General features: G+C 48.6%; 2 long non-coding RNA genes across 4 annotated transcripts; both read right to left on the bottom strand.

Annotated features, from left to right (window-relative positions):
- Nucleotides 1–82,434: 82,434 nt before the first annotated feature.
- Nucleotides 82,435–119,046, bottom strand: LOC311421566. The gene is made up of 5 exons (XR_014684908.1): nt 118,725–119,046; nt 89,689–89,809; nt 88,790–88,943; nt 85,437–88,734; nt 82,435–85,037 (listed from the first exon to the last, which is right to left on the bottom strand). It is a non-coding gene; the product is annotated as an uncharacterized lncRNA (long non-coding RNA).
- A 1,109-nt stretch (nt 119,047–120,155) lies between these two features.
- LOC311421567 lies at nt 120,156–143,355 on the bottom strand. Of its 3 annotated transcripts, XR_014684909.1 has the most exons (7): nt 143,312–143,355; nt 142,990–143,058; nt 137,263–137,517; nt 133,478–133,707; nt 132,459–132,562; nt 130,654–130,751; nt 120,156–120,337 (listed from the first exon to the last, which is right to left on the bottom strand). It is a non-coding gene; the product is annotated as an uncharacterized lncRNA (long non-coding RNA). The 3 variants fall into 3 exon arrangements; XR_014684911.1 differs by lacking the exons at nt 137,263–137,517; nt 142,990–143,058; nt 143,312–143,355 and adding an exon at nt 135,493–136,882; XR_014684910.1 differs by lacking the exons at nt 120,156–120,337; nt 137,263–137,517; nt 142,990–143,058; nt 143,312–143,355 and adding an exon at nt 136,915–136,985 and having other exon boundaries at nt 130,039–130,751.
- Between the last annotated feature and the right edge of the window lie 824 nt (nt 143,356–144,179).

Raw genomic sequence — 144,179 nt, 5'->3', positions numbered from 1 at the left:
CTCACTCCCAGGAATTAATAACGCTCAGCGCGGGAGCGGCTTAAATTATTTTTGCTCCCTTCCGTGCAAAGAGGCTGGATAGGGCCACGCGTGCGGGGCTGGTGCCTGGAAGGATGCAGCAGGAGCTGGGCACCGGGGCCCCCATCCTGCTGCTCCCAGCACCTCGCCCCAGGGCAAAGCTCCAGCATGGCTGAACAGCGTTTGGCTCCAGGAGCAAGAGGGGCAGAGCCGTGTGCCGGTGCGCGGGGGCTTCACTCGCTCCATCTGGGGGTGACGAGGGGAATCGGGATCCCGACCCTCATCTCAAGTCCTCCCCGCAGCCTTTTTTTGGGAGCACAAGCACCCAGCCCCAGCCCCGTGCGAGCCCTCTCTTCCCTTGCAGCGCACGCGGTAGCCTTTCAGAGGTTTGCTCGGGTCACTCCAGTATTACGCTGAGCTAACCAATTTACAATGCAAATGTTACATAGATTGCAAAGGGTAAATGAGTTGTATGTTGAAGGAGATAGGCTTTACCCAGACAAAAGTGGAACAGACCTGTGGCAAACTGCAATTAATGACCCGAACACATCTTCCAGAATGAAAAATTCATTGAGTCCTCCAAGGATATATAGCCCAGGCAGAAGAAATTATTCACCACCTTCTACATATCCAAAGTGTCACCAAGCCTATTTATCTGGCAAACAAAGTACTTCCCTTCAGCCTCAGTATTTCTGCTCCCATACGGTCCAGAACTTCTGGGATTTTTTTAAGTAGATTTTACAAAGACAGTGCGATCCTGGGAAAGTGAAGGCTTGTGAGATCTTGGGCTAAGTAAGATGGGAGTAAAAAGCAGATTCTGCCCTGCAGACCTGAAGTAAAACCACGGCACAGGAGGTAAGAGCAGGCGGGTGCCAGCCTCTGGGCAAGGAAAAAGCCCTGAGCACTGGTTTTGTGCCAGAGTCTCCTGCCCAGGTAGAAAGGGAGGAGAGCCGTGGCTCCACAGATTTATTCAGCTCTTGTTATTTGTAAAATTGAAGTGAATCAAAGCAGTGATTTCTTTCAGGCGCATCAGGATGGGTGCCTGAGATGTGAGAACCAACACCCCGTGGGTGCTGGAGGAGAGCTGGCTGCTGACCCGTGACATTGAGCGAGGCAATCCGCAGTCTGGCCACGTGCAGGGGGAGATAAAACCTTACCGTCCCGTTGGAGGTGGCACTGCTTGTTTCATTAATGCACGGAAAGCACTTTTGTGGCCCCCAGGTGGGTTGGGAAGTGTTGTTATAAAACTGGGACTAAATCTGAGATATCCTTCTCCTTGCTTGTAACGGGAATGAACACGGCAGCTGCTCGGCAGACCCTCTGTGGCTGAAGTGATTCGGTATTTTTTTACCTTTTACTACCCCATCACTTGCGAATAAACAAAGGGAAAACCAAAACTGGATGCTGCAACTCATTTTAAGGAAAAAAAAAAGTTTTCCTTTACCATAAGCATCACCTGTAGGTTTTTGCTGCGGGTGGGTGGCTTTATACAGCTGGGATGGGGCAGAGAGGGCTGAGGGGGGCTGCCGGGGTTGGGAAGCCGCCGAGCCCCCCCGTGTCTTCAGGGACAGGGACACAAGTGCCAGGGCTGGCAGTGCCCCCGGTGCCCACGCGCTGCTGGGGCCGGCAGCTCCCAGCACGCCCGCCGCCAGCTCTGCCCTTCTGCTCCTGTTTGCTGAACAAAACCAATTCCGTAACTCCGAGCTAAGCGGGTAAGCAGCACTCATCATGCCTAATTTACAAAAGAAGGGGCATATTTCAAAATATTTATTCTGCCTTTCCCAGTTGGATTGGCATAAGCATGTGGAAATCTTCAAGGAATCAAACAACTGTTAATCACCTCGAGCTATTCCAGGCTGAGTTTGCTATGTAAGCTGCCTCCCTCTGTTTACACATAAGAAGCAATGACTCAAAGAATCCTATAGAGACTATTTTTTTTTTTTTTTCCCTCCTTTTTAACGATAAGGTCTGGCCAAACGGCTTAAAGGGCCCAGCTATTTAGTATTGGAGCTGCACCTCCTCGCTCCCTCTCTGCCTGGTAATATCCACATTTGTATGCGGCGGGCGAGCGCCCGTGGGCTGGGGGGGGGGAGCCGTGGGTGCCGCAGCCCGCGCTGCTCAGCACCAGCTGGTGGGCACGGCCGGGGCTGGGCCTTGGGATGGCCAAGACGGCATCCTGGCCATGCCACAGAGGCCAGCACGTCCCAAACCAGCGCAAAACTTCCCTCCGAGAGGCAGCAGGAGGGGAATTTCAAAAGGCAAAGTGGGGGAGCCCAGCACCGAAGCAGCCTCCCAGCCGCTCGGTCCCATGGCTCGCACCCCAAACCCATCGGCCAGCGACGAGCTGCCCCCTGCTAACACCACTGCCCTCACAGCATCCTCCAAGCTGGCTTCTTTTTCAATTAAACCAAGCTCCAGCGTGCTGGGGAGAAAGCAAAGGCAGGCGAGCTGGCTCCCTCCCCTCGCTGGCCTGGCCGGCAGCGCTGCGAGCATGCGCGGGCGCAGGGGGCTCTCCTGCTCGCCGTGGCACTGCTGCTGAATGCTGATGAGGGATTCTTGGTCCAACCCCAGGCACTCATTTTCAAGTAATTAACTTGGCACCACCACAGCACACAGCAGATCTCGACTTCCCCGACCAGGAGATAACTGAATTAAAAGGCCAGGTGTGGGATTATTTATGGCCCAACTTGCTGCTTCCCCTCTGCTCAGGCTTTTTAACTCGGCGGAGGTAATTCCACCCAGCCTCTCCGTCCTCCCACCCCACCTGGGGGCAGAAACTCCACGTTTCTGCTGTGGAGAGCAGGGCTGGGAGGCCAGGCAGAGCCCGAGCACTGCCCTGGGGGTCCCAACCCCCCCCAAGCTGCCTCCTCACCTTCTGTGCCCTGTGGGCAGGGGAATCTGGGGAGAGCAGACTTTTTTTTTTTTTTTTTTTTTAACCCATTTTTAACCCATTGCACTGATAGCTGTACAGAACATCACCTGATATCAATACATTTAATTCCTGAATTTGTATGGAATGAGCGAAACCCCAGCCTCTCTCTGAAGTCTCTTGCGTTTGAGCTGAAGTCAGAGCTCCCGTTTGCTGCCCCGCATCCCCCCATTACCGCTCGCCCTCCTGCTCCCCAAAAACCTCGTCTGGAGCTGCAGAGATCTGCGACTGCGGGGAGAGGCGTACGGCAGGGTGGGGAACGCCACGGGATGGAGAAGCAGCCTCGTGCCTGCGGGGTGATCGGTGAGAGCTGGCCGGCTGCTCCCCGCCACGCAACGGCTGCTGCCCCTTGGGCTACGCTGGCAATTTACCCACGATTGTAAAACCTGGAGTTTTATACAGAAAAACCCAAGCCCATACGATAAGAGGGGACCGAGCTGTGATGGTGCTGCCCGCAGCCCCCAGAGCAAACCCCTGCAGGAGGGGCAGAACGATGCCCCAGGGCAGCAGTGGGGAATGACCCCAAAGCCGCCCCAAGCTCATCCTCCACCAAGCCCTGGCCCCAAGGAGCTCTCCCTGCTCGCAAGGAGGACGAGCAGCACCTCTGCCTCCAGCAGCCCGTGCCGTGCAGGCCCCTCTCCGCACACGGGGTGAGCGCCACGGCACGCCGTGCTCGGGAGGAAGGCTGCCGAGCGGTGACATATGAGGATAATGAGCGCTGACACACGGAGATACGGCCAAACTGAAAGCTACATCCTATTTAGCTTTTAATTTGGATGCTCATAGAGTGGATTCTGAAGCCCCGTTCCATCACCGCTCTTAAAATGGATCTGACTTACAGGAAACAGCCTGATGTGAGGCTGCATTACTTATGAACTTGACTTGAATACCAGCAGCCGTCCCCCTGATACCCGCCCTGCAAAACCCCGCAGCATGGATCGGGAAACCCGCGGCACGGCCCCGATCCCCAGACCTCCCGGCACCCCAGCAGCTCGCTGCTTGTTTCCCCTGTGCAATTTGGGGCCAGATCCAGACCAGAGAGGAGCGTTGCTAACTCTGCCACCCCAGCTGGCACAGAAATAGCAGCAGCGATGGCTGCGCTCCTGTCCGGAACCCGCCAGTGTCTCTAAGCCACTGCTATGAGCAAAAGGGCTCACCGGGGCAGGAGGCTGCACGGGTGCTTTGGTTGGGTCAGTCTCTACTTGTCCTCACTTCTTACACGCTTTTCCTTGGGCACAGCTGATTCTGATTAAATAAAGTACTATAGTTACTGAATATTAAAGCACTCAAGTCATCACAGACCAAACCCAGCCACGTTATTTTGCTTTATACCTCAAACCACTCACAAGGACAAGACCTCCCCAAGCCAAACATTCACTCTTTTCCAATGCTCACATGTAATTGAAACCAGCTAAAACCGATTTTTGAGAACACCTTATGGACAGAGACCTTTGATTACCCGTCACTGTTCCCATCCCTGTTTTTTGCTCCCTTCCTTTCAAAAGCAATTCCAGGCTGGCAGCACAGGAGAGGCCTCCCCGATCCCGGGTAATGGCCTGGCCTCTATGCAGAGTGGAATAGAGTTAGAATGAACGCTCCAGAAACCCTGACAGCCCGTTTAACAAGGTGTCTAACATCCCATTTCCTCTGCACTTCCTCTCTCCTTAATCCTTTTATGCGAAACTCACTCAGGAGTAAGCACGTGTGAAATTGAGGACTCTCTAATACACATTGCACGACACCGGCTCACTGAAATGGAGTGTCTCAGCCTTGTTCCGTCAAACAGTGCCAAGAGGAAGCCGACGTTAATCAAAGAGTCTTTTCCATGTGTCCAGGGCCTCGCGCACCCGCAGAGCAAATAAACAGCTTTCCCCTCCCAAGGCTTTCATCTCCTCCAAGTCCGACGGGGCCGTTCGGGGGACGGGAGGGTGGGAGTGCAGCGCAGCAGGGGCACCGTGCACCGCAGTGCCCAACCACTCTTGTAGGGGCAGGGGATGCTTATGGGGCTGCTGGGTTCTGCACCAAGCCCCCGTTTGGCAGGTAATGCCTACCAGCAGCACGAGGCAGCCCCATGGCTGCTGGACATACCCAGCTTCCCAACCCAAAGCAGGGCACGAGCATCGCGCAGCGGCACCCAGCTCTGTTCGGAGGCAGGGCAAAGCAGACAGCTCTGAAGAGTAACACAGGGGATGGGGACTGAGCCTGGAGCAGCTCAGGCTTCCCAAAACTCAGACCGAGCCTGCTTCAAGGATTCTTCCCTCGTTTCCCCTGAGTCAAGCAGCCCGGCTGCGAGGTTTGCTCGCGGCAGCACTAGGAGGAGCTGCCAGCCCCGCGCACCAGCAGTCGGTGCCAGGCTCCCCTGCCAGCCAGCACCAAGCAGCCTCGCTGAGATGTTAGGATTTCTCACACGGCAGCACAGAGGTGTGCAAAAAGTCACTCTGCGAGGCAAAGCTGCCTGCAAGGGGGTCTGGCACGTGGCAAGGCAGCTTGGCACAGATGATCCGCGGAATCAGTTGGGCTGGTTTCAGGTCTGAGGATCTCAGAAAATGTATTCATTGCTCGTAGCCCCAGCAGTTGGCAAGATTTTACTCAGGGACGTGGATTTTTAAGCAGAAAGCCTTTTCTAGAGCAGGAAAAGGGAAGCCAGAAAGGAAACCAAAAGCCCACCAGATAAATTCCCAGGGAATATTTCCACCGGTTTTGTGTGTTTTTTAATCACAAGCCACATTCTCCTAAGATTTGAGCAATTTGCTATATAGCACTGGGTACAGCTTATATCTGGGGGATAATATGCTGCAATTGCAGGAAGACAGACTTGATCCAATAGGTCTATTATCTCCCCCCGTTACTATGATCCTGTCCTAATTAGGACCTCACACAGTCCAGATACACCAGAAGTCAATGACAACTTCATTTATCCGAGGGCTTCGGTCTCGGAAAGCTGTCTGGTGTTTTTAAGTCACCATCAAGCAGGTATTGATTCGGCGAAGTCAGGAAATGATGCTTCATTTATGTGCTTCAGCCTGGAATTTGGGGTGTGCCTTCCTGCTCAACGGCTGGCCCCAGAGCACGAGCACTGAGCCAGCCCTGCACGAGGAGAGGGGCTCAAACCCCAAACTTCCCTCTTATTCTGCCCACCAGCCTTTCTGAGGGTTGAAATTCATGGCAAATCAACAACCATTGGGATCAATAAGGGATGCCGGGGAGTGATTTGCATCCGTGCTCTCAAACCTCTGCTGGAAGAAGCGCCTGGAAAACACACGATTTACAGCATCAGGCTGGCATGGAAAGAGAGAATCCTTCTAATTGCAGGGTGGAATGCAGATTACAGACCTGGAGACGATGAGCAGGGCTAAAACCAGTGCCTAAAAATAAGTAAACACACAATATAAAGCCCCAAGTGAATGAGATTTCCGTATTATCATCACACCGTGTAAATGATAGCGTCCCTCCGGATTAGCCGATGGAGAGCGGGGCTGGGGTGTTGGAAAGATAAGGCGCTTTTAATCTGCACGCATAATCAGCTGAAGGGAAAATATAAAATGCTAATAACAAATTGGAATTCAATCTGAAAAGGATGCACCCAACACCAGAATCATTTTCCCCTTCTTGCCTTTGGGGAAAAAAAAAAAAAAGAGCAAGGAGCCAGCCTGCTCCCACCGCCAGCCTCCCGGCGCTCCCGGTCTGCCCCTTAATTTCCCCTCCAAAACACTTTGTTACAACACTTTGGGGGTAAAATCATCACATAAACAGCTTGGCCCCCATTTTGCTCTGCCCCATACATCCAACTTTACGTGTTAAATGGATCGCTTTGCTTGTGACTAAATATAGAGCGGATCTCAGCATCCCTCGCTAGGTGGAACACTATAAAGGTAAGTGGCACCATACATCATCTTAAAAGGTGGCTTATCTGGGAAGGAGGTGTAGGAAATATTGTGCGAGGGGCTGTCTGCATCTGAGGCGCAATTGGATTCCATTTTTCCTTTTGAAATAGGGAATGGCAAGTGTGTTGGTAACGCCTGGAAAATAATGCTGGAGCAGGGGGGCAGGAGGCACTCCCCGGGGCCGGATCCCTTGTGCCCCCAGCCTGAACCTCCCCGAGCTGCCTGCCTCTGCCCAAGGCCACGAAGGTGCCTTTACACCAGCTCCTGCTCCTCGATCCCAAAAATGCTCTGACGCAGCCCTGCTGGGGATGGGTGCTGTAACGCAGCAAAGGCAGCCTGGTCCTGGGGGCAAGGTGGTGCCACCCAGCCCAGCCCCAAAAGCTCTTTTCCCTATTCCAAATGGAATCACATAAAACAGAAAGGCAATACCTCTTTGTAACAGTGCCAATCCCAGGGGCTGCACCTCTGTCACCGCCTTGCTGGAGCCTCAGTGCAGACTTTCATGGGGCAAGGCCTTAAAGATCATCGGGAGCATTTCGGCACTCGCCCCTTTGGCAGAGGGACCGTTCCTTCCTACCGCGCAGAGCAACACTTCTATGCCTCCAGCAGCGGTCAAAACCATCCATTATTTAAGCCTTACAAAACATTTCTGAGCAGAATTAAGGGAGATCATAAATATTTCACTCGATCTCTGCCTAACCCTCTCCACTTAAAACAAACAGAAGGGAAAGCAAACACCGTCCTCCCCTCCCATCCCAGCCACCGTCCCAAACAGCCCCAGCACCATGGCAAAGGGACCAGAGGTCCCTGGTGAGCCAGGCTGCTGCTCGTCGTTAGTTTCCAAAACCAACATCCTGACCTGCACGGGGGATAGGACACAGCTGTCCTGATTCCTGATTCCCCCATTAGAGCACAACGACCACGGGGCAGGCTCTGCGTGTCTTCACCCAGCCAGCCCAGCTCCCAGCACGGCAGGCGAGGCTACCTGCAGACCAAGCAAGGCTTCTCCGTTGCACTTAAGGCTCTTTCTTCCACGTCCTCAGCAAACGAAGGCTCCACGGCCATAAAGAAAAGCCAGCATCAACGCCGAGATTTGGGGTTAAGCCACGGGCTGCAGCAAACTGCGCGAGCCCCCGTGACAGCGTATTTATCTCCTCCTCCCCACGCCTCGGCTCAGACGCTGCGACCAGGGCAGATTGCCTATTGCACACACGCACACCACGCGTCCAGATCCTGTGTGTTGGGCAGGAAGATTATTGAACAAAAGTAAGTGATAAAAGCACGGGCCGAAAAGATGTGTTATAGTGTTTTCCTTTGAGGCAAAGACAAAGAAGACACTTTGCTGTTTGTTGTGCCAGAGAATCATCTCTGATTGTTTGTGTCACAGTGGCAGATAAGTGCAAAGGAGATAGATGTTCTGTCTCCGAGGCACAGTTCTCATCTGTATAGTATAAATTTATGCCTGCTGGTTGCAAGCCTCATGATTCAGAGCCGGTATATGACTGCGATCGGAGCAGAGCAAAGCCAGAGCCTTCACGCTTGACGTTGATCTGCTTCATCCGTGCTGTCAGCCAGCCCCTGAGAAACGTCCCCTCCGCTTAGAGCTGGGCTCTGCAGGGCTGCTCAGTGGCTCCTGCTCCGACCCAGCCCTGCTCCCATCCCATCCCATCCCATCCCATCCCATCCCATCCCATCCCATCCCATCCCATCCCATCCCATCCCATCCCATCCCATCCCATCCCATCCCATCCTTCCCCCAGCCCCCAAGCACGGAGCTGTTTCTCTGCCCAAACCAAGCCCGTAGGGTTGGAAAGGAGGCAGGCGCCTTGGGATGCAGCCAGTGCGATGCTCTGGGAACCCGCCGCCTCCTTTCCAGGCACCTGGCCACCCCGTTCACAGTTACAGAAGTCATCTGCAGAGCATCAGCTGCCCTGTCAGGGTGGCAGGTGCCACGTGCAGTAGCTGTTGTTTGTTTGTGCTGTGAGTATTCACCGGGGCACTATCAAGATACATAGATAATCAAAATAATTATACTCAAACTGAGCTGAAAGAGCATCTCGGCTTCAGCATTCACCCACTCATTTGATACCTCGTTAATTAAGCACACCTTACGGCGCTCTGATGGCTGCCAAAATCAGACGTGGAGAGGTTAACGAGGCACCTTCCTAGGCAGCACCGCACAACGGCAGCCGACGCGCGTTAACGCTGTGACAATTAACAGAAATCTGCCCAGAGGTGTCTGTGGAAGAACCAGGGGGGAACCCAGCCGTCTGCTCTGCACGCACACTTTTGCCACGAGTATTTTCTAGCGGAGGGACCGGCACCCACTGCCCCAGGCAGGCTGCTCGCCCTCGCCCCTTGGTGCTGTTTGAAGCAAAGACGAAAGAGCATCGTGCCTCTCCGCTCCTGCCTTCCCCTCTGGAAGCACAGAGATTGTTTGCCTGGGTCTGTACCAACCCCAATTTCCCCCAGCTGCTGATTGCTAATTTCATGCTGCTCAGGAACAAGGCAAACATCTGGGCACATCTCCTCCCGTCCCGCCGGCCGGGGACCTTGCAGGAAATGAGCTCTGCTCCGTGCCCGGCTGCTCTGCTCCCAGCCCCGGCATCATTTCCCCTGGTGATGATCAAGGGACTTCCTATTTTTTTTGGTCTTTTGGGACCTTTGAAGGCAGGGGGATAGACGGAGCCAAAGACAAATGGGGAAGATGACTGGAGGCCCAGGGTTCCACCACAAATCACCCCCGCCAGGGAAGGTTTTATTGCAGGAGTTTCGGGGTTAGCCCAGCACGGGAGCTGCGCGGTCAATGATTACCCGCACCGTGCCTCTCCGAAATCAGACCCCAGCTCCCCAGGGATTCCCAGGTACCATTTCCCCTGGGAGTTTAATGAGCAGCACACCTGAAAAGCCCTCCTGTGCTCCCCGTTCTGGGTCAGCAAGCACTACCAAAGTCCTTCTGCACAGCACTGATGCCCCCGACAAGAAGAGCCACCCAGCCTTGCTCCAGGGCCACCGCCAGCTCCTCGGAGCAGAGGGGCCAGCTCCTGGGCCGTGCACATTGTCTTAGGAGATGGATTTTTCACCTGTAAAAGTGATCTACACTCCCTCTCCTCTCCTGGACGCCTTAGTCAAAAGAGAAAATGGATCTTTTAAAGATACATGTATCCATCACTGTTATTTACATTCTAATATGCGTACACAGCTCTGCTCCAACAAGGGAAATGTAAATCAGATGGACATCGTTCCCTGAATGCCCTAAAGAGCTCCTTTCCCCCAAATTAGAATAGAAAATGCTCTTTTAAAATGCACCTTTAATATGTAAAAGCTGCTGCATCCTGACTCTAAATAAACCAAACTTGAGCTACATGCCAAATATCTTAGATAAAGGACAGGTAAGATGGTAGTATCTGGCCAAGGAATCGGTCCTAAACAGCTATTTATATTAATGCAAAGAAGGTACAATGTTCTTCCTCTTGATATATGCTGCAGTGGGATATAGTTTTGTCCCACTAGTGAGAATAAAAACGTACAGTTCATGATAGGCAAAGTCACATGTGTGAGATAAAAAGCTCCAACTATAATATATGTCTTCACCATGTATTCTCTTCAGGATTTTCTTTAGATCTTTGGATGACAACAAGAAAACACTTACTCAAGGTTAGACACTGCTCTCCGGGCTTTTTAATAACCATTCCCCATATCCTGGGGGATTGCGTCTGCGAAATAAGGCAAACAACTTCAGCTGCTGGACTTGCAGCGAGGAGGAGGAGGAGGAGAAGGAGCAGGAAGCCTCACGCACTTCTTTGTTTCTGTTCTGCTCGTGGCTGCCCCATGCACATGGGCTGTGGGACGAGACAAGGCGGCGGTGCCACACGGGTGCTGCCCTCCTGCGTGTGCCCGAGGGGTTTGGGGATGGGGGCTGGCCTCCAGGGGCTTCACAGAACGGGGGCAGCTCCAAAACAAACCTCACAAATGCTGTCGAACTCTTAAAACAGCCACGGAAACCACTAGCTGCGCTGCGTGGAGGAATTAGAGGGAGCCCCATGCCCATGCTAAGACCAAAGACTTGTAAGGGAAAAGCCCTCCTGCGAGGCCAGGCCGGAGCCGTGTGGCTCACACCCTCCTGCTGACCCTTCATGCGTGCAGCAAACTCGCACGGCCCACAGGCAGGCAGAAAACGTTTTTTCTTGTAATCTGAAAATTTAGCAAGCGACATTTCTGCAGCTGCCGAGCCACCGATGGGAAACAAAGCCCGCTGCAGGGATGGAGCAGGCTGCCCGCGTGCTTCTCTGCTGCCAGCACGGGTTTGGGAATGGCCACGGGGAACAGCTTGGCCCTGCTCGTCCTGGCAGCCCGCTGCAGTCCCACCTGAGTCGGGATTTCGCTGAACTGAAAATTGAGCAATCTTAAATTGATGTTAAAGAGGAGCTAGCGAGCTCCCCTCCTCTGCAGCTCAGGCATCCTGTAATCTACCTTGCTCCTAACTGTTCCCGTGTACATCACTGCAAATACTCCCCCTTTTCTCTTTTTTGCTGACTACCGAAAAAAACAACAACCCACTTTTATACCCTCTGTCCTGGAGCTGCAGTGTTATAATTTGCTCAGTTTGATATTCCTGCCAGCCCCAAAACAAAGCTGAATTGGGCAATGAAAGTGGCAGTGACGGTAAAGCACTGGAGGGATGCTTTTCCTTCTGGGTTGCTGCTTTTTGCTGTCCCCCTGCCCAGCAATAACACATTCTCTATGCTCACAGCCAAGGTTTGCTGCCGTCCAAAAGGAAGGGGAGCACCGGGATGCTGGGGGGAACACGGACAATGCAGGAGGCAGCAAGGAGTCCCGAGGCCAGCTGGAAGGAGGCTGCTCCTGCCTTCAAACCCCGTGTCCCCACTGCAGGGTGGGGACAGCACAGGGGCAGCACCCGTGTCCTCTTCCCCCTGCAGTGCCCGTGAGCCACCAGCCCACCACAGGCAACCATCTCCTGCCATCGGATGGCCTCTTCCATGTGGCACAGCTGTGCCAGCAAGCGGCACATCGCATCGCAGCGTCCCTGTGCTCACCTAGAGGAAGAGCCAGGCTTCATCTCTCTTATTGCAGCTTCTCTTTATTCTTCTCATTAAACCCGCTTCGTAATTCCGCAGTGTTAATCCACCACGAGCGGGGAACAGCGAGTGTGGGAAGCGTGTTGGGAGCAGCTCAGCCCCAGCTCCTGCCACCCACCAAACCAGCACCTCAAACCCCAAACCGTGCCAAAAACGGGCAGCCAGCTACACGTATCCATCAGGAAACAACCCGGCTATCAGAGCACGTGGCCGGCTATTATTGCGGCGACCCGTCAGCTGTAAATGACCCAGGATATTTTGGAAGAAAAAACAATTTGCTTCCACTATTTACTTCTTTCTCCTGTTCTTGACCCGGGGATCGCACAAATGTTTTTCCGCGCCTCCGCTGTGAAAGAGACACTCTCATCAAGGAGGAGTAAATCACAATAACAGGGAAATAAACCTTCCCCTGAAATGAGCCTGCTTCATTTATTTATCCATCTCCCTGGCCTCGCGGGCGTCCCCGTGCAGGCGCACGAGCGGCGGCTGCTGGCTGGGGGAGCCCGGGCGGCCGGGAGCCGCGCGGGGCAGGCGGGCACCGTTCCCCTTTAAATCCGACCCAGGTAATGAAAACCGCGCCAGAAAATAGCGTGGGTGCATCTGGGAGCAGTAGAAAACAGTTAGATCTTCATAGAGCCATAAAGAAGTAAACAGTAGGCTGCTATGAAGATCTATGGGACCCCGCAGTGCCATTGTCTTCAAAAGGAATTAAAAACAAATTGCTGAGGGCCAGCACATAATTTAGAGACTCACGGCAATTTTATGACTTGCTAATGTTCCTAATTACATGCCCGTGAAAGGCTTAATTAATTGGGGGATGTAGCAAAAAGTGGAGCCTGTGTTTGTTATCATGGTTCCACTGCATTGATTTTAGTGCCTATGGAGAATTTAGGGCCTCTTTATTTGCACAAAGAAAATGCAAGTCTCTCGAAAAAATGCACATTAAGATCAACCCCTCGCTGCTATCTAATATACTTTCCTCTACTTAACCAAAGTGCTTGTAATCATATTTTGTAAATGTTGGTGCCGTTAATTGCATTGTGAGAGAAAATAGGTTCCGCTCGACTGGTCGTGGAGAATTTTATAAAGTTCTTCTCCTGCTCCGGATCCCGAGGACTCGCAGAAACTCATCCCAAGTTGCTGCGGCGGCGGGGCTGCCCCGCTGCGTGCGGCCCCTTCTTGGTGGGCAGGATCCGGCCCCGCTGAGCGCGGGGGCAGAGGCAGCGCTGAGCACAGTGACAGGGCTGGGGTGCAGGGAATTAACCCGCAAGCCCCATCCCATCTTTCCACGACACTCCCAGTATTTCCAGCTCAAGGCTTTGCTGATTTGCTAGAGGAGAGGGCCTTGCCAGAAATCAAATGCACCACGCTGCAGTGCCTCGTCCCGAAAATGCCCCCGGGGCTTGAATGCAGAAGTCAGCAGTGAATGCCTTTAACCAGAAATAACTTATTTCTGGTGAGCATAAAAACACGAGACAAAAACAGCGAGTCGGAGAGCACAGGAACCCCGCAGCGCCTTGGAGCACTGCTACATTACAGCTGCTTCTCTCCAGGCTGCGCTGGAAGTTTGCACTTATCCACACCATAAAACCAGGCAGGATGAAGCAGCCGGGCCAGCGCCTTCCTGCAGGGCTCAGAGAGAAGTCAGGGCAGGACAAAGCTGGCTGGGGAGCATTTGGGAACTGAGGATGAAGGGGAAGGGGGAAAGCAGCAGGCTGCTGGGACTCCTTTTGACTGAGCAACACACCTGGAAGCACTTTCCTCCTTTTCCAGAGGCGTGTGTCCACGCAGGGATCGCCTCGCACGTGGCTGGTTGGGTAGATTGGTGCTGCCATGGCCGGGCACTGCTGGTGTCCGAGCTGTGTGGGTGTCCGGTGGGGTGCAGGCGAGAATCATTTCACCGAAATTAAGGATAATTTGCTTCCAAAGCTTAAAACCAGCATTTAACCCCACTAAATCAGGAAGCTTTTTCCTTTCACCTCTCTTTGCGTTGCAAGAGCAGCACGACTACCAGCCAAGCCGTGGGATACCCTCGCCTCCGACCGCAGCAGCACCCTGCTGGTGTCCTGCCAGGCTGCTGTCCCTCAGCAAGCTGCACTCGTGCTCCTGGGAGCCCAAATGAAATGCAGCACAGGTCAGAAAAGAGAGAAATTTGAAGCAGAGGTTTTGCTTGGGACATTCAACAGTTAAACCCCCCGGGGTGCAGGGTTTGGTGATGGCCAGCAGCACCCAGGCAGCCCCTCGCTGCCTTTGCCCTCCGTGCACCGTCCCTGCCTCGCAGCACCGCTGCAACGGGGAGGGAAAAAAGGCAGAGGCAAGTTTGTCTGTTGCTCTTGAGAAAAGGAGACGTCTCTCGAAATATAGTTGGCGCTTTGACGATAAGACCTTTGACAGGAACATGAATGACATGAATACTTTGATCTCTAGTCTCAGAAGCTTCAACAGCAATTATGAGTCAAGAGGGGTGAACGTGGGCAGCAGCTACAGCAATGCCCCAGAGGGTGGTGAGGCAATAATTAGAGACAAAACCCAGAGCATCTCTGCCTGCGCCACGCACACCAACCAGGGAGGAGGTGGGCTGGGGAAAACCTCTGGAAAAAAAAAAAAAGAAAAAAAAGAAAAAAACCACAACCCTTCTTCTTCTGAGAGACATAAAATCGACAGGACTTGATACATTTCAAAGCAAAAATCTTCAAAGACAGGTAAAATGCTAATTCTGCTAATGTAGGTTTTTATGTATATGCTCTGAAAAGGTAAAGCAAATTAATCACCAGCTTTACCCCCTAATATATATCTGTGTTACAAATATATTACAGCATGTCAGATCTAAGGAGATCTATCTGAACAGCGGTGGTTAAAAGAGCATTTCCCTTTTCATGCTCTAATACAGTTATTTTGATCTTTCAGTCTTCATATTTTTTGTTCTCATCAAAGGGATGATGGTGCCAGAGATTAGGGTGTTATTTATTTCCCTCTCGCTGTCCTACCCATGTTAATCACTCCTCGTGTCAACAGCTGCCACGGTGCCGGCAGCGCCCGCGCGGGGCTGCCCGTGCTGCCCACCAGCACCGGCGTCCCCCAGGGTCACCTCCAAACCCCGCCGACCTTCCAGGCTGATGGAAATGCAATGCAAATAGGGGGCAGGGAGGGGAAGGGGACGCCTGCGGAGGGGCGGCAGCGGTGCCGGCTCAGCCTTCTGCGCTCGTGGAAAGCGTCAGGAGGAAGAGATGGAAGTGCTGCAGACGTCGGACTCGCTGCGGCAGCGCGGTATGGATAGCCCTGCTCCAAAGCACCCACAGCTTGAGGAGACCAGGAAAACAGAGAATGCAAGAGGCAGAAGGTGCAGGGCTGGGATGTGGTCACTCAGAGGCTGCTGCCCAGCTCCAGCACATCTCCCAGCGTGGCCAGCATCTTCCCGTTCCCACTGGGATGCTACAAGTCCACATTTGGTTTCTGGTGGCGTGCCCTGGCACCCTGCCCCTCTCAAAAAAAAAAAAAAAAAAGTTTGGCTTTGCTCTGGAAAAGCTCCTGCAGAGCCCAGGTGGGTGACAGCACCCACAGGCGCAGAATAGCGCGACCCTGGAGCTTCAGCGCATGCAGCCTGCAGCAGGTCAAGGCCTTCCCCGACACATTAACACACAAATCCAAAATCTGGTGATGACCCAACCTCATGGCTGGGCTGTACCGGAGCACCTCACCCAGCTCACAGTAACAACACACTGGGAAATTTAGCTGGTTTGCCGTGCAGACCCCAAGCACGGAACCGTCCTCGTCCTGTGCTTTGGGCACGGGTGATACCTGGGGGTTTGAGCAGAGCCTGCCCATACCCAGCCCCTTCGGCCACCTCGAGCCCTCAGGGCTTGTTCTCAGCAGCGGGCACATTTTTACCCCTACAAGTTTGCATCATCCTCCAGACAGACCTTGGCTGTAGAGGAAGAACAAGAGCTGCTGCAAGCAACTGCCAAGCCCTGAGTATCAAGACACTGCTTAAAGGACCACGCAAGACCCCAGGCCAAGCCAGAGAGCTGCTTGCTGCGTTGGCAACCAGCTGGAGTGGGGAGATGATGAACCTGTGAGGATGGTGATATGCAGGTGGCCGATAATTATTTGCAGAGACTAATGGAGCAGGTGGACTTTGGGCATAACTAATCCTTGAGAGACAAGGAGCAGGAAAAGGCTGCAGGAGCTGATGTCTTTGAAATAGGTTACACCAGTGACATTGCCCACCATCAGCATTGTGTTCCTTGCCTTTAAAATGCTGACACTTACAGGTTTGATGGTAACTAGACTGTATAGGGGCACCTTTGCTTTCACATCAGATCTGCTGACATGAACAAGAGTCGATTCAGATGGGCATCCAAACATTAAAGTCCTTGCCTATTTCCATAAAATGATTGGCAGCATGCCTACTGCTAGCGGCTGGTAGCACTGCTGATAAATGGCATCTTGATAAAAACTTTGGCCTGTTTTAAGGGGGAAAAAAAAAAGCATGCTCTTATTCTAATTCACTCAGCTTCTGACAAATGAGACATCTCGCCTCTAAAAATTAGATCCATCTCGCATCTTTGCTCTGCGTGCAGAGAAAACAGTGTCAGGAGGGTAAAGATGATGCCTAGGAGAAGAGAAGGGGGTTTCCTTTCCAGGTCTTGAACTACTGCAACTTTGCAAGGAGCCCTGTAGGTACGATCTGGCTGGAGGAGCTGAAATACCAGGTCGCTTCTGAGATGCAGGGACCTGACCCATGGAAGTGGTTTCCTCCTGCAACTGAAACGCTAACAAATGCACGATTCTCAGAAAGAAAAAAGGGACTGCACAGTTCACTTGCTGCCAATTCCCAGCTAATCCATCAGTAGATCAATGCATGGAAAAGAGGAGAAATAAAAGCTAATTTCAAGCCCTCATAATATTATTATTCAGTTTTTGTAGCTTCTTTAAGTGCTTAATTCTAGGTATTTTTCTTAAGGTTTAAAAAATGGCTTCTAAAATTAATCTGAATGTTATAATAGGAGCTTTTTACCCCAGAGATCGAACCTCTCTCTTATACCTTCGCATTTCAAATCTCACAAAAATCACAGGAGCTGGGTGTCCCTGCTGGGCTCCCTGGCAATGTGGACACTGAGAACACCGTGGACCCGGACTGCACCTGAAAATAGATGCAGGGCAGTTGACACCACCTCTACCCATTTATTATTTGTTCTTTTAAACAGATGTTGTGTCGTCCTGTGGTGTAGAGAGAGAACGAGGCTACGTGCCCTTCTGCTCAGCAGCCAGGGAACAGCGAGGCAATGCCACAGCCACAACATTTTGTGACCTTCGCAGGAGACCCACGAGGACACAGCTTGGAGCAAGAGCTCGATAGACACTGAGAGGGGATGCTCAAGGTTTCTGGAGGAGATCCTGTTCCCCTGGACCTAAAAGGAGTTTGCTGTTAAAATTCCTGAAACAGCTTTGAAAATCTCAACAACAGCAGATAGAGACTGACAGCACCTGACGGACCTCCCTCTGCCTCCACAACACCACCGACTTCATTTTCTCACGTAAAAGCCACCCGATTACCTCTTGATGCACCAAACAGTAACAGAGAGGGGTCCGTGAGCTCTCACTACAGGTGTGACGGTGACAGCCGAGGACAAGGACAATCCAGGGGTGTGCAGCAAAACCTCAGAGGACCCCAGCTTACTGCTGCTGCTGGGAACGACCTGTGCACATGCGGACCCTAAGGAGCCGGCAGCAGAGCTCACCTAAAGCAGCCCGTGATTTACTGAGCCACTGCCCTCCCCTTCTCCTTCCTGCCGCAGCGCTGCTCCAGATGTGCTGCCAGCTGTGGTGACACCACTGCCGAGACAACTAATAAATCCCACCGCAACAAGGTGGCTGTCCCCGTGGGCGAGCAGCCTCCCAGCCTGCCCTGGCACCCAACAAACCGAGGTCCTGCAGGGTCCCACGCCTGGTGCTGCCCACACGGGCAGAGCTCAGACACAGGATGATGCTGAGCACCACCAGCACCCAGACAGAGCACAGCAGAGCACCGAGTGGCCACAGGACGCATGGACGTGGTCATCCTCCATTTGCTACGTGCCTGCTTGGCACTGCTGGGGGATCCTGAGCAAGCTCTGGTGTCCCAGCGCTGGTTTGTCCACCAGCAGCACCGTACCAAACGCAATTAGCAGCGGTGACATCCCTACCTTGATCCCCGTCATGGTCTGCTGGAAGTCGCTTTGAGAGCGGGGGCTTCGAACCGGCTCCACCATCACGCGATCTGACATCGCCGGGAATTTACTGCGGAAACAAAAAAAAAAAAAACCCACAAGTGTGAAATGTGGCTGTCGATAAAGTAATCCTCAGCAATCAGACAAAATTAATTGTGTGAACATCATTGATCAAACCTACTTAATACATTGGGTTTGTAGAAAGCTGGAATGTAATTTCATTACCAATCTGCTCCATCCTAATGAAATTTCTAATAACACTCTAATTTTGATTTCGGTTAAGGAGAGAATGATGGAAATTTTCTTTTGCTTCTCTTGTAAGGCTTTATTTTATTGGTTTTCTGCAATACTAGGGACACTAATTTTTTTTTTAATTTGACATTTTATTAGCAGGGGGTTTAATATAGCAACATGGATAAAAAACAAAATTGCAAAACAGACAAACCTTAAAGAAATAGAATTGATGTCAAAATTAGAGAGGCTAATTTTAAAGAAATTGATTTATTTTATGAGTGGTGATTTTTTTTTAAAGTTGTAGCTGGTTTTCTGACCTCAGGTGATTTACATAATATTATTTTGCCATTCCTTTTGTCCGTAGTTCCCACAGAACAATGCTAGCAGAGCCCAGCCACACGGGAGAGGCACTATCGAGGCTATGCCTGGTCATAGGTAGAGTAGGGCAAGAAGAGCCAGCCCTACCCAAGCAAGATTCCCATTAATTGGGACGTAACCAAGATTTCACCCCTCGGGTTAAGCTTCAAAAGGTGCCATTCAGCCCTTCAGACTCGGTTCTGTTGGTGCACAGAGGAATGCTGCAGGTTAATTAAAGCAGGAGTGGCGGAGCACCAGGTAGCTAGCTACATGCTGCTGCTGAGGGGGCATCCAGTGCTCGTGAAGCCTGCAGGCTTCTGCAAGGCACATTTCACCGAGGGCAGAGGAAAAGACCCAAAAAACTAATATTTCTTTGCTCTTTCTGCTATCAGGCACTGAAAATGAACAATGCTTGTCTCTGGCATGCATGAGAGGGCAAACCCTGCTCCCAGAGCATCTGGGTACTACTGATGGCTCGTCTGGCAACACGTCCAGTGAACAGAAACCGCCTCTCCCCGGCCACAAGGCACGCGGTGGGATCTGCATTTCAAAGCAGAGCTGCACAGGATGCACACCGGCAGCCCGCAGACGTTTGGGGGCCTCTGGGTGATGGGACAGGACGCGCCGAGCAGACAAGGGAGCAGAGAGCGTGCCTGCTTGCTGCAGGAAGGTGATGCTCTTTGACTACTGAACTGGTGCCTATCTCTGGTATTTCCATTTTCAGCAATCTGATGTGTTTTGGTGATTTATTCATGACTGGTGTAGTGAAAAATTGGAAAAGGCTAGCAGGATAGCCATGGCCTGGAGATCCAGCATCAGATTGAGGCTACAACTGAATTACTGTCAGAGGCATCATGCAAGGTTTACTCCAGCGAATGCGGAGTTGAATCTTATATTAATAACTGAACATGAACTATCAGAGACAGACTGGCACGTCTGCTGCTGGGCAGGACCGGAAAGGAGCTGTCAGATCAACACCGAGCCTGAGCAGACAAACAGGAGCTCAGCGCCCTCTCCGTACGCTCCAGAGGTGCCGTGCAGAGCGGCTGGTACTGATGCAGGACCACAGGAAGGCCACTGCAGGCACTGCTAAACACCGAAAAAACACAGGGGATTCTTGGCTTTTGCTCTGTTAGTGAAGCTCACATTAAAATACAGCTCCTTGTTTGGGCTATGCTGCTAAAACGCGGCAGATGAGCACAGAGGATACATGCTGATATTGCACCTAAGTCCCGGTCCGACAAGAAATGTCATTTTGAAAGTGTCCGTCCCTGAGAACCACAGCATCAGGAGATGCCTTCAACCCAAAGGAACCAGGGAGCCCACACGGCCAGCACATGCTCTGCTGAAGGAGTCGGTTTATCCCAAAAGTGGAAGACAAATGTCCCATTCGGTGCTTACTGCTGCCACATGAGCCCTGGGGCCATCCCCATGCCCCGGCTTAAAATGGAGGAGCAGAAATGGCCCTGTCCACAGGGTACCCCTCCAGCCCCGACCTTTTGGGAGAGCAAAACAAAGCAGCAACTAATCCAAAGGGGGTATAAGAAAAAAACAAAACAAAACAAAACAAAACAAAACAAAAAAAAAAAAAAAACACAAGGCGGAGGCAGAGAGGGGACGCTAAACGCCGTGTTACAGTAGCATCTAGCAGTTCTTCATAATTACAGTTTCAATTCTACATCCAGCTTCCTTCCTAATTACTGCCCTGCGGTTGGTGTGCACAGATTCAGGAGCAGCAGGGATTTTTATTCTGCTTGCACTGGTGACGAGCCGTCTCCTCATTACCAAGCGCTCGCGTTGGGCCCATCAGACAGCCCCCAGCGCCATGGCCCTGCACACACCATCACATCAGCCCTGCTCGGGGCCAAGGCCATGGCCAGAGGACACGAGGACGGACGGTGTCCAGCTCCTGGACACGTAGGACAGGTAGGGACAGGGGTTTCCCCATCCCTCCTTGCCCTGCATTGCCACTGTGAGGCAGCCTCCTGGATTTCCCGACCCCACATCTCAGCAGCAGACCCAAGCTTTCAGACCAGGATGCTGAGGGCTGAATGAGGTTCTGAGGTCTCAGTGCTCAGCATCGTGTCCACCTGGCCAGAAACGGGGCATCCCCATTTCGTTCTGGGGTGACATTCCTACCTTTGCCTTCTCTGAAGCCCAGGGGCACTTTGCTAATCATTAACACCACTGCTGTCTGTGGCAAGAAGCCGAAAAGGAGCCTGCTTTCACCAGGAGCATGGGAGAGCCCAGTTCCTAATAATTTATGGCTCAAACAAAGTTGCAGAGTACAACCAAGTATGCGGGAAAGGTTGGGGTGAAAAATTATTTACAAAGCAAATGCCCTGAAGACACTTGTACTGGACAACAATTACGGCACCTTAATTAACTGAAATTTAGTTCACCCGTCGACTGAGGCATGTCCAGCACTAAAGTTATGCCACTGCTGCTGTCTACCACTGGTTAATGAATATAAATCAGATGGTTTATAGTTAGTGAACATGTAATAGGCTTGCAATGAGTTGAATTCCAATGCAAAATGCCTGGGGATAGGAACATGCCATCCATAAAATATAAATAAATAACAGATTTACATTGCTGCTCAGAAAAAAACAAAGCTGTCCTCCCAGCTCGGTGTTCTTCCAGCCTGACAGACCAACAAGACAAGGGGTCGGCGGGTAGGAATTTGGAAGTCTGTTGACCCGAGGTGCAGTCGATAGATGCCAAGGCCCCTCCATGGCCTCCTTCCAGCCACTGGGCCCGGTCTCACAGGTCCCTCGTGGACCCTCTCAGCTCCCTGGGGAGGCCGAGCCACGGGGCAGGAGCAGGCTGAAGGTGACTCCTGAAGGTGTGGAGCAGTCACTGCAGCTACCACAGCCTGCTCCAGGGGGCCCTGAGGCCGGCAGGGCGAGGAGTGCAGCCTGTGGTGGGTCCATGGCAAGGCCCAGTGAGGGACACGGCTGTGCTCTCACTACAGCTCCTTCTGGGCCAATCTTTAGTGAGATGACAAGGAAAAAGCCAACTGCTAAGGCAATTTTTGAGGTAATTCTGGAGCAGGCTGCCTGGCTCCGAGCCCTTGTAGCTGGGTCCAGTGCTAGGCCCAGCCTGGGCATTGCCCTGGTGTCGGACAGCAGCCTGGGCAGGGGGGAGCACCCAGGTATTTGGGGTGCACCCCTAGGGACCCCTCAGCCCTCCTGAGGCAAACAAAGCTCCCTGAGAAAGGAACGGCCATCGGGAAGAAACCCCGTGTCAGAAAAACCTGGCCTCGGCTCTTTCCATTCCCTTGCCGCAGAAGCAAGAAATTGTGGACCTTATTTATTGCGCAAATTAGGTACAAGAAAATTATTTTCTTAATGTGAGACTTGATGAATGTTCTCAACTCTCCACCCTGCTAGGAAGAAGGGGTTACAATGAAAATTATTTACAAAGCATGTGCTACCCTGCAGGGATATTTATTCAGGCAGGGGATGTTTCTGCAGATTTTGTTGACAAAGGCAAATCAAATTACATTTTTGCGAACATTACACCGAGCATCTTGATTTGATATGGACATCAGCCGCCTCCTGACAAAGCCTGGGAAGCAGCCCCAGCCCAGCACCCTTCAGGCACCTACCGGGGCGGTCATTTTTAGTCTTAGAGAACAGATGGGAAAACGCTCTGCAAGCTGTTCGGGCACTTCTAGATATTGATTTGGAGTTTTTATTCCTTTAAAAAGTATAAAAATGGTTGTAAATCTGACATCCAGATTAAAGAAGGTGGACGGCTGCAGGGATACAATCAGACCCCAAAAGACCCCAAAAGCCCCCAGCCGGGCTCTGTGGAGCACCCCAGCCTGCTGCAGGTGTTTGTGAGTGACCTGGGACCCGTGAGTGTTCCTTGCACCGGGAGGAAGCGGCTCTGAGCTCCTTGCTAACAGGAAAAATCACCTCCACATCACTGATCCCCTCTGATTAAACCTGTGGGTCTTAAACTTGGTCTTCAATCAGGTCTTTGAGAAGCCCCAACAGATTACAACATCCCTGTGCTTAGCCATCGTAATGACTTGCGCGTGATTAGCTTAACCAGCATTTCACCCAATTCAATTTCCACAGATGGCCTATACGTACCACGAAAGACGTTCAACATTAATTTTTACATAATTAAATCAGGAATGACCCCAGCACCGAGGAAATAAAACCTCAATTCTTCCCGGACTGTGCAGCACTCACCTCAGCTGCAACCTCAATGCCCGATGACAGCAGGGCTGGGGGGCACAGCCCTATTATGTCCCCTCCTCCTGCAGCCCCTTCACCCCTGGCCCTTCATGGCCACAGCACTGCCCCAGTGCAGGGATGCCTGTGTTCCTCACTGGGCTGCTGGGTGTCCCCCTCCTGCAGGACAGATGGCTGTCTGTGGTCCTAGGGCCAGGCTGCAAGGGCTAGCCCCAGGCAGCTCTTGCCCAGTGATAGGCACTGAAAACACAGTTTCCCTAACGGGACGGGCAGCAAAAAAAAAACAGTGCTGAGAAACAGCCCTGGCCGCAGGGCCGGGACCGAGGAGCATCCAGCACCTGCGTGGCTCTTGGTACAAGCAACATCCCGCAGAGCAAAGCCACCGAAATCACAGAGCCCCCCCCAGGGCTCATCCCCGTCCAGGTCCTGATCGTGCGGGACCACAACCAGCCTGTGCCAACTAACGAGGGTAATTACCGTGCCTTTCTCTAAACAGTCCCCCTTTGAGGCTGCAGCAATTACTCACTTCTACTGTAATTTTAATTGGTGAGTAAACGTGATCTTTGTAGAGACAAAGCCTCATTCTTCTCTCCCTTGTAACAGTTTAAATCAATACTAACCTGGGGCTGCGTGGAAATATTTAATGAAAACTGTTTTGACAGAAAATTGGATTTTTGATGGGGCAAAATATTTGTTTTCAATGGAAGAGTTAGACTTTGTCGGAAAGCCCAAACTTTTTTCAATTTTTACTGGAAGGTCAAGCTGCCAAACACCACCATCACCTCGCACATCCCTTATGGGGGTGTGGGGACAGCAGGATGGGCTCTGGGGGCAAGAGCCACACACACTGAGGTCCCTCTGCAAGGGACAGCGGTCACAGCCTTCCTGCTGGGGCTTATCCCACTGTGACAAGAGCTTCCAGGCGCAGAGGGGACACGATAACACATCCCAAAATGATGAGCAGGAGCCGGTACCATGGCACAGAGTGGAGCAAGTCCGGACACTGAAGCAAACACCGCGCCGGGGAGTTCTGCCTTGCGTTCACCTTGAGGTGAAATTAGCGATGGCAAAAAAACCTTACTCAGGTCTTGGCTAATGATTATCCCATTAAAGAATCAGCTGACATAATATCATTTGGTAGTTTTATAAACCTTGGTGACAACAAGACTGATGAGACCTAACGCCCTGACAGCTCATCTGCCCAGAGAAAAGGAAGGTGCAAGAACTCGCTATTTCCCCGCGGCGCAAATTTCCCTGTGCCAGAAAGTGACAGTCCCCGGGACGGTGGCAACCTTCGTGCATCTCCAGAGACCCGGGGAAGCTGCCCCTAGTGCAGGTTAGGGGTTTCCCACTGCTGTGGGGACCCATGCAGCCGGCAGCAACACATGAGGGAGAGCCCATCAAACCAAAATAAAATAAAATAAAATAAAATAAAATAAAATAAAATAAAATAAAATAAAATAAAATAAAATAAAATAAAATAAAATAAAATAAAATAAAATAAAATAAAATAAAATAAAATAAAATAAAAGGCACGGATGCTGCTCTTCTTCCTGCTACCCACAGCTTTCCTTAGCTGCACAGCAATGTTGGTGGGACACCGTGGGGCCCCCAGTGCCGTTCTGCAGGCAGCAGGATGGGATGGGTGCTGCTTCCCCCCAGCTGCATGCCCCATGCTCTGCTCTGCAGGAGGCAACGCTGCAATGTGCAGGTGAGTGTGGGCAGCGAGTTGCTGCCTTCCACTGCTGGTTTACAAATGAACGTGTATGTAACACACCTATATGCTCACATATATGTATGTATATTTACAACTCCACCCCAAAAACATAGTCAAAATAAAATGTTGGCCTAAGGTATCGCCGTATCCCCGGCATTCAGTAATATGCATTTTAGGAGAAAAAAGAAAAAAAAAAAAGCTTGCTTTCTCCCCCCCCTTGCCTGGGTGTCATGAGCAAGAAATGAGCAGCTGACCTGAGTTTGAATTTAGAGTGTTCATTAATAGGATATTATGCCATATGCTCAGCACACTGTCTTTTTTTTTAATGCAGCCGCCAATTTGAGAGAATTTCTAATTAGTAATGGTATAATGAGAGTATTCAGAGGCTAATGTGGTGGGTGGGGAAGCGAAATAGATCGCTTGGTGTGGACGGGAAATATTTCTGTTCAAATTCCTGGTGAAATAATGACCCGCCGTAAAAGGCTGCGATCTTTGACAAATGAAGGACGTTCGGGGAGGTTACATTAACTGCAGGAGGAGCATTTATCAGGCTGGGGGGAAAGGTGAGGCGTTTGGGGCTGGCTGAGCTTAATGCGGGGAACGCCTCGCAAGGAAAACATTTGAGCCGGGGCTGGGCTGCGGGGAGGAGGCACAAGGCATGGTGGGGGCAGCGAGTGATGCTGCCTTATCCAGGCTTGGTGCTGGAGGCTGTGGGGCACTAATCCTCACCCCCACATGAATTTTGGGGCATTGGTGCCCAGCTGGTGTCGACAGCGTTGGCATCCCACAGCCCAGGCTGGGCCACGAGCAGCAGCTCAGCACCGGGTCGCTGCCGCCTGCAGGGCCCGTGGGCACGCCTGCAGCGCCTTTGAGAAGTGCTCCGGCAGCATGTTTGGGGGTCAAAGCATTTAATATCTACTCTGATAGAGTAAATTGGGACTAATGAGGCATGGACCAGGTTGGTGTTCTGTGGGAAGCTGTTGGTATAAAATCACTCGGTGCATTCGGAATAAAGCAACGCTCGGAGGTCTGCAGGCTGCTGGAGAGCCCTGTTCTCAGCCTGGCACAAGCTTCACCTACCCCTTGGGGACAAACAGGGGCCACGACAGCAGGCGTGGGTACAGAGGGGTCCATCTTCACACCTCAGAGCATCCCTCTGCACGAACTAATCCCAGGTGTTGCTCCCAACCCACCGGCGGCACGGGACTGTGACTTTACAGAGGGGAAAAGGGTCGGCTTTCCAGTGGTGTGCACAAAGTCAGGCATAAAAATGCTGTCCTACCAACGCACCACAAACCTTGTAAGTTGGAAAACGGTGCATTTTCCCAGAAGAAATGGGATCGGTGTGGCATGGACATGGGATCTACATCCCACGGGAGCTGAAGGCTCCAGGAGAGCTGGGCCGTCTGGCTTAGGAGCACGAACCACTCAGAGGGAAAATCCAAGCGGTGATGGGGAAACTCCGAGTGCTGCAGGTTCAAGAAATAACTTCTCCTTCTCCCCTGCCCCAGGTGGCACGACGTGCCTCCCCTCGTGCTGCAGAGGGAACGCTGTGCCTCCCATGTGCAACCTCTGCACAAGAGCTAGGGCACATGCTGACTGCTTCAAACGAGCCTTAATTAAGTTGCCTTTTGATTGGAGCAATTAGATCTTTAACACTGCAGGAAATATTTTTTTTTTTACTATTGACTAAGCTGAAAACCGGGAGTTTTCCTCTCTTGCAAAATGTTTTACTGTGTTACCGTATCACCTTTAAGAAAACCCATAATGTCCTATGACTGCAAGGTCCCCCTGATGCCTCCTCAACACACACAAATTTTACAGGAACAGATGCCAGGGGATTGAACCAGCCTGAGATGGGCAGTGAATGATGAGCCCAGTTTAAGGAGCAAAATCCACATGGCAGCACCCGGCTGCGGCAGCACCGGCACTGATGGTGGGAGCAGGAGCCGAATTGGAAGCCAAAGCAGCCCAGGGCTCCGTCTCTGCCAGAAATGAGAGATGCTCGGTCCCCAGCACTGCTGGTGGAGGGGAATCCCACAGAGGATGAAGGCAGCGACCTGCCGGGGCCCCAAACCCCAGCGCTGCACAGGGACCGGCCCCGCCGACAGCATTGTGTAAACCCCGCGCTGAAAATTAAATATTCATAACGCTCATATTAGATCCTACAGCACCTTTTAGGAAGAAATAAATGAGATTTGCTTTAAAAGAAGAAAAAAGGCACAGGGGCCATGTAGAACCAAGGCACGGCTTCATAAATAATATGTTTTTATGCCAACACTCAACAATTAAAAGGCTTAAGACCCGTTTTGGTGAATGAATCATGTTTAAACTCATTCTCCTACCCTCATCCATGTGCCATGGAAAATTAATGCATTCACCCAATATATTTTTAGCAGGGATTTATTCCTTGCTCTCACACCAGCCTTATTTTCCAGAGTAATAGATGTGAGTGTGAAGTATAAGCAAGATTTTTTTCCTTTCTTTAAAGTAAATCTCCAACCCGATGGAGATTTACTCGCCTGTAGGCGAGCACGACAGACCCGACGGGGCCGTGCTTCCCCCCGAGCTGCATCCCCTGTACCCACGAGCAGGGTTAAAAGCCTTGGTGCAAGGAGCCGGGGCCAGGACACGCCGGTGTTGGTGGCACAGCAATTTCCCACCAGCCACAATATTTCCAACACCTGGATAATCTAGAGGAGGGAAGGGACCGGAGGCATTGCCACGTGTGTGGACGTGCTCGGGGTCCCCAGCCCGGGGATTACCAGGAGGCCCCCCTGGCGATGCGCTCCCTGTCCCACCCTCCAGCACCACATGCCACCCAGCACCTCACCCAGCTCATTTCACAGCCCATTAGCGAGAAATAAATATTAATATAATATGATATTATTCTGATGAAAGTGAAAAATGGGACTATAATAAGGCTATCGTGTGCTAGCTGGATTAATATGCCTGTTAATTACCGGCGGTTCCTGTGGTCTTCAGCCTAACGGATGGCGCTGGGTGAGTGGCGCTCGGTGTCGGGAGGTTCCCAGCTCAGCACGAGCCTGAGGTGACGCCAGCACATGAAAAACCTCGTGCTGGTGGCCTGGCCTCACTGCTGCCATCGGGAGCTGGTGCAGGGACAAGAAGGAGCCACCAGAGTGTGTGGTCATGGGGTAACGCGGAGGGGACGGTGCCTGGGGACGTGCGGGGCTCCAGCAACCCCTGGGAAATGGCTCCACACCCCCGTGCTGGGCAGCTGAACGTCTGGGTCTGGTGAGTGCTTGGCATTGGAAAAAAAAAATAAAAGCAGTGATGCCTCTCCATCTGACCCGAAACGAGACTCCCCACGTCATTTATGTGTCTATAACATCAAAGGTGAAAACGGCTTTCGCAAATTTGGCTCAAAAAATGAAATTTCAAAATGGAAATTTCAAAAAACTCTGCTTTCAGATTGCCAAAAGGAGACCTTATTTTCACATCACTGAAAAAAAATGCCTCTTAATTCTTTCTGTTTGAACCAAACTCAGCCTGAACCTCTGAATGGCTTCTGCCATCCCCAGATCCTGTTTTCCTTTCCAGTGACCGAAGCACCCACATGGGGAGCTCCCTCTCCCTTCACAAACTTCCCGTCCAGTTGCCAACCTTGCACACAAATCCCGACCAAATCACTGCTCTGTGAAAATCTGCTCCTTCCCAAGCCACATATACCTCCGGGAGGTGGGGACAATGAAGTCTGGAGACAAAAAAACACTGTGGATGCAACAAATACTGGCAGGGCAGCCTGGGGCTGAGAGCTGCTGTGCCCTGTCACCATCCCATCCCATCCCATCCCGTCCCCATCCCATTTTGCCCAGCTCCTCCTCGCCGCAGCCTCTCCCGCACCCTCCCGCGTGCAGCTCGGGAAGTTTGGCCAGCTTTACTTTGCACAGCCTGGCGCTGCTCATTTTCGGTTTGCTAGAAATGTGCTCCAGCTGAATACCGAGTGAAATAAATTCAAATCCTACTCTGCAAATGACACTGCACATAAATATTCAGTAAATTAGCAGCACACTTTTATAGATTTATCAGTCATTGCTGGCACAGAATGACAGGCAATGTTGTAGCTGAAATATTAATGCTGACAAATTAATGATTTCTGAGTAAATGATGTCATTTTTGCACCGTTTCATTAAAATTTACTCACTTTCAATATCAGCTTCATTTCTACGCAAAAAAAAAAAAAAATTAAAATCATTTTCATTCCCTTTCTCTCCCTCTCCCCACCTTTTTCTCTAGGAGCCTTTTTTGAACCCAAAGGGTGCAAACTCCCCAACCCTGCAGTCCTAGGGAGAAAAGGGGATGGAGCTTGGGCAGCGGAGCCCCCAGGTTGCTCCCATGTCCCTGCGGTGCCAGGAACAGCGAGGGGAGCACGGGGGCAGTCCTCAGGGTGGTGGGGAGCTGCTGGGTGCTCCCCAAAGTGAGGGGCCAGGCACCTCCGGGCTCCTGGCAGTAAGGGAAGGAGAGGGCTGCCCCCTGCCCTGCTGCACACCAGGGAGCTCCTTGGCACCATGCACCCGCTGCCAGCCTCAACAACGCATTATGTGGGGTGGCGTGGGGCAAACGGCCCCATCAGAAGCCTTCCTGGCACGCTGGGCACAACTGGTGACATCTCTGACAGGTGACTGACAAAGATGGGTAAAAAAAAAAAAAAAAAAGGAAAAAAAAAAGGGAAAAGAAGACAGAGAAAGAGAGAGAGAAAGAGCCCCGAGAAGGCTTTACCCAGGGTTCCCTGGGCTGAGCTATATCAGTCAATCTCCGGGCTAATTCGTGTCAGTACTTGTTTCCTATCTCCTTGAGTCTCCAGCGGAAGGTTGATAAAATTGAAGTGGAAATGAAGTTGGATGCACAGGAGGATACATACAACAATAGCCTGGCGAAATGGGTTTGTATCCCTGATACACTCTTTGGAGCATCAGGATTGGTGGTGACCTTGGCGGTGTCCTTGGGAGAATAAAATAAAATAAAAGGGAGAATTTCTGCCGAGGAGGAGTCAGCTTTGTGGCGCGAAGGCGTGAGGCTGGCTCTCGCCCTGCGGACCCGGCTTGGTTACCCCTCAGGAGCTCGTGTTTGCACGAGCACTTCCCCAGCTATCCGTGTAAAATGCAAAAAGCTGGCCCTGCTACTGCACCGCGAGCTGCCTGTTTCTGTGAGGAAGCCTCCATTGCCTCCATCAGCTCTTAATAAACAGGAGGAAACTTGTCAGGGCTTACACATCCCTCTGGGAGCGCATCCTGCTCTGCGCCAGCACAACCCCAGTGAAACTCCGCCGAGGTGCAGGGGTTAAACCCCAGGCGAGTCTGTTTGCCTGTCCTCTTAAAATAAAGGCACTGAAATAGCTGTGGGGAGGCACCTGGATTTTAAGCCAGGTGTGAAGATGTGTGTGCAAAAACCCGCAGCCCCTCGTGCACCGCTAACACCTCCCAAATGGAAACTGGGCTGCTGCAGGCGCTGCCCAAACGATGCGCCAAGGGCTGCCATAGGCTCAGGGCAGCCCCTGTTCCTTACAGCACCACAGAAAAAAAGGAGTGTACAGGTGGCTGTCTAAACACTGAAGGAGAATAACGTGGAGGTGGCACGGGTACCTGCCTTGGTTCGGTACGTGCCCCTGACGAGCTGCAGCAGGACACGGCACCGAGCGTGGAAATCACGAAGCTTTTGCAGAGATCCACATAGGAGACAGATCTGAAGCAGCAGCTCTAGGACTCCTCACTCAAGAAGCGATTTCCTAAAGCATATACAGAAGGAGGAACAAAATCATGTAACGACCTCAAACCAAACAGATCCCAGCCCCGCTCGGGGCGCCGCCAGCCTCCAGGACCCTGAAGCTGCGCCCGAGCCCCGCTCCCTGCCCGGCCCCGCTGCAGCCGCGCAGCCCGGGATTTGGCTAATAAGAACCAGCTGGGTTTTTCCACTCTGATAGCTGTGAGAAACTGATGACAACCTGTTTGACCGCTGACCTCTGAACTTGACCCCCCGCTAATACCTTCAGCTGCTGATTGTCATGGGTGGCTGGCAGAGCCCTTTGTCTTTCGCTGTTTTGGAGTCCAGACAGATAAATGATTTCTATTTGTCCTTTGGCGCAACGGAAGAGCTGATCGATATTATCCACGAATGATGTCAAGGATTTGTCGCCACAGCTTATGAATGACAAAACACTACCCAAAAAAACACCTTTTGGGGCAAAAGATTGAAAGCTGGAAAGGTTTATTGATTTTTGCTTTCTTAAATAGCAGCTCAAGCCACAAAAGAGAAAACGAAAAGCTTTGTGTGCTAAAATGCAGCAAAAAGCTTCCTCGAGAACAACGATTAGATCAGCTCTTGCATTTAAGTACTGTGTGCCTTGCCACAGTCAACTGCTCAATTTTGTCTGCTAAGCCCACTGCAATTTCCACTCATTTTTCCTTATTTCAAAAGCGCCTGGATGGCGAAACACCGGCCTCTGGAATAAAATGCTGCTCTGCTCCTGGCCACTGGTCACTCAGGACGAGCCGATGTGTCTCTGACAGGGGCAGAGACCGGCTCACAGAGCAGGAGAGCTGCGAGGTGCTGGGGCCAGGCGCACGCTGCTCCCTCCCCTGGAACCACCCCACGCAGGATGAGACCGTGGCCAAACCAAACTGAGCAGGGAGCCATGAAATGACCGGGTCCCCTCGCAGCACACCCATGCACGGCCCCTGCTTTGCGCCTCCAGGAAAGCACAGACAATGGTTGGCAGCTCGGGAACCTGGGGAGACTCCTCCAGGGTCGGCGCTGGGTTAGGAGCAGAAACATCTCCACATCCAACATTTCTCCAAGTCCCCTCTACAAAAAAAAATCCCACCATTCCCGTTTCCTAAAACACAGCACTTTTGTGGACTACCCTTCAAAACGTGGCATTCTTCTGAAATTCTAAATTTCAACATTTTTGGCAAACAATTGCTGTTTTTGTGTTTTCTGAAATATTATTGGCAAGATTGCAGGTAAGGTCCTATGAGAAACCACTACGAGACACCAGGCCACAATGCCAAGAGAGGGGTTTCGGACACAGGAGTTGCACACGTATCTGCGCACGGAGCAGCACTTCCAACTTAAGTGATATTTACAGGGAATTTTAAGGTTTTGATGGGGGAACAGAGCAATTCTAGAATCGAAATGCCGCCAGACTGCTCCCAATTAATGGGCAGTGGAAGAGCAGAGATGGGAAGGTCGGGACCAGCTCTGCCTCCACATCCAGGAGCACGTTTTGGCAGATCAAGAGGTGCGAGCACAGCAGGCGGGCACGGGGCGCTTTTCCCACCAGGGCGGTGGTGAGGGGGGAGAGGTGGCTCTGAAGCCACCACAGGGCACAGACCTGGATGAAACAGGAGAATTGCTCCTGGCTCTCTGCCTCGCCTGAAGCTCAGTGAACCCTGCCCAGCTCTCAGGTGGGTGATGAATGCCTGATCAGGGTCAAAAGGGTTTGGTTACAACGCACAACGCGTGACTCCGGGAAGTGCATTATTTTGGTTTAAAAGGCTGCGCTCGGTGAAGTGAGGCAGGGTTTTCCTCAAAACACGGCCGAGCCACACAAATACACAAAGCCAGCAGGTAATTTGCTTGGGAAGCCTGCCCAGGGGAAGGTGACAGCCCTTGGATGTGCTCCCACTGGGACGACACGGAGAAGAAATCAGCGGGACCCCGCGTGCTGCTCCAGGCAGCTGGGAGAGCTCCGTGCTTACAGGGCTCCACGTGCCCCCAAGGAGCCTCCTGCAGAGCCCACTTTTGGGCCCACTGCTGTATTACAAATGACCTGAACCGCCCAGCCCTTCAGCCACGCCATCCCTCACCTCCCCTTTGAGCTCGGATTTTGATCGGTGAGGTTTTGATCGGTGAAGTGTGTCCCGCAGCCAGAGGAAGTTCCTGAGACGATGCATTGTGCTGCATGCCCAGCGCCCGCCTCTCTGCTTGCACTCCTCGGGCAGTTTGACAGCTTGTTTCCCTAAATTTACAGGGTTCATATTTCATCTTTGTGTTATTCATTATGAAAGAATCCAAATTCCTACACAATATCCTCAATGAGAGCATAAACCGGCTGGCGAACTGGGTGGCTCCAACTGTGGGCTCCTAATCAGAGACTCCTTAAAGAGCACGGCCTGGTTCCTTCTTTTAGAACTGAGACTTTATCAAAAATGCCTAAAATACGATCCCAGCCCTCAAAGAGAGGAGCTGAGGCTTTCCATTCATCCCTGGAAAACTTGCCCTTGGCTTTCCTCTAAGTGCTATTTTACACTACACTTGCGGCGCCAAAGACACTTTTAAGAAAGTATTTCCCAAGTAATAAAACATCTCCAAGTGCAGGGATTAGACATAATCCAATCCCTTTATCAAATAAAGATGCCATCGTGGCCTTTGAAACACAAAGGAAGACATTCCCTCACCATTTACCATCGCACACTTGTATCACGTAGCAGGCGCTGGCGGGGCGGCCGGCACCGCAGCTCGAGGAGAGCTGGCAAGGGCTCGGCCGCTGCCACCACCTGCTCAGCTCTCCCCATCGCCTGCTGGAGAGGGATTAAGCCCTACATTTGGATTTTCCATCTGCATTGCATCAAAGGTAAACCCCTGTCAATCCGGAGACACAACCCACATGGAAGTGCAGGAAACACCCCGCTCCGCTGCAGCCTCGGCTGCGACAAATGTAACGCTTTCTTTAGGGTTCTGTTTGTTTAATTAAATTTTACGCACGGATAAAACGTTTTGTGAAATTTCCACTGTGGGGTGTTGTAATTAAAACTGGTGAACTCGATACAGGCAACAATTGTAAAGCTGTCTTTGTCTGCGGGCGGAGCTGCCAGCAGCGATGCCGAGCCCCGCGGCCGGGGCTCGCGGTCGGAGCCGAGCGCTGCCCACATGGCGGGGAGAGCCCCACCGCTGCCAGATGCAGCTGGGGAGATGAGGAATGAAAAAAAAGGTACAAAAAACAGGCAAATCAGGACAAAAAATAGCTCCACCCCAAGCTCTGTAAATCACCAACTTCTCTTCGATGCGCTGGAGCTCTCAGGATTTCCAGCATGACCTGATCTGCCACGCACTCCAGATATCTTGGGGGGAGCTGTAGGAAGGGTCCTGGATGGCATTGCTGCTCAGGAAGGGACTCAGAAGGGGCATTTTGGGGTGTGTGGGACATGCTGTGCTACCCCACCTGAACAAATGAGGAGATAATTCCCAGGGATGGACTGAAACCACAAGCAGTAGGAATAGATGTCGCACCCCTTTTTTTTCCAATGAGACAGAAACCTTGCATTGCAGCTGTGGGGTCAGACGAGATGTTTTCCCAAAGGACTGGGTATTTCCCCATTTAGCAGAGGATCAAAATATCATGGGGATGGGTGGCTGTGGTGGCTGTGCCCCCCGAGCACCACCAGCACCCCAGGAGTGAGCTCGCCACAAGGCTGTGCCCCACGGCAGACACCGAGCACAGCTTAGGTCTTAATTCTATAGCATCAGCCTCCCTTCTATTCAAAATTGATTTTTCCTCTAAGTCTCAGCGCAAACCCATGAATCAGCCCGCGCACGATAGGAGAACAAGAAATAAAATTAAAAAACATTTTTATGGTACTTTTTCTGGAGCTGGCAGCAAAACCCCAGCAAGTCACCGATGCTCAGCAGAGGAAAGGCTTTCCTTTGAATTTTGCTCCACCCGTTGGCAGTACGGATCACGTAAAGAAACGCTGAGAGGGGCATCTATTACGCAGGAGGGCTGGTGGGAACCGAGGTGCACTGGTGAGGGCGAACCTTTCTTTTTTTCCACATCCCCCCATTTCTCTGCTGCTCTCTCTGGACGAGCTGGAGCCCACCGCCGGCAGCCCGATGTGCGCCAGCGGACGGGCTCCTCGCCACCTGTTTGAACTGTCAAGTTATGTGGGAAAGCATATCAATTAACGGCCGTGATTATCTCATCGGGCTCCGCATCTGACAAAACAGTCGCCCCAGCCCAGCAGAATCCCCCTGGGAAGCCACGGGCAGAGCGAGGGGCGATGCCTGTGCCTCTCGGCGCCTCCAAGCACAGAGGTGGCGCACGGCCGCGTGGCTTCCCTCTGCAGCCAGCAGGTATTTGGGATCAGCTCCCAGGAGCCTCCCCTGTTCCCTCGCAGCTCCAAAAGCTGGGCCAGCGGCCAGGAAAAAGGACCTTGCGTGACCTGCTCTTAACCCCCGAGGAAAGTTACACAAACTCTTTCACGCTTCGCTGGGACCGCTGTGTAGGAGTTGGCCAAAACAATACTTTCCCTTGTGTTTGCCTACCTTATTAAATATCAATTAATATTTATGGCAGTTTATAAACAGCGCGGCTTTGGTTTCAAGGGTGCTTAGAAATCCGATCTCCTCCTCTCCCCCCGCCAGCATTTCTGCTGCTCAGCGCTGCGTGCTGCGAGCCCTGCGCCCAGCCCGGCCGTCCCCATCCCCGTCCCCCTCGTCCCCGAGCCCAGAAGAGACTCGGTGGCTCTGAGCCTCCCCTCTCCCTTTCTCCACCCCTCCTTCCCTATCGACATAGCACTTTGTTTTAAATTATGTTGAATTTAAAGGATTTTTCTGTACCCTTATTTCCCAGGAAGAGGCTTTCTAAAAGGCTCCTGCTGATTAATTGTCGCTGGGCTGCTGCCAAACACGGGAAGTTTTACATGCAAAGAGAAAATACGCCTCTCTCCCGGCTTGCCCGTGCCTTTTCTATTCGGTACTTCAGCCTATTCCACAAACATATGGCCTGTCATTCAAGCTGGAGCACGCCGTCCTGCTGTCAATATTTCCCTCCCCATCACCAAGATTAACATCAGAGGCTGCAGCGGCCGAGGCCGGGGTTCCTCGCCCCTCACCCCGGCACGGCGCAGCTCCTTGCCATGCAGCCACCGCGCTCCTGCAGCAGCCGAACACGACTGAGAATCGCTCCTGCCTTCACTCCTCTGCTTCTTTCTGCCGGATAAATCAACAGAGCACAGATCTTCATTGCCCCATTTTTCACAGTCCCTTTTAAATTTGCTTTTTATTATTTGTAGCGGCTTGGGATACTTGCAGTTCAATAATATTAAAAAAAAAAAAAAAAAAAAAAAGGATTTTTTTTTGCCTGCCCTTGGCTTATCCTTCATAGCGAGCCCAGTACTGTGGTATACTACAGTAGCGTTTGATGCTGCTATTGCAGTGGCTATAAAATATTACAGTTTAGTTTCATCTCACTTTCCAAACACAGAGCCAGGGACCAAGCTGGCATTCGGTGCTGAGGCTGATCCTCTGGCAAGCCCTTTGGCCACCCCCTGCTTGGCTTCCTCGCGTGTGAGCAGGACAAAGCAAGGCCTCCCACATCTCAGGGGACCTGCACCAAACCACAGATGCCATCTCCCACCCGAGCATCTCTTCGTGGACCCGGCAGGGCATGGGGCTGGAGGGCAGCGGGCGTTTATCTGCGGCTATCGCAAGCTGAAGGCCATTAGGCAGCGGGTGTCAGGTTTACTGCACCCAGCAAACCCATGGGCTTGGCCTGCCAGACCTTGCAATCCGAGAGTTTAAGAAGAGAGGGATTTAGGGCTGGATGCCTTTCTGGGCTTCCAAAAATAAACGTTTGCAAGCCCTGTTTAAAAAGCGACATTCATTAGAAGGAATCAACTTAGGAATGATCTGCTCCATTGCTGCACGCACAAAAACTGTGGATGAAAGCACAGAATGGCAAATAAAAAAAAAAAAAAGGAAAAAAAACACGATACCCATTGGCAAATAACACCCTTAATCAGTTATTTTTTGCTCGCTCTCTCTCCACGTTCACCTCCCAAACCCGTTGCCATTTAATCCAGAAAAGTAGCTATGATGTTTTAATAGCTTAGATCAATAGCAACCCCTTCCATCTTTCTCTTTTTTAACCTCCAAAATTATTTTAGGCAAGGCTAGGTTCATTTTACCCTTATTTATTTATTACTTAATCGGTAGAGAACCCTCGAGGCAAAATAGCCTCGTTTGCAAGAAAGATCAGATGCCAGCAGCAGCAGAGGCACGGCCACAAATCAGTATGCAGAGCAGCTTCCATCCACCAGCATAAAGGATCTCCGATACCGCACGTGTGTTATTTGCTTACATTACTTAACACACTTTAACATGTATTTTTAAACAGAACAATTGTTTAGTAAAGCCGCGACATGGAAGAGCGAGAAGTTGATTCCAAACCACAAAAAAAAAAAAAAAAAAAAAAAAAAGGGAATTTATGCAGGGGAAGCGCGTCCGTCCCAAACAACGCTCAGCAATAAATTCTCGCCTCGTTAATGCATTCTGTCAGAGGTGTCCTGTCTGCCCCGTAGGTGTTGTCCCTACATTTGCCTCCTAAATCTTCACCCTGGTTATTGCTCGTTATTATTTAAAAGGAGGTGCTGAATTAACCTCTATGAGGGAAGAGCTGCTCTTCCTGCAGAAACGGCCCAGCACATTTAAGGAGTGCACCCAGATCTTTGCCCCACTGCAGGTCTGGAGGGACAAACGGGCAAATTTGGCTAAGCAGGGGTCTGGTGCCCAGCCCAGCACCCAGCATCTCCACTCCAGGGGGTCAGAGGGAGGGTTGCTTGGGATCCTTGGTGGGTTGGGGCCCAGCCGCTTCCCACAGGAGCTGTGCCAACGGGGCACTGGCACAGCAAAGTGCCCTTAAAACCAGGCTGGGCTCCCCCGGTGCAGGCACCCGCGAGCGGATGCCATCAATCCTCCCGGGGACACGGGGAGCACTCCGACGACAAAGCCATCTGTTAAAGCCTTCAAAAGCCACATGTGCGGCCTGTTAACTTTTTGACTAAGTTGTTCGTTGTTCGAGGTTTTCTTAAGCTATATTTCTCCAATTCCGATGATTAAAGGATTCTCTCATTTCTTTTCCTCATCCCCACGTAGGGAGACAGGTAATAGATCAATCAGCCGGCTGGCATTAAGATGTCACTTTAACAATAGCTTGTTCTGAGCAGGGAAAATAGTCAGGGCTCGGGTGAGAGATCCGGGCTGAGGAATTAGTACGAGTGCCCGTACAAAAGGCAACAAAAAATATATCTATATTTATAATATAAATTTATAAATATATATTTAAAATATTTATATGTCCACAAATATTTATATGTTGTCCATGTTGGCAGCACTGCAATAACCCCACGGTCCAGGGCTGGTCACAGAATAAAATGACTTGCCTTAACCAAGCATACTGTAAATTTTTAAGAGCCGGCATCCTACCAAAAACCGGGCCTTGCTGCGTGCTCATGGTTGATTTAAGGTATCGCACACCTGGCTGTTGTCTTTAGGAGAAATCCTCCCTCCTTACAGCATCTCACCTGGGGAGCAAGCAGGGATTTAAGAAATTTCTGTATTTTCTCAGTGCATTGCTGATATTTCATGCGGCTACGTGTACAGAACAGTAGGAAACATGCAGAAAATGGGAAGTTCTTAGGGGAAAACTGAGGTAGGACAAGAAAAAATGATCCAAACCACAGAACCTCTAAGCTGTACAAACAGCTGGGGATGAATGACAGCCAAGAGCCGGCCGGCACTTGGAAACGGGGCTTTCCATGACCTTAGCTCTCTGCTCCTTGCGCCCTCCAGGGAAGAAGAAAAAGGAGCAAAACCCAGTTAATGATTAATTGCACAACCCAATGCTCTCCCACACAAACCCTTCTGACCACGAAAGATATTATTCTGCCACTTAATAAAAGCTTACCCCAAAATCCCAACATTGATAGCATCAACCTTCAGCCCGCGATGCTGCGGTGACCTGAAGGCACCAGGTCTGAGGCTCGCTCTTAACCCCAGTGTACGAAAACCCCTCGCGTGTGACCTGCCGATTGATTTACAGTACGGCGAGGGGACAGTGGATTATCAGTGTGTATTGCTGGATCAGCCTCCAAGGTAGAAAACAAGCTCGGGCTGCTTTGGATCCATGCGTGGGAACATTTAGCATCGCCCCCTCCAAAGCTCATTTGCAATTTTCACTCCCTGAGGTGGTTTTTTTGGTTCTTTTTTTTTTTTTTTTTTTCTCACAGCGGCAGCAATCAGTGGGTCAGCAGTCCCTGGTAAGTCCAACATCCCAAACTTCCACCGAGCAGCACAAAACCACTGCACAAAAATAACGGTGACCCAACCAGGGCAATACAGCAACATCATAACGGAGCAGGATTTGTCTGTGGATATCCAAAAGAATTTGTTCTGACGGAATAAATCAGGAAGAATTCACGGGGATCCTGCAAGCCCTGCTCCATGGGGTGCAGCTGGGTGGCCCCCAACTGATCCTCACGTTACCCAGATGTGCAATGCGTGGGGTTTTCTTGAAAAAATATGGTACCTATGCAATTTGTCTAAAGCCCTCGTGGCAGTGATGCTGTTCCATGCGCACAGGAGCGCAGCGGGCAGTGCTGGTGCCCTCCCCCGCTCCGAGCCCTCTCCTGAATTAGTGCAAAGCAAACGTTAAGTAAGAGGTTAAAGCACGAAATAAAATGCGAGATATTCAGAAACAATAAAACCGCGTTGGGAACCACAACTGAAGCAGAGGGAACCTGGAGACTTTTCACACACTTAGCAGCGCAATAAAACCTCGTACCAGGGAGGCACTTTGGTAAGTCGCTGAGCCTCAGGAGCCGCAAAGGCTCCTAAATCAGATCGCACCACTTCGTTGGCATCGCTTCCATCGCACTGACAGCAGCTAAAGACCGAGGCGTCCGAGGGACAGGACACGAGGCTCCTTCGACAGCAGCCCCCAGCTCCTCGGGGCTCAGGCCCAGCCCCTGGTGGGACCCAGGCACTGAACAGAGGGGCCCTGGGACAAGGTTTCTGCCAGCAGTGCTCATACTCCCCTACCACCCTTCCTCTTTCTTTGTCTTTATTTTTATTATTTTATTTTTTTGGTAGGGAAACACCACCGACAATCCTTGGCAAAGATCACGTTTGCCCTTGGGGGTCTCTAAAGAGACTTTTGCGAGACACTTTTTATTGTTCTGGCTTTGGGAGGTGATCCGGTTTCACAAAGCAAGTCCTCCAGTACCTGTTTCCTTAATCCTTGCTAACAGCCTGCTTCCCAGCGCCCTGCTCTTGCTGCACGAGCTGAATGCTTCGCTGTTGCTACTCGCAGCGCCCTGTCCAGGGGCTGTGCACAGCGCACGCAGGCTCGCTGTGTTTAAAGTTTGCCTTTCAAGTGGCATTGCCTGTTCCTTGCTTCTCTTTGACTCCACTAAAGTAAGGAAACACAAATAAAGCAGCTTCCTCTCCGCTGTCTCAAGCAGCACGTGCACGGAACGAGGAAGCACCGCAAATTACCGAGGATCAGGAAACAGAGGCCGAGGCTTGTGATGCTGACAGCTTCCACTTGCTGCAGTCCGCAACACAGACTTTGAGCCCACCCGGATTTCTTTCTGAGATGGGGTGGGAAGGACCCCCGTGTTCTCATCCTGCTGGGAAGCAGGATTGTCGCTGTGACCCGGCACCAGGTCCTGGCGAGCCCAGGCACCCCGGGGGTGTCGTCGCAGCCTGTCCCCAGGCAGCACATCGCGAGGTGCCAGCTGCCCACCGTGCCGCGGGCGCGCCGGGTCCCGCTCCCTCGCCCGCCGCAGCCAATCCACTCGTGTCACGCCTCATTCGTTCGTGCTGTTAAGTGTTAATGCTGCTAATAAAGGGCTGCCTGAGCGCTCCGCTCTCCTCCTCCCCTGGTGCTTTTTGCAGTTTGCCTTTTGCTGTTTTCCGAGCGGGTTCCCTGCCCTCCCGGCGGTGCCGGGGCTCCGCCGGCCCCTCGCCGGCCGCCTGCTGACGCGGTGATGCTGCCCCGGCACACGGGGACCAAGCTGGCACCACGGCAAGGACCAAGCCCAGCACCATGCTGAGGACATTGCCAAGAGCTCCTACATCACTGAGGCCATCACACCTCATCCCGGGGGAACAAACCTGCGACCTCCTTTCCCCATGGCACTATCTAAACACTTGCTGACACCAGAACCAAGGGCACGGCCACCTCGCCATCCCTCGCAGAGCAGGGGGACGTGACCCTTGGCCAAGGTGGCAGCCGAGGGGTCCTGAGGCTCCTCTCCCACCCTGCTTCTCCAAGGCCCAGGATGGGTATGGGCAGACCAGCACCGCTGGCTGCAGCTCGCCCCAAGGCCAGGGGAGTTTTTTTCCACTCAGCTGTGCTGAGAAGGACAAACTGATCCCCTGGGACAGCCTGGAAACCCCCACCACAGCTTCGATTTCAGGCTGTTACTAAACGGGGCCAGAGCAGAGCTACTGACGTGCTTCTCCCTCCTCACCCCCTGCAGCACGAGCGGGCACGGCCGGCAGCAAAGCCCCTCCCTTGGCACGGCCGGTGCCTTCTGCAGCCTCACCACAGGCAGTAAAGCACCAGACACGGTGAAATTTGGCCGGGCAAGGCGACGAGAACATTCCCCCACACCACGGTGCGCATGCACAGGAGAGCCCAGCACCTCTCCAAAGCTGCTACGTCTCTATCTGAAGTGACACAGGCAACAAAAGGGATGTCCCCCCCCCGCCACCCGTCCCCATCTATCGAGTGATGCAGATGGGCAGTTCGGGGAGGACTGTGTGCACATATGCAGAGATGCTCTCGTGTCCTTTGACCCCTCATCCCTCCATCATGGGAGATCTATAACATTTACAATCCAAAAAACAAAAGAGAAGGGAGAGTAGGGCCAGAATTCATCTTCCAGGCTGACACCTAGCGTTAATTAACGACTTAAAAATCAATGACATAAGGGACAGGCAGCAAATGACACCTCCACGCAGAGCCTGTCTGCCTTCAGGAGCAAGAAAAAAAAAAATCTCTGTGCGGACAGCGCTGACACACACCGCACGGGGGGACCGGCGAGGGCAGGAGCCCCCTCCCTCTGATCACGGCCAGCACCGTGATCGCCCCCGCTTTATTTTTCCATTTTCCACTCACCAGGGTGCCACGCTCGGGCTTCCCCCATGGACGCTGCTCCCAAGGGTAGGGGAAGCTATTGCTGACTTAGCTGCTGGGCTTCCCAGTCCCCGGGTCTTTTTTCTTTCTGTAACACATCATGAGGGCAACGTGCTCATCACCGCGGGGCAGGGGTTTCTCCTTGGACCCCCAGCTACAAGCACAGCCACTGCACAACTCCCAAGGAAACACAGCCCAGGTGCTTGCAGAGCTCCAGGAGCCACATCCACAGCTCTGCTCAGCCAACAGCTCTGGGTGGGACACCCGTGGGTCCTCAACCAGGCTCCCCCCGTGCACATTCACACCCAGGGAGTCACAGACCGGGTGTGAGCTGGGAACAGGGCCGTGTTTCTACAAACACTGCAGATTTGAGCTCGCAAGCACCCACAGAGACGTTTTTGAGACGTGGGTACCACCAGCAGGGTTTGCAGCTCCCACAGCGGCAGGACCGGGGCACTTACAACAGAGCCAGACCAGGAGAAACGAGTAACTGAGCACACCACGGGCAACTTTTGTTGTAGTGAGATGGAAAAACCCAAGCTGATCGCTGAGCCTGTGCTCCCCGTCCGGGACAAGATGCAGTGCCTTTAATTAAAGGCCAGGATTAGCTGGAAAGCAACCCCCAGGCTCAGCACCAAGCTTCCCACTACCCCACGGCGTGTGCCACGGTGCACACTGATGGTGCAAGGTACCCACGGTGTCCTCACGGCGAGGGCAGCGGTGTGACCCCGGGGCTGGCAGCCACGGGCAGGAGGAGCCGCGCTGCAGCCACCAGGGCAGTCCCGGAGAGCAGATGGTGTGCCGGTTGGCTTTTTTTTTTTTTTTTCCCTTTTTTTTTTTTTTTTTGAAGAGCAAACCTTTCTGGAATACTAAATCTTACAGGAGCTGTAAATGTCAAATTTAAATTCATACTTTGTACCACCTTTGATTTCAAAGAGGATTACACCTATTCGCTGAAAGCAAAGCAACACCAAAGCTACATGAAATGGAATTACGACTACTTAGGCCTTTTTCTATTGCCTCTTTATATTGTTAACTCCTTCCAATTCATTAAGTCTAATCCTTATTAGGCTAAGTAACACACATATGAATAGACAGGACTGGACACAGGAGCATATGTGCCTTTTGTATCACTTCCTGGTTAATCCCTCGCCCGGGGAGGGGGCAGGCGGCCGGCCGTGCCCGTGGCCAGCAGCGCGCCGCGCCGTGGGGAGCTCTGCGGGCACGGGGCCGCCCCGGGGTGGCTTTGTCACCAATCTGCCACGGAAAAGGGGGCTTCCAGGGGCTGCTGAGGCATGGACAGAGCCTGGCCCCATGGCACCCAGCGGGCACGCACCTCCTAAAGCCTCGTGTCTGCGCGCTGACAAAGCGGGAAGCTGCGCGAGGCAGGAGGAGGGATGGGAAATGAGGAAAAAAAAAAAAAAAAAAAAGGGAAAAAAGAGCCCTTTCCAGTTTTCCATCTCTGTTAGGACAAAGCACCCCTAGCTGCAGCGTTGTCCCCATCCCGGCTGCTTTTTGCCGTGTCCCCTCATCGTGTTGTGCTCTGCACAGGAACGGGGTAAAATCCTCCTTTCCCAGGCAAGATGCAAACCGAGAACAACCAGCACCGAAGTCAGTGGGGTCGCACAGCAGTGAGCAAGGCAGGAATCAGACAAAGTACATAAAACAGATATTTATACAGCGCCGGAGTTGCTCATAGTGTTTTAAGAACAATAAAGCAGCAGCTTATATAGTCTCTTGCATATTGCAGACATGAAATAAAGCCAAGACAGGAGCTGGAACATCTAATTCCCTGGCTACAAGGAAGAGAGAGTGATTCAGGTTTACAGGGTGCCATTCAGTTTTATGACAATATCTCCTAATACAGCGGGTTTATCAATTGAGCAAAAAGGCACAACGGGGTGTGTTATTATTGGAGCCTAATCTCACGCCTCGGGTGTGTTGTGCGAGGCATGAGGGCAAAAGGCCACACCACTCTGTGATTATCCAACAGCAATGCTCACTCCGGATGCCGTGTCTGGATTATCAAGTGGATTGGCTTAGGTTTTAAAATGAAATGTTAACGTTTGCTGCTCGGGTTTCAACCGAGGATGGGTCTCCCTGCTGTGGGTATGAAGTACGAATGGCACACGGGCAGCAGAAAACACACCTCCTGCTCGGTCGCCTTGGGTCTTCTCCTCCTTGTCATGCCACCCGTGGCCTTGGGGTGCCACCTTGCATCTGAGCAAGCACCTAGGACCTGAGAGAATCCTTCTGGACTATAAGAATGAGCTAACTGCACAAACCAAAAAGCACAAGCACGGCTCCTGGCTGTAGCCACACTCCTGTGAGCACAGGAGGCAGTTCGCCCGCTGCGAGCCCCACATGGAGCAGCCCCGCTCCTGCGCCCACTGCAGGGCTCAGTTTTCCCATCCATAAAATGGAACGAAGGTCTCGTTTCTCCGCAGGTGTTCCCGAGGTCCCTGAAGCTGTCTGAGACCCACGTGCTCTGCATCAAACAGCACCCGTGCAAGAGACACTCAGCAAAAGGCCTGGTGGTGCCCCTCGCTGGATCAGTCCCACTCGTGCCAGTGGGATACACGGGCACATGCTGCATACCCGGAGCGAGAACAGTACCCTACAGGTTTTAATTAGCACTCTTCCAGAAGCAAAGTTCCTGTCTATTGTCACTTAATTACTGTGTATCTACCCCAACAGACATTAAGCTTTCCCTATGACCTCTCGCTCTCCACACCCTTGTCATTCTCTCTCTCGGAGCCCTGTGTGACACTGGGGAAACGTGGAGCAACTTCTTAATTAATTGGACTAATTAGTCTCCTAGATGGCTGGACAGCTGGACCCTATCTCCGCCCTGATCTCCTCATAGAGGGAACAATCAAATCGCGGTTTGTTTCCCCCGAGTTGACAAAGTCTCGGCGCTGCCCGTGATCTGGCTCCTATTAACCCGACTCCCCCGAGAGCACTGCCAGGGATGAAGACGTTTTTCCCTTCGGCTAATGAAGTCCGTGGCGAGCCCCCAGCACCGCCAAAGCAGCACCTGGCAGCCTCATGAAGGGTCAGGGTTTCCCTTCGGGCCCTTCCCCATCTCACAGGGCTGCTGCAAAAACTTTGCCTTGCCCATCGTCCTGCTACCTGCACACGGGGTTCGAGCTCTGCAGGTTAACCTATACAGACACAACCAAGGGTACGAGCAAGTGTGCGAGCATCTGCAACGATCTCTGGGCTTCAGCCTCCAGCCACCCCTGGAAAAGCTCCCCAGGACACCAGTGACTGCACCCAGGAGCTCAGGATCTCAGCGAGCATCGGGTGTTTCCACTGCCCCCAGTCCCATCTCTCCTACTTCACCAAGACAGGTTTTGATCAGAAGGGGAAGGTCACAGTTTCAGGAAGCTTTTGCCACACCCCCACAGGCTACAAACCATGGAGAAACTCCAATTAGAAGTATTTCCTATTTCTGGAGGATCTTTGCAGTTCTCCAAGCGCTGAGATTTGGTCTCTGGTTTGCTAGATGGGAACTCCACCTAGAAGCAAAAAGAGGGATTTTTTTTCACCCTGCCCCTGTTATTTCCCTAGGAGCCACAAGATGCTCTCCCCAAATGATACAGCTTTAAAAGAAGCTGGGAACTGCGAGGATCCATCTGGAGGTTTAAAACTAATACACTCGGTGCGTTTTGGAAGGGAATTCAAAACAGCTGAACAATGCAGCAGGAGGGAAACGCGAGGGGGCCGCGGCAGGCTGGCAGTCGAGAAGCAAAGGAACCGTCAGCTCCAGGAGCAGCAGCAGCCACATAAAAGATGGCTATTGAGCGCTGAAGCAGGCACGGCGTAAGAAGCACTTTCCAGAGACATAAAAAGATGCAGGCTTCATTTACATCGTCACAGAAACCCCGTGCCGGGGAGGCTCTGCTCTAGCTGGAACCCAGCCCATTGGCAGGGGCCACATAATTTGGTTGCAAGACAAGCAAGCAGGCAAGAAAACCACTTCCCGAGCACAAAGCCAAGCCCAACGTGCCTCCTCCTCTTCTGCAGCAGCTCGCTGAATTGTGACAGGGGCAAAATTAAAGGAGTGAGCACACCTGGGCCAGCTCTCCCTTCCTGGGTGCAGCAGGCAGAAGCTCAGAGAACTTTCCTGAGGATCAGAAGTTGGGCAGGGACACGGCAATAGAAAGGGCTGAAATTTCTCAAGCTGCTTAGGAGTACGCACGCCTAATTCCCATTCATCCTTATGCAAAGCCGGGTGTCTAAATCCCCTAGCTTGCTTTAGAAAACCAGAGCTGATGGAGCAAAGGGTTGCTGCTCTAGGACCTCACGCAGGCCTCTGAGCTGTCAGGTTTTGTGCTAGATTGAAATGAGAAAAAGAGGGAAAAGGGAGAAAATAATATAAATGGGAAAGACTATTTTTCAAGAATTTTATTCTTTCAGGGCATGCTATGGCAGACAGAGGTGACCAAGTTTCAGGTGCTTTGATCCTTAGTCAAGCAAATGATCAATTATTCCATCAGAGTTGTTTCGCTCCCTGTGACAAGTGCTGCAAGACCAGCGCAGCTTTTGTGGGGTTTATTACGTTCCTCGAACGGGGCTTTGTTCAGCTCTGGGGCACCAAACGCCTCAATTCGTGCAAAGTACAACATGACAAAGAGCGCGTGGCCATGCGATGGGTTGTGCTGCCCAAAAGCTGGGTCCTGGAGCAGTGGCTTTCGATGCACTGAGCTCCTCCAGGCCAGCCTCCAGCCTGAGCTCAGCCCCAGGAATTCAATATACACAGCTCCTGGGGCTCATCCGTGACTTTTTGCTGAGAAATAGCATTTTGTTTTATAAAGACATTCAGCCTTTATTTATAAAACTTGAGTGATGGAGCATCTACTATATCCCCTGGCAATTTTCTCCAATGGTTAATTACTGTGACTGTCAAAACACACACTTCAATTCTCATTTGAATTTGTCTGCCATCAGTTTCCAGCCATGGAACCTGGCTTTATATATTTCTTCCTGCTCGGCTTTAGAGTCTTTTACTGTCTTTTACTCTTCCCCACGTTGGTATTTGTAGATTATGACCACATTGTCTTTTAACCTTTTCTCACGTAAAGATTGGTTTGAACTCCTTGGCACCTGGTACAAGATTATCCTAATGTACTTCTGCAGTATGGAGGACTCCGAAAGGGACAAGGACTGCATGCACGAAGGACTGTATGTAAGAAAGGCAGTCAAGCCCTAAAGAGCAACCTGTACAACTCTCTCATCATACCCACGCTGCCTTTTTTTATATAATACCTACACGACAGTCATTTAAACAGGCAGAAGATGACAGTTTATAAGACGAAGGTATCACAACATCCCTGGTAGTTTGCCTATGGGTCAAAGAAATGGCATAAATCAAGATTTCTCTTCTTAACCACAGCTGTCCCCACCACCCAAACAACAAGGCCACCAGAAGGAAGGAGCAGCCCGTCTCCCAGCTCTTCCACGCCGGGGGTGCTGAGCCCCCTCTCTCCGCAGGCTCCTTTCCTTCCCCAGGGAGCGCACGGAGCTGCAGCGGTGCCCCCGGAGCAGCTCCCACCTCCCGCCGCTCCCCGCTTCCAATTCAGCGGCGAAGCACCAACTATTACCTTTTTAACTCGCGTATTTTCAATACATACAAAGAACATGTACAACAAGGTTTTGCTGTGGTCAATAATCCCTGAAATGATGTTTTCAACAAACCTCATTTCAAGTCTAGATCTGGAGTAGAGAAGTGATTGGATGAAAGGCCATTATATGACTGCTGTAATTTATTCTGCAGAGAGCTAAAACCACCAATTATCTGACATGAATGACACCACTTCTTTTTCTTACCAACACAAAGGTGCACGGTATCTATTTTCTGAGATCTAATTTAAATTTTAAAAAACCTCCTATGTTTAACTAAAAGGTGGCGATACAAACCAGCCGGAGTCAGAAATACCGAGCAGAAGTGAGAAATGGAAGCCGAGGCCGGCGCTTCCCTCGGTCCCCCCTCGGGAAGCAGCCACGGGGCTCCAACCTGCTGGGTTTTGCTGCTATGTTAGCGCTGTTCACAGGCAGGCAGAGTTGGGAGGAGTTGGTGTTTTACTGCTTTGGTGAGTGAGAAGTGGGGCTGCAAAGGTAGGGGTTAATTTCACACAAGCTAGAACCATCCACGTTACACGAAGCAGAGAACCACCCTGTTGGTGTTGACTTCCTTACCCCTGCTAGGTCTGAGCTGCCCCAACTGGGTTATAAAGTTAACAGAAAAGCCCCTGAAATGCACTGAAAAAATTGGGGTGTTCACTTAAGGGGCAGTGCCCTCCACTGCGTTTCCCACCCGGGATCCCTTCCCCTAGCTCGGGAAACTGGTGACCCAATTGCTGGACCAAATTAATTAAATCCCACTCGCTCATTAACACTGACTAGAGAGAGAGTGCTTATTTTAGAACCCCGATTATTGCCCATCCCCTCCACCAGAAGCACCACACGTGGACGAACCCCTCCGCAGGACACCCCCAGGAGCTGGGACTGGGTGACGAGCGCTGCTGCAGCAGCGGGCAAGTGGTGCTGAGAGCTCAGGCTGGTAATTTACTGCTGGTAAAGGCTCCTGCCGCTACAGACTGCTTTATGGCAAACAGGGCAACACCTTTTAAACTGACAAATGCGAGTGACACCCGGGAAACGTTTGAGAACATCTCACCAGTTTGCTGAGAAGGGACGGAGGAGAGTAGTTTGGATCACAGAGGATTAGCTTTAATTTTCCACCAAAGAAAAAAACAAAAACAAAAAAATACAATCAAGAGCAGGAGGATAAATATAATCACACTATTCTGAAGCGCTCCGTACAAACGTGCATCCATATCTAATATTCACCAGGGGAATTGCAATGCCTTTGTTCTAAGGCAGGGCATATTCAAGCAGGGTGCCCCCAGTTTGGGCAGGGGGAGGTAGCCCCTTGTATTTAAGGAGCAGCATCCAACAGAAGGGGACAAGCTGGGGGAGACTGAGATTTCTCCTTTCTCCTGGTTGATCTCGAATGCTGATTTCTGGGGCTCGGTACAGGACGGGAAGGAGAGCACAGCACGTAGGGCCCTGCTTCAACAAGTGAAGCCCACACAAACCCGGACAAGGGAGCACCCAGCTGGAGGGGGCTGCCCTGTCCCAAATTGGGCTCCATGATCCTTATGGGTCCCTTCCAGCTGGGACATTCGATGTTTGTGTGATTCGATGACACACAGCACCGACCTGCTGCACCACCAAGGCATGGAAACTGGGGTCTGAGCTGGCTTTTTAAACCTGAATTAAATGAGTGTAATAAATCCAGGATATTACTCTTAATTGTCATTAATGTCGCTGATGTTTCGGGTCGAACCCGAGTTTTAAACCCTAAGCAACCCAAAGAAAACACAAGCTCTCTGAGGGGGAAAAAATACCATTTACGGGGTAGGGATATATAGTTTTCTAAACTAGTTTGAACTTACTGCAGCAGCTCCTATTTATCTTGAACAATCACTTCATAAACTCCAATTCCGGGACTAAAAAGAAGGCAAACACTTTTTATGGACTGCCTCAGTTCATTTAGTTCAATTCATCATCGCTTTGTTGGGGCACCTCGCGAGCGAAGCCATTCATGCCGCGCAGCTTTATGCGGCACAGCCCCTTAGGTATGTTAAGTGAGATGGCTCCGAGCTGTCACTTTCTCCTCCCGATGTTTTACGGCCACGGCTGCTGTAGGTGCTTTCTGCTTTTCCTATCACGGTGACATCTGAGTGCCGCTTTCAATGAGACCAAATGGCCAAGTTCTAGCAGGTTTTGGACACCGGGAATTAATCAAAGTTCAACGTTTATGTCCCGTGCTCATTCATCAGCAGGAACAGCCAGCGCCACTCCAGGCGAGGACACCTGGGCTTTCCTTCTGCTTTTCTTTCCCAGCTCTGGGGAATGGGGGAAGTTTGGTCGCAGAGAGCCAGTTTGGATCATCACAGCTGTTCCTGCTTAGCATAAACCCCTCCAAGTCCCTGTCTGATCTGGGGCACGGCACCAACCTGCCTGTGAAGCCCTTCATCAGCTGCAAAGCAGCTACGTGTGACACCAGAGAGCTCTGCCCGAGTTAAATGCTGATTATTTTAACCCTCTCCTGCAAGGGTTAGCCAGAGGGCAGGAAACTGATCCGTCTGCCTTTGTTTTTTCATCGCCCTTCTTTATCAGGACAAACTGTGCATTTGCATTTTTACCTTAACTGCATGGAATTTCACCAAAAAATAATAATAATAATAATAATAAACAAGCAGCACTTCTGGCTGTTAGCACTACAGCGGGCACCACTTACTTAGAAGGCAACTTTTTTCTGGAAGCTTTTAAATTTGGGACTTTTCAGCCTCTTTCTTTGCCGTTTCATTTCCCCTGCTGGGGAAGTGCAGGAGACGGGGGCAGCAGCTGGTTCGGGAGGCGCGTGCGGCTTTCCCTCTCCCCTCTGCTGAAGGCAGAAGACAAAAGAGATGCTCCCGTGCCTCCAAGCTCTCTCGCACACGCACACACGCTGCCGATCTGTAACATATTGTCTCTGACTCACTCGCGTTCGGGGAGAGCAGTCAGCAGGCTGTGCCAGGCAGGGATGGATGCCCGGCGGTACCCGTGCTGCCAAGCCCCGGCTGCCCCCCTGCAGGCATCGCGCTCGCAGCCCTGCGAGCCAGCGCCGAAACCCTTGAGAGATTTAACTCATTAAACTTGCCACGTGTGATGGAGATGTTATCCAGCCCGCTGTAAAGAGGTGTAGAAAATAGCTGCCGCCTAGCTTTAAAGTGGCTGCTGTTGAGATGTTTTAAAGAGGGCGAGTGGGCGAGGCTGCGTGTACAAGTGCAGGTGAGAGGCAGAGCGTGCACGCAAGCGAGTGCAAGAAATATTACACAAAATAAAGAAGCAATTAAAGGGGGGGGGAAGCAGTCTCTTCAGAATGATTGGCTCTGCCTGCACCGAGAACTGGAGCATTTAACCTTTTGTTTGTGCTTTGCCGAAACGCTGCCTTGCTCTCCGCCGGGGTCACAACCCGGTCACCGCCACCAAACGTCCCCGCCGCGGCCGAGCGCCGTAAATCAGCGGGGCTGGGAGGCAGTGCTGGTCCATGCTGGTCCCACATGGCCCTGCCCACGCGCCCATCGTCCCTACAAGCGGTCCTGGGGTGGCCTCGGGTGCACAGGACTGGGGAGCAGTGGCTGCCGCTTGCTTCTTGCTGAAGAAGTGGAAGATAACCAGCGCCGAGCAGAACGGGGTCTGCGACAGCCCAGGCACTGCTCCACCTCTGGGGCACCCACCTGGGCACCACTGGGCTCCCCCGGGACACATGCTGGAAGAGAAGCTGGCCCTGGGGGCCTTCATCCAGGAGAAGAAATGATAATGTGAAACCCTCCCTCCGGTGCAGTTTGAAGTGGCTGAGAGAGCCACAGCGGTCAGATGAGCCAAAAAAACAGCCTGTGTCTCCCCTGCTCAGCCCCGCCAGGTACCAGGGTAGGAGATGTAAGGCTCTGCAACCCTACCCAAGTAAACAGTATTTGTTAAGAGACCGTTAATTAATGCACACATGGAGTTAAAGGAGAATCAAACAGAAACAAGGTGGGCTGAGAATGACAAGAGGTCCCCTTTGTGGCCACAGAGCACCGCAAAACCAAGCGCGGATTTTGATTTTTAAGTGCAGGTTGGCTTCTCTGCTACACACACAGCATTCTCACAGCTCTTCTGGAGCACAGCAATAACCACGTATCTGTATACCAAGCCACATGTACTGAGTTCCCCCAACCAAAGCTGGAAGTTACCTTAAGGGGTTATCTTGAAGGGATGCAGACAATAAGAAAGATGGGATTTTATATAAGGAATAAACAGCTAGTCCTGCAAGCAAGAGCTTTCTAATGTGAATACTAAAAAAAAAGTCAATGTTCCTGCTTTTCAAAGAAAATTAGGATGCAAAACACCCAAAATCTTGCAGTGAAACAAATTAGGTAGAAAGCAAATTATTATTATTATTATTTTAACATTTGAAAATCAAGACTGATTTCAATTCAACCAAATTCTTCCCTTCCACCCAGGTTTCCAGCAAACACCACACAACTTCTGGAATTCTACCAGGAGGGAGGGAATTTCAGTCTCCCTGGCAGCTGGCTAAAAAACTGCCGCGAGGCAAGCAGAGAAACGCATCGCTGCATGGGAAGGCCACAGACGCCGCTATCCACCAGGAGCTTAGCTTATTTATTTACCCAGTAATCAAATAAATTGTTTCACTCCAGCTCTCCGGGCTCAAGTCCTCCATTTACGCCTGGCGCTCGAGCCACGGGGCACTGGCACAGGCAGCCTCCCGCATGCAGCACGAAGCAGCCGTGCCCAGTGTGTGTGCACGCTGTGTTTCGGGTACCTGTGCAACCCACGGTCACGTGTAAAAACCCTTTTCACAGCCAATTTAACCCACGCACAAGCGCTGCGGATACCTCTGCTGCCGTTCCGCCTTGCCACGCGTCCTTTCCCCGTACCGCACGGGCTCTTTTCCTATCAGCTCATCATTTGCGTATTAACTCTCGATTAGCTCGGAGCTGGCCCAATTTCTCTGCCCCCTGCTGTAAGGCATTAATGGAGGATTTGTACCAGCAAAGCGAGACGGTCGCTTTGCCCAAGAGACTTTCGCTCAAACACGACGGCAGAGCGGCAAGCACGGCCAGGGGCGGCCTCCCCAGTGCTCAGAGCAGAGGCACGGCCTGGTGCAAGGGCAGCGGGTGGGCAGCCTCTCCTGCCGAGGCTTAAATTCAACACAAACGCTGCCATCAGCAAGCCTGAGTGCTGGGGAACGTCAGCCAGGGAAAGCAAAATGAGACCCTGGGCCTAGAGCAGCTGAGGTGCCGCAGGAGGATCCTGGGCCAGGGGACCCTCACCACCAGCCCTCCTCCTGCTGCCCCCTCTGCCCCCACAGCACCGTTTATCAACCTTTTGCTGGAGACAAACAAAGTTCAGAGACTTCCACCACTCACTCTGTGAATTTTTCTACTTTTCTGAGCCCAGAGGCCTGCCAGTGTTTCCTCTCCCAAAGTGCAGTGCCACTGCTTATAAAACGGAGCAAGGAGGAGAACAGGATGGATGCTACGTCCCCAGTGCCCAGCCTTCTGCCCTAGCTATGCCACTGCTTTGTAACTTGCTGATATCTGTTTTGATGGGTTACTCTTGGCCGGTTTGGCTTTCAAAACCACAAGCAAAATAAACCAAGCTCGGAACAACCTCCTGAAGCATTTCCCTGGGGTCTGCATGCTGCCAGGCCAGTCCCCATGGAGACCCCGCTGCAAGCCAGGAGCAGATAGGGACCCCTGGGTACTCCCAGGGCTTCATTATTTCTGAATTGAAGTACCAGTGTGCTTGCACTCCCATGCTGCATCTATCCACACCCTCTAAAAAATACAGAGACACATAAGGAGACCTAATAAAATAATTTCCCAGTGCTAAAGACAAACTAAAACAAACTGAAAAGCAGGGGACAAGCATGGGGCTGTGCTTTCTGAGACAGGAGATGGCTCCACAGGTTCAAAACAGCCAGAAAAACCAACCCAAGCAGTCCTGGTTCAACATCACATGTGAAATGTGGAGAGATATCTGCTCACAGATCTCTCACTTATAAAAAAAATGACAACCCATCCTAAACACTCATAATGTGCATTGCTAACTGCGCATTGCACCTCCCATCGTTTGTATGGCAGAAAAGGAACCTAATCCTGAATCTGAAAAACTATGTGATGGAGGATTTACAGTATTAGAAGGCAAACAGTGGCAGGTGTAATTAGGAGAAAAATTTGTCATGCTCTTGACTCTAGGAGAGAATGAAAGGTCTGGAATAGCAATCTCCCAAGTGTTTACCCAATGTGAGCGCACACAAGATGGAAAGCACATTTCCGACCACGGACAGATTAATATTTGATGCCAGAAAGAGAAATGCACGCTGTTCATGTTTATTTAGGATATTGTGAAATACAGTGAAATTTGCAATTTTATTGGATTCAGGGGTTCTGTGTTTTTGAAAAGTCCTAAGCTACTGTATGTTGGCAAAGCAGCACATACGTTAGTAGTTTAGACGTGCCGGCTGCAGGGAATGAAAGGGCTTCCCCCTCCCCCTGATTTTAAAGGGAAAAATGATATAAAAAGATTAGCCGCAGGATAAACTGGGAAAACTCCGCTGAGCTTTCTGTGTCTCTTAATACTAATTTTAGTAGCTAGAAGTGACACAAAGGAAAATTATATCTAGGTTACTTTGTCAGTCACCGCAGCCCTGAAAGGCGGCATTAGCACACCGCGTTCCTCCTGCGGGCTGCACAGGAGGCAGCGCTGGGGGCTTTGCTCTGCCGCCAGGACACATTTCAGGCACGTGCAGTGCTCATCAGGGACCTGTCCTGAGTTGGTTTCCAGCACTAAAGGCACTTCTGGAACTTTGTTCCACGCAGATACCCCGCTCAGCTCCCTGATATCAGTGAAGTCTGGGAAGCACCCTTTCCCAAGCATGGTTAACACTGAAGCTTTGCCATGAGGATTCTCAGTAAGATGAATAAAAAATCAGGTGTGATTTCACACTGGGTAATTTATCTTTACCTACTCTTCCACTAAATCGTGCACAAAGTTGCTTGCAGAAGTTGTGCACGTGCTCTGCTCTGCCACAAGCCGCTCAGCCAGAGAGCGACCCCTGCCCAGAACCGCAACAACTGCTCTTCGCTGCACCGCACAGACCTCCGCTAACGACTTTTTCTCCAGAAGTTAAAAATCTGATTACACGCTACAAAAACCAACAAGGTCCTACGGACGTGTATTAATGATGTATAACCCCTTGCCCGCGTCAGGGCCCTTCGTTAGAGGGCTGGCACTTGGGAGCTGCGCTCTGCCGCCTGGTGCTGGCCACAGCCTCCTGCGTGGAGATCCAGGAAGGGGACAGGAGAACAGCCTGAGGAGGCCGTGCTCTGCCCTTCTCCCTGCTCCAGCACATCCCCCTCCAGTGCTGCCACACACCTCCTCACCTGCCCCTTCATCGCCTTTCAGCTCAGGGCCCTGGAAAAAGCAGCCACAGCTCCCTGCTTTCTGGCAGCAGTTTTACAGCGCGAGCACTGGGCACAAAGACCTGAATTTCTGTACGAGGGTGGTGAAGGTCGGGCTGGAGGAGCAGCAGTGAGTTATCCAGCCGTCCTCTGTGCATGGCAGCACAGCCACCCACAGCCCCACAGCGCGTCCCAGTGCCGCTGGAGAACGCCACTGCCCTCAGCTGGGTCCCCTTTGGGAGGGCTGAGCGAAATTACGGCAGGGCGAGAGGCTGGGCTGCTGCTGAGGATGTGTGTCAGGGGGAAAAAAAAAGGAAACCAGCACACGCCGGATGAAGAAAAAGGAGGAGGTTTGCTTCTCTCCTTCCTCTGCCCGGTTGCGCGCCCAATAAAAGGGATATATTGTTCTCCTACACATCGTTGGGCAGCAGAGGAGGTGTGTGACAGTATCCATATTCCCGGCCAGCCCGCGTGGGAAGGAGCAAGACGGGGAAATTCTCCTCACCGAGGGAGAGCCGTGGGCATGGGGCTGGCTGAGGAGGCAGGATTGATCCTAACGGAGGGGAGGGAGCACAGGCACAACGGAGAAAATGCTCTAAAGTAGGGAAACCCCCCCGGGGAGAGGTCCAGGGCTGTGCAATCACGTGTCCTGCACTGAGCGAGCCCCACTGGTGAAGATGGGGCTGCCCAAAGCCCTCTGTGAAAGGAAGCACAACTTCACAGCTCCTAACACGACTAAAAAATGAGCAAAATCAATCCGTGAAGCCGGCCATGCCCCGATGGCCATCAGGCAGAGGGGAGAGGGAGGTGCACGGCACCCGCGCGTTGCTGCACGCGCCGCCAGCCTGCTCGAGGATGGCGAAGTTCTGCACTAACCCTGGGGTGCAACCACAAGTCTCTGAACTTCAGGAATTAAAAATACTCTGAGCACCATAGAGGGTTATATTATCTGTGAGCATGCATCACAAAGCCCGATTCATTTATATAAAACCCCCCAAAATACATTTTTCTGTAGCTGCGTATGTACACACACGCTGAAGTCTCCTAAGAGGGTTGCATGAGACAGACTTTTCCATGAACCCTGTGCAGCTAAAATTAGTATGAAAATGGTGGTGTTTCATAAAAGAAAGATATGTGGATGCCCGTAAGTGCCATTTTATTTCTCAGTGAGAGGATAAAGTGTTTTTTCCTACATAATTTTTGATGTAGAGGCTAAATTAGGCCCGAGAAGAGGGACAATACAACTTTAAACATCATTAGTATTCAGTCGACGTAAGCCAACCAACAGCAGTTATGTATTTTTGCAAGTATGCATATAATTTATTGTGGAGAACACAATTTACATGGGTAGTCGATGCCTGTTTTATAGCCTCACAAATAGATGTATGAACTCAAGCATATAATGGCTCAACCAGCAGGCGCAAATACGTTCTAAATCTTCTAAATGTGCTTCACAAAAATGTAACTGAGGAATATAAAACAGATCAATTCTTGCATGTTATATATTGGTTTTTGATTTACAAATCTAATCTGGGAAATTTCTTTAGAAATGAGTGGATTTTTTTTTACTGAACTTCTTTTGCAGGATTGTGCCAGTCAAATCCTAGAGGATTCCCTTCGGTATATGACTGGTTTTAGTTTTTTATTATTATTTTAATCTATATAGAGGATACAGTATATATTTGTAGCGTTTGATTTCATAGCTTCCTGCATGTCCTAGTGCTAATTTCCTCAGGAAACCCTCTTCCATTATTTACAAGCTCATAACACACACTGTGTTTTATCTATGTTTGCCCTAATTAGCTTCCCCAAAAGAAAAGGGAAGGAAAAAAAAAAAAAAAAGACAAACACATTACTGCGTGGATTCCTGCACATCCTAGAAAGTTGGCAGTTTCATTTCTAATTCAGGTACAGGGGGAAGATAAAATCTGGGTGTCTGGAATAAAACACATTTCTAATGGGATGGAACGACAATCCCTTATTACCTCCCACCATTTTTCTCATAGTTTTGCTCCAAGTACAGCAAATCCCTGTGCTATATTTTTTCATAATGTATAGCTTGCTATTACCTCTCAAGAACAATTTTTATAGAGAGGGTGCCCTGTTCAATAGATCTGTAGTGTCTCCAAGGGGGAATTCACACAGGGTTTTATTTATGGTTACACTCAACTATACCATGTTGCCAAGCTTTCCCCTTTGGATTTGTCAAAAAAAATATTCCTTCCTCCACCAAAGCCTCCCCATCACATGGGTATTAAGACATAAAGGAAATAATTATTTTGCCCTTTTTAAGACCCTTATGGCACTTGTCTGATATAACATCAAAAGAATAATAATAATTAGAAGAACAAAGTTGGATGTTTGAATATCAGAGAATGAATATTCCAAAACACAGGTTTTGCTTTGAAGCCCGGATTATCTGGAATCTCCAGAAAGATGATTGTTGCTCACTGACTGTATGTTTTCCCACTCACATACGAAGCATTTATCCGTCTCCAAAGGTTTCCAGTATCATCGTTGTTGATACCAGAGCACAACAATTAATTCTACCGCACCCCTCAAATATTCTTCAGTTGAGATTCAAATTTTAGCTGTTTCATCATACAGCCCAATATTTTCCGTCAAAATAATAATATATATATATATATATTTTTAATCAATGGATTTTAAAAATGAAAAGATGCTTATCGCAAAATAAAATAATCCACCTTGTGATGACAAGCCCTCCAGCATTAATTTCCCTGGGGGTGTCTGAGCTAAGCTGCCCATGGCAGAGCCCACCTCGGCTCCAGGTGCTGTGCGGGGAGCACCGCGGTCCTGAACTCCCCGGGAAGACAGAGCGACGTGGGAGCTCAGCTCTGCAAAATAATTTATCGGTTGTACTTGGAGGGAAAAAGTCATTTAGGGGCTTGGTAATGTTCTTGTTTGGATTTCACAGTAACAAGAGCATAGACGGAACACTTTGCATTGAATCCCCACTGGGAATAAAAAGCCAAAAACACCCTGCAAATTTTGTCCGAGTTGCCCCACAAGAGTACGTTACTACTACTTCTGTTCCCACTGGAAATGGCATCTGATTTTCCAGAAAATAATTCACTATCTCTATTTCTACAGTTAGCCTATGAAAAGATCAGCACCCCAAATGGCAGAAGTTCTGAGGAAAATGGCAAGCACTCTTATGACAACGACGATATTTCAGATTAAAATCCACGTTTGGCTGCCACGAAAGAGCTACAGATTGACTGCTCCATTAGAATAATTTCTACCAAGGACATTGGGGGACCTTAAACTCCAGCCCAGCTCCTTCCCAAACCCACCCAGTAACGCCCCAAACACCCGTTCTTCTCTCCTGACGCAGGGTCAGGTTTTTAAAGCCTTTAAGCTGATAATTTGCCACCAACCCTGAGCCAGCACAGCCAAACGCACCCGGCTCGGGACATGGCTGCACGAAACGTGGCCGTGAGACCGAGTTACACCGCCAGGCCACAACACGTGGAGTACCCACACTTCATTTTAATTGATCCTGCCAAGCAAGATTGATTATCTGCAAAAGGGCACATCGACAGCGGAGGAGTAAACAAGGAGCTCGGCTAGCAGGAAGTGGAGGTGCCGTAAGTGCCTTCAGAGAGGTGGGGATGGGGAAATCATCCAGGGAAGCTTTCAAGACACTTTTTGAACAGAGGGATGAGGACGGCTTGCAAAGGAGGGTGGCACTGGTAGAGCTTCAATAAAGTGCCCGGCACAGGCAAAGCCAGAGGAGATCTTGGTTGGCACGGCTCCATCTCTGGTGGTGCCCACTGCACGGCTTTCTCCGTGGGCTGTGCTCCCAAAGGCTGCCACCACCTCGCACGGGCTTGCTAAGAGGGCAAAGGGCCCTGCACAAACACAGCTCCCAAGTCAGATCTGCACCGCGAGGAGCCAGCACACCCACCGGGCTCTGGGTCCTGGCGTATCTGTCAGCCACGCTCACGCTGATTCTGTTCCCTCCTTCCCAACTACAGCTTTGCCAAAGCACCGAAAACACAACCTCTATTTACAGTTGCAACAGAAAAAGTGTTTTATGTTTTTTTTTTCCCTCCTCTTCAGGCAGGCTGAAACGATAATAATGTGAAAACACACACACGCAGGGAGAACACGCTTGCTGAAGTCACATCCTGTTCGTTCATTACAGTAACAAATGTGTTTGACAGTAATTATCCAAAGGGGAGAATTCCAAATCTTCTCATCTTGCTCTCTCCTAATTAATTAATAGTTTAAATGTCATCATGATGGGAAGTGCTCATCAGAAGCAGAATCTGCTGCCATGATTTACAACTCTGCCTCCAAAGGCTCTGAAGCAGTGGCACCCCGGGGTTAAATTTAATTCAAAAACGTAAGGCTCTTATTGTGCTCCTAACCATTTTTGCACTGAAACTCCCCCATTGCGTGAACGGTGTGAAGGGAAGATGCGGGTGAGCACTTCCTTCCCCTGGATTTTTTTTTTTTTTTTCCTTTCATCATTAAGTCGGAAACTGAAAGATTAAATTAAAATTAGTCGTTTGTCAACTTGTTACAGATTTGTTGCGGATGGCAATTGAGGGACAAGCCTGCTGCGCTGCTGAGCAGAGCTGATGCAGAGAGGGGCCCTCGTGCTCGGCAAGTGCCTGTGTCAGAGCTCCTAATCCCGGCTGGAAAGGGAGCTCAGCACTCCAGCTCGAGAACAATGAGGAAAACGATGCCGTCTGCTCGCGGAGAGTGACGCCTTCCTTGTTCTCAGACAGCTTCCCCCCTGCACTAAGCATTTAGCCAATTACCCAGCACAGCTCTTCTCTCCTCGCAATTCCGGGCTGGAATAATTAGAATTTGCTCTCAACGCAGCCTCTCCGGCTGAGAGAGGTTTGCACAACGCTGGTGCCGCGAGTGACGTGAGCCAGAGGCAGCATCCGACTGAAGCATCCTGCTGCAGAGGCTCCTCCAAGCCCATGGGAAGCCCTCTGAGGCTCATGTCTCCTCCAGCCAGGCTCTGGGGGCAGCCACACGTTGGCTCTGCCAGCAGGGGCAGGTTTCCAGAGCCCTGGACCCAGAGCAGCTTTGTGAGCCTGCAGCCAGGCAGCACTGCCTCTGCTCCCAACACGGAGCTGCGAGGGCTGAGGTTGGTCCCAGAGACGGGCATCCAGGAGAGGGAAGAGGCTGAGCCTGGCACCGGTACCCATACAGGAGGGGAAGATGAAATGACCCCTGGGTGCTGAATTTTTGAAGAGCTCACGTTAGGAGAGAGGACTCCTGCTCCTGCCGATGGATGAGGAGCGAGCACTCGCACATCACTCCGGGCCTGAAAACAACAGACCCCAACCAAAGACCCCTACCAAAGGGACAAAACAATGGCAAGTACAATAAAAGCACCACTGGCTGCGTGTTTACTCCGCTGGGATGCTTGAAAGGCACCGATCCCAGTGCTAGGTGTTGTGCCAAACCACCAGCAAAGCTCTCTGTAGAAGGAACTTGGGATTTCTCCGTGGTTTGCGATCCGAAACCACACTTAGAGCCCTAAGGAAAAGCCCTCAGCCCATTAAGCTGCAAAGTCAAGCTAACTGCCAAAATACATGTACCTGGACATAATTAACACATTCTGCACCTTTTAGAGCTTTTGGCAATGTTAATTTAACTTAATAATGATGGGCTTTGCAGGTGACCATCAAGAATTCTGCCCACCTCGTTCCAGTACGCTGTCAGCAAGCACCACGTGCCTGCAGCAGAGCACTTAAGGGAACTCGCTCCTATGGAAAAAAAATCTGCATTTCAGAGAAGCTTGTATGGTACAGGGGGGTTTCAGCACCCTCAGGCTTCCTGCTACGAGAGGTCGGGGTCTGGCAGCACGGCGGTGACCTCCCCAGGCCACCCCGTTCCACTGAGCCACACGGCCTTCGCCTGTCCTTCATCTCTCCCACCTTCCTCTCCCACACGCACGTTTCAAATCCACCAGGTAGAAAAAGAGAAATTACAGATCTTTGCCAACTTTGCACGTTTTCTCCCCCCCCCCCCTTTCCATAAAACAACTCTTTCACTCCCAAGTAAGGAACAGGGGGTGGGAGCTTGTTATTTTTCTATTTCAGATAAAAGGTTGGCAAAAGAAGAACCCGATTCATGTCATTGTATTTCCTTATTGTCTGCATTAACCTTCCCCATGGTTACTTGTTCTTTGTAATGTTACACTTGTCTTGCTGCAACACATGAATACCCGAGCCAATTTTGTCATGCAAATGAATTCAGTTGGATTGTAAATTGTGTGAAGGAGCATTAGTTTATCAGGAACCCGCCTGCATGCTGCACCCAACTGATTTCTCCTATTCACACCACGAGTGCAATGTTTTCTAGTTGATCCTGAATGTCCATTCGAAAGCAGTGGGTTTTATTATTATTTGTAAGGACTTTTACATTTGCATTTACTTATTTATTCAGTCAGTCACAAAGCTGTATTCCTTTTCTAAAGCCTGATTTATATAATCAAAAACCACTGCTATGCCATCAAAAATGAAATATTACTGCAACCCGTGTTTGTACTCATTGTAAGCCTGAATGGAAGGCTTGCACCCGTGCTGGTAAGGAACAGATATTATAATCTGGGAGCCGTCAGGTAGATATCATTGTTGGCATTTCACACTATAAAATGAAAATATTTCTATTGAGGTCGATACCTGCATTTAGAGTGACATTTCTTCAGCCAACCCTGGGGTTATCACCCATGAAACCAGTGAAAAAGCTCGGCCTCCCCTTTGCTTCAAGCCCAGGTTTGCCAGAAGCTTGCACAGCTCCGTGCTTTCCAACTGGAGCCCAAACCCGCCACCTAATTTCAGTGCTGCTGACAAAGCTGAAGCCAGGAGCACAGACCAGATATCAACCATCAACTCTTTGGCCTGCCTTGATTTGTAGCGAGGCACAAAATTGTCAATAAGTTGGTGGCAACAGCAGAGCAACCTCCAAATCAAGTGCAACAGCCTCACTGTGCTCCTTATCTCCCCGCAGACCAGGCACTACATCACTGGGAAGCTTCAGAAATGAAACCAGAATTCACATTTCCTCCCAATTTTCTTCCAGAATTATAGACAGAGCCAATATGCTGCTAGACACCCGCCTCATCGTAGTGGATTAAGTAACTGTGAGGGCTATCACACACCTCGCCTTCCCCACGCAGCTGGAGAAATGGCAGGGCCACCCTCCCTTTCCCCCCAGCCCCAGAGATGCTCTCCACCACTTTTGGGGAGCCTGCAATGCCAGAGCACTGCCAAGAGCCCCCAGCGAGGTGTTGCTCTGTTCCAGGGTGCCACAACAGCCCAATTTCCAGGGTCATCGTCACTCCTCACACCCACAGAACTGTCCTATGGCAATGATGGAAGGCTCGTGTGAATTTAGCAGGGTGATGGGAGCACGGAGTGGGCTCCGACCCCTGCGTGGAGGGCAGCGCTCAGCAGCCCGAGGTGCAGAGGGAGAGAGGAGCACAAGAGCAGCGTGTTAGCAAACGTGAAACGAACGGGCAGGGGAGATGCTGCTGGTTTGTGATCTCAGGGGACCGTCCCGTCTAATCAGCCTAGAAATACAAAGGGAGATCAGCGGGTAGATCCCCGCACTGCGTGCGCCATATGGATAGCAGATTAGGAGCCTCTAGGGCTGCTAATCCAGCACGACGACTAAAAAGGCACTTGGTTTAGGCATTAAAGCAGGGCTCTGGGACCTGGGCCCTGGCAAAGCAGGGCACTGCAAACAAACCTTCACAGCTTCGCCCAGTTTCTGGGCCTCAGTTTCTCCAGCTGCAAAAAATCCTCTGCCTCAGAGGGGCCTCCGCAACTAATTCCAATTCAGCAGGTACTTGTGAAGGCTCCAGGTAATCAGTGTTACAGGTGTACGGAGGGTTTTTGGTTCTGCTTTTGTTTTTACAAGCTTTCCTAGTAAAAACAGCTTAAGGAGCGTGCTCTATCTGGTGCAGACCTGACTTGAATTGAACGCGATTCTTCCCCCACCGCAGCGTTGAAGATAAAAAGATCAAACCGTAGGCAACAGAGGATGAGAAGGGAGAAGAGCAGCACCTAGAAGGAGCAGCAGAAAGGAGACTTTCATCACTTTGCAGAATAGCAATCTGGAGGGGAAGAAAAAAAAAATAATAGAAAGCAAAGGCAAACAACGTGACAGCCCCAATAGAGATGATGGGTTTTACAGAGGAACTCACGCTGCTCCATCCCACCCTCTCAGATTACTCCGCACCACCTCAGCACACCCCTCCAGGGAAAGCTGTGGCCAGGCTGGGATTTTCCAAACCAGAAGCCATCCCTCGAACAAAAATGACGTTTTTTCCTCTAGAGGAACGAGGACAAGTCCTCTCCCTGGCCTCCATTGTGGTGCTATTCAGCAAGGAACAGCGGGGTTCTGGGCGCCTGCTGCGGGTTTGAGCCGATCCCTGGTGGCACAGCCCAGCTCAGCCAGATGTGCGCGGGGCACGAGCCCCGGGGAGCGGCGCTGGTCACTCCGCAGCGAGCTCCCCCTGTATTTATTGTCAGCCTTGGGAGTAAATAGGTCTTAAGCTGGTGGCATGTCATTATAACTTTTTCGAAATAATGATGCTGCCTTTAGTTTTTTTGCTATAATTTATGCCCAATGCACTAGCGCCAGTCACTCAATACTGTAGAGTCTGCAGAGGTGGAGATAGCCCTTAATGAGAAGAGGTTTTGCCTTTATCTCCTTTATACTTCAACCATTATCTTCCTCCAGTCTATAACCATGCGGTTACCACTGACAATAATGCTCAGAGGCAACAAATGCTGATGAGTTTTCTATGCAGTCTTCACAATAAGTCTATCAAAACAACCTCGAAAAATTATGAACCCTAGTGACAGACAAATAGAACCAGCTTCAGCACGAATTTACAGCCCAAATGCAACGTTCCTTTTAATTCTTCAGGCTTTTCTTATCTCTGCTGTTCCTCTTCTGGCTAGGAGATAACAGTAATTCTTCTGTATGCTATTTTTTTTTCCAACTGAGTAAGATGTTCCTCGTGTCTTTCTGCTTGCTAAAGATAAAGGGTTAAAGACCAACTTGTGTTGGTCGCTTTGTGTTGGGGAAAAAAAAAGTAATCAGTATTCAAGAGATTGTTATCAGAGGTAAAGCGCAGAGAACAGTAATTTTGCCTGCTTCAGTTAGTTTTTTTTTTTTCCTTTTTTTTTTTTTTTTTTTTATGAATGCACATAATGCCTGGAGTGTTGGGGCCAGATAAAAGAATTAGTGGCAGCGCAGGGGGACGGAAGCACAAAGTACACCGGAGAATTAGACTGTCTATCTTTGTCTCTCCCAGCTCATCCAGGCAGCCGGGGCTCACAGCTCGTAAACAATTTAATCTTTTTGCTACAGTTAAAATACAAAGACAGCAAACCTCCTTCTTCCCAACCGGGGAGGGGGTACGGCGTGGTGGGGTAGGGGGAGAAAGGAGAGAAAAGGAGGTGGCGACAGCGGAGGGGAGAAATCAAAAAGGGCTGACACAAACTTTTCTGCCTCACTTTAACCTCTCGCCTTCCACCATCAGCATAATTTTCCAGCCAGAAATTCAGGAGGATATTTTTATCTCAGCAGCCAGCCCCACCTCCAGGCTCTTCCAGGCGCTTTCCCCATCCTCTCCGCCTCCCCCAGCCCCAGCTCGGCAGCTTCCCATTGTCGGGGGCTGAGAGTTCCTCAAGAGCCGAGCAGATGAACCCACGTAGGGAGAGGGAAAAGAAAAAGGACGTGGTGTTTTTTCTCCCCACCCTGCAGGAACGTGGATCCTGGGGACAGCACGGTGCTGCCTCCAGCTCCATGGGAGGACGGTGCCACGAAGGACAGGACGATGCCACGCACCTTGTCCCTCACCAGGTCACCCAGCCCAAGGGACACCTCCTGCATCAGGAACACCCCAGGCAGTGGCAGAAGGCACCGTGGGTGCCCAGGTGAACGCAACAAGCTCAAGGCCAGGCTCAATGCTGCACTAGAAGGAGACAAACGGCTTCAGAGCTTTCCTGCACCAAGGTTTCAGCCCTGTTGGCTGAGCCAAGCTGGATGAGCCAGCAGCCCATGCAACGAGCACAACTGAATGAGCAAACCCAGAAAATCAGGGCTGCTGCTACAAGCCAAGGGCCCAAAGGAAGAGAAAATGAGTAGCAAGGCACCATCAGCAGCAGATTTCCCTAAGACTACTGACACAGCTCCTCCATCTCCTGCCCTCCAAACGAAGCAGGAGCAGAAAGCCCCCTGGGGGACTTGGCGGTCACCTCTCCATCGCCAAAGCAGCCATGGGACAAATCTGAGAAGGGTGAAAACTAGTAATTGTCTGTGATTAACAAATGAGCTAAACCAGCAGCCCTTCCTCCCAGGCATGTCTGCGTGCCACGACTCCATTTTTATCTGTAGGTCCCCGATCTGCCCATCACCCAGCAGTATTGCTCATACACGAGTGACATTTACAGGATAATAACCCAAATGCTTAAAAAAAAACAGCCCAGGAAGGCATAACCGTGTTATGGTGCCTGGGATAAAAATAGCACGGGGACAGCTCGCTCTCTCTGACCACCCGAGTGACATTTTCTCTGCATGCTCCAACACCCACCACCACCACCACCCCGCTCCGTAGCCACCCCTGTCCTACCCACAGCATCTGCTGCCTTCGAGGCTGTGACAAAGAAACTCCTTTTGGTACCAAAGTACTCTCGTTTTTTTGTTTGGCTAAAGACGGATCATGCATGTACGCACACAAAAAAATCAGAATAAAGTAGTAGAAATGTAAAGACCTTGCAAGGAAGAAGCAATACTCCTGGCATTACAGTGTGCTGCCGGGAGCTGCACTCCCCTATCTGCACCTCGGAATTACCGGGGGCTTTAGAAACGCTGTTTGAAACAGCCTCATCCACTGCTCCGACAAGGGAATCAGCCTATTTGGCTAAGAACGCGAGCACGGAGCAGGAAAAAGCATGTTTCAGTGAAAAACGCTGGATTTCAGCACCAAGGACGTGTTATCCAGCCGTTACATGGCATTAATGGCTGCACCGGGCTGACAGCTGTCCTCTCCCTGCTGCCATCGCTGGCTCACACGATGCTCCCGAGAGAGGGACGGGGATGGGAGCTGGGCATCCTCGAGGAAAAAACCCAACAGGAGCAGGGATCCCGTGATGGACACCCCCAGCTCTGCCCATGGCTCTACCAAGCCCGGAGTGCCATGCCAGGAGGGGACACCAGCACGATGGGCGATGGTTTGCACCCCCCTTGGCTACCACCACGATCTGTGCTGGGCTGGGCTGGACCCAGGGACCACCCCAGGGGGATCCAAGCAGCCCTTGGGGCCAATTAATGCCAGGCAGAGGCGCTGAAAATCGAGGTAGAGGCAAGCAGAGCAGATGTTCGCACACCCAGTGCTGCCTGCGCCTGTCACTTGCGTGAGCAGTAATTCCAACACTTCTTTTTTTTTTTTTTTTTTCCCTTTATATATTAAGCAGCAAGGGGAAACAGTTAAATGATGTTAATATTTTTTAAATTAGGGGACAAGGAGATCCCGTTTAGGAGTCAAAGGCTGCTCTCACCCAAGGTTTTGTTTTAGAAGGGAGTGCAGAAGTTAATGAACCCAGAATAACCTTTAATTTCCAGAGCCCCCTCACTGTCTATTCACTCAGCATTCATCGCGGTGGCATTGCTCCTAATGAATGACTTGGTATTCATGCAGCTCTCTCAGTATTACTTATGTGTCTGATCTCTCCTAATGGAAAAGCTGATTGTCACCGGGAAGTTATGAGGAAATATTAAAAAGATCTGATCCACAGTGAAAGTTTCTTCACTGTAAATGAAACTGCCAGATGACGAACGCAAATAAATTTGGGGAGCTTATTGGCACTGAAGTTTGGTGCCATGATAATTTATATCTTCACTGGGGAGCATCTGATCTCCAACTTAAATGGAACCAAAATCATTATAAGAAGAGGAATCGCCCTACTTTCCGCATCCTCCCACCAGCAATCACAGCTGCAGCCTCCCCCAGCCTCCTGTTTGCATCACAGCTAATTTGTTTTATATCCACACCAAGGTAAAGATTCCTCACCAAGAGTTTTTTTGTGTGTGTGTGTGTGTGTGTTTTTTTTTTTTTTTAAACTATTCTCAATGCCATGCTATGCATTTACAGAAAAACCATGTTGTGCATCCACCTCTTCCCCCTCCCCGGGACCTCGCTCAGCCCCCCAGCACTGTCAGGAGCCACAGCACGAGGCCAGCAGCGTCGGGTCCCCAGCGGGGCGGTGATGATTCGATATCCACACCCAGCACGCCTCCCTCTGCCCATTTATCACCATATCTACTGCGCACAGCTCCCATCCTTCGGTGTTCAGAGCTGCCCTGATCCGCAGCCTGGCCGCTGGCTGTTTAAAGCCAACATCTTCGCCGTGTGCCTCCCGACTGCCCCTGGAAATCCTGCTCGGGTTTTCGGTCCCCAGAGCTGAGCCAAATCCTCAGCGAGCAGCTCTCAGGAGGCCTCTCATCGTGCTACCAGCAGCCCAGTGATGGGTTCCTGATGGAGCTAAAGTCCCACAGGCACCCCCAGGACCTTCCCACCCCCAAAGCTTGCCGAGGGCAGGGATGACAAAATCCTCTGCCCCCAGAGCTCCTGGTTCTGCTCCCTGGCTCCTGCAGACACTTGGTCGCATCAGATAGCTTTCAGTAGCACTGTGCTGGATTTAATGCAATCTTTATTTAGCGGATTTCCACATGCCCCCAACAGGAACGCCCAAGACAAGCTCCCACGTTTCTTGGCGCACACAGCACCACTCGCTCACCCATTTTATTCTCTTTTTAATCCCCCTCCTTTCTAAAGAACTTCTCTCAAGGACTCGCCACCCTCTCCATGTCTGCTGGCCTATTTCTACTCTCCCTTGACAGTTTAAAAAGGCACCAAGATCCCACAACTATCCAGGGAAAGGGGAAGCACAAAGAGACACGCACTGCGCTCCTGCTCTCTGCTTCCATTACAGCAGACGTAACGGAGGCCTTCAGATTCACTTTTAGCCTGAGTGCCTGTGGCAAATCCAACACAAACCTGGCAAACAACGAGGGAGCTGGCACAAGGAGTAATTTTCGCTGATAACGGTTGTACAAACCAGGAAAGGCAAAATAATTCACAATTTCTATCCAGAGAAGACCTAGGCAAACCAAGCTATGTAAACCCTTCCAAAATCTTTGCTTATGATTTGTATATTTGAGCAGGCTTTGGTATTAAGTCGGAATTGATTGGGAAGATCAGCTCAGACGCATCACACCAGAATACCAACAGGAGCTGCCGTTCGGCTCCGTTCCCCTCCTTCCTTCTCCCTTTGTAAAATTCCCCTGGAGGTAGCAAATATCTCCTCTCTTTGCCAGCTCTCTACGGCAGCCTTTCTTTAGGATAATAATGCTAATGAAAAATGCATGTGAATGATTAGTTCTAGCAAAACAAATTTCCTTCCCAGAGAAGCCCGGAGTTAATGCAACGCTCAGCGCCCGACATCAGCTGGGTCCCCACAGCCAGGGGGCCCTGCCCAGCTGCACCCCCAGGACCCAGCATTTAAAAGGGGGAACCCCTGGGCCCCAAGGCACGTGCACCTTGCTAAAAAGGACAAGAGCCCGTTATGTTTGGCTTTTTAGTGCAGCCAAGCTTCCTGGAAACAGCACCAGTTTTACACCTTTGGAGAATTATGCTTTAATTCTGCCACCACCATCCCAGGCCAGTCGTGCAGCGGCTCCACGCATCGCTCCCCTTATGGAGCACCGCATCCAGCAGGCTGTGACAAAGCTCCCCTGCCTTTAGCTCTGCAGGGCCTGCTGCCACCCCATGCGCTCAGCTGACAGCAGCTCAGCTGGTTTTGCACCCACCAGATCCCATAAAAGTCCCATAGGGATCCGGAGCCCTGCAGCAGCACGAGTGCAGGACGGGCACAGAGGCACCACGGCGCTCCTACTGCTGCCGTCAGCTCTGACAGCCTTGTTTTTTAAACTGGTTTCACTTACCCTCACTAAGACTTTTTCTCCAGCATTTTTGTTTACCCACTCTAAGGAACATTTGTATGCCAAGTATCTTTTGTAAGCACCTAGAGAAAACTTCTGAAATAGCGATTTTCAGTTTGCAGGAACACAGTGCTGCTCCTTTACCCAGGAAGGGTGAACGCAATGTGCAGTGGTGCTACGCTGGTGACCAGGCTGTACCAGGAGCTATTCACAAGTTTATACGTCTGTGAAAACAGAGGGGCTTTGCTCATCAAATTTCCACAACCAGCTTTAAGTTAACCCAATAAAGTCAGTCCTGGTTAATAATCTGCCCAGGTTCCCATCACAGCCAGCGCTTCGGCTTCCGGCTTAATTCAAGATCACCAGGCACGGGTGGGAACTTTATAGGGTTTTGTTTGGCAAATACCAGACCATTTGTTTTCCTTCATGCCCCTGCAGATGACCCAGCAATGAGAGCTGCAATCAGCCCTCCTGGCCGCAGAGCTTCCTCTTCCAGGTGCCAAAGCATCCCCCCAGCCCCTGAGAGCTGCACGCTGCGATCCAGGGCCCTGACATACATAGTGAGGGTGGCCAAAAAATGACTCTTTGCAAACCCTGAGCTCGTCCCTCCTCCAGCACGGCAGCACACAGCACTAACACAAGAAGTAGAGTGAGCCCTGGGGCCACAGTGGCAGCCGTCGCATCCCACCTCATCCAGCCGACAGTGCCTGCTCCCCTGCCTCGGCCAGGATGGCACCGAGCACTTTGGGCAGCCGAGGAGCCTGGTAGCCATGTCTGGCACCTGGCAGCACACACACGTGTGAAATGCACACACACAACACACACACACACGTGTGAAACACCAGGGAGCCCCTGGGCAGGGCTGGCTGCTCAGTCAGTGAGGCTCCAGGCTGCGCGCTTTGTTCTGCGCGGGCAGATGGGGCGGACGGGGTCAGCCCTGGCAGGGGGACGCGCTGCTGCTTTACTCACTGCAGCGTGAAAAATGTCACCCTCCCCAGGGTTTTCCTTCTTCCTGCCCTGCTCCGCACAGCTGTTAATGAGACAGTTTGCTGGAGCCAGACGAACGCAGCCGGGCCCCGCTCCGCTGCTGCCCAGGGGCCCGGCGCGCAGGAGCGGGCACGCAGGGCACGGTGGCACTTTTGGTGTAAACATGTGGCATGTTGGCGTGCCAAGAACTTGGTTGGTGGCCTCTATTTGTTTTCCAAAGAGCCTGTCAGGTTCATTTACACACGTCGCTGCCTGCATGTGCTTATAGAGTGGGAGACACAGTCTTTGTCTGCCCAGCCCCGCGAGCCGCTCTGCCCTGGCACCCAGCAGGAAAATCCCTCCTGCCTGCCAGGCACGAGCTTAGCAGGGTCCTCGGAGCCTGAGAAACACTGCCTCAGCTTTTAAGCAGCACAAATGTCATGTCCTGCCCTGCCATCCATCTCCTGCTTCCCCCAAAGCTCAGCTTTTGTTCAGGGCTCGGGGAGGACAGACCTGGCTCCGGAGCCCGTCCCACACAGACGGGCTGCTCGAGGTCTTGTACATGGGTGAATGTAAGAGAGGGCTCCCCTCAGTTCCTACACAAAATTCAGATTCTCCACAGTGAAAAGAAAACAAACTTTTGATTTTTTTTTTTTTCCTGAGGTGTTTTCCTGAGTTTTGCAAGGAAGCAGGCACTGGAATCGTGATCACCTGTCAGCATTGCCACCAGGAGCTGCGTGGCTTTTAACCAGCTCTGAAATGCTACTCGAGTGAAGTGGAACAGAATTGAACCAAAAGGGTTCTACCTCCCCAATGTTAAGTGCATATTGAAGATTTAAGTAGCAATTAAGGTTGCTGTAGAAGATGGCAAAACAGCATGTTTATTTTCCAAAGATAAGAAAAAAAAGAAAGAAAAAGGAAAAAGGGGAAAAAACAGCAATTAGGAGAATAGACTGGGGGGAAAATATTAAATGGATGTTTCTGCACAAAAAAACCCAGGCTGACAACATTTCTGCTTTGTAAGGGGGAAATTACTGTAACGCACTGTTTACATAGCAGAAATCAGGGGAAATTATGCTGTCACACTGACATCTGTAGGAGAAGGACAATTTTAAAATTACACTGTTCAACACCTTTAATGATTTGTAACACAAGAGGTGTGGCTACTCCTATTAAATGTGTTGCCAAATCAATAAAAGGCATAATTGGAGTTGTTAGAGCAAATTATAGCACCACCGTTATGTTGCAATACAATGTTCCCTTGTAAACTGCTATTACGGGTAAAGCTGTATTTCTCTCTTATTTGGCTGTTTTGTAATGAGTTGGCATTTTGCTCCATAATAGTTCCACTTTCTTTTATGGAGCTTTCACTTTTACTTTCCTCTTTTGTGCAGCCTATAATTTCCTTTCCCTTCCTTACCTCTCTGCCTGTTGACAACTGGTCTATACACCTTTGAAAACAGCCCTGAGGTTATAAACAATATTATTTAACATTATTTGTAATCTTTTTCAATTGGAAGTCAAGGGGGGAAGGCACAACATTGGCACATTTACAACCCGAGACGGCTCCAGGCTGGGCCTTCACCTGGCTGGGCAGGAGGGAGCTGCAGCAGGGCAGGAGCCAAGATGCTGCAAGACCTCGAGGGTCTCGCTGCCGGCATTTCAAGTGCCTCATCTCCCTGGAGCACAAAGAGTGGCCATGGAAGCGCTGGCAAAGCCGTGCATTAATTGCAAATCGCTAAATACGCTCCACGTGCTAAAGTTACCGAGGTCTTGTTTAGTGCTGCGGATCGCAGCGGCCCGGGAAGGAACTGCTGCTTTGCTCCTAATAACGAGGGGCTGACTAATTGCCTCTCCAGCAGGAAACAAAGCCAATAAACATCCCGTCCTAGACACGCTCATCCTGGAGACAAGGGGGTGCCGAAGTGCAGGGTTGCTGCCTTGATTCCTAGGTGCTAACGCAGGCTCTTGGGCGCCTTTGCACCTATTCAGTTTGAGAGGATTGAAGACATTTACTATTGTCCAACAAAATATCTCCTTGGTTCAAACTTAATAATTAAAAATAAAAATAGGAGAGCTGATCCTGATACAGATAACCTATGGCACGACCCTTATCCCATTTTACATGCCCCCTGCACAGCACAGAGCCACGCCAGCTTGTTCTCTCCCTGTTAAGAAAAAGGGAGCAGCCACCATACAGTACCCTTTTGCAAAAGTAACAAGTCGCCTGCGTCTTTTTACCACCAAAACAATTTAAAACTTCATTCCTGTAAGACGCACGAACACGTTCAGGTCCTGGGACAGAGCCTCGGGCAGGCAAATCTCTGCAAAGGTCCCAGCAGCTCCGCTTTGTAAAGGGAAGCTGTTAACTGATAAGAACGGCAAAGATAAATCCTTGCAAGGACTTAACATTGTGTTTCCCTGGTACCTCGGAGGAGCAATCTCCTGACCCCTGTGCCTCGCAGGGCTGCTCGTGGCACGAGGGCTGCGGGCTCAGCCCGGAGCAGCGCGGCGCAGCAGCTGTCCATCAGACAGCGCCGACACAGCGGGTCCCTGCGCACTGCTGGGAGCTGATTTTCGAGGCAGGCGCAGCGTGACAGAGCGGGGTGTACGCAGCTGCTCTCGTTAAACTTGTTCCTGAAGTTATTTTTAGAGGCTGGAAGCAAAGTCACGAAACGAGCTGTGGTTAAAATGCAGATGACCAGAAAAACTGGAGAGGATGGGGCTGGTGAGCTACGTTAACACCGTTTGTGATCTGCAAGTGAAAAAGAATTAAAAATAATTGCATTGCTACGAAGAAACAGACATTTAGAAGTTGAATAGTTTCACCCACGAGAAACAAAGGCTGGGTTTTGTCCTTCCTTTTTGGTGTGCCAGAGAAGCACCTTCAGCATCGGCACCGCCTTAACGCCTGCCCAGGGAGCCCCACGTTCAGGGCTTGTGCACCAGGTCAGGGGGCATGAGACACATCCCACTGTTACCTCCTCCAAGGACAGCAATATAAAGCTTATTTAGCTTTAGTTTATTAATTGCTAGGACACAGTAAAACTATTTTTTTGGGGTTTAGGTGTTTTCTTTGAGCCCCATACCAGCTTACGCTGCCTTCCCTCAGCCCGGAGTCATTCGCATCAAGCAGGGAAAGAGGCAAAGGGAGGCTCAGGAGCAATTTTCCTCACATGTTCCCGGGCGAAGACAGAAGAGCAATTACTGAACAAGCTGCACACAGAGGAACCTAACAGCCTGCTGGGGAAGGCAGGCAGGTACCCACACAGCAGAGCAGGAGCCCTGCATCCCCAGAGCCCTGGGCAGGGGGCAGCAGGAGCTGTGGTGGCAGCACCCACTGAGGCACGAAGCCCCTGCCCCAAAGGTGGCGTTAAAGCCTTAAAGGTGGCATTAAAGCCCTGGTACCGTCCTGCAGGGCATGCAGAGAGAGGCTTCCTCCTGCCCTGACACCTGCAGGCTCTGTGCAACTTGAAGCACCCACTGATGGCCAGCCCAGGTTGGGCGCTGGGCAGTGCAGCCCCAGGGAGCAACACAGGCAAACCAAAGAGGACTTTCAGCGTGTAGTTTTAAACTTGTAAAGGTCTCAGGCCATAACCCACGTGGATTCTTGGACAGCAGTGGCAAAAAGCGTTGCAGCTTGTGTCACAAAACTAACGCCGCAGCTCCCCCAGGAACACATCCGAGCCGGACGCGGGGCTGAGCCGCACGGTGGCATTTGGCAGAGGAGGAGGAGCGATTCCAGCCCAGTCTGGTCCAAAGAAAGCCAACGCAGGAACCCCTCAAACCCACCCCGGGATTACAGGGGGGAGAGGAGCAGAGCGGTGGTCCTGCATCTCCTGCCGGAGCAGACACAAGCCCCAGCCACCACTTGGAGAGGCAGCAAAGTGGAAGCTGCAGCTCTCCAGCGGCTGCGGGTGGCTTCCGAGCTAAAACCCTCCTCCCAGATCCATATGCAGAAAGGTGGGAGGGGGACAGCCAAAAAAAAAAAAAAAAAAGTGAGGCTCGCATTTCCTATCAGCACACGTGTTCGTTTCTCTGGGCTTATCAGGCATAAGAATGCATCGCTCGTAGCCCAAATGTAAAGCAGTTAATAAACAGGCTGTTAATGTGTCAGCAGCCAGCAGCAGACAAGGCACACTGTCTCAGGCTCCCCCCCACCTCCTCATAATCCTAATTGCATCAAATCTAATCATTTTTATGGGATAAAAAGATTTCCATAGATGACAAAGGGTTACATCCTCAGCCCTGTTGATCCATCTAGTAAAATTAGATAAGAAATAGATTTCTAGGCAATGCATTAAAGACGATGGGGGGGGGGGGGAGGTGGAAAGAAAGAGGGGAGATCATTTACTGCAATTCTGCGTCTCACTCTTCGGTTCAAGAAAGAAAATGTAAATGTGATGTTCGTTTGGCCACAGGCAGCTGCTTCTATCAGCCACTGCAAACTGCAGCAGGACAAAGGGGTAACTCTGGTAAAAGGAAAGGTTAATAGCAACGCGGGGAGGGGGGGACGCTCATCGGCATGTACGGCACGTCGCAGCCTCGACACTCGGTGATGGGTTCGAACTGGGAACTGACATGAGATATAGAAGTGCTCACTGAAAATAATTCAGAGTGACGGCCGCGTTGGCCTGAAAATGGAGAAGGGCTGAATCACCGAGCGCTTGGCGAATATGCAGGAGCAGGGTTGCCAACTGCTCCTGATTATTTTCCGTCGTGGTCTGGGTTTTACTGACCACCCCTTGGCTCCCCTCACCTGCCTGCCCCCGGCACCTTTCGGAAGTTGCGGGTTTGCAGCGCGCTGGCGGAGGCGACGCGGCTGTTTGCTGGGGTTTGAACGGGAAACATATGCACAAATCACGGCGACATCTGTGGTTACATAACTGAGCAATGAGACAGAATGCTAATAAAGAAAAAAAAATTTAAAACGCGCTCAGCCTCCGCCTAACGCCTTCATTTCACTAACAAATATCCTTAGAGTCGGACTGAACCGCTCACACGGTGGGACTGGAACATGGGGAATAGGATCAAGGCCTGGTGTATCGTGTACATGTACAGCCACAGCTGCCAGGCACTCAGACGCAGCTACATTAAAGGAAACTACATGTATATATGCACTAAGATCCATGCACTGTGTCAGAAAAATATTTTTCTTGAGCAAAGATGACAGTTTACAGACACCCACGTGCTCGCGTTGAGGCCTCGAGCATCTTGGGGTGCTGTGGAGGAGCACAACGCCACCGCAGCTGAGGCTGCTCTGCAACAAATGCAAATGCCGAGAGGTTTGAAGAGCTCTGCACCGCGGCAATTAGAATTTCAAATGATGCTCTTGTGGGTTTTTGCACGCAGGTACCTCTAGCTGAGGGCACGCATCTCACCTCCTTTCCACAGGAGGGGCAGGGAGCAGCTTGTGCCCGCAGGACGGCAGCGCTCCGTGGGGTCACCCCGTGTCCCTGCCCAGCAAAACAGCTCAGCTCACCCCAAAAAGCTCCCCATGTGACTCCCTGCAGCAGAACAAGAGGGCCCTGGTGTCACAGCAGGCTTCATTCAGGTATTAACAAGTGACAAAGTCTCCCTGGGCTCCTTGCGGGTTTTGTTTGTTCCTAAGTCTGGCGCGAACGCATTTGGAACGACAAAAGAGAGGTTAAAAATACGCTAGGGCAAAAATAGATCCTTCCTCCGCAGCTCGTCTGGATGGTTGGCACTGACCCTAGAACACAAATTGTTGGAGGATTCGGCTCTAAAAATCAGAAGGCAGAAGAAAAACCCCAAACCAGGAGCTGTCCTGCATTGCACCCACGTAACCACGCGCTCTGTTTCCCTCCGGCACACCCCTGTCCCCCAGCACGCGTGGGTCTCTGGCGGTGCAAGCCAGCACCATGGCAGCTCTCGGAGCACCACCTGAGCTCAGCACAGTGCTGGGCTTCTGCAGGGAGGCAACCTGGCGCGTGGCAGTGCCAAGGGAAGATCTGCCTTCTAACGCTGAGGATTATTTGGGAAACAAAGGCAGTGCTAGCCTGCGAGCCAGGCAGTGAAAGAAGCAGAACCTCCCTCCCAGTTTTGTTCTCACCCACAGCATCTTCCTAACAAGCCTCTAACCCAGCAGTGTGCTCTACACCTGGCTTCAGCAGCAGCAGCAGAGACGGGGAAAGGTCTCACACCTGAGACGAGCCCTGTGCGTGCCATCACACAGAGCACAACACCACTGTCACTTCTCCAAGGCAGAGCGGTTTATATCCAGACCCAACTTCTCAAACATTTGCCCTGAGTTTTGCCCTGTCAGCCTGCCTCAGTTTTCTCCCTCCGTACTAAGAATACACACACTTGCTCAGGTCCTAGCATTGAAGCACTGTTGACCTCGCTAAGGCTTGGAAATGGCACAAAGCTGTTTGAAGAACCAAAACGTCAATCCCAGCTCAGGATGGTTTTGGTGTGGACAGACAGAGAACAAAGATTTCACGGCACCTGGAGTCGCTGGGAGGGAACGATTGCTGGTGGCAAAGAAAACAAGCAAAATCACAACGGCACCTTGTCGCTTCCCCTCCCTGCACTTGCATGAAATTTCCAAAGATGTAGGGAACAAAACCAAGCTTTGATGTTTCAGTTGCTCTTCCCTGTGGATGCAGTCACTGAAGTAGAATAAGGAAGGTCATTCGACTACAGTTCCGCTTCCAGTCCATTGCAGGGTTTTAGCACTGACATTAGCCCATAAATTGTGAAGGCATCATTTGGTGAAATAAATTTTAAAACTGTCCTATTTATACCAGGCTTTGTAAAACATCTAAGGTCTTCCCAGAGTATGCTTCTGGAGGTCTATTAAAACTGACAGTCACCCTAAGAAAATCAAGGGAGAGGCTACTGCTTTTTTTTTTTTTTTTTAACCTTTGTTTCCTAGGTGTCGTTTTGCAACAGTACACAATTACCTGAATGCATTTCTCTGGTGTGAGATTAACCGAAATGCTCAGAAATTCCTCTGGTGCACAGTAAGGTGCAGGTCCTGGGCCTCCGCGCTGCTGTGCTCTGCTACCTGGCTGCAGAGGAGGCTTATCAGCCAGCTAATCACTTTTCCTTCATCACTATAATCCATTCCTGACCCAAAAGCTTGGTTTGGAGGCTGCAGACGTCCAGGAAAACACCCCAAATAAACCCACACACATGAAGTAAATCCTTAACTTGATGGCACAGGGAAAGCTGGTGCAGCGCAGGGGGCTGGTGGGATCTCTGCTTCCTGGCTTTGCTCTTGTGGCCTAGTGCAGCTCCGACACCCAGGTTTAAAACAAGAAAACCTCTGCTGAAATCGCTGATACACCTGCTAGGATTTCACCCTGCAGTCTGATCTCTAACAGGCCCATGACCAAACAAGTATTTGTTATAGATTTATTATAGTTATGCTGTGACACCAGGCAGCAGCGGCCAGCTACGTGGAACTTACATGATCTTAATGTAACGTGTAGGGGAAAAATGGCCACGATATTAACTATGGACCATTTTGCCTTCTGCCTGGGATACAAAACAGGCTGGACTTGCCATCAGGCAGCAATGGACACCTGCCAGAGGTGCTCCTTATAGATCAGGGAAAAGCAAACCCCAAACTTCCCCTGAGGGTGCAGCAGCCTCGGGTGTCCCGGGGAGCCCCCGTTCCCCTCACAGCACCCATCCTGCAGCCAGGACCCCTTGTGTGCCCCATGCCAAGGCTGAGAAATGAAGGCAAGGCAGGACGAGCTTGGTTGCTCAAAGAGCTCAGCGTGACCACCCTACCTGCTCACCTCCGGTGTCTGGAGCCATGCATTAAAACATGGGTGACACAAAGAACAAAGCTGCAGTAATTACACTCGCCAGGAAAAAATTTAACGCAGCTCAGATGTAACAGGAGCATCACTAAACCCTGGGTAAACATGGAGGCACGAACATCCCCCTCCTCTGCACATTCATTTTTCATTCCAATGTGTATTGCGTGCACAAAGATACTTTGATAGCAAAGGTACACTCTAAAATTATTTTTTAGCTGAAATTATTTAAAAAAAGCCTTATATGAGCTACCTCTACCTGATGGGGCAGATCCTGAAGCTACACAGACCCTCCTGCACAGTCACCAAAGCCTTCGTGATAGAAATTCCAACTAAATTTAAATTTTAGTGTTCTTAAAAGCTTTCCCACTTCAGTTTATGTAGACTTTTTTTTTTTTTAGAATATATCTTTCCTAAGATCATTTACAGGCCTTTCAAATAAAAATTAAATCTCTACCAGCTCCGAGGTCAGCACTCGAACACTGACACCCATTAGCCCAGGGCTAACACGGATGCCCCGGAGCCGTGCCCTTCCCAAAAGCTGGGCGAGGAGGCAGAAGCTGCTTTGGCCTCGCTTCCCTCCTGCACATTTCGCTCACATTTCCCATGCCTTTTGCTTTACAGATCCTGCTGAGCACCCAAGCTTTCCTCCTGCACGTTTCGCCGAGGTATTTCTATTTTCAGCGAGGATGGATGGTCTATTTTGAGTTCAGTTATTGCATCTGGGATTTCTTCTTCTTGTTGCCTTTTCCAGAGACTTTTTCCTGGCAGACTTTTGTCTGCTTTTCTGCGGTGAAGCCCCTGGAGAAGGAGCATCCCAAGAAGGCTGCAGGCACCTCGTTAGCATAATCGCCCTATCTGCCACGAGTGGGCTGGGAGGCAGGAGGGGAACAGAGCAGACTTGCCATTATCTCTGCTCTTTTTGCACCTTCTTTTCAGTCTCTCTCTTTTTCCCCTTCCCAGCTTTGCTCCCATCTATGAAAAATCAGCAAATAAAAAGTTACATTAACCCCACCCTGACCTCTCCGACATAATACACTGTGGGCTGATGGGCTGCCTTTGGAGCTTCGTTGAAAAGCTGTCATTCTTCGGCATCCCAAGTACAGCCTAGGGAGCATTTACTGGATAATTAATATATTAAATGCATGAAAAATAGTTACACAGATTCCCCCCCCTCCCTTGGAAATCCTTTTCCCCCCCACGCACACATACTGCCTTCTTTTTCAGGGGAAGAAGGGATGCAAAAAAAGAAAGAAAAAAAGATAGATACAGCATGCGCACCATCAATATAAAAGCATCCCCTGAATAGCCATCATAAAAACTGTTCATAATTTTATAGCTTCATTCGTGCTGGAGCACCATAAAGGCAGGCCATATTTTTTACACTCAGGATGCCTCATAAAAAAAAAAAAAAAAAAAAAAAAAAAAGAGAAAAGGAAGGAAAGAAAGTTGGCACGGGAGACATGGAAGCACAGCACAGAAGCCATCAGCTCACCTGAGGACAAGAGCTCAGGAGAAAGTGGGTTGAGTTTGTCCTCTCTGACCTGTGAGGTTCTGAATCCCGGCAAGGCCATCAGAATAATTATTAATTGGGATGTCTTTATCTTTTTTTTTTTTTTTTTTCTTTTTGCTGACTGCATATTTGCCTTTTAAAAGGATGATGGAAGGCCAGGAAGGCAGCCCTGCCCTCCACCCGTGTCCTTCACCTTTAAGCGGGCCGGCAGCGGTGGGGGTGCTCTGAGACCCCCTCCCCTTTTCCTCCACCTCCCCAAATGCAAAATTCATGAGCTGGAGCACGGATTAACAAATAAATTATAATGAAGGCAAATGGGCGGCAATAAAAAATAATAATAATAAAAAAGGAGGCCTCACCTTCACGTGACAGAGGCTGAGCAATATAACAAACCAGCTCATTTATTTTCACCAAAGCCCGTTCTCCTGCTCGGGAAGGTAGGTTTTTAAAGCATTTTATCCTTTATTTCCCGTAATATATTTGGACAAGGTAGCTGTAAATCTGAGGCACGAGGAGAAATCAAAGAGTGGCAGGAGGAGATGGGGGTCGAAGGGAAAGAAGCGGCGTCGCTTTGTGGATATGGCCCCTGAGCCTTTGTGATCCGGGGATTTAGAGCGCTCACCTACACACGGCTCTGCCTCCCTGCAGCTCTGCTGCTGCTGCAGCCACCTCCAGGAGCTCGAGTCGTGCCTTTGTTATAGATGTGTGTGCAGGGTTTTAAGCGTGATGTGTACAACAGGAGGGATGTCCCTTCGAAGTTCACGCACTAGACTTGCTACCTAGCGAGTGTCCTAGAGCCCAGAGAAACCTGTACAGAAATCAGGTGTCATGTCTATTAAAGCAGAACATGCAGGTTTTAGAGAAGCCCTGGCAAAGCCATTCTCCCTGCTCTCACAGACAGCTCTTTTCTCCTCCGGTGACATAGCCCAAGAGCTATACAGCACAAAAAGAAAGCTGTCTGACCACAGGGAAACTTCAAAGAAAAGTTCTGTTTCAGGAAAAGGCCAGAATTTTATGTTTCATTAAAAACTTCTTATTTCCTGCAAAGAAGCATTTAAAAAAACACTTTGTTATTTGGTCCCGAGCTCTGCTTTCTGATTAAATAAGGTTTAAGAGGACTGAAAGAAAAGGAAAGGAAGAGATATTCACTACTTCGATGCCTTCCTTCAACCAAGCCTGGCCCCACAGCTTAGGTGCCAAGAGGGCACCACCAGCCCTTTGTCTGCAGCTCTCTGCAAAAATACCTGTTGCTTCTGTCACTGCCTCAACATCCACAGAGGCTTTTTCCTGCCTCAATCATGAAAACACCTTCCAAGAGGCAGCCAGGAGGGTCTGCAGGGCACATTATCCGCGACCGGCATCGCTTGCTGAAAGCCAACTTCATCTCAAGGCTACGTTTGTCAGTGAACCTACCTCTACTAACCTCACGTGCTTGGAAATTTAAATTAATTACAGCTCAGAGCAACTTCACTGATTTTCCTTCACCTGTTTAAAGTCCCCAAAGGTTTCACTTGGGAAAACCTGGCTAACTGTCCCCAGAAAGCAATCCAGAGCTCGCAGGGCTCCCCAAAAGCTGCAGGGAACATGCCTGGTTCGCCAACCCAAGTGTGGCTGGGCCACATCATCTACACTTGGGGCTCCCAAGCACTGGAAGAAGAGGTCTGAAGAAGAGGTCCAACCTCAGGTTCTCCACCAGGACCCCAACCCACCTCTCCCAGCTGGGGCGCAGAGACCCCCAGAGGGGTGCTGCACCCACCATCTGCATGCGGTGCCGGGCGAGCAATAACGCACGGCTGGCTGCAAAGCAAGCGCCAGCACTGCCTCATTTGTCTCTTTCATGTTTATTCATGGCGAACTCTGACAGAGGGATACGGCTCCATTCGGGAGTTGTCAGCAGGTGGCCTAATAGTGAGAATTAGTGAGGCACACAGCAACGAGACGTACTGGGGCTGCCTAATGCTGCCGATATTAATGCACGCTTCAGAAATGAATAAAGCTTCTTCGAGGGGAAAAAATAACAATAATAAGAGGATGAAGAGGAATGGGAGGAACCGGGGGGAGCCCAATATGCTAAACTTGGCCAACGCTCAGCTATCAAAGAGGTGTCCTCCTTCCGCATGGGTGCTGGCCTCAGTCCTGCATGCACAGACGACCACCAACCACAAGTGGAAAAGGGAAGCATTTAGCTATCAAACAACCATTGATCTTTTATGGACAGTGGCTGACAAGGATCTTCTTCCCACTCCAGACCTCTGAGCATCATCATCCTCCCTCCCCTTCTCCCTTTCTGGGCAGACAGCCTCGAGCCAAGCAAAAAGGTTGGCCCCAGGTCTCTGCCAACACCATCTCCTGATGCTTTCACTGCAATGTTAAGGAACCTGGCTCACTACCTCTGTGCTTTTGATGCAATTTCAGCACACAGTCTGCATCTGGAAGCGGTTAACCCTTCAAGAAGAAAAACAAAATTGTCACCTAACAGCACTAAGTTTCCCTTGCTGCATCAGCTCTTTCCAGTCTTTTCACCCGTTCTTTCAGCATCCTAATTTTGTAACCTGCTCCCTAGCTCTGTGGTCCCAAAAGCAGGGCAGAAAGATGAAGAAAGATGCAATACAAAGAGCTGGACAGCACTCAGCTTTCACACAGAACAGGAACCAAGGGTGCACACAACCAAAAGGGGGTCCCCAAAAGTCCTTTTTCAGATTTAGCCGCCATGTCACATAACTACCAAAATAATGGCATAAGCCGACAGCCTGCTCAGAGAAGCAGCACGTCTCAGCAAACAATTTCCTTATCCCTTTCCACCTACGCACATCCCCAGTAATCCTGGACTGGACTCTAGCCACATGGATTTAGAAACAAGGAACCCCGGAAAAAAAATCAGAGGATCAAATCACACCCCTGTAAAACCCACTATAAAAACAAACGCTTCGAGCAAGCGCAGCATTAGGCCCTCGAAGCAGCTTCCTCCTTCCCCTTCAACATGCCTGTGACACTTGCATTAGCATTGCTGGCAGCTCCGAACGTGGGGAGAAAAATGAGCGCTGCCCTCCCATGCCCCCTGCCCACAGCAGCCCGGTGCCTCCAGCCACCGCAGCCCGGCGAGCACTTGCACAGCAAGAAGCACAAACAACAGCAGGAAGATTTTATTTCTTCTGTTTGCGATTTGTTCCCGTTAGAAGTTTTAATTCTGTTTTTCCGAAAAGACTTATCTTTTTAAACGCTAGAGTTGTGTACAAGTTGAAGAAAATACCTTGTTGTCCTCACACTGCTATTTCCTGCAAACAGGAGTGGCATGCATGCATCCCGCACCCCTTCGTGCAATGCCAAACAATTCCTGCACTGCACGCCCACCCGACCGCACACCGTTTTTATGAATTAGTTATCGAGCTGTTGATTTTTTCCTTTTGCATTTCTTTTGAATTTTAAATAGCTCCCACACCTGGTCGGAGGGAGGTTCGGGTAAATTACTGAAAAAGCACCAACTAATTTGAAAAAAAAAAATTTAAGAAACTCCAAGTTCCCCGCTTTTTTTTTTTTTTTTTTTTTTTTTTTTTTTTACTATCCTCTGCTCCATAATTACATTGCACTGCCTGATATTTTCATGGAACATTAACTGAAGTCAGGTGACTGCCCCCTTACAGTCTACGCCTATCCGTTACCCATAAGACCCCCATGGACCTTGACATTATTAATAGTCCTATTCATTAAGTATTACTCTTGTAGAATGAGTAGCATAATATTGGCCTGGAGATAGGAACAGGCAGAAGGAATAAGTCAAATTAATTTTCCGCAGCAAACGCCCCGATTCTGTAAATGACATTCTATACTGTTAGCATTTTAAATGTGACACAAATGGCAGGAGATACAATTTGAAAGCAAAATAGTAGAAGACATGGCTCAGGGTGTAATGTGCTGCATAAAAATCCAATAACATCAGTTACATGAAGGAAGGGAATGAACCAACCCGACGGAGGGTTTTAATTTGCATTTGTTTAAAATGGCAGGTAAGGGAGCAAGAGGAAGGCTGCAGCTTCCTCCCCTTCCGACGACGACGCGGTGCAGAGCCACGAGGTGCCGAGCTCCTCTCCAAGCACTCGAGCACACTCGTGCCTCCTACCAGCCCCACGTGCCACCTCCATCCATGACAGGTGGATTGTGGCCAAGGGGAAATTACAGGCAGGCCCAACAAAAAGGCGCAGTGAAAACCCAGGAAAAGTCTGCAAGTTCAGCCTGCCGCGTCTCGGGTCCCTCCAGGCAGCTGGGCTTTAATTCCAGCTCAGGAGAGAGGATGGGAAGAGCCAGAGGAGGACAAAGCCACAGGACAGGGAATGGTTGTAGGACTGGAAGCCCAAGGACACGGCTGGGTCTGACTGAGCACCACCAGAGATCTGCTCCAAATTGATGTGTTTGATCTACAGCCCCGATTCCAGGAAAAAAAGAGAACCACGCATCCCACTTCAACCAGGTTCCTCCCACGTCAAAGCTGCCAACGAAGCCTTTAGGGGCAGGCAAAAAGGCCAGCTCCCAGCTGCAGCATCTGTCTGTTTCTAGAAGAGGTGGGCCAAATTTAAATCTTGATTTAAATCAAGCAAGTCAGGCTTCTGAGGAGGTCAAACCCAGAACTGAAGGCAAAATCAGTGAGAAAAGGTCACCAACTTTCCAGTAGTTCAAATGGAGCTCTCAAATCTAAAGACCTTAACACCGGCCCGAAAGACAGATGGGACTGAAATTCAACATACTTCTGAATTCTGCGCTTTCAGCTTTTTTTTTTTTTTTTTTAAATATTTAAATGCATTTGTCTGGGGAAGGTACAAGGATTTCTCTCTCCAAGTTACACGTTTTTCTTCATTCTTTGTTGTTGTTGTTTCCTTACAAAGATCACCGTAGAAAACAAAAATAAATGGAAAGCCTGACCTCCATTAGTTTTATTTAGGGTAAAGCACTGCACTGTAGCTTATTTATTAACAACATAAAAAGACATTGCCTATAGAACACAGAATAAATACACATAATTTCCCCAGAAACAGCACTGAGTTGTCTTCCTGAGGGGAAAAGACTATCACTTAATTGAAGCAAGAAATGTTCAATCCAATAATCTATAATTAGATATTTTATGGAATATGTTACCTAGAGATGTTTATTTATAAAACGTTTCTATCAATACTAAGTTGTTGGGAGGGGGGAGAGGAGGTTCCTTTCCTGGCTGATGCGATGACGGTTTACATTGAGGGAATTTCAGGCAGTAAAGCTCCTCCTGCAGCTCTTCGCCTGGTGTACACAAGCATCAGACAGGGCTGAAGTCCAGAGAATTCAAGTTTCTAGCCACAGAAAGGCAAATGCTTGAAGTCACCGCCAGATACTGAGTTATGAAACAGGTTTATAGGACAAGGACTGAAAGCAGGCAAGGCCATCTCAGAAATGTCACCGGAGCCACAACCTGTGATATTCCCACTTCAGAGCCATCAGACCATTAAAAGACTTCCTTCTACACTCACCTAACTCCCAGAACACATCGAACAGTTCATGTTCAACGTAGACGTGAGTAAATATTTGAACACGGTTCTTGTCAAATCAGCAGGACTTACAGAGGCAGGGAAAGGGAAGGTGCCTCTGAGGAAGAGTCCCACCAAACTTAGGGACCTGAATGGCACACACAAGCCTCCTCTCACACCTCCTGAGTGCTGTTTTTTTCTCCGGAAAAATTATTCTGGTTGGCTGCCACCCTACTGCAGTTCTTATTACCAAGGCAATTTACCCTCTTCCCTTTAATTTGGGCTTGCTCCACAGTGTTCACTGCTACGGCTGCTTCTACGGTATGGAGAATTGTAAATTGTGTTCGAAACTACAGAGCACAGAATAAAGCAAGGGACTGAAGCAGTAAAAAGAAGAAAACACCAAATCTGGGGCCATAGGAAAAAGCTACTTCATCAAGGTACCAATATTTGGAAGGGAATATACATGTCAGATGAAATACAGGAGATAATTAAAACATATCCCACACAAGGCTGTAGCATGGCATAAAAATACCTGGGCAGAACTGTCAGTGAGTTCCAAGAAGATCGTACTTAATCAGACTTCGTATCGTCTCTACGCAGCCTTAACAATGTTAGCAAGTCACGACTGGCAAAGCCGTCTAGAAAAATCAAATTTGCACAGATTATTCAGAACTGGAAGACAGCAGTAGTAGGTGCACGTCTTTTTTTTTTTTTTTTTTTGTTTTAAGAACACGTTGTGAAAGTGCTGGCACATGGTGTACCATTTGCAGTTACTCGAGCAGAGCCTTTGATGTGCTGGGCTTGCTTTGGCAGCCACCATCCCGACACTATCCTGCGAGCACGGCCAGCAGAGGGGAGGTCGGGCAGCAAGAACAAAGCCCCACAGCTGAGGCACTGCTGAAAGCACTGGGGCTGCCCTCACCATCAGGCTCCCCAGCAGGACAGTCTGACACCTCAAGTCATCCATGACTTGTGTTTGGAAACACAGGACAGGGACCTGAACTAGCACAGACAAGGAACACATTTTCCAGACAAACCCTCTTTGCCAGCTCCAGAAGAGCCCACCTGCAGCAATCCTCCATACCCAGGGGCTGCTGGCCCCCAGCCCCACCAGGGTCCTGTTAACTCCTGCGTCCTCCCAGCCACCGCCAAACGAGGTCTCCGCCACCTCGGATCCATCCGTGGTGTTTACACTTGGCTCCCTCACTCTGTGACGAGCATGAAATGGGGGGAAAATTATAATAATATCACAAATGAAATTGAATGAGTAACAACATTTTCCAAGAACAGAATAAATACAGTTGGTGGCGCCTTTTTTTTTTTTTTTTCCAATTTAGTATTGTTTAATATGCATTTAATCAACCCATTCAGTATTATAGAGTCTATGTACCGTGACACCCTCCTATGCCACAGAGGAAGCATTCATAGGCCATTAGGCTAAAGTAATATGTATGAGGAACCACTTTTCCCCAGGGTGTAGTAACTATTTTTGCTCCCCAGTCGTCCCCATTAAATCATTAAACCTCATGACTATGCTTTCTGAACTCTACCCTGATCTTTAAAAAGCAGAACATTAAAGGGCAACTGTCACCCTCCATTGCACAGGCCTTGTGTTTTATATATTCAAAGCATTAAGCCTTTTGTCAGTCTATACATCATAAGCACTGGAAGACTGTATGCACAAACAGGAAATGTTTATAACTGATGTCCCTTTTATAGTGGATGTGCGAATGGGCAGGATAAAAAAGCTGAGGCTCGGCTATTTTATGGAAACTGAAGCAACGTGATTCTCCCCAGCTGCTCGCAATAAAACCATCTTCGTTACTTATCTTTATGTGGCCAGTTGTGGGAGGAACGAGGAGCAGCTCGGCACGGGCTGAGCTGGAGGTCCAGGAGTCACGAGGGGTTGCCGACTTTGGACTTGCTGATCTCATCGTTCTCCAACAGCAAAAGTTTAATTAAGAGGACTGTGGTGGAAAGGACACCTGGGAGGAGGTGGGGTTGGACTCACGCAGATCCTGCCAGTTCCCAAAGTTCCCTACAAGCAGAGCTGTCACTGCTCAAGTGCATCTGTAACCTGGGGAAGAGCGGGACGTTAGCAAAGATTTAAGGGAAGATCTCCTCGATCACATCTGATGACATTAGCGTCCATCCCTCCTGAAGGCTTTATCCAAAAGACCTCTCCAGGTAAGCTGCTTCGCCACCTCCACTTTGCTCCTGCTGAAACCAGGGGCTGCAGATACCAGAATAGGAAAGGTCCCACCCAAAACCCCACACCGGCTGCCCCCAGACGCTGCAGAGCTTCGGCAGAACTTTTAGCATGGGGCAAGGGCAGGCATAAAACTGCCCCTGGGAAAGGTTTGAGTACGGGTATGAAGACTGCAGAAAATCAAAAATTAGCAAACACCTTTCACAAGTAGGGGAAAAAAAGATCAAAATAAACATCAAGGTCAGGTGAGAGGCAAGGGAGGAAAATGCTCGCACACACTCAAGGTTTTATTTCATCAGCACCATCGCGCAGCTCCACACCCTGCCTCAGCACATCCCCCGGCACCACGCACCCTCCCCGGCGTCTGAGGACACTTCCCAGCTACCTGCAGATCCCTTGTAAAACAACAGGGAATGCGAGGTTAACACGACTTAGGGAGCGATAGTGTAGCTTGCAAAATGTCAGAGCTTTCATCCCGTATGTTAACTTCCCAGCCAGCGGTATCAATCTGCAGCAAAACACAGTTATTTCATCATGACATTAGTTCACCTTTAAAGGCATATGGTAAAGCCTGCTTTGTGGCTTGCAGCAGATGAGCTTCCTATAATTACAATTTGAACTGTTCCACAGGCAGCTCTGTAGATAGCGGATCAGTGATTAAAGTTGAAATCACAGGGTAAGTAGTTCTGTGACACCGTGAGTCACAACAATCATCAAAGACTCAACTCTCTGGCTTCTGATGAAGTGGAGATAGTGCAGTGATTCAAGTAGGGGACTGAGACTCAAGTGCTGCTACTTGGAGGCAGGAAAAGAGCAGACACATTCTTGAGGAAGATACTCAGTGCGTGCTATTGACTGGCCCCAAGCAAATCTTTAACCCTGCGTCTCGGCGAGAGCATGACTGTGCATCTCATTGCGGCGGGCCCCCGGTGTCACACCTGAGGATCACAGGCTGCGGTTAAACATTCTGCTCGCCGATCCCTCCTTTGATTTGAGGAATAATGCATGCGGGGCACAGGGCTGCCGCAGCACCGCCAGGGCTCGGTGACAGGCTGGGGCGTGCGTTTGTTTTTCCCTGCAGAGCTTTCTTGCTCCCTGAGCATCCCGGCGGCGCGAGGCGCAGAAGGGAAAGAGATGTGCACTCACACTGCTGTACCCCATGCTGACCCCCAGCAGAAGGAAAGGGCTTTTTTTTTTTTTTTTTTTTTTTTTTTTAAAAGCACAAGCAGCCAGCCTCTGGTCTATAGCCTGCCTGGCAATGAAGAGAGAAACCCTGCTGCTGCCTCTCCTGGAAGAGAACAGGCAAAAGTATTCCCTCTGCCCACTGCATCTCCATTAAACTTTAGTGAAGTTGATGCTGAGAGAGGTTTGGCCTGGAAAACTCAGTGGGTGGAAACTTGTAACAAACAGTGGAATTGCCACTGCCACACAGGCAGGAATCAGCTTCCCTCCAGCAGAGCAGGAGCTCACTCACATGCAGGAAAACGAACTACAGCACTTTAGAGGTAGTGGATCCCCAATTCCTTTCACTGTAAGCCCGAAATATCCACTCCTTGCCAGACACCCAACGTGCCCACTTGGGTAGTGTGCAAACACAGCCGCTGAGAAACTGCACCTTTTCCCCCCTTTTCCCTCATTTTCTAGACACACAGGGGCTTCCCAAACATGACCCCATCACCCTATGAGGTCTTCTTGTGCTTTCCAGGTCAAATCCCGCAGCCAGCCCACAGCCCTGCATGCACCAGAAGATATTTTGAGGGAACTGCTTTCTTTACACCTTCTTTTAAGGATTAAAGCCATTTTGCAGGGAAGGGTGGCAAGCAGAGTTACAAAGCCACGAGCTGCTTTCTGCTCCACAAAGATCATATCACAGCTGCTGGCCGCCTGCCACAGCCCACTTGGGCATGAACCCCAGACAGTGACCGATGGGTGCCCACAGTGCCAGCTGCAGAAACCTGCCCAGGAGGGTGGGAGACATCCTCCGAGCACAGCTCGAGTGCTCTGCTAGAGGAACTGCAGGAAGGAAACCGCAGCCCGAGCCGGGGCAAGTCTGATCTCCATGCAGGGCTTTTGGGGGGAGGCAGGAATGGGGTACACAGCACCGGTCCCAGTCAGCACCTGATGGCCTGAAGGCCACACCAGCACCCATCGGTTGACAAGGAAATCCTGGTTATAACGCACCTTGGCAAGGCAGTGCCACAGCGAAGACCGGAGGCCATCCAACAGAGACCAAAAGCGAAGTGCAGGGATCTGAGCTCCTGAGGAATTCCCCACGAGGTTTGCTCCCAGCTTCATGGTGCTCCCTTTCGGAGGATACACTGAGGCGTTAACTGGCCTTGGAAAAGGACAAAGATATTCACTGCAGGGCATTTGGGAGCAAGTATTCAAAGGAGAGTTTCAGAGCTCCACTTGCTTAAGCAATGAGAGCAGAGAGCTTTTTCCCTTGTTGTCACCACAATTTCTCAGCAGGCTTTGGTGTCCTGCAAGAAGCCCACAGCCCAGGGGCCTGGCCAGATGCTGACACCCCAACAGCACCCTGACCTCTGCTGGAAAACCACCAGCAGCGCTGGGCAGGGAAGGGTTAAGGCCTCCAGCAGCACCACACCAAGGTCCTTCCCTTCCCAAGGCTGTGGGAACAATGCTGCCATCCGTCTATATTTGCCCTTTGCCCCGGGATCATTTATGACTTATTCTTCACCTCTGATGACCACAGCAGCGAGCTTTCAATCTCACGCTCCCTCGCCTGAAGCTAGAGCTCTCCCTTCCCCCCCACCTCCCTTAAAACCCCATCATTTGCAATTAAAAGTGACTGCCAGGAGGAGGCTGCAAGCCCGTCGCCCCTTTGTGCCCTTCACCAGGCTTTTGGCACGATATCACGGAGGGGACAGGGACGTGGCAGTGGGCTGCTGGATCAGGATGGGAGCAGGGAGAAAAAAGACCCTTCAAAGGGAAAGGAGCAAACCACAGTCTGTGACACTGCTGCCGTGAAAGAGGACGGCTGTGGTCGCCACAGGCTGGTAGCTCGGCCTCTTCCCTACAAGCACAGCCCCACCAGATGAGAGCAGGGCAGTAAGTCTCACCTGGCTGCACTGCGAGTGCACTCCCAATGCCCGGCCACAGCACAGGGGCTTCTCCGGAGAGCTGGTATTGGTTAGCTTGACGTATTTCAGAGCCAAAGAAGTTCCTTGAAGTTCTTTCCCACTTCACAAAAAAAAATAAATAAATAAGTAAGCATACAATCATAGTCCTGAAGGTACAGACAGAAGCCTCGCTCGTGTACCCTGTTCTGAGACACTTCTGTCAGGGCTTCAAGCTGCTACCAACTCAGAAGGCAATACAGAAGTGTTCAGGAGTGAAGCAGTCCAAGAGTTTCCACAGCTAACATTAACACTGAAGCCTAACAGAACAGGCTTCATATTTTCCTCAAACCTGCAGTAAAGTGTTTTATGGCCAACATTTTAAAGCCTTGGACCTCAGCCACGGCAGCTCCGGACATCCTCCCGAAGGTAATAGGTTGCCAGCACTTTGCAGACAGGAGGAAGAGGAAGGGGAGCCCACGATCTGGTCATCTCCTTTCACTGCATTAGGACACAGCAAAAATGAGAAACCTAGGGTGTACAGTGAGATCAGAAGATCATCATCCATTTCTCATGGTAATTAAGATAACGTGACTTGAGTTTTAGTGCCTACAACACTGCCTTTCTGGTGTTTGTAGTTCATTGACCTTGGTCCTTGAAAAACATCTGTTCTCCTGCTGCGTCTTCAGCACAACCTCACTGCCAACAGCTCCTAATCCCGCTGGCCAAAACCAAAGCAAGCATTGCTTCCCTCCCTCACCCAGATTTTCAGGAGCACAAGCCGTGGACAAGCTTCTGCTTTTGAGGGACCCACTCCCATAAACAACCCCATAAACCTTCCATAAACAACCCCATAAACCCACCCTGAATTCAATTAAATCCATACAGGGTCAGGGGATGAGTCCAGAAGTCAGACTTCAAAATGCTTTTAAAAAACAAAGACAAGAAGTAGACACACAGCGAATCTAAGATACTCAATAGTGCCTCATAATGGATATTAAAAAAAAAAAAAATCAGTAAGTTTACATAGCTGAGCAACATTGAGACCCTAATTTTATCCAGGTAGCTGGGCAGGGCAGAGGAGAGGGAAGCCAGGCTGCAGGGATGCTGGGGACAGGCACTTCGCTTCCCCAGTGAGAAATCACGCATGCGATGCACCAGCGCTCAGCTCCTCCTCTTCCCGTCTTACACTCACTCGCTCCTTGCAGTTGGGGAGCATCTGAGAATTGCAGCTCCGTAAACACAACAGGGCTCGCAGGACAGCTCCAGCTTCACAGATTTCTGGCTAGTATTTCTCCCTCACAAGCAGGGTCTTATCTCCTCCAGCTCAGGGCACTACAAGTTGCAAAATAAAGTTTTTTCCCCCCTCAAAGCAAAAAGACACACTGCTATTTTCTGCCTTTCTTTAAAGCCAGTTCCCTCAGCTTTAACCAGCTAATTTTTCTGCAGAAACAGTACGTTTCTTTTAAGTGTTAATTTTTCTTCCTCTATTTGCACTTCACAGCATGCAGTGACACGTCAGGCGCTGAGCAACAAGCCTCTGCCACTTCTCCTGAGATGACAAATCTTCCTGGTGCAGGAGACCTTAATGCATCTGCGAGTTCAGCTCTATTTGGGCATTTTGCAGGAAGAAGCTTTTTCTAATGATGCAATTTTCACTAATGCAATTCATCTTGTTTTAACCTTTTCCCTTTTCGTATGGGATTACCAAGGAAACATCTTGCTTTGGAGCCTTGCAAGGAGCTTTTCATCTAAACTGTGACCCGTGATTCCCAACAACAGGTCGCTCAGCCCCGTCCTTGCTTGTTTTGTTTCCCAAACCCAAGACGTGCTGTTTGGAGACAGGTTGTTTGTTCTAAAATACCCATCTAGAAAGTCATTTGTTTTCATCAGAGCTGTTCAAGTGAAACTCATGGAAAATTCCCAGGCAACAGGCGGGTTGGTTTCTGCCTGCAGCACCAGAAATAACCAGAGGAAGAGGGGCCCTGGTGGACGGCACAGCCATTCGCGTGTAGGGGAGAAGCAGAAACTGCAAGTCAAGGTGAAAAGAGACACCTGAAGTCTGGAGAGTGACAGCAAAAACCTCACAAGCCACTTTAACCTCAAAGCCCACTACAAACAATTTCATCAAGTGTGCGATTCACCCTTGTTAGACGAGTGCTGCACTCCACAGATTCCCACACTGCGCACACAGCCCGCTCAGAAGAGATCTCAGCTCAGAAGTTCCCAACGAGTAACCCCATAATTAGCCTCACTCCCCCAAATCTCAGATCCACTTCCAAAATACAACAACTGCCCCCTCCTGCCAGCTCAGACACATAGTACCCAGAGCTTCAGCACAGGTCTCAGACCACAAAGCCAGGCTTCACTTTTTCCCCCTCCCTGAGCTGTCTCCTACTTGCCTGACCCTAAAATTCTCCACCAGTGCACACCCAAAGCCTCACTGCCTCACACGCTGATGGGAGTGCTTTCCAAGGCCCCTCTGTACAGCAATCCTTCCTCCCTAAGGAAATCACCACTCCAGCAGGCAGCGGGTTTGGCAGAGCAGTGCTCCATGGGGCTCTTACCTTTATTTCCATCCCTCACCCCAAGGAGCGCCCCATATCCCCATCCCCAGCACCTTCCCTCCCTGGTGCAGGAGGTTTTTTGCAACTGGAGCGTGAAGGCAACTTCACTTCCCTGTGCCACAGTTTGCTGAGTGTGAACATTCGCTTGCTTCCCCTCCGTGCCGCTGACGACTGTTAATTTTGTCACATCAGCCACTTCTGTGGGTTTAACTTTGCTCTCCTGCTCCCGCCACTGCAGCTCGATAATAAATCAGGAGTCTGGAGGCTTCCTGTGGAACACAAAGGCCTTTATGGTGCATGTGAAGATGGGAGGCTTTACATTTTTAAGTAGGACTTGGTGACATTCATGAGGGGTAATAAAAAAATTTACATTTTGACTTTCAGGAAAAAATGTGGTGGTGGAGGAGGAAAAATACCGTTCTTCTAGCTTGCTCAGGACAGGCGACATGCCTCAGAGCTCCCTGAGAAGGTCATATTGGACTTCTGAGCCATCAGCTCAGCTCGGCCAGGCAAAAAATGGTTTGCAACTTTCCCTGAGGATGCTGAGAGCAGACCTTGCAGGCAATGCCAGGTTTAACTTGAAGATCTGCCTGCTAGGTCTCCTTTTGTAATGTACAGGAGGTCCCAGAACAGGGAGAACAGCAGGACTTACCCTCCAAGGCCAAGCCCTCGCACACGATGGCCATCCAGCAGCTAAGTGGCCTATCCCACAGGACCCCACGAGCTTACTGCCAGCACTGTGGTCACACACGGGACCACCTCCTCAGGAGGACGCAGGACAAAGCGTTCCTGTACCAGCTCCAGCAGCACCGGGGCCCAGAGCTGGCATATGCCTGTGTGTTAGCCACGAGGCAGCATTTCCTTCAGCTTCCTCCTAGGATCCGTGTCAGCCTTGGCATCCCGAAGGGCACACGATTCCCTGCCTCACGCTGCAGCAGCCTAAGGGCTCAGGGCCTGCACAGATGGCAGCAAAAACCCCGAAACATGCCCGTGGCACCAAGGAGCACGGAACCAACACGGACAGACGGACACCTTCTATCCGCAGTGCTCCGAGAGAAGGGAACGCTTCACTGAAGGGAAGCGAGTAACACAGCAGAAGCCTCTCCCCGGTCACCAGCTCGTGCAAAATGGGGCAGCTGGTTCCTTGTTCCTGCTAAAAGGAGCCTAAATGTGTGCTCAGGTGCAGCGCTGCAAGGGCACGGAGGCTGGCGGCACCACCGCTCCCCACGGCGAGGGCTGGCTGCCGCGGGCACCGCACGGCCGGGCACTGCCGAGGTGCCAGCGGGGCCGTCACGAGGCAGGAGATGGCCCTGTGGGGAGGGCAGGGGCTGGAGCAGGCTGGGACAATAGCACGTGGACCTAAAAACCCCTCCCTGTGCAGCCAGGCTTTCAGGGAGGCTCTCCTGTGAAAGGAAAGCTGCCGTTGAGGAGGCGCAGCGCGCGGTCCTAACCCAACGTTTTCCACACATTATCTCTTCCTGTCGTTCCCCTTCTGGACCCGGCTCGAGCCTCGCAAATGCCAAGGGTCCTCGCAGCGTGCACAGGCAATCTGTCCTTTAATGAACTCTGCCAGCTCGCACTAAAGATGCGGAGCGTCCCTCAGAGCAAGGCCGGGGAAAAAGAGGCAGCCGTCTCCTCTTGCCCTGTGGATGATAACCTCACATGCGTATTATTTCCCACCATAATCCTACTGTTTTTAATTAGTGCACTGTACAAGGAAGAAGCACCACATCTCCGAGGGGAAAAGGAGGAGGAAAAAAAAAAAATCAGCACAGAGGATTCTGTCCAACTTTTCCAAAAGCTTAATAGATTTTTAAATGGGGTTATTAACACCACCTATGAATTATTTTAGGGATCTAATTATAAAAAACAAAACCCAGTTAATTAGGTTTCCTGAACTCGCCTTGACACAGGTGAAACAAGATCTCTAAGTGCGAGAGGACTGGAGAGTGAATCCCTGCACACCCCGAATCAGTGAGCATCGCTGACGAGCCAAGCCAACAATTATGCCTTTAATTGGCGGCACCCCACAGCACCCAGCAGCGCTCCCCACTCCCATCACAGCAGCCCCAGCCCAGCAAAGTGGCCCTGGGGGATCCCAAGAGGGGGTCCCACACACCCCCAGCCAGCCCCACAGCCAGGAGGGTGCTGAGGAGAGAGTCATTTAAACCTGCAAATGCAGGCGGTGTCCTCTGTTGGCAGCTGCTGCTGGAAATTTGGGGAGAGCAAGCACAGCCTGAGAGCAACGGTAACAGAAGAAAGGAGTTTTTTTTGTTTAAAAAAAATCCCATTTTGGTGTGTAGGAGCTAACGTTTCTCTGCTCAAAGCTGACAGAACAGGCAGCAGGTAACTTGGGCAATGCCACCACAAAATCTGAGCCCAGAGGGGGTGACCAAGCCCAGGGCCTGCAGAGGTGAGCACTCGAGATGACGGCTGCCCGTGGACCATGTTTCAGGCAGGTAACGTTTTACTCCCACTTTTCACCCAAAATATCTTTTGGAAGTACACGTCACAGGCAGAAATGCCATCTCTCCAGCATTAATATACGGCGAGAGATGACAAATGAAGCAACCCCATGACAGCAGGGGAATACCCAGGTGGTACGCATTGCGTAACAGTAAATCGAAGGGAAGAGTTTGTTTTTCTACCCACATATATAGGCTAAATCAAAAAAATCCTCAAGGCAAAAAATACCCAGTAATACACGGCCATTCAGCTCTCACCAACGCATCGCTTTAAACATTCCTCTTGAAGCCAAAGGCACAAGCAGGAAGGCAGGAGGCTCGGCCTGGCAGCAGGGAAGCGACGCCTGCCTGAGCCCAAACCGGAGAGAGTGGGCTCCAGAACTGAGACCTCTCCTGCCACGTGCTGCTTTCCTTCTGGAAAAAAAATCCTACTTTTGGCCACCTCATTTAAAAGCATATTTCAAGAAAGCTGTCTTTAGCAGACCGTATGATTTTACGAGCATAGGAGCATGGTTGCTAATAGTTCCTATCCCTTCATAGTTCTGTTAGTTGATTCCTACCTCACTGGGACATTAACCCAGACCCACAATTTGATGTGACAACAAAGAGCACCTGCAACCAAAGCGACTGCTTGTGGATGCTCAGATTTACAAACTCACTGTTTGTAATTTTCATTAAACCCCAGTCTTCTCATCCTAATAACCATTCCCTGAAGCCCCCCCAGAAGCACTCGTTCCCCCCTTCGGCACAGGGCAGCAGCTCCGCTCCCAGGCGCCGCACACTTTATGCTGCTCTCAGCCTGATGAAGAGTGGCAGCGGGAAGAGGAGCAGAGGTTGGCTCGTGTATGAGCTTATTTCCACCGGTGCTGGGCAAAAACAAGAACACCCTTCACCAGTGATGTTATTAAGCTCTTGTCAAGCTACCAGCGCTTCCCAGCGAGCGCTGCTGCACCTCCGTGTGTTTTAAGGAGAAGGGGGAATCGCTCCGAAGCAGCAGCCCAGCACCACGGGTGCTGCACGGCCCCCACCTCCCCGTTCTGTGCCGTGCCAATTAATCTGCACCCGCCTGTCACCTTGACACCCATCGGAGCCTCTCGGATCCAGAAATAAACTGATCAAATATGCAATAAGCGGTCAAGCAGTGTCCCCCACAGGCAAAGCGAGAGTGGGCTGTTTGTAAGCGATGCTCAGCCGCCGCGAGGCTCTCTCTGTTCTCGGCTCTGAAAGGGAATTCTCCTCACCTTCACAACGTCACAACAACTGAATTTAGCTTCAGAAAACACGCCGCATTAAGTGAGAGACCTAATGGTAGTATACTTGTCTGTTTTTTAAATTAAATGATGTTCATTAAAGGAACATCACCTCCCCATAATTAATTTTGCTTTGAGAAGGAAAGGCAAAAAGCTACAGACAATTAATGTACCATGCAAGCTCTGGTGGATGCTCCATATATTCTCTCGCTACGACCACCCCTCCTCCATAACAGCAGCACTGCTCCTCTCCCTTCCCCTCCCAAAGGCGAGGGCTGAGTTTTTGGCAGGGAGGCTGCACAACAACACAGCAGACCCCAGCTGCTTCCCCCAGCTTCCTCAGGCTGGGAGTGTTTCAGAAGGGTTACACATTCCTGTCCTGATATCTGCATATTCTCCACTCCCCAAACTCCAAGCCAAGACGACGTGGCGCTGCTGAAGACGTTCCAAAAATGAAATCAATGGATCAGCCTTCACAAAGTCACATCCTTCCCGCCCCGGGATGAATAAAAATATCTGGGTTGCAATGCGGTTGTGTCCAGGCAGGCTGGCAGGGAACAGGGTGCATTCGGTCCTGTTTTGTCATCGTGTGCATTTTTCAGAAGATTTAGGTCTGACAGAAGGAACGAGAGCACGTGGCTGATGAGCCAAAAATAAGAAGGTAATCACAAATAAAATGAGATTATTCCTCAGCTGTGAATCAGTAGCTAGCACTTCCTACAGGCCGGCACGCACAAGACAGTGACACATGTAAGGTCGTCGAGTGATAAAATCAATAATTCCCCAAGCAGGGAAGAAGAGCCTAGTGGTTTCAGCAAATGACACAAATTAGCCCTCTCTCCACAGCTGTATGCAGCTCTTTTGGAAGTCCTCAGGAACGAAACCCTGCTCACCCCAGGGAGGTAACAGGATCCATCGCCGTGCCTCTGCCCCTCCCTGTATAAGAGCAGGGAGAAGGACGCTGCTCAGAGGTGTTTACTTATTTTTATCAAATGGCAAAGTGATTGCAGCTGCTGGATAAAAACAGTCATTTTGGGAACTGCACAGAAGAATTTTGCCAACAACTTCAAATCAGCCCGATTTGATTAAACTAACAAATTCGTCTGGAGACACCTACAGATCTGTCATTGCTTTACCAACCCAAACTTTTACCCACGTGCCCTCTAAGCACATAGGTGTTAGCTAACAAACAGAGCTAGACTTGAGCATTTAAATGAAATTACATTTAAAAACCACTCTTTTAGCTAAGTTGGTGTCATGCTATATGGAAATCAGGCCCAAGGCTGCAAAGCCTCGAGCCCTTGTCACATACAAACACTTCCAGGGCCCTGCACAGTGCCAAACCACACACATGGAGGGTTTCCCCAGGTGAGAAGCAGGAAGGCATCCTCCCTGCAGGGCTGAGGCTCTCACATGCGTGTCACCCACACTCGGAGGTTGGAGCAAGCTGACATCTCTCAGATTTTTCCATATCACACCGTCCTGCCAGCACAACCACCCCACAGCTTAACCTGGGGCTGGTGGGCAGGGTGACAGCTCCGTTCTGCCTCTTCTGCATGAGGTTTTCCCTTCTCTCTGCATAGGAAATACGAGTTCACAGTGCTTAAATAGCTGGCCCGGTGTGTGAATCCTTCCTATCACTGCCAACACAAATCCTCCTGCACTAACAGCTGGCCCACCACTAGAACTCACTCCCAGCTAACTCCTCCTTCAGGTTTCTGCTCTTGGAAGGCTCACGGGGGGCTCCAGGTTTTTGGTGTTATTGAAAACATTACCTTCAATTAGGTGTAAGGAATTGCACAGCAGGTTTAACTCACATGCAAAGAGTAAGGCCCAGGGAACTCAGCCAACTGCAAGAACACCCACATGTCCTGAACCAACCCAAACCTCCCTGGAAAAGCCCGGAGCACGAGGTCTCTGGACATCTGCAGAGCCGCCACAGTGGAAGTTTGCAGCAGACAAACCTGTGGCTGGATCCCTCACCACTCACCTTCAGATGACAAATGCTAGAGAGAGGCAGTTTCACTTCTCTTAATGCTCCTGCACAACTCAGGCCACTTTCGAAGTCTAAGCAAGACCTTGGTAGAGCCTAGAGAGCTTTTCCTCCTCCTGGTAGTGACACACCAGGCTCTTCCCTCCACAGAAGGATGCTGAGGAGCTAATCCCTCTCCTTTACGCACATCAAAACAGGCCTTTCGGATAGCTGCCTTTCTGAAAGACTGTTTGCGTAATGTATGAAGACTAACTTGGACTCATGAATATTTGATTTAATATACATTTATTTCCCCTAAAGGAAGATACATTTTATTTAATACTGATTGCAGTTCTTATTACCTTCCTAAACCCAGCACACCACTCAGCATTCCAATTATGCTAGCATACCATAGTTATGGCTGAGAAAGCACTTCCATTACAAGCTTCTGTTTTCAGACACTTGTAAAACTCCCACCATCGCACACTTCCCCCCTACCTCTCCTACAAGACAGCCCTTCTGGCTGAAGATGCTCGAGCTGCTTCTGAGCCCAGAGTAAGACGTCAACCTGGGCATACGGGAACCTCCTTTTGTACAAATTTAAATGCACAACTGAGCGCACAGGTATCCGACAACAGCAGAAGTATCCTATTAAAAATTAGGAAATCAAAGGAAAAGTAAAACCTAAGTTCACATTGTGGTAACTGCTTGAAGTACTTTTAAATTTATCTCAGCTTTAAGTCAACTGTGCAACACGGTGTGGTACAAGTAACCCTAAATACAGGGATACAAAATCCCTAAACCCCCTATGGTTGCTGACACTTGTTGGAAACACTGGACATTAATCTGAAGGATGAACTTTAAAGACTTGTTTTTACTGAGTACAGAGAGGTGGGTTTTTATTGCCTTGGTTTTCTAAGTGTTTAAGCAACTCTGCATTAGTACAAACATTACTGCAGAAGAAAGCTGACAATTGGGTCTCCCACTCAATTCCTCAGTTTCTAGTCTCTTCCATCTGCAAACTCACTAGTTCCTTACACAAAGCAAGATCTGCATTTAATAAAAACACTAAAGCATACCTTTAAGAGAGCAGTCTTTCTTCTGCTTCAGAGTGTGGTCATGGAGAACAGAAGCTCACAGCCCTCCTTAGGGCATACTGAACATTGGCTTTTCTTGGAGCAGATGGAAGGTGGATGAATGCTGTGCTGCTTACTCAGTCTACGCACAGGATCTGGGGATGTATTTATTTTGGGTTTTCTTCCAGCATTATCCAATACCACTTTATGACTGCATGGCTCTGGCAGGAGGTCTTCCCAGCACCTGAAGGGAAGCTGCACTTAAGCCATCAGTGCCAAGCGATCCCAGCTGGTCTGAGCCCACCCACACACCTTATCCCGAGCCAGGGATCCGGCCTGTAACCTCAGTGCAAAGTCACACAGAAGAAACCAAAATCCAGCAGCTCGTATATTTTCCCCCACAAAGCTTTGTGCGGAAGAAATCCCTCCTCTCTCAGGAGATCAATTGCGTTTATGGAGCAGAGTTACTGCTAAAGAAGAGGCAACACTTCTCGAGTGACATTTTGCTTGGTCTTTATGTCCCTGGGTAGGGTGCTGAGCACTCAGACCCGCACAGCGGCCTCCCAGCATCACCTGGCTGATTTAGGGCAGCCAGGGACTTGAGAAAAATGCTTCCCACCTGTTATCTTCATGACTGCAGTCAATCTCGGCAGCCAACATTTGGAAGAGTTGGTTGGCTGGTTTTACAGCTTAAATGGTGCTAAAAAGAAATAGCAGAGGTCATTCTACTTCCTTTCACCCAAAGTGTTACAAAGCGCTTTATAACATATCCTCCAGTTTAGGCTTTTCCCTTCATCAGCTGCTGAAATGCAGCTACGTCTGCCGTGAAAAAAGCCACTCGAACACCTTAAAATACTCAGAGCTACTCATCCAGGTGAAATGCCCACGTGCATTTAGACAGGAGAAAAGCAATTAATGCTATTAAATGCTGACCAGGACAGTGAATAAACCACAACCAACTATCCCAAAGTGTGCTGGGGAATTTCCTGAGGTCCATGGGTGGTGAGGAACCACATCCAGGGCTGCTCTGCAGGCAGGGATGAATAGGAAGTCTGATTACCTGCACCAAAGCCCAGGAAAGCCAGGCAGACCCGAAGCAGCAGGAGAGCAGATATTTACCTAACCAAAACTCACAGCATTGCACCGGTCCCAGCATGGAGTCTGGCTACGAGCTGCAGGCAGATAAGCCTCCCTCAGCCCTAAGCCGGTGTGTTGGACACCTCCTCTCAAAGGAATTGAGGCGTGCAGGCCAAGGTTTTGCTCAATAGACAAGCACAAGCCCTTTGCACTTGCACAGCGCCTTTTATCCCGGTACTTCACAGAGCTTCAACAAACATGGATCAAAACTCCTTCACCCCTCTCCTGGAGAGCCACAAATCTCTCAATTTTACAGGCCGGAGAACCAAAGCCCAGAGGGATTTAAGGCTAAATCCCATGAGTTTCGAGCAACCGAGCTCTTTTCCCCACCTAGAGGGTGCAAAGACCCCCTGCCTTGAGGAAAAGGATCAGTCCCCTGGCCCGAGGCCAGCCCTAAGCCCAGGGTGAGGGCTCCCTCTCCTGTCCCAAGAGGCTGAGACCTCATTCTTGCACCAAAGCTTGCTGCGGGTTGCACCCCACGAGGTGTGCACGCACCTCTACGGGGTGATGCAGACTGGTGAGTACCAAAAGCCACACAAAAAGTGAAGGGTAACCGCAGAGGGGCACAGATGATCGGGTGCTGGATTAGGAAACTCTCTGCAGCCACTCAGTTCCCAGCCTGGGGGCTCCCTGAGATTCATTAGAAAACATGTAAGGAAGGAGATCCTCAAAATAACCATTTGCAAAGGTCAGGAAGGCCAAGGTGAAGCATCAGCAGGTGCCAGATCATTTGGACTCCAGAATAACCTGTGACACTGCTTTGGCTTGTCAAGCCATCCAGAGGGTAAGACTAGCATAAGGCTAGCTGCTCCTTTGCAACATGCACAAGAAGTCTTTGATTCCTCAAGATTTGTCTTACACATTTGTCTGACGGGGGTGGGGGAGGGCAACACAGGGCAAGACAAGCTTGCTTCCACATTAACAGCAGGGCTTGTTCGAGAAGTCCCAGTCCCCGCTCCAGCCCCAGCCAAGGTGCTCCCTGCCTCTGGGCTCTGCCCATCACATCGTTATTAATCTTTCCGGCCCGTGTATATTCATTAGATAAACACTGAAACTGATGTTGTTTATTGTCTGCTCTGTACACATCATAACCCCGGGAAGACAAGATGAATTTGACAGCTAATGTAAAAATTACAGCAGGCAATATATCTTAGATTTGGGTGGAACACCAAGATGAGAGTTAATCAATAAAATCCTAACTTAGGTATTGTATGAAATGGCACTTCATTCATTATTAGGAGTTGGTGTAAAGCGTGATTTACTGGTTTGATATATTGGCCCTTCACCTCGGGGACCTATTTTCAAATCCAGTCCAATCCAAAGTGACTAAAGATCCCTCTAGCCTGTGGGCTTTGAAAGGATACTGTTGCCAGAAATTTATGTGAGCTTGCTTATAAGACAGAGCTGGAAGGCCAAGGAATGGCACATGGATGCTGGAAGGGTTAACCCTAAAATCAGCATGTTCACTGGATGTCAGCCACTTCCCTGAAAAGCCATTAATTCATAATAGAAAAATGCGGGTGTTTTTTTCCTCATGGATTTTCCCCAATCCCTTGGCAGCACATGCTGTATCGTAACTCAGACTTTCCTTCTCCATTTCTTTTTTCTTCTTGCTTTCTGGAAGTTCCAGGAGGAGTTACGTGGGGTTTTGTAGACCTCAACATGAAAAGCAGCTTCTAGCCCCTAAAGGAAGATGCAAGCATTACAAAAAACAACGGGATACGTCTCAGGCACTGCCCAAAGCAGCTGCCCCAGAGGGTCACCACTTCCCAAGGGAGTCAGATTTACACCAAACGGTGTCTGCCCAGCATTAAATTCCAGTGCCAGGGATAAGCTCTAACATGGCACTGTGTTCTCCCAAACACCACATCTCACAGAAACCATAAAAGTCATGAGAATCAGTTCTTCATTTATAAAGTTTGCAGCATCTACATTTTAAGTTATTGGTTAAAATACTTCAAACAGAGGTTGTGGTTTTTTGTTTTTGTTTTTTTTTTTTCCCTTATTAAATAGAAATAAAGCTCAATATTTGCAGAGTTTCATTTTGGGGGGAAGCGTGGAAAGGGAGAACAAACCACAGAGCTAGAACAACTGGCTCTCCTCAAGGTATTAGGTATTAAGCTCCATTGGATTCTCCCAGTATTTTCAAAGCCATACAGACAAGTACCAACTGCGACAGCAGCTCCTGTGTCATTTGTATCTGAAGTCTGCTCCATGTAAATAAGATTTTGCTCCTACAACACACAAATTTAATGTTATGCCCCAAAGCAGCCCTCCCAGAGCAGCTCTGCTGGGATGCTTCTCTGCTCCCTGCCACTGCGAGAGAGTGAGATGCCCCCATAAGAGATCCCAAGCATCCTTAAAGTATTCATGTTTGGTTTTCTCCTGCAAAATCCCTACAGTTTTTGCATCAAGGTGCTGCACCACTATGTGCAGCACAATCTCTGTATAATATTTCAAGAAAAAAACTTTAATAATTCATAGAGAAAAACACACGGCAGCGCAGCCTGTCCTTCCTGCTCAAAAGGCACAGAAACCAGTGGTTTGCTCTCCTGCTGTCTTTTTACAATCAATTGCTCCATGAGACCTTGTACAAAAGACCTGGCTCAGGTGTCCTATGAATCTGGTAGCCATCACAGCCCAGTAAACCTGAATGAGAAGTGGAATGATTTAGATGCTAATGACTGACAGAGTGATATCTGCCTGGGCAATTGGCAGCCATGCAGGAATAGCAGAGAGCATACTCAGGTCTTGGCTGTGCAGGAAGGAGAGAAAGATCCCTTATCACATTTTATAAGTTTGCATTTATAGGGCAAATAAAACGGAGCATTTTTAAAACCAGGAAGCATTTCAGAGAACAGATTCCCTCCCCCATATAAAAATCACAGCTAGAATTCAACTTTAAATACTTTTCTAGCTAGGAAAAAAAAAATCAATTGAACTGATTACCTTGTTGAGTACCAGTGAAGATTTTAGTTGTCTATGTAATTGCACTTTTTCCTTGCTGGCTTTTAAACATAAAAGGAAAGTGACTTTACTGCTGTAGTAAAACCATGGGCTCTAGTCAGAATCAACAAAGCAGAGTATTAACCCCCTCCATGCCGTTTGAATTCCACGAGAACCTTTCCAAGTTTTCCCGTTCAAAAGCTCAGGGGCAAATTCATGTGACATGCTTTAAAGACAACACTTTTATTCTTTTCCAAAATCCAACAGCTAATTCTGCCAAGCTCCTACAATGACACAGATAAGGGCCCAGTTACTGATCCTGCTGCTGTCACAAATGGTCATTCTTTCTTGTGATCCAGCATTCCTTCATGTACCCATGAGCTTTTTCTTGCTGCTTTTCAATTCCAGCAGCATGGTGTCAAGGGCTACTGGGAGCTGCATTTGGAATACCTCTGCACATTGAGTTTGAAAGCTGGATGTTGCCTACAGCATGGACTGGAAGCTCTCAGACCCTACCAGCCTGCCACAGGGCATCCTACAGGCTGGCAGAGAAAGCAGCTCTTCCATCAGCTGGAACTCTGCACAGCCCTATCAGATTAGGTCCATACCAAAGGCTCAGACTTATTCACCCCTTTCTCCCCCTCTTAACTAGATAAAATTCTCAGGTTGGGACAGACCATGCCAGCAGCAAAACCTGCCCTTGGCAAGCTCCAAAGTCTGCTGGCACCAGCACCCCCAGCACTGCCCCCTGCTCCAACACCACCATTCAGGCCAAGCTGGCCCACCGTGGTCCCCCTGCGCCCCAGCTCACTGTATCAGCGTGCCTTCAATGCCAAAAGACTCTTCACACTGTCATCTGCTCGTGAATAGGATTCCTCACATCTCTCTCCTGAGATCTATGTACATCACTCACCACTCATAACAGACGTTGCTGCAAGACAATCAGTTAAAGGGAAAAAAAATAGATTTCTGCAACTGAACAGGATAAATTCAGTGCTTCACCCCCATCCTTGTTTAAAAATCAGCATAAACTGCAAATGTGGAAGTCACATTTGTGAGGTGTCTGCAAGTCCTGTGGGCTCACCAGCTGGAGGCAGGCCAGCAGGAGGCAGGGAGCAGGGCTAGAGACAGCCTCCCAAATAACCATCCAGGAGCTGAACAGGCTTTCCTCCGATAGACAAATAGACTAAAATAGCAAGGGGCTCACCATTCAATAATGCTCCTGGTCAGAATTGACTTGGCTTCTACTGTCCTGGATTCTCTAGACAGCAATTTATGTATTTCCCCCGCCACCTTAAATCACCACCGCTATTGCAATGCTCTCATTGTATCCCTGTTAGAAGGCACAGATGGGATTTATGTGCAAAGACTTGCTGAGGATGGCACGAGGGGAACAGCCTCAGCCCCCACAGCCCACCTCACATATTAGACATTGCACCTTGAGACACTTCCACTGCTTTTTGAACACCTGAACCCAGCTCGTGCCCCTCTCCTGACAGCACAGGAGGCAGTGGGGTAGAAAGGGCTGAAGCTGCCCTTCGTTCTCTCCGGGGCTCTGGATCTGTTTTGCTGCAGCAGCGACAGCTCACACAGCTCTGAGGATTTCAGAGCTTGCTCTGGGACTGACGAGGAAGCATGGCAGACTTGCTAAACTCTGTTTACTCTCACCCCATCGAACAGGGCAGACGTGAAACCCAATCCACAAAGCACTGGCTGGGTAGGAGGTCAAAGCTGCATCTACAAAACAACCTAAGCATGTTTGTCTGGGCACTGAGCAGCAGTCATAGGTTGTCCCTATGCCCTTGCTCCTCCACTGGGCTGGTTCAAAACACCTTAAATATTAGGGAGATGCACCCTTCCTTTCCCACAGCTATAGATCATTTCTCCTGCTTGCCTTCCAGAGTGCTCCCCCTGCAGCTAGATCCACCAGCCAGCACTCAGAGGCTTGTAGCACGCTGATGGGATTCACTGCCCAGAGGTTGATGCCCAAGCTCTGGCACCGTGCTTTCACAGGGCAGAGAAACTTGTGGAAAGTCTGCCTTTCGTGGAACAGAACACACAAGGAACAGACAGGAGCAAGTTGGGCTTTTTGTGCCTGGTGCTTTGTCTGCTCTCAGATGGGAATTGGTAACAGCATCATTTATGAAATCAGGCTTCAGGCCCATAGCCAAATCATCCAATTGGCATTACAGAGAAACCAAAAAGCACCACCCTACTCCTGCAAACTGGCCTAACGTCAATACACAGTGAACAAAAATCAAGAACAAAGACCAATACTGACAAGCCTTTATCAATTAGTTTATCACTGCACAAAAAACTCCTTTAAACCATTGCTCGTTAAAAAATACACAATGAAAACATTTGGAAAACAACTGCCCTCAAGGATACATAAACACATACACATCAAATAAATAACCCTAAACCAAAGCAACTGAGATCCCAAAAACTATTTTCCAAGAAAATTAACCTTGGAAAAAAACGCTTCTATTTTGCATGGCAAAATTACATCTGATGTGCAGTGCTATACACATGAACACACACAGACACAGTAATTTAATATCACATTCAGGAGGACTGAGAGTTTCTCTGTATTTGGAATAAGCTCTGTCCTGGCTATAGCAAGTCAAATAATGAATTTCTAAGAGGAAGAGCAAGACCGAACAGTACAGTATGTGCACACATTATCAAGCATCTTCAACATGTGGGTTTAAACAAAAAATAAAACAATTCTCAGCTTAGTAAAAAGAACAAACAAGCCAAATAAATTTAAACTAAAATATTGGATTGAAACCTATTCCAACAACTGCTTACAAAATCACCCAACGTGCATTTAAAATGCGCTGTTCACTTTGCATTAGCAGCAATCTGTTCTGACCCAGGCTGTGCAGGTAGGTCCCCTCTCAAAAGCAGAGAAGAGCCAGGCGTGTTTTCTAAGCAACATCTAGCAACTTCCACGTGTTTTATGCCATGCGAGACCCTTTCAATTCCATCCTCGGCAGAATCCTGCATGCAAGCCTTGCGCTGTCCTTACGCTGTATGTTTTTGCCCTCGTTCCGACTGAGGATTTAGCTCCTTGTTGTCAGAGGATGAATGTTTTTATTCTGTTTGCTCCCGGGCCAGTATCAAAAGCTCCCAGTATATGGGTTAACCAGATGATCCCTTAATACACAAAGGACCCCCAAACAGCTTAACCTTAACCCATCCGTAAAGATTCCACCCAGCCTGCTAATGCTGTCCTGAATCGTGTTCTCTATTATTACATCTGAAATCCGTTAAAATTTCACACAATTTCCTGCACAGCAGTGTATATAATAGTGCTGGGAGCCAATATGTTTCTATAATTGGGCCTGTAGTGGGGCAGAGTCCAAAGCAATTAATCCAGCCTCCTTCCTTGTTTGCGCCCATATAAAGCTGACAGGGTAGAGAGTAATTGGAAGTGAGCGGCCTCTATCCCCTACTTTAAATTAATATTTTCCTGTTCTGATTTAATTTCACCCGGTAACAGTGACACAAAGACACGCCATGTCAAGCACTAAGTAATCTGCAGCAGCTGCCTTAGGAGGAAACTTTTATTCATCAGTAATATACTGACCTGTATATCACTCCACATCCAGTACACAATATTCCTGTCAAACAGACAGCTGCATTTAACTCCGTATAATCAGCAGATATGGGAGAAAACAATATATATGGCATATATACATAAGACTATATGCGTGCACGGAAGAAAAACAGACAAATTTAATTATGAAAAATTCAGCCTCACAAAAGGGGAAAAAATTAAATGGCAAATAAAAAACATGCTAATCAGCAGAGCCAAGAATCCATGCAAATGAAAAGCCAGAAGTAATGGCCAAAACACTCAGGCCATTAAATCAAATCACTGAGAAAATAATGGCTAAACTCTCTCTTACTTGTAACACTCAATTTATGTAGTCAATATGGCTCTGAATGAATGAGTGAAGGTACTAAGAGCACAAATCTAAATTCAATATACATATCTTAGAAAAATCCCCAGTGCACGCATTCACACGCTGACAAGCCATATAAAGCGGGCATTGCTCTTGCATGCAGCATGGAGGCAAAAAACTGGCTTCATTTAGGATAATTCCTCATTTATATCAGAGAAAATATCCAAATATGCATAGATTATTGTAACAAGCCCACGGCTGCCAAGGAATTTATGGGTGTCTGTGGAGAGTTGGAAACAGAAATTAACGGGGATGGAGTCAGGACCCTTCTCCCCATGGAGATGAACTCACCTGGGATCACCCTTAGCTGTGATCTGTGGGCACATCTCCCGTGGCAGCAGAAGATGCCAGGGCTGTCTGCACTCCAGCACACAGCATGCCCACGTGTAACAAAGAATATGCGAGGTTTTTATTCCTCGATGGGCAGACTGCTCAGACCTCACACCAGCAGCACCATTACTCCATGGAATTAAGGTTTTCAGTTTCCAAATAAATGAGGGTGCTAAGTGTTACTTTAAATTTCTTTTCAGGTTTACTGAGTGAAGTTTGCAGAGGAATTTGAAGGCTACCACCTTCCAAACACCCCAAACTGGAGACCACAGCTTACAAAGCAGCGCTCAGCCTGGGGCAGACACATCCCGGTTTCAGCAATGCAGGAGGAGCAGTGTGAGGTTTACTTACACACAAGCACAGTCTCAGGAGAATACCAAGACATGGCAGCTTAGCCCTCTGTGGATCAGCAGCTTATTTCCAGTTGCTTAAATTTTCTCCTTCTCTCTTGTTCTTGATTTTGCTGGATTTTCTCCCTACTCGCTAGTATTACATTTTCATTTACAGGCAATATGCTTAGGCCAGAGATGATCACCAGCACTGGGGGCTAGAAATAGAGCTGGCAGGTGCCTACCTCTGAGAAGTCCCCTGCATTACAGCACAGCTAAGCTGCCAGATGATCCCACAGCAGCAGCCAAACCCCAAAGAGCCCGGCTGTCTCCCCTCTAGGAGCTGAGGCCATTGGCACAGCACCAGCAGCTATCGGGGTGTAATCGCTTGCTTACAAAAATAGATCCTGCTCTTGCATGTGAAGGGACTTTCAGAGAGCCCCAAAGCCCTGTGATCAGCCACCTCCCTCACAAAAAACAACATCACCCCACTACAGCCCTGGCATAGGATTACCTCCACAGCTGCAGCACAGCTCCCAAAAACTCCCCGTGCAGGGAATTTACCCCCCTAGGTCCCCAAAACCATTGGGTCTGAGCTTTTTTGCACCAGCATGAAAAAGCCTTTTCCAAATAACACTTTAAACACAATAGCACACCCTAAAGTTCCGCAAAACGGGAAACCCACACAGAATGGAGACCCTCAAGAGGCAAGCTGGTTACTTATGGGCACGCAAACCAAGCAGAAGTGCTGAGCTGACCCAAAATACAGCTCCCTCACCCACCAAAAGCCTTGAAAGCCAACCCAGAGGGGAGCAGCCGTCAGCACGACCCTCGCACAGGCTGGGGGCACCTCTGCGTGTAGTGGCAGCAAAGAAATCCCACTGGGATGCTGCAGGAGCACCCTCCAGCAGGGAGCCAGGCTGGGGACACCAGCAGCAAGTGATGCTGCTGGGTGGCTCCTGAAAGCCTCCTGGCCTAGCACAGCAAGCTGAAACATGAGGATCCTCTTTGTTTCCATAAAAACATGCAGTGTCAGTGCCACCAATGTATCTGACCTCACACACACCTGCTCTTGTTCAGCAGCTTGCCTCAAGACTACCCCAAAACAATACCAGTCTCTTTAGGCTCAGTGGTGGCTTTTTTTCCTCCCCTTAATTTTTATTAAATTGTGATCTATTTACTGGTTTTGACAGCACACCAATTCCACTCCTTATTTCCATTGATTTTAAGGCTGGATCACGTTCAACTGTTTATTTCCAGAAACTTTTTTACAAAATGCAAGTTATCTGCTCTTGCCCCAAGCTGCTGGGCAGCTTTATAACCAGCTGTTATCCCTCGCTCCCGAGGTGGCTGCAGTTACTGACAGAACAAATGATCCCTTTGTGCAGTTTTGCATAAATGTTTGTCAAGTGTCCCGGGCTTCCCTCACAATGCCGCCTATTAGGGAACAGAAGTAAAATTCCCCAGAGCAGAAGCGCGTGTGGGGAGTTATCCACTTAGGCTAAAATCCTCATCAATATATTTTTCTCTCCTGAGAGCCCCCATGCAAACAGGAGAATAAAGTCAGCAACAGCCAGGCGAGGGGTGGTTGCAGGGGAACAGGCAGAGAGCATTTCAGCACGGCTGCAGTGGCACCAACCTTCTCCGCCTGGCAAAAATGCTGGAGCCAGCATTAAAAAAAAAAATTCAAAAGCTTTTTGAGCATCAGCCTTGCAGCCAAGCACACCCAGCACACTTCGATTTTGATGTACAGTTTGAAACAAATCAATAGCAGTATAATAATACTCAGCACGCTGTGTAATTTTTATATCATTAGTTTTCATTTTCCGCTCCCCATGCATCAAAAAACTTACAACGGGCTCGTAAAGTTTATTTAGTATTCCATGAATTCCTAATCAGTTTCATTTCATAATGATTCAGAGCGGCCGTTGCCAGGGCCCCGGTGTCAAAAAATCGATAAAACCAACACACTTTTCCTGATGGCGGCTGCAAAAGGATCTATTGTAGGGGAATTATGATTTATGTCTGGGCTGCACCACGAGCAGCGGCAAGCGACAGCCTGGCTCAAGAGCTGAGATGTTCGCCAATAATGATTTATATGCATGCCTCTCCCTCCCCCAGCTCCCCTCGCCCCCTCCTGCACACCACCACAGGCCCCATATGCTGCGTGGCAGCAGCTCGGGCTCTCTCTCGGGTGCCTGGTGCAGCTGGGTGCTGCAGGCACGGATCCGAGCTCTGGGCAATCCTCAGGAGCTGCTGCTGGCCCCACGGCCTCGTCTACAGGAGGAGGGAGCGTGGTGATACCCCGTAACCCCCCCCTCCATTCCGCTTGTCCCCAGGCTCTCGTGACAATCTATTCCATGCCGGCTCCAGATGAGCACGGGGCCGGTTCGATTTTCAGGCGGGTGCAGGAGGTGCCTGTTTGTCTTGGGGCACCCGTCCTGGCACCACTGCCTGCGGTGGGGAGAGCGGCACAAGCGGTCCAGGAGAGCCCCACACACAGCTGAGCACACGCAGATGTGTGCAAGAGGGGAAATCAGAGTCTGCATGGGGACATGAGCACAGACCACGTCCAGGGACCCCTAAAGTTAGGGACCTCCAAGGGAAAACCTTTCTGAAATGAAGCAACACAGTCTGAGGGATGCCATTATCCGCTCCTATCGCTCAATGTCCTTAAGACACAGGTATTTTGGGGTCAGAACAGTTATAGCAAGTGCTTTGGAAGTTGTGCCTAAGCCAGAAGGAAGCAGGAACAGCACAGGGTTCTGCTTCATTTAATATGTTAATGAGCTTGCTGCCTCTCCACCAGGGACAGGGAAGGCAGGAGCAGAGGGTTTGAGCACAGAGCGAGCAGGCACAGCTTGTTGAAGTCCTGCTCACTTGCTTCACCCAAACACCACCAAAAACTATTTCTACAGGCTCCACAACTGGCATATTTTCCCTTTCAACTCAGCAAAAGGACCAGGACATCACAGCACTGTACAATTGGTGGCACCAGTTTGTAGCAGTGCCTGTATCAGTGGTTAAAATGGTATTTTGGACACAGTTACAGCCTGACAGGCCAAATTCTGCCTGGTGCACCCACACAACAGCCAAGGCTCAACTGGAGCTATGGCATTAATTTCAGACTGGGGAAAGTAAGTTTTACAAGCCACACACTCAGTGCTGTGCTTCCTCTGAAGTATAATAGCAGAATGAGGAGTTTTAAAGTGGGTGCATGAATATCAGAAATTGTGCACTCTGGTTCTACAAGCATACATTTAAATACAGGATGACAAAAGATTTGTGTGAAAACAATACCTGAAAAAATTCTCTTAAAATAACTAAGATTCACACTTAACTTGTTCATCACCTACCTCTAGACCTTTGAGTCTAACAACACTTGGTCTCTCTGTAAGTACAGGCAGTAGGAAGGTTGGAAATTAAGCATTCAGCACGGGCTCTTCAGCAAGTCTCCAGTAAACAAAGGGGAAGTTTAAGTTGGAATTATGCCACTTGGTTAATAACAAGCAGTTATGATGAGATGATTCAATAGCTTGGGTGAAATGAAGGTCCCAGCGATAGTATTTCATCCATTTATTTACCTACATCGTGTTCACACACACACGCTCACGCTGTTTGCTGATTATTTCAGAGAAGCAAAGGTTGAGATCTCAGCTTCTCTCGGTCTCCCCCTTCCAGTACAAACAGGGGCTTTGTAAATTAAGAGCACATTGCTAGGAAAGCACTCAGACACCCAAGGGTGCAGGTGTGTTTACCTGGGGAGGAACACTACAAAAGCATCAAGGGAGCACAGCATCCTCTAAAAGGAACGTGCTGGAAACCATTCTCCAGTTTTAGCCCTCTCTGTACTCCTTGGCAGATCAGTTGACAGACGTTTGCTACCAGCACGAAGCTGAATCTAACACCAGTAATTAGCCAACAGCTTTTTAATTTTTTTTTTTTTTTTTGAAGCAAGACAAATTCATGTGTTTTTAAATTAAGTGGATGATTCGTGGTGCTTTAGGGAAACCTCAGTGACACAGGAGGTTTTGTACAGACATTCAAGCCAAGAGCAAGTTCCACTGCTTTCCCTCCCACTAAACTGAGATTACACCAGCGAAGTCCACGGGGAGGAGGAGAACTAGTGCAGAGTTTAGAGGTGAGGAGTGGCGAGATGTGGCCTGCACTCAGAAGGTAAGAAAAGGTAATTAAGAGGAGAAAGATGCATGAAGGGGTGAAAGCAGTGAGGACGAGGCTCCTGCATTTCACCAGAAGAGCTGCTTTGCATCTTCATACTCCAATTTCATTCATGCCCAAATTAATGATGCTGAGCAGCAGCATGCCCACAAAAGGCACAAGTTCTCAACAAGAAACTTTCCCTGAGCAAAGGTGGAGCTGGACCAGCCGACAGCACGTACCTGCATGTAAATGGCTCCTGCAGAAGGTACAGGCCTACTCTTATCACCTCTGAATTTAGCCCAGGAATTACCAGACGGAGTCATTAAGACCTGTGATCTTATTTGCAAGACATTTTTTAGAAAGACAAAAAGACCTGCACGGACAACGCAATTACATTTTGGTTAGCATAAGTTAGCAATTCCAGTACATTCACATTAAAAAGAAAATGGGGTTTTCTTCCCTTCAAAAAAAGTAGATGCTGCTTAGAAACGTACTTTTATTACATGGAGGGGGGGAACCAGCTAAAATATTGAGATTTAAGGGAAAAAATAATCATGGGTTTATGTTCCTGGGCTCCTGTGAATATTTTCAGCTTATTTCACCATATCATCGTGCAGGGGGCTCTGTTCATGCTGCCAGAATGGATGTTCCATCATTTCTATAGTGGGCCTGTGTGACATTCATTAAGTGCAGCTACAAAGGGAGAGGGTTAAACAGCGCGGCCTCTTTTCTCTGATTTGGTCATACATCAGCAGGCGCTCCAGGTTAAATGCCCAGAATACCGCAGCAGATGGATAGGGAGAAGGAGAGCGGCAGATACTTCACCCCACACTACTTAACCCAGGGAAATGAGTCTCAGAGTCGGTGTCACGGTAAAATATGGAAGCTCACTCAGATAATGTGCAGTTGAGATTTTTTTTCCCGAGCCTTTACAACTGGCTGCACGTTAAGACTCCACACACCCCTTCCTGCAAACTGCCAGCTCACTCTGGCAGGAGTAACTATTTGTGTGGAATTTATCTTCGTCGACTATCAACTAAGAATTTTAACCCATAGTACGGCCATATGAGCATCGCTTTGCCTCTAACTTCACCCCAAGAGAAACCGTGCCCTGGGAAGTTCATTTTTCCTTACCCAAGAGTCCTCGTTCACACACACAGAGGAGCAGGGTAAGGGTGAAGACACACTGCTAAAACAGTGAAGTGCTTGGTACCATCAGCTTTAGTTTATTGTCCTCCATAAGTAAAAGCAGTAATCCAGTTAATCAACACACGTGGAGACGCTTGGGTTTGGTTCGTGATCATAAGGCTATGCCAATAATTTACATTCTGACATGGAGAAATAACTATCGAATTGCAACCAGCACCTTCCTTTTTCCCCCCTCAATCATAAAGGAAAATCCAGAGCCCTGCAGCATCTATTGTGTTTTTTAATATCTCAGAAATAATTGCTAATCAAAGCCTCATGCGGTGGGGCCAGTAGGAAGTGGATACATGTCCTCAACACAAAATTTTCATGTGAGCTGAAGGAGTGGGAAGAGGCAGGGACACCTAATTTCCACCTCGCAATCCAACTCCATCTGATGAAAAAGATTGCCCAGCAGTCAAAAATCAAAGTCACACTGTCCTGGTGAGAGCCGGAACGGTGACAGGTCCGAGCATGCCGGGAGAGCAGGCATGCAAGCAAGTGAAAATTTGGTCTCCACTAGGTGTGGAAAGTCAATGTTATTTGTTTTTAAAGTTATTTTAGCAAACATGGAGTTTTTTGTTCTCTTATCAAAACTGATTCGGTACACAGGGGTTCTACTATCTTATTAACCTTACCAAGTCGTCTCCATTATATTTTTTAAAAAAATGATTGCTGTTCATTAGTGCCAGCTCTGTCACGAGAAATTCAGTCCCTTTTTCCTCAATCTGCAGTGGTTACAACCCTTTGTGATTTTTTTCTGTTCTGGCAGATGAAAGAAATTTACACTGAACAAAAACAGATTTGTGGCAATTCCTTATCGCTAAAATCTTTAGCATCTAAAAGAATTCTTAAAGCTGAGTAACGCAAAACACAATTAACAGCTTGCCTTGCTAATTAGGTAACTCCTTGCTAATGAGATAGCAATGAGCTGAGCAGCAGCCACATAATAGGAAAACAAGGTCTTCCCAGGCACTTTGCTACTTCTGCCAACACAACCAGTAAGGCTTCTCCTTTCCAACCAGATCTTTTCCCCCACTCTCAAAGACACAGCTCAGGAGAATGCAACGTTAACAGGAAGGCTGCTGTGTTCCCTGCCCTCCGTCTTGCTTCGTGGTACCCCAGGAACCCCAAGCAGTGCAAATCCTTCACGCCTGGGCAGCCCCCAACTCAACATAAAGCACCTAGGTCAACCCAGATCTCACACCCCTAACCTCACAGGCACAGGGCTGCCAGAATTTCAACACTCCCCACACCCAGTTTCCCTATCAATACTTTTAGCCCTCATACAGCCCAGCCTGCTGTAGCATTTGAGCAAGCCATTCCTGTATCAAGCACCAACTGCAGCTGCTCTTATACAGGAGCAGTTGGAGAACAAGAACAATTCTCACCAGTGCTTGAAGAAAGCATCTTACCCTGAGAAGACATGATTTTAGGTCAATATTCAACCTCAAAAACATGCAAATAAATGTGTTGAATAAACGTCTGATGGTGAGAGTTGGTCATTTCTTAATGAAACAGACTCAGGAAATTCAGATTAACTTTACTTAAGCCTGCTCTTAAAAAGAGAAAAGACACATGCAGGTTTAAGCAGTAAATGTGCAAGGGAAAAGCAGCCAAAGAAAACCATACAAAACACAGGGATGGGCATGGTTCCTTGCTGCCACTGACAACTGCAATTCCTAGTAAGCATGGGAGCATTTAATTCCCATATATGTTTTTCTGCCAGGGCTGAAAACCTTATATTGCTATTTAAGCTGGAGATAATTTCATAACAGAAATGATCTTGAAAAAGCATGCTTTAATATAGAAACATCAGTACAAGTTTGTGCAAGTTGCCACTAACAGTAAAATTAAAGCAAGGGCTGGAGCCAGACCACTTGTGCCTTCTACTGCCAATACCACACTTGTGTCAAGGCGACTTATTTCCACGGAGGACCCAATACAGAATCAATAAAATCAGCCTTCAGTGGTGTTGAACTTTGCATTGTGTAACGACAATAGTTCAAATTGAATTTTAATTCTTTTAATTATAATGATGCTCAGAGGCCACATCACAAGAGGATTTGGTTCATCAAGGAAAAGGAAGCCACAACAGCAGCTGGCAAAAGATGTCAACATTAGATATTTGCACAAGTGTATAGAGATATTCCAGGCTTTATCCTTGACAGAGTAGCCAAAATCCAACTGTCTCTCAGAAAGAGAAGGTTGCGCTTTCTTTTTCAAGGGTTCTTTACAAATAATAGCTGTTCTCTATAAAAAAAAAAAAAAAAAAGATAAACCCTTAAATTCCATTTATACCAGCCTTAAAAGAAAAGGGAGGGAAGGAAAGGTTAGAGGATTAAACTTTGCAGATGCTTTGCACAGTCTAGCTAAAGATCTGGAAAGACCATCTCAACCTTTGATCCCTTTGGGGAAGGAAGCAGTTATTTGAGCAGGCTTCTTTCGGGACCCATGCTGTGGACATCTGTGCCAGCAGACCCTAATCAAGGCAGACCCATAGCGCTGGACCAATTTGTGTTCCAGGATTCAGACAAAAATACAAAATTCCTGATGGGATAACTAGCTACCTGTAGGGGCATGGATGAGTTTCCTGGACAGATTGTGAATATGAGTGACAGTTTAATCCAGGTTTTTTTCCATGCCTGTTTCTTAGCTGTTTTCTTTTCCTGTAAATCGAGGAGTCTCTTAAAGAGAGACAATTTCAAAAGCATTACCCAGAATTTTGTTAGCTTCAGGAGGAAAACAACTAATTGGTTCTTCCAAACCTGGTCTCCACCTCCCCACACTCCCGATTTAAAGTAATGAAAGTCAAAAGAAAGTCTATGGAAGTTGCACAGGATTTGACACCCAAGGAAGACTCGTGCAGTGAAGCCTATGGTTTAGTCTGCACTTAATTCAAACAAAAAGCCTCCACATACTCCTTTCCTTCCATTTCCTGAAGCCTTTGAGGCCTTCTAAGATCAGGCAACTGAAGCGAAGCTGGGATGTGTCATTAACTGGCTCTGTGCTACAGACCTCTACGATGATTCCAAGTCCTCAAAACCCTGGATTACAAGATAGAGCGAGACACTGAAACTTTTACAGTGGCACAAATTATGAGCACAAAGTAAATGGGCAAAGCAACTAATCCATACACCAGCCAGCTGTTTCAATAGCACAAACTAACATGGGGCTCTGGCACAAGGATAAATTTTGCCCTGAATTAACAAGAGCAATAGTAACTGGAGTCTTTGAGAGGCACTGTCAATATTTGCTCCACTTGTCATTGACAGAACACACAAATCCTGCAGCCCGAGTTTGGTGCATTTCAAACACTCACCGAGAGGCACTGAAGCAGGCTCTGCTCGGGGTGCTAATGCGATTAGCACTGCAGGACACCTGCCCAGGCAGTAACCCCCAGGGAAGGGACAATCTGCACCAGTAGGAGGGAAAAAAGGGATGGGGAAGAAAACCCCACTGCCCTCACAAAGCATCCTGACTGCAGTGACACCAGGCAGTAGGAGCAGCTATCTGATATTAGAAGTAAATGCTTCATAAGCACAGGAATTTTCCTGAGAGCAACATTTCCTTGGCACAGCACTGAATTTCTGCCCAATCCCTCTTCAGGAGGAAATAACTGTTGATTTTTTTTTTGTTAAGCGGAATATAATACCTGAAGTGTGACTTGAGGTGGCCAAGTTCACGAGCAGGTGGCAGCCTACTCCTCTTGCAGAGAAATTACTTCTGATTTACTAAATTCCATTTGCTATCCTCAATCACTGAGCCACACACCTGTCATTTACTTAGGGTGGGGGGAAAAAGAAGCAGGCAACTTGCTACCCATCACCAAGACAAGATTTTAAAGGAGAATCAGCACAAGATTTGACAAGAAGCAGCTTAATCATCTCTTATTCTCCAGCCTGGTGGTGGCCTTTCTGCACACATCAGGGAGACACCATGAAAGAAATCTGGAATAGGCACACGCTTTCTTGCTCCACTGCCACTTATTTTCTCTGCCACCTACAAATTCACCTCCACATAGTTTCATTACTTTCAAGCAACCTGCCAAGCTCCCAAGCCAGCAGGTTCCTTTGGTCTCCGAAGCCAGAATTTAATATAGCCTGGGGCTTTTCTGCAAAACACACGCAGCCTCAGGACAGCAGTTAGCAGAGCCCCGGTGGGGACCAAGCTCCAGCTGTGCTGTGCACTCAGATACAGCAGGAGTTTGTTCCAGACAGCTGGAGATGCAGGAGCAGGTCTGTGATCCAAACAACAGAGGCTCACACAGACATCCTGAGCTGGCCTGGGTACCAGCGATGGCACAGAGGTGGTTTCCAGCCACAAATATTTCTACCCCCTGCTGCCCTGTGCTGTTCCTTCATGTGTCCCCTTGCTGACACCTGGAACAGAGCTGAAGAACCGCATGCTCCCGCACTGTATTTAACACAGTGCTGCTGCAGAAAGCTGTCCCAGTCCACAGAAACACCACTTGAACCCCAGATGAGGAGTTCGATTTCATTAGAGCAGCCCAGGCCCACCTAATTCAGACAGCAATGAGCTTGCTGCCTGCTTTCCTACATTACTTTTTTTCCTGAATCCTTCTGCTCCACTCTACATCAAGAAGGAAAAAAAAAAAAATTTCTTTCCTCCAGAGTTAATTCCCATACACTGCAATGAGAGGAATGCAATGTTCTGAACAATAAAAGCTGGAAAGGGGAATTATTTTCTGCACCATTCAGATGGAAATGAAGCCTAGCCTCAATTCTGCCACCCACCTGGAGCCATGGTATGATCCTATAGATCTTTGGATCAATACTGCATCATAGCTACAAAACTAGGAGGGGGAAAAGACTAGGCACAAAAATTAAGGAGTGTAAATTTTAACTAAATTAGTTCTGTAAAGGCTCCCCCCTCAATGCCACTTCTTAGGAGGGGGTACAGCAGTCAGCTGGGGGACAGGGGAGTGTAGAGGTTCGCTTCCTTTAAAAACAGCCGGTGTTTATTCTGACAGCCATTACGCCTCCCCTCAAACACATGAGATTATGTTGCATGTTTTCTGTTTGATTACGTGCAGAGGGAACAAGAGGGAGCGATACACCCGGTATTATTTCTTAACGACTCAGTAAATCGCAGCATCTCCCCAGGAGGAGCTGTTTGCGCAGCCTCCCCGCTCGCTACTCGCCCAGGCATTTTGTTGCAGGCTACCAGATGAGCTTCTGCCCACGCAGCAGAGAGATGAAGAAGGCTGGGTTTTGTGTTGGTTTGCTATAATTTAGGGCTACCTTACATCACAGCACGCAGCTGAACATGACACGGGCAGAGAAGCGCAGCTCAGAAACCACCTGAGCGACAAGCAGGAACACAAGCGTGTCCCACACATTTGTTCTGAGCTCTAAGGGGCTTCCCACCTGGAAAGCTCACCTTGCTGCTGTTCTCCAGAGAATTTCCCCAGAGAAGACCCCAGCCCCTAGCCTAGAGGGGGCTCAAGGCCAGAGGCCGCTTCCAGACCTCAGACCCTTACAAACCACCCAGCGACTGCTTTCCACCACACAGAAGTACAATGCACCAAACACAGCATACCACAAGCCTGCTACATGTACCAAGGACATTACAAAGCTACAACAACACCCTCACCCACCGCCCAGAGAAGTGAGCAGTAACACCGTACCTTCACCAGCCGAGCCACACGCGCAGGCTTCACAGCAGGGCCTCACGGCCAAAGCAGCAGCTCCGCATGCTTCCCAAGGCAGGCACAAAGCAGGCAATACCCCACAAGCCTGGTGCAGACTGCCCCTCACACTGCTGGAGGGGAAACCTTGTCCCCAGCTCCTCATTTATCCCCCAGCCCCTCGCCAACCACCTGCAGATATGGGCCCTGGTGATGGCAAAGTGCAGGCAGGTGGGCCTGGCCTCCCTGCTCTGCCCCTGGTGCTCGATTAAGGATCGTCCTCGGGATTTGGGCTGATGCCTTCATGGGAAACTTGTCTGGTCACCCTGACATTGTCCCCTAGCTCTAACATGAGACCAGCATGGTTTACAGTGCTGGAGTCCAGCCTGCATTTATTACCTTTTGAGTCACTGATGTTCTTTGAGCAGGAGAGCGGTTCTTCAGTGTAGGGTTATCTCTTTTCTCCCTGTTTCATCAGAAGTTTTACAAGATCTTATCCTCTCATTATGCCCTCCGCTCCCTAAGTCTAGTGAATTCCGCTTCCTTACGTCTCAAAAAAAAAAGAAAAGAAAAGAAAAAAGAAAAGAAAATGAAAGAAAAAAGAAAAGGAAAGAAAAGAAAAGAAAAAAAGCCCTTAAACCCCCTCCTACCTGACAGGAAAAGCTGACAGATGAAGATCCCTAATGTCCAAACTGCAGTTCAGGAGAGCCCACAAGACTTTTTTAGCTCTCTGAGTTATTTCATGACTGTGAAAGCCCACAGTTAATACAGTGCAACACCAAGCCCAAACCCTGAGCTGTTGTACCCAGGGCAGCTGCACCATGTTCCAGCTCTAATCAGCCCTGATCCCACAGTGAGAGCCACGCAGGCAGACTGCTGGCTTAAATAGGGCACAGAAGTTCATTCTCCTGGATTTCATTGCAGGTTCCTAATCAAGGGCAATATTTATAACCCTAGGTTTATTTCTGTGGTCTCCCCAAACACTTTAGCTAATAGAGATGAACCGTCCACTACCAGTTTATCTTTTCTCTTTATGCCAATATTTAATGCCTTCTTTCATCCACTTCAGTAATGAATCATCTGTTTTTGTATGATTAGGGTTATGAACAGCTCAGTACTTGTACAGTGGAACATTAGGGCAGGGATATAGATGCCCATAGGACAGAGATAAGGATTCATGAAACAGGAGACTGGGCTGATTCAAGAGAACATGTTTAAAAATGCATTAGTGAAGAGTAACAGAATGAAAATACTAGATGAATATTTTAAGTGGCCAAATATTAAAAGTATGTATATATAGACATTCATGAAATGAAAGATGCTGGTCTTAATGTCCAACCAATCTTCAATTTGCATCTTTGATGGGATTTATCTGAATTTGGGGCATGATGCTGCAAGGTGCTGAGCCTGCTGGCTCAGGTCTGGAACACATTTTAAGCACTAATTTCACAACGGGTTTATTTATGAGGGACGTACAGGATAAAGTACAGGATACACTTTCAGAGGCTCCGGGGAGGCTTATCGTTGCCAGTGCCCAACAGCCAGGACTTGACAGTATGAATCCAAGGTCTTCAGTGACTCTGGCTTAGACAAAGCCTCCTAAATTCCCATGCCTGTAAGATACATACAATGTTATTTGCAAAACAATGAAAAACTGCACAGAAAATAATAATAATAATAATAATAATAAAAGACTCCTTAAAAAAATAAGTCACATTCTACTGAAATAACCCTGAAACAATCAAATTAATTTTGATTGATATTATTTTTTATATTCCTGCACTTGCAAACATTCACATACATAGGGGTTGATAAAGCTTTCTCAAAGATGACAACAAAGGAAAGTTCAAAAAGTCTATAAAACAGTTATTACATCTCATTAAGTCTTGCACATTTTTCATAAGTGTTTGTGAAGCCTTTGAGAGGATTCAGTGTCAGTACCAAAAAGGATGTGGTACTCTCCCATTATTAAAATGACCCAAAAGTAGTAGGAGGTTAAGTACTGCAAGAACTCAGCCCTGAGTGTACATCAGTCAAAATTAAAAAAATAATAATTTTAAAAAAAAAAGGAACAGTTATACGTGTCTGGATTTCTGTGTCTGAGGTCTTCATTCTTTGCAGGATAGCATTTGAGCATGTGCTAAGATCCCTGAAGTCCTAACAGAACGGGCACATGACAGAGCGATGCGCTGGATCAGCTGCATTTCTGCATGGTTTTTCAATGACTGACTTCCCGTCAGAATGAGATTCTTAATGATGGGAAGAATTTATAACATTATCAAAATAACGGATGTGTCAGATAACTTGCAGTCTTGGACCTTTTTAAAAATCTTAGATGTAAAATAATACAGGTTGATTCATGGATGGCACTCGTGTCACTGCTGACAGTAGGAAACAAAATACATGGGGGCTCCCACCCAAGCTGCACACTGACTCAGCGCTACAATCAATCACGGTTTTGCTAAATATCCTCACCAAAAAACCTCAACCATCTCCCGTCAGCAGATCTATTGCTGGCTGTAGTGCCTCCTCCAACATGAGACAAGAGCAGCATGCTCATTACCAAAAGCATATACGGCTTCTGCAGGCTCAAAACATCTCACAAACACTTTTAATTAATTTTTCCAGCATGCAGGATGAGTAAACACACTATTGTTGATGCTGTCAGCTGTTTGATACATGTCCCAGACCTCTTTCAATTTCACTCAGAAATACTTTGACCTCTGTCAAAAATTCATTGACAATAAGGTCTCTCCAAGTAAATGTTTGCAGCAGCAACAAAAGAGGAGGTAATAGTATGCCTGCTATGCATACAAGAGGGATAATACTGGTTTAGATTTCTATGGTAATTTCTTCAGATACAGTATCAAGCTTTGGGGACTTTTTAACTGCTGCATTACTGTAATATTTCACATAAATCCTGAAATCTAGGTTCCAGACATAAAAACTCATTAGATGTATTTTGTACCTAGCAAAAAAGCTAACTCTTTATTTATTTATTTATCAGTAATGCGCTGGAAGGAAAGGATGGCCAGCAGTCTGTGAAATTATTGTTTGCTTCTAGATGTAGTTACCATAGCTGAGGACTTTATACTTGGCTAATGTCTGTGATCCTTATTAACATAAATATTGTAACAGGCGGGATGGAAGTCATACACGAGATAAGATCTTGTCTGTTCCTGGCGATATGATCTCAACACTAGTCAATTAAAACTGCTGGAGTATTTCGTAATCATTGTCATATCAAATTACCGCACTGATGCATACGTTAGGTAGGAAAAGTTATTACATTACCGCACGGGGCGAAAGAAGGGCTAAAAGAATACCACAGCAGTAGGAGTTTATGGAGACATAAAAATGGCTGTGGACAGTGTTACAGTTATTCTGAGGACCACTATAATTGTATAATAATTCTGTCTACACTTGTCCATCCTATTTTTCCTCCATGAAGTTATATACGAAATGATTCTACAGGACTGTTCAAGGGCCTACAATACAAACCTGGGAGACTGTCTTTCCTTCCCCTTACCAGTGGCACTTTACAACGCACTCTTCTTTGCACAGGCTGACTTTGGGTAGTCAATATAACATATTCCTATAAGACTGTCAGTAGGATTGGTAGGGTAATTTGCAGAGGTTTTGTGGATCTGCAAATTGAGAATCAGCCCTTGGAGAATTAAGGTTTCAAATTTAATTTTACGCTAATTCTAGGCATTTTTTGAAAAACGACAAGTGTGGTTTTACTACCTCGTATACAACGTTATTTACTTCTCCTTGGGCTCTTTTTATTGTTTTGGGAGGATACCAAGCTAATGTAGCACTGCCCTAACTGCTTAGCTGCATCGAGCGAGGCCATTTGCATGCGGCGTGCCTGACAACCAAGTGCTGCACTGCGGGGTTCACGTGCAAGGAAACCAGAATTTGGTGCCGAAAACTGGCGAGGCCCGATCCTGCTCCTCCGTGCTGGCGGACATCAGCAGCAGTTTGCAGAACACGCTATGAGAAAAGGGCATTAAGGCATACAGCAAATGAGTCTCCAAAAAGATCAGTGATTCCTGTCAATCAGTTCCCTTTATATTAATAGTTCATATTTTGATGGGCAGTATCTCCTAGAAAACCTAACTAACACCAAGGCCCACACTGAGCCAACACTAAGCTAGAGAAAGTTCTTGCCCCCAACATCTCCAGTCTGAAATCTCAATAATGTCAAACGCAGAGACCATAAACAATATTCTTATTTGCTGAAATAAATGGCAGATTGTTTTCTGAAGAGGCAACCAAAAATAAATAAATAAATAAAAGGAGAGCACTTGTAGAAATGAGTAAGGTTTCACCTAGTGATAAAGGTAGTTATGCTCCAGTAATGAGGAGAAAGGGAACTTGCTATCAAGAATTAATGAGATCACAAAGAACAGGCAGGGGAAGTGAACGTTTTTAAAATGTCCCTGCTGAACACCAGGAATAATAGAGTGAGAAAAAATGGAGTAGATCCCTGTGGTAAAAACTATTAGAGGCGGCGAATTATAAAACTATTAACCAGAATGTAACTCCCAATTAAAAGATGATTTAACACTGGAATCTGATGGATGAATTTTGATTAAATGGAGAACTATTAGGAGCCCTGGGAAATGGACTTCTCCTGCCAGTTCTAAAAGTTAAAAGGCAGTTTGATATAAAAATTTATAAATTAAGGTTAATTACTTTAAATAACATGGCTGGAAGCAATAAAAAGAAATTTATAATATTCTCTGGAGTTTTAGGAAAATAATATAGATATCCGCACCTCTCAATGGAAAATCGAATTAGCGTCCCCAAGTACAGGTCGACAAAGACAAAGGCAAAATAAACTGGCTGACAAAGGGGCTGCGTGGGAAGCTGAACGACTCAGCCTTTGATCTGCCAGCAAAATCCTTGTCCAGTGCCACAGCCACTCTGCTCAGGGGGTTGTGCAAAGGCTGCTTCCCTTCAGCCCTCGAAACCCACGCTGCAAACCTACCGATGGATACCAAAGATGTCCAAAGAGGCAGGCTGACTCTCCTGCCCTTGAAGAAAGGTTTGGCTCTCCAAGCAGGTAGGCAAAAATTGATGTAAGGCGACCAAATCTACGTTATGATAGCAATGGGAGGGGAGACAGTAGCCCAAAGCAAGGTCAAAGAGTCCTTCTCTCAAGGGCTCGTGGTTATTACTTACAAACCTTTAAATACCGCAAGGAAGCATTCAGCCTAAGCAGGGAATGGGCTTGTCCAGAGAGATGTTGTGGGTTATTCAGAAACGTGGATGGGGAGAGGGAGCACTGCAGCTCCCAGAGACCACAGGTGCCTGGTCCAGCCCAAGAGCGCTCAGATGCACAACGGGGGAGCTCGGGGAGATGGGTTACATTAAATTACACCAGCTCTCGTGTAATGCACTTTAATGGGAAGAAAGAAGAGTGTTTGGGGAGCACGGCACTCGTTCAGCCTGAATTTCCTTTATCCTTTCAAGTGGATCCCATGGAGGAGGCGGGGAGAACGGGAAAACAGTGTGTGCCTGTGTCACTCCTCACCAGCTGGTGGGGCTGGATCAATCCCAGAGGACAGGCAGCAGACGAACAGGCTCCTCTTGTGACACCTTCCTGGGGCTCCAACCATTGCCCAGAGTGGCATGGAGAAGGCAGAAAGCCAGGCGGGTGTCTGCAGATCCCAAAGGACTCCCAGAAAGCCGGAGTCACCCGAGGAGGTGTCCTCCACTAATAGAAACATCTCCTTGCCCCACTGCGACCCAGCTGGCCAGGGATCTTCCTCTGGGCATTGGCCACCCACCCACCCACCCCAGGCCAGGTCACACCAGCTCCCCCTGCTCAGCCCCACGAGGATGCCGAGGAAGGCTCCCAAACCTTTCCTTCACGCACTCCCCAGGTCACAAAGGCTCCCACAGGAGCAACCCTGCCTCCCACATCTGCTGCTCATCCAGCGGGAGGTGTGCCTGTGGCCTCTGTGCCCTCTGAACGTCTGTACAGTCGTGTGCCCACAAATCCTGCCCCAGCTTCTCCCCATGTACCCATGCACATCTTTACCTGCCCACGGACACATGCACAGATTCAGCATCCCCCTGCCACATTCCTCCCTCGGTGTCCCCAGGGGTTCACCACTTCCACCTAAGCCCTGGGTACCCCCACAAGCACCCATCAGACCCCTCCTGCCCCCTGAGATGCCGCTGTTCCACACCGTGATCAGAAAACCTCTCTGATAAGCGATCTCTTTTCTCATCTATGGACCCTTTGAGTGTTGACCCCTGAAATTCCCAGCTCCTCCCTACCCTTCCCCACACACCCTGCTCTGGAGCCACCCCAGGTCCCTCTGTCCTTTGTCTTCCAGGCTTCCCTGCCCTGGCAGGGGACGAGCCGTGCTGCTCCTTTAAGGCTCGGTGCCTCTAAGTGATTACTCTTGGCTATCACTTTTTCTATATCAGACATGTCATGGTGAAGAATCTTCAACCTTGACTCTTACAGCTGCCCTAATTATAGGACATATTTTTGGTGCTGTGTCTTTATTCCTTTCCGTGCTGGCACTCTGACCCCGGTGCTTCCTCCGTCGCGCTTGTGTTAACAAGGTTGTCCATTCCACAGTTTCCTCACTCTGATTTGTAACTCGAAATTACCATATCTGGCTTTCACTCACTGACAACCGTCACTTTAAATAGGCCTTTTAAAGTTAATACGATGTCCATTCTAAAGTGGAGTATTACTTTTCAGTGATGTTAAATGAGCAATTTAAGGAGCTATAGGCTTTTCTTATAAGAAAAATTAAATTTTTTCTGCTGCTTAATTTATGAATAGGGCCAACCCTAAACAAATCTGTCATAGGCTGCTCCCATCCTTAAAATAAAATAATAATACAAAAATAACTCTAGTTAATGGTAGTAAAAGACAGAAGAAATATACAAATTATTCATAAAAAGAAGTCTAACACTTCTTAGAGCCTCAGGTACACACTACAGTGGGAACATACTCCTTCTCGGGTCTCATCCAGTGGACCTATGGGATCGGTGACCAGGAAACATCCGCATTTTGCACCAGGAGCTTTGTTGTCACATCGCTGCCAAGTGATGAAACAGCCTTTGAATACATTCATTCAGTCGCCCAGGAGAGGCAGGAATGCTGGACACTGCACACAACCTGCCCTGCGTGGGCAGCGTGGTGAAGGAGGGGCTGGACAGAGATTGCTCAGCCGAAGACGCCAGCAGCCCCCAAATTGGCTGCCCTGAAGCTCTGTCCTCTCCATCTCTTGCTCACTCATTCATTCAGAAAGAAATTTGGACCTCACCTGCCAAGGACGTGAGAAGAGAGGATACCTCATGGAGTACAGTTTAGCTGATAAATGCTATCATTGGTGCCTCACTAAGTGAAACGGTTTTGTACTTGTTAGTTCACACAAATTCAGGAAAAGATATTTAGACAAACGTTTTTGCTGAGATGGATGGAGTTCAGCTACTGCTGGAAAAGGGCTGTGTCCCACTCCGTCAGCCCCACAGATGATCGGTGAGGAGCCTGCCCAGCTCTCCTCCAAAGCCAGCAGCTTCACAGCCTGCTGAGAAAGAACAGGGCAATGATTCTCCGATGAAATCAGGGGAGCAGGAGCTCAGAGACCTGGCACGTGTCCATGGTTCAGCACTCACTCCCTGCTGTGCTATGCTTTCTGACCAGGGTTTTTGGAGCAATGCATGGGTGCCTGATCTCTGAAAGCTTCAGCTTCCACCCGTCTGCCTTCCACCATTTCCTAAGCAAGGTCATTTATCTCCCCACTTCTTACTGGGTCATGAGAATACATTACCTCCTGTTCAGCAAAGGATTTGAGATCAAACCTCCCTTGCTGCACAAAGTCCACACACCTCCAGCCAGTTCAAGAAGCTCCAACCTGCCTGAGATTTCGGTGTTCATGTGGGATCAACATGCTGGGCCTAATGCTTTTCCCCTGGCTTCCGAAAGGTCAGAACAGCAGTGTATTGAATCTCTAAACATACTGATCACACAGCTCTGCTAGCTCACTAGAATCCATTAATATCCAAGATACTGGAAGGGAAAGGGAAAAAAACCTTCCTCCATGAACTTAAATCAATTAGCTGGGACTAAAAAATGTAGATTCTTGTGGAGGAATAAAAAATGGAAAACACCAGGCCTCATTATCCCGTCCCTGAAGTGCCAGAGGGTAAAATTATCTTTCATGATGATGTTCTTCATTGATTAGTCAAACATGTAGGAAATCATATTAAAGATTTGACACCTGATGTGGGATCAGAAGAGCTTTGTGCTACAACAGCACATGCAAATGTTGTGGCAAAGCTGTATGTGCTTTGGCCAAAGGAAAAGGATACATGAAAGGATGACAATGGTTTGGAAATATGGTGGGAAAATGAAAACTTGCAAAATTCCCCATGGAGGAATCTTGTAGGTTTTAATATAAGGTTCAAGGGAAAAAAAATCAGTTTCCACAGAAGGTACTTGAAGAAGCTGTTTAATAATTTCTGGATGATTTCTTCTTTGCCTTTTTTTGTTAATTATCCTGTAGAGTCCTGTAACCAGAAGCTGATTAGATGCATTCAGGTTCAATAGGCAGAGTAAGTTCTAAACAGCCATATGCAGAAATCGAGCACTCTCAAAGAGACAATCTGTTGAGATTTATAGTTCTGTAGTAACAAAATATTAATATATATATATCTATTTATACAGGGCTAAAATGGGAGAATCAGATCTACAAATGGATTGAACTGACGTAACTTCAGAGAAGCCACGGTGACTTAACATCACCTGAGACCAGGCTCTTGTCACCCAAACAGCTGAGAAGAAAAGGCCAATCACCTTGCTCTGGACCAAGCGTGAAATCCTGGCCTTGCTGAAATCCAGAGAGACGTCTTCATGGTCCCTACATCTGCAAACATTTCCACACTAAGCATCTGCCTCCTCCAGAGCTGCAGAAGGATTGAGGATGACTGCAGCTTGTCTCTACCTTCAGCATCATGGTCAAAGAGAGCTTTGTCTTCAGCACCAGCCTGGCACCAGGTTAGAGGCACACCAGCCTCCGTACTGACAGAAGCCATTTCACTGAACTCCACAGCTATTAGAGGCCCAAATCAGGAAGGGCAATGAAACAACTTTTCGCTATTTAAGTAGTGCCACTGCTGTGGTGAGTGATCCTGACTGAATCAGGGCCAGAGACACAGTATTGCTACAGGATCTGACGTTTAGTATTGTAGCCTTGCATACAAAACAGCCCGCAAGGATGGCTTTTCTCTTGACTCTGTACTGGTGGTGAGGGTCATAATGGGTGTCTATGTGATCAAAATGCTGACTGCCTTCAAAAATAGATCAACTATTAGATGAAAACAATGTATAAAATCGTTGTAGGCCTATGCTCTTATCAGGCAACCATAATCAGCAGCCCTGGAATCTTCCAGCGCTTTAGGGCTAATTTCTACGTCAGTGTTAAGTAAATTCCATGGCATGAATAACCTAAATTATGTGGTAGATTAGACTGCAGGATGCATAGCAAACATTACTTAAAGCGTTTTTAGAACTGCTGTACAAAGTGCACTATAGCGATAAAATAGAGCAACACCTAATTAATATGCACAAAAAAGCCCTATAGATAAATAATTTTAACCCCATCCTTGCCACTGATTCTTAAGTGTGAACACATTGGAATGAGCTAAGCAAAAAAATATCTTGGTTTTAAAATGAGGCCAAAAGTGAAGCCTCCAACTGAAGAAACCCACCCATAAACAGAGTGATAAACTAAGGCTTCCCCATTCAAAACCATTTTTCTTTTCATTACTCCAATGTTGTCCTCACTGCCCCTATTCATCCAGCTCTCGTAGCATCAAACTCCTCACTCCAAGTTCCTTCTCCCAATTTATTTCCATTGCATTATGCATATGAACATTTTTCTATCTTCTGGACTACAGGAACAAAGAATTTTTACTCTTGGGCAAGACACAGCACATGACATGTCCCATTGCTCCATCCAATACTGTTGCCTACTTCTCCCCACCACCTCTCCCCTGCTGCTCCTCAACAGCACGGAGTGTGCTGTCCAAAGACGTGTGCTGCCTTCAGCAAGGTTCTCACCCAAGCACTCTCAGTTCATCCTGCTGCCTTTCAGAAAGGATTCTCCCTTTCTCCTGTGGCCTTACATCCACCTCACTGTTGCTACTCAGACCCAATGCCCATCACAGGCCCTGGGCAGTTTTCTGTGCAGACATGGGGCAAGCAGCAGAGCAGTTTTCAAGATGCTTTCCAGCCCCGTGCTGCTGTAGTATTCAGACTGGAACATTTGAACTCCAAACTGAGCAACTGAACTCACATCAGAATTGCTGCTGACAGTGTAACTAAATAAAAGACCTACTTTTCTAATCCCCGAGGCCAATACAAGAACAGTGGTGAAGAAATGGATATTCTTCATCCATCTGGCTGCAGTGATCACCATTAAATTTGAACATAAAGCTCAAAGGACCCGTGGAATGCCACCAAAATTCCTGGAGTGAGCTGTCAGATGGTAATAAATCACTTGCAAATGACTTTATGGGTGGAATCAAAGTGATTTTGAAGCAAAAGTTTTATGGAAAGTCACTGAATTTGGAGGCGAATAAAAGTTTTGATTTCTTCCCTTCTTCTCTTTCCCCCCTCTCAGTCCAGGCCACTCCACCCCATCACACCAACAAATTAATCAAGTTTGAGTGCCCAACTTAAAACTTCTGGGGAAATATCTATCTGTTTTGTCTGGATTTGCAGATGAACAGCATGTTCTGCTGAAGATCATGAATTCCTGATGATGCTTGTATCACCCTCAAGCCAGGGGTGATCTAATAGCAGGAGCAAAGCAGGCTAAAGCTGCAGAAGGTGATTTTATGGGCACAAAGTTACAGAGAACCTCTGACAAGAAGCCAATACAGCTCATGCACTTCCCCAGACTATTTAGACAAATGGCCCACACAATATAGTCCCCCTGGCAGCTCCATGAGTAGTGGGGTAGCAGGAGGCAAGTACAGTATCCATATATTCACAGGTACCTCTAATGTACACAAAAATATATAATGAGTATCAGCAGTCTTCATTAGAGTGCAACCAAGAATTATGGAGATCCTAACCTTGCAAGCCGAATAAATTATTGCCAGAGGAGTATTATGTATTCTAACAATATCTAATGTACCTCTTTGTCTCTCATAAATTACAAGACATCGTGTGACTCCTAGAATATACTCCGTCTCATGCATAGCCACTACGTAGTCTTTTTTTTTTTTTTTTTTTTCCAAAAACACACAATAGAGACTCTAATCAGCATGATCTTGCATAGAGATTTTAATAGCCGAGAAAAGTGTACTTGTAGTCACACGTTCTTGGGCCTGGTGTAACTATTTCAATTACCAAAGCAAATGACCACAATTTAAATGTGCTGATAAAGGGGAAGCTCATTTGCACTGTGTATATAAGAATATCATTATTAGCTACATACACCTCCATTCACAGTTGCATAGGAATTTTACCATTGCACAAAGTATCTCCACCTAGTGCATGCTATGGTAGTGTACCTATGATTATTTGAGTTTCTGCCTTTCGTGAAAAAGATGGGCACCTGTTTCTTCATTGACTTGTCCATTGTAGACTTAACAATGACTCCCAACAGAGAGTCATCAAACTCAGATCACTCCAGCAACCAAAAATAAAAATTTCTTTGTACTTTCCACTTACAAACGAGTAGAGATGGAACCTAAAAAAAATTTCAGCCCTGGTACTCTGTGTGCGTTAGCACCAGCAAAGCTAGTTGATTTACATCAAGAAACAGCTGGCCTTCAGATGATCTTGAAATTAACAGAACATGGCATATTTGTCCTTCTTCGCAGAGTGCTTTTGTCCAGGCAACACAGGAATTGTCTGATTATTACTTTCCAACAGACTTACCCATGTATCGGATACCTGCTTCAAGGTTTTTAAATGGCAGGATACACCAACAAGCACCACACAGTTAGAAAGTTCTGTACCCCAGCACCAACTCTTTTCTGTTGGGAAAGACATGAAAAATACATTTAGTACTGTGCTGTATTAAACTGCTAAGAAAGCTATAATTACTTTTTAAAATCCCATTCCGTTTACAAGGCCACAAGGACGATTGTTTTGCGTTATTCTCTCAAATGTTTTCTGTTTCAGGTTCCTTTTACCATTTAGACTGGCACATATACACACACTAACACCCTCTTTTAATATGGAGAGTCCAAGGATATTGTGCGTGAGACTTTACGGACTGTATTTTAAATATGTATTAACAAGATGACGGATACCTGGAGTAGACCAGTCAGGGAAAGCAAACGAAGACAAGAAATATTCTCAGGGTGTTATTGATTAACTGTTTTTCAGAACAGAGGGAATCATTTTTAACTGGTTTAAACTATGATGGACTCAAGTGGAAAATGCAAGCAGAGTTAGCAAGGAGCATAATTGACTGGGCATGGAACTAAGTAACCTCTCAGCACGCTGGAAGTGGTGGAGCAAGGGGGGTGACAGCTGGGGCTGCTCCGGACCCAGAGCCCTTTCTTCCCAAAGTGAACTCTGCCAGCAGCCAACGACGACAACAAGTAAAGGGAGGGGGGAAGAAAAAGGAAAAAAAAAAAAAAAAAAAAGGGTCCAGCCACTCAGTTACATGATCTAAATTCTAATCAAACATCATTTAAAGCATGTTTTATTTCAGCCTCTGGAGAGATAGTCCCTCCTGACTCCTCACCATGGCAACCGGTGTCTCATTTCAGAAGTGTCATGCCACATTATCATCTTGCCGGCTCACACACTCCTGCCTGACAAGTTCTCTCTGCCCCTTGTGACAACCGTTCCAGGCTTATGCTGTTTATTTTTGGTGTCAGGCTGGCCCTGGCAGATTGAAAGGCAACCTCAACCCCTTGAACAACAAGCACCACACCCCACTTGGTGATAAGAGATGATTTGAGAAGATATTTGCTTACATGTGTATAAGCAATTTGCTGTATGATGAAGCCCCAGTGTGTCTGTGTGAATGCACGCATATGTATATGTGTGCAAAGGGGAAGGAATTGCAGAAGCGTAACGTTTCATGAGAAAGCAAACAATTCATTTCAGATCCCAGGTAGTAGGTTTCAATCATCCGATCCTGTTATGCACACAAACAATATGAAATATAGGCCAAAAAGGCATCATAGGTGCTCTCTCCTAAGAGAAATGAAAGCAAAGCTAGACATTGTCTCTGCAAAATACCCTCATGGCGTCCCTGCAGAGTGCTGCAAGATACAGCAGCAAAAGCACTCCGTGGAAGGAATGGAAACAAAACATAATAATTTGATAAGGAAACACACTAGAGAGATGCTTTGGGTCAGATTCATCTCTGCTATTGTAGTATCAATTTGGAGCAACAACAACATTGACAATGAATTACGTGGGATTGTCTGCAATCAGAATTACAGAAGCTCCACTCATATTCAAGTAACAGATTGGGTTCATCACAGAGACAACTTCCTTTTGACTATTCTTTTTTTTTTTATAGCCTCTACGTAAGTATGACTAAGTCTACAGCTAAGGTCCCTTAATATAAGTGCAACAGTAATTATTAAAAAGTATGTATTACATTTGCTTTTAATAGTAAACATAAAAATATGCTTTTTTTTTTTTTTTTGTATTTATTTGGCTGGCAGTGGCAATAGAGCAGCACTTCATTCCATTCAGAATTAGGAACATTTTCTTACCTCCCCATCCAAGCAGGTAGAGAACAAGTTGTTCCTGGATGAATTGTTCTGTTGTTACCTATCATTAGGCCAGGAGGTAAGCTGCAAGGAGTCAGATACAATGTCTAGGTAGCAAGAGCACAAAGAAGAAATGAAGGAATAGGTGTCAGCAGTGCAGAGATCAACACAGATTTCATATTTACTATCCAGACTAGTATCTGTAGCCTGTGACAGAAGATGGTTAAGGATCCACCCTGGAAAAAGCGCATTAAACAGAGAGAACATTCCTTAGTTAAAACGTCAGGAGTCACCAAAAGTGATTTTCTTCAAAGAAGTTGCAGCTATGCTGAGACGTATGGAATCCAAGTCTCATGCTAATCAATAACTGATTTTCCAATTATCATTTTCATGGACAATAATCAATTTGAATGTTGCTAACCAAATTAATAGAATCTAATTTTCACAATAGCAAACCCAGCAGAATGTGATGTGTCACTCAACGCTGTCACAGCACCACAAACACCAGTATCATAAAACATGTAGGTTATTTTCACCAGAGAGCCAAAAGAGTACTAACATTGAAATATCAGCCAGTAGGTTGGGAACATTTTACTTAAAGCAAGAAAAGCAGTGTTAAATGCAATATATGATAAAGGGCTTATATATTTCAGGTCATCTGCAGATACTGGAGTTCCCAACCAAACATTTAATGGGGAAAACAGAGCACCATCCTCTGATAAGCAACCGAAAAGGACTGATTTCTACTAACTTCATTGTGATATTGTCACACAAGTGATCAGGAAGCTGGTTACTGACAGCATGCCACAAATACAATTGCTGCAGTGAGCTCTCTTTTCTGCTTAACACAGGTCATCAAACCTCTGTACCAATTTCTCTGTGGCTATGTCTATCCCAACACAGGTGGGCGCCTCCAGCAACGATCACCAGGCTGTGAGTAATATCTACGAAGTTATTGATGGAAAAACTGATTCTGAAGTCATACAATGGAACAGTATAAAACCCAAAAGGTCAGAGAATACCTGTTTAAGACAGCCATCACACCAACAGACAGCGATGGTCTCTAAGAGACATAGCAGCTGGAGAGTGGTCCTGGTAACAATGCCCATGGGGGATATCACAGGCAGGTCCATGACTACTTTGGCAGTGATGAGGTTTGTGGGCAATACTGGTATCAACCACGCGTCACAAAGTGCTCTCACCTTTTCATGAACGTGGTTGGAAGAGGGACAGTCTGAAGTCTGGCACAGCACTGCAAAACAAAACAAGGCACAAGAGCATTTGAAAGATGGCTGTGAGATTTGTCAACTGAGACAGTTCAAAGCAGAGCTTCTCCATTACACACATGGCACTCAGGATAATAACAGGTAACACGGGCAACTTGTGGGCAATCTCTTGCCTCTAGCAAAGGCTATAAAGTTCATCCAGTAGGTGACTGAGAAGACTGAATGTCAATTGGAGCTGGGCATACAAATTCTCCTGAAAAAGTGAGACATGCCAACATCAAATAGCTGCATGCCCACTGTTGTGCAATTAATTTAGTTTACAGGCACATTTTCATGCACTGCTTAGGCTCTGGGAAAGAGGTATGTGTGTGCTTCACCATGGAGTTCACACGGGTCGTAATGTAAACAAAATTTGACCCATTATCTTTTATGTTATCTCACAGAAAGATTCATGAACTGGGCAAAAACATACAATTAACTCAGATGCAATCTTTGATCAAATAGGGAGCTAATTGGAAAAAACAGCTTTCATTAAAAACAAACAAACAAAGCAATATGTTCATTTAATTTTAATCCATTTTCTAGTAACTGTACCATAGAAAGACAGAGGCTTACAATAGCAAGGCATTTGTAAACAAAATATGATAATCCCAAGACACACTAATGGCATTTTACAGAGTTGGTAAGAGGAGAGCATGTGCATTTTTAAAACTATAAAATGGGGAGAATTAACATTGATTATGGAGCGGCAATGAAACTCCAGAGTTGCAAGTCCCATAAAAAGCTATAAACATGGCAAACGCTACTGGAAGACTTTCCAGAAAAAGAAAACAAGGGGAATATTTCACAATGCAGAAACAGCATCCAGGGTAAGAAGGCAAGGAGTGATGCCTATATGGCTGTAAATATATATATATGTGTGTGTGTGTGTGTGTGTGTGTGTATACACGTACACGTTGCTACTACCACATAACCCAGTCTGGGAGACTTCCATTCCCAAACGCTCAAGTATCTACACACCCCTTCCCAGGTGTAAAAAATCCAACTGGCACACAATGACTGCAGTGATGAAATGCTGAAAGAGAACTTGCATTTCCCATACAGTCCATCTACTCATCTCTGCCATTACTTTTTTGTACCACTTTTTATACTTCATTAAAGCAAACCACTGATGTTCTTCAGCAAACAAATATAGTCCTAGGAAAGGACTCAGAGACTGGCAGGAATTCAGCTTTGGCATGCAAATCCCATATTTTCATCTTACATTTGCAGTTGCTCGTGCATATCTATATATCCATCTGTATACCTATCTTCATAAAAACCTAACTGCAACAAAATAAACGATAATAATTCTCCTATTTCTCTCTTTCCACTATTCTCCACCAGAAAGCTGGTAATAAAACAACAAGCTCTCTAAAGTAGACATTACCAACCCAGGCCATGCAAACAAACACTTCACCATTTTATAATCTCACATGTCGAATGAACATCATCGTTCCCTTTGGTGCCTTAAAATACCAGGTCCATAAAATTACTAAAAGGCAGAGCAGCAATGCTGCCTACCACTAGCGCTGCTTAGAACAGACAAGAAAACTGACAGTGGCTTTTTTTTTTCCCCTGAAAATCCTCTTCCATCCACAGGTCCAAGCAATGTTCCCTCTGTAGTCTCCTAACTGAATGGCTGCCTTTTGACTTCTCGTATTTGATGTGTCAGGTCTCTTTTTTTCCCCCTCAAAGTCAAAGATGACTGCTCAATGTATCTGTGACTCCAGTCCCCTCCTAGCTATCCACAAAGATACAACCACACCTACCTACGAGAAATGGTGTTTGCAAGTAAAGTCTGAAGCCTCCAAGCTACATCTCTACCATCCTCGCCTGTTTGTGGCGTTGAATTTGCAAACAGTGTTTATTGTGTGAAGTGCTTGCAGAGGTAACAGGCAAGCAAGGCCCACCTTCTATGTGAGCTTCGCTGGGAGAAAATCTGTCTGGAAACTGGGGTCAGCATCTCCCCAGCACGGAAACAGAGTGCTCAGAGCAGAAATTGGTGGCAAGATGCAACCTCAAGCCCTGAGCCATTTAGTGTGGATGCAGTTGTGTCTCCCTGCCTTTCTGCAAAAACAGGATGCCAGCATTTCCCTAACTCTCAGCAGCACAGAGGCTAAACGAGAGATAGTGTGGGCTGCTGAGTATGGGAATTAAAGTGAGAGTAATCCCTCATAGAGTCTGGTCTGGCCATTGCTGTAGTTGTTTTTAAATAACAGCGTACACAGCAACTGGCTTTTCCAGGAAATATATAAGACTTTCAAGCTTTATTCTTTCACAGCAGTGCTAAAAAAATAATAAATAATAATAATTAAAAAAAAAAAAGGATCATCATTGATTAAAAATAGAAAATGAAAATGTGAGCATAGCCACTATGGGCTCTCCTTGGTGCAGAATGCCAGGTTTATGACAAATGTATAATTTTGCAGACTAATAAGAACAAGTTGGTGGCAAAAGAGGCAGGGGGGAGCGGAAATAAAGTCTGAGCTTTGGGGAGAGAACGAAGGAGCCTGGTGAAAATGCTGATATTTACTTACTGTAAATGTTGAGCCTATAAAACGTTCCCTCACACAGCAGCCTAAAGTGCCAGGCAGACAACAACAATAGCATGCTTGAATGAAGTTATATATTGTTTTGTGAAAGCGGCAGCTCACAGCAGAACTGAGATTAATAACAACCGCAGCTTTTGTGGTGTAAGTTACAAGAGCACACCAACACTTTCTGATAGCATTCAGCCTGGCAAAGTGATAGCTACAGCACTAGGGCTGCTATTTACATGAATGTATCATCTCCGGTTTTGTTTGTGGGTTGTCTTTTTTTTTTTTTTTTTCCAAACCAAAGTGAAGAGGGAATGAATTTCAGGGGTGCTGCCTGATCAACAACAAACGCTCCAGTTCCTCTGAGACAAAGGAATTCAACTCGCAGATAAAATCTCTTGCAAACCTCTCTGCTGATAGCAGGTATTTGCGAGGAAGCCGGGGTACATGTGTGGATGGATTTTTTGCAAGACTTTGCCTCACAAAGCCACCAGGGATTGCCAGGCTCCCCGAGCAGAACCTCTAAGACATATTTACTTGGGGGTGTGAGTTTTTTATAGACATTTGTGCAGCTTTGTGGAACCTGTGAGGGGTCAACACCTCCCTGCCGGGGTGCCCTGGCCCTGGGGCCGTTTGCCGAGGCCGGACCCTCACCCCGGTGTCGGATGCCTCCTTCCCCAAGGCCCCCAGGGCCACGCTGCCCCCGCCGTCGGGCTCCTTCGTTAATTGTTGTTTGTGTGTTTATTTAATGAGGTGTGGAGCAGCCTCTAGTGGCGGACGGCAGGCAGCGGCTCAAGCACAAACTGAGGCGCTGCCGGGGGTTTCTTGGCGGCGAGCAGGAGCTGAGGGGCCGAGGCCGCCCTGGCAGCCTGCGGCTTGCTTCAGCCTCGGCGCCCCCGCGGGTCTCAGCCCTTGTGCTCCTTCATCACCTCACGGGGCCCCAATTCCCGACAGAAACAGAGCGAAACCCCCCCAAAACGCTCACTCTGCTCGAGGCCTTACCTGAGGAGGCTTTGGCCCGGGTCAGGCTCTCCTGCTGTGGGTGCTGTGCTGGCCGTGAGGGAGGCAGCCCTCCCGCTGGCATCTAAGGGACATATTTTCTCTTATTTTCCTTGTTTCTTTCCATCCGAGGCACAAATTAATCAGATGGGGGTGAGCAGCACAGCTGGAGGCAGCTGTCTCCTCACCAGCATGCTGGCCTGAGGAGGTCGAGGTGCACCCTCTCATGGGCAGTAGAAGCCTTACTGTGGAGCTGTACTGAGAGGGGGAAAAAAATCAAAACCTAAAAAACTTCCTTTTGGTTCCCTTTCCCCTTTATTTATACCCCTAAACTCTGCCCAGAAGCCTGCTGCGCTCAGAGGATGGGCCACACATTTCCCTAGGCCAGCACCTCTCCAGGAGCCACTCGCCCAGACATCAATTTCCTCCTGCTTTAACCATCGGCAACTCTGATACACCACGTCTGGCGGTAACCACCTAGATTGCACTTACCTACTGCAGGGATGCTTGGAGCTTTAATTAATTAGAATGTGTGAATCAAACATCCTTAATTGAATCTTGTTGCAGAAACACAGAATATTGCCCGGCTAGTGCTGGGGCTGGACTCGCACTCACTGGTTCCCCAGTCATGCTAGGGGCCCTCAAATCCTTGCAGCATTTGTTCTGTTCCTCTTGTGTCTGAATTGTGATTCCTTTGGTTAAAATCACCTCCATAATCACTTTATCTTGTGTCCTGCAGATCCTCCAACATCGCACCATCTCCCACTTCACACCCAGCACCACAGAAACCAATGCATCCTCACAAGTACCCAGGAGCTCAGAGCTCAACCAGGCGCTCGCATGTCCCACATTTGCACTTTTACTCCAGATTACACGTCTGAACTGTGTTATATCCAACCTTTCCTGCCACTGCAGAAGTTATATCTTTTGGCTCTTCCTGGCTTATGATTTGCATGAACTCCTCAGAAAGCCTCTGTCGGTTTTCTTCTTTTATTGGCACAGCTTCCAATTTTTGAATCTTTGATGGTTTTTCTTAATTAAAACTCATAACTTCTCCTAAGTATTTCTCTACTGCAACCCCAGATTAAGACACACATTGGCCTCCCAGCCATGCAAGGTACTTTCTTCTGTATGCCTTTAGTTCCTGGAAAGCTTCCTTAGACCTCCGGACTTGCCACTTGCAGGAACCTCTCCATTACTGGACTTCAAAGAGGTTCTCATTTCCTGCAACAGTTTTCCTGCTTTTCGCTGACTCTGCTGAAAATCTTGAAAGGGGGTTGACATGGACCACATGCTTTCAGTCTTTCAGTGCTCTAATTTCTCCATCACCTCTGCTCAGTTTCCTTCAATATTTCTTCTTTATGCAAAAGGAAATTTATCTTTCATTCTGGCATCTGCCCTGCCATCTGCCTTTGTGAACATGAAGGCAAAACTGTCAGTGATTTTTTTTTACACACAATGTCTATCAATAAATAACCCTCAGCAGCTTTTAGAGTCTTTCCATTGCTGATCTATTATTCCTTTGGCCCATGCAACATTCCTTGTTATTTATTATAACCTTTTTCACAGTCTTCCCTTTATTTCCCACCACTGCTTGTCTTGTCACTTCTTCTGCTCATTGCTTCATTCTGCTCTTGCTGTTTCAAGACCAAATGTTGGCACATCCTTTTACCTCCGCACAGGCAGGGCTGCAGGAGCTCTCAGGAAGGCAACCGGCCTCTTAAGATGGGAGAATTTTAAGGGTAGCAAAACTCAGACAGTGTATATTCTACAAGTATATGGCACATAAAGAGGGAAGGCAGCAAAAACCTTGTGCTGATTGTGAATGTCACTGGCCATTTCATAACACATGTATGTTTCACACTACAATATCATATAATATGTTACCTCTTGAATGCCTACCCTTGTATATTTTCCATTTCTTTCCGTTTTATTCTGATTTTCTTGGAACTTTTTGCTTGTTTTTTCCCAACCAAGAAAAAAAATCTCTATTCCCTTTCCTGAAACACAGTTTATTTTTTGTGACGGTGGTCACAGACCGTGATTACTGATTCTAGTCAGCATAAAGTACTGACCAGAATGAAACTGCAACCATGAGTTTTAGTTTATATACAATGCACACTGTGAGGGCTCTGAAAATTTCTGCACCTTCATAACTAATGTTCTGGTCTATCTCAGCAGAGCTCCACGAGGAAAAGATTTGGCTCTACAAATTCGCAATTAGGTACCTAGGAGAATAAATCCATTCTTTTACCAAGGAACAAAGATTGTCCTGAACTATGTAAACAAGATCCCTCATTTAAGGACAATTTCAGATTTTTTTTTCTAGCCCAAACTTCCAGTGAGATCTTCTTCATTACACATATACATGCCCCTATTTTTTATCTTCCTTTTTAGAGATGACTAGGGGTCATCTCTAGTTTTTAATAGTTGTGACCACCTTAACTCCTACAAAAGCAAGTGCTAAAAACCCACAGCCCTTAGGGTCAAAGTAGAAATGCTCTTTATTTATAGGGAGCACATTTAACTGTCATGCAGTTCCTGCCCATTTTTTGTCACCATTATTAATCGGGTACTCTAGTCACCCCTACCTCTATATATGCTCAGCTTTTGAGGGATTAGCAGCACCACCCTGAACAGTTCATGGGACAAGGGAACCAATAAAAAGGCATTCGTGAAAATGACCATTTCAAGGGAGATAAAATATCATTATGTGAAATGGATTTGCTGGCACTCCTCACCAAATTTAGCACCTATTAAATTATAGAAACCATTATTCCTCTTACACAGAAAAGTCTGAAACTTTCTCTAAGAGATATATTTTATTATTTTAAGTGGGGCTTAAATGTATTTTTTCCTTGTGATAAATTTCCACGTATGATTTTTCTTAGAGATAAAACAGGTTCTTGTTCTACTAATTTTATTGATCAAAGAGGATAATACTTCCCTTTTCCTACAGTGTAGAAATATTTCCCTCCTGGAGTGAGGTGTTTGTGAATTTTAACAAGCTGCGTTTTCACATCACAAGCCTTCAGCCAGGAAATGTTGTCAATACTTAAGCACAGTAAATGATACAGCTTACTTTATTAATAGGGAAGCGTACCTGTAGAAAACAAAGCACTTTTATATTAAAAAATAATGCTGCACCTCCCAAACATGATGTATCTACAGCCTCTCCCCTGGTTTTCTACTGCATTTTCTAAACTGCCTTCTCAGTGGCTTTGTCCCCTGTGCCACTAAGGCATTCAGTGCAGGATGGCCTGTCTGGAGCTGTAGGAAAGGGGATTTTGTTCCCTTCATCAGGCAAGTGCTCTGGGAAGACCGGAGGTTGCAGAAGCAGAAGTGTTCCGCCGGTCTCTAATCAAACTTCCCCTGGCTGGGTGCGAGAGGCCAAACTAATTAAACAGAACATCAACCCCAGAGGGAGTCAAGTGTTGGAAGAAAGTTGCCTGGAGAAAGAGGAGCGGGTTGGGAAAGCAGGTGCCTCGCAAGGGATGGAAACGTGACCTTGCAGGACAAAACTGAAATGCACTCGCAGGAACACCTTTTGCAGACACCTAAAGGGAACCAGTGCCAGAGACCCCCGGCAGATGTTGTTATAAACTTACACAGATGGGAAGCAGAAACACGAGAAAGACTGCTCCTGTTTGATCACCAAGCACTGAAAAAGCAAAAGAGTGAACGCACCTCAGCAAACAATTTCTTTCCTCTCCCTTTTTAACATTAAGAAACTTTGAAACACCTGCGGTGGGAAACAAAAGGTTAATTAAAAAGAACCCCCATCTTTGCACTAAACTGATTGCTGGGACTCCTGCCAGCCTGGGAAGGTTAAAGAGCTCAAGCATGCGTGGGCTGCGGGGGGAATGGCTAAAATTTACAGCTAGCTCCCTGGAAAGTCACAGTTCAGCTGTTCTCCCCGAGCAGGTGCTCATGGGAGCGGGCCTGTCCCTTTCAAAGCGTGAAGATTGATGAAGCCTTCGCTCTCACCAACTGTAAATATACAACCAGCCTTGTCAGAGCAGGTTTGTAACATCACTTGCTGACAGCGAGAAATTTTTTTTAACCTCCTAAACACACACACACACACGCCTACCCCACACAGGCTCTCACACACACGCACATAAAAGTACTAAAAAAATAGGCTTTTTCCCAGGAAACGGATAAAAGCCAATAAATAAAAGGATGGGAAAGGCATTTATGTTTTCCCTGCCCGGAGAGGCAATAGACAGAGGACGTACATGGGGTGATTTCATCCTGTCCTAGCAAACAAGCAACATCTTCCTTGGGCTGTGCAGTTTACGGCTAAGCCCTGCACGGCAGCTCAGGCGCTTCTGCAAGAGCGGCGGCACAGGAGCCTGGCGAGCTTAAATCAACGGGGCTGTGTGCTGCCAGGCACCCCTCCGTGGAGATGCAGAACAAGCGATTGTAAGAGAAGATACTGCTAAAATAACCATTTTACACTGCCCTAGTGCCTGCTTTCCGAGGACTTCATAACGTGCTATAGATAGAAATCACTCATTCTCTGCAGCCGCACAGTAGGATCTTTATAAAGTTGGATGCAAGTGTCTTTAGGTTGGGATTTTCAAAGTCTTGGATCATCCATCACCAAGGGAACACAAGCTGCCCGCAGGGGCAGGCAGATCTCTGGGGAACATGGACAGGAGGAGAGGGCCAAGTGGCACAGCAAAGCACAGCGACCAGTACCCGGGGGCTCAGCCACGGGACCTCCCTTTCTGCTTTTATTTCCATGCACGGTATAAATCCAAGCACTTCTCTCCCGTAACCGATGGGTTACTTCCTTGAAGACACCAGAGCAGAGATGAGTCCTCTGCTCTGTGCAGATTTTGTGCAGGATTTTGTGCCTGGTTATCTGTGCAAACGCCCAACGAGCACCCCAGCCAGGTGCCTCCAAGCACTGCCCTCGGCACTGCCTACAAGGACTGAGAAAAAGGCACGGTGTACGATGGAGCAATCCACAGCAGAGCCAGAGCAGCAGGGGAGAGGTGGCTGCTCCTCTGCTGAAGAAAGTATTTTGACTAATAACACTGAAGAGTCACAGGCAAATCTAGCAGGAAAAAATAGCACTGGCAAGGCTTACCCAAAGCCCGTGGAAATCAGACAGACTATGAATGGGCTCCTGGCTTCAGTGACTGAACTCCTTGGATGATTGGAAGCAGAATTAATATTCTTGTATGAGTTTATTGTGCTGCCCCAGAATTCATTTTTAGCTTTGCAGTCATCTTAACTAAAATAATTCTGCAGCATCCTTTTCTCTTTTCCAACAAAATTCATTCCACGTTATCATTTCTCTAAGGCAAAATTTCAGGGTAATAGAAAATGTTTAGCCTAATTTCTTAAAATTGTTAAGTTTGATATCGCCTTTGTAGCATGGAGGTTTTAAAATTGGTTATTTTAGGAAATATCAGCCCATTTTGACTACCCAAAAATTTTATCTTGGAAATTTGTCAGCTTTTGATTGGTGACTTCTTTGCTTGTGTGGCAGGGGTTTTGTTTTTGCTCCACTGCTTCTGTCTCACTACTTTCTTCTGCTTGTTATTAATAGATAGCACAAGACTCCCCTTCCCTTGGACTCAGTGATATACTCCCTGTGCTCTTAGACAAAAACAGGCCTTCGATAATATCCTCCAAATTTCAAAAAGCCCTCTGGATATTTCTTCCTACAAGGCAAAGGAGTTTCTACATCTAATGTAAAGCTCCAACAGACCTCACCTGCACATAGACTTGTCCAAGATAAATTCCATTTGCATTTCCTTCAAGATACTTAAAGAATGAACACACCTACAAAAAAAAAATCATGCAACTCACTCAGTGTTTGCAAACCGTCACAATCCTCCCTTTGCTTGTGTTACATCCCGTCTCTCAAATTCTTTGACTGACGTGGCTGTTTGAATTGCTAACACTCCGTGATGAAGACTGTCACTGCCATTTCCACCGTGTTTACCCAGTGCCTCTCACCGAGGGGTTCCCCTCCCTGGCACAGTCCCTCACACTATGCTGTATGCTAATAAATAATAAGAAAAAAAAAAGGTACTTCCTTCTTTTCGGCAGCAGAAATCTAACAGTCCTGATGAATACGCCAGGGACTGGGAATGTTTCCAGAAGCTGTAAGAGAAAAAGAAGTAATTTATTGCAGGTGCTAAGAATACATCATACACCTGTGAATACAGGTGACCACCACTTGCTCAAGTGACTGGTGCTGTCCTTGGAGGGATAAGACCACGAAGGTCCCTCTCTACTGCAGAAAACAGCAAACAGCAAAGCCCTCCCTGAGCTTCAGGAGGGGCAGGCGCTGGCACGTGCTTGAATTTTACTCCACAGCAGAGCTGGAAAGCAGAGGTGGCATGAAATACAGTTACGTTTTCTCAGTAAAATTGTTTTTGGGCTTGGGCTCTCCCTCAGGGGGGCAGGCAGGGCTTTGAGGGGGCCACACACCCCTTCCATGCACATATAAAATGAACCCAGCTCCCCCAGTGTCAGAGTTCCCCAAGTTTCCAGAGCGCCCAGTCAAGCCATGTTCATGGGTTATTCACAGATCCTTTCTCAGGAACCTAAATGGTTCAAGGGTTTTTTAAGGCTAAGAGGGCAGCTCCACTGTCCATCAGCTGAGGATTAGGCCAAACAACTTGTTTTCATTTGCTTGTTTATTTTTCCCAAGAGGGTGATCAAAACATCTTCTCCCATGCCCTCCTACTCCCAATTCAGACGTTGTATGGCAAAGAGGAGGAACTCAAAACCGTGCCTGCTCAGCCCCCGTTCTCCCAGCCCTCCCATCCCACCCAGTGAAGCACACGGCATTACAAACTCTGGCAGCTGGGAGCATCTGATTATTTTTATGGAAATTTGCTCCAAGTTCAGAAGTGGATCAATGGCAATTTCTCAAGCTGGCTCCATTTTGAGAA

This window comes from Aythya ferina, assembly GCF_964211825.1.
Source record: "Aythya ferina genome assembly, chromosome: 19".
In the NCBI taxonomy this organism is placed as follows: domain Eukaryota; kingdom Metazoa; phylum Chordata; class Aves; order Anseriformes; family Anatidae; genus Aythya; species Aythya ferina.
This window is presented reverse-complemented; position numbering and strand designations above follow the sequence as displayed.